At 29.7% G+C, this 144179-nt stretch overlaps 4 protein-coding genes and 1 long non-coding RNA gene across 5 annotated transcripts; all 5 read right to left on the reverse strand.

The window, feature by feature from the left end:
- Nucleotides 1-5590: 5590 nt before the first annotated feature.
- Nucleotides 5591-10667, reverse strand: LOC147816706 (histone deacetylase 5-like). The gene is made up of 6 exons (XM_087157244.1): nt 10511-10667; nt 9079-9198; nt 8546-8679; nt 6630-6673; nt 6458-6525; nt 5591-5772 (listed from the first exon to the last, which is right to left on the reverse strand). The coding sequence occupies exons 3-6, from the start codon at nt 8657-8659 to the stop codon at nt 5591-5593; spliced, it is 408 nt and encodes a 135-aa protein (XP_087013370.1). The 5' UTR covers nt 8660-8679; nt 9079-9198; nt 10511-10667.
- A 662-nt stretch (nt 10668-11329) lies between these two features.
- Nucleotides 11330-60500, reverse strand: LOC122272226 (calcium-dependent secretion activator-like). The gene is made up of 17 exons (XM_087150404.1): nt 60406-60500; nt 59611-59772; nt 57246-57300; nt 53570-53651; nt 52601-52643; nt 49382-49527; nt 45626-45794; nt 34836-34865; nt 34671-34756; nt 28460-28519; nt 27929-28025; nt 26911-27020; nt 25347-25515; nt 22142-22250; nt 13988-14110; nt 12387-12513; nt 11330-11451 (listed from the first exon to the last, which is right to left on the reverse strand). Exons 9-13 carry the CDS (start codon nt 34681-34683, stop codon nt 25409-25411), a joined length of 387 nt encoding a protein of 128 aa, XP_087006530.1. The 5' UTR covers nt 34684-34756; nt 34836-34865; nt 45626-45794; nt 49382-49527; nt 52601-52643; nt 53570-53651; nt 57246-57300; nt 59611-59772; nt 60406-60500; the 3' UTR covers nt 11330-11451; nt 12387-12513; nt 13988-14110; nt 22142-22250; nt 25347-25408.
- A 1637-nt stretch (nt 60501-62137) lies between these two features.
- LOC147816707 (uncharacterized) lies at nt 62138-91511 on the reverse strand. The gene is made up of 6 exons (XR_015428776.1): nt 91278-91511; nt 78818-78872; nt 73867-74040; nt 71602-71729; nt 70630-70692; nt 62138-62683 (listed from the first exon to the last, which is right to left on the reverse strand). It is a non-coding gene; the product is annotated as an uncharacterized LOC147816707 (long non-coding RNA).
- A 729-nt stretch (nt 91512-92240) lies between these two features.
- Nucleotides 92241-94609, reverse strand: LOC147816708 (disco-interacting protein 2 homolog C-like). The gene is made up of 2 exons (XM_087169195.1): nt 94488-94609; nt 92241-92475 (listed from the first exon to the last, which is right to left on the reverse strand). Exons 1-2 carry the CDS (start codon nt 94533-94535, stop codon nt 92287-92289), a joined length of 237 nt encoding a protein of 78 aa, XP_087025321.1. The 5' UTR covers nt 94536-94609; the 3' UTR covers nt 92241-92286.
- Nucleotides 94535-117572, reverse strand: LOC147816709 (disco-interacting protein 2 homolog C-like). Its single transcript, XM_087169139.1, has 9 exons — nt 117501-117572; nt 114200-114353; nt 109368-111969; nt 108413-108477; nt 104886-104946; nt 100257-100341; nt 97069-97230; nt 96816-96946; nt 94535-94749 (listed from the first exon to the last, which is right to left on the reverse strand). The coding sequence occupies exons 7-9, from the start codon at nt 97147-97149 to the stop codon at nt 94641-94643; spliced, it is 321 nt and encodes a 106-aa protein (XP_087025265.1). The 5' UTR covers nt 97150-97230; nt 100257-100341; nt 104886-104946; nt 108413-108477; nt 109368-111969; nt 114200-114353; nt 117501-117572; the 3' UTR covers nt 94535-94640.
- Nucleotides 117573-144179: the final 26607 nt, after the last annotated feature.

Genomic DNA, 144179 nt, shown 5'->3' on the forward strand with positions numbered 1-144179 from the left:
AGATAAGGTGTGATAATTCGCGCGATTGCAGCATTTTTACATTGAATATAAACTGATTGTTCATTTAATTCAAAATAAAAACTTCATGATTCAAAATGTTAAGCAAACAAAAGTCTCGAATTTACACAGGATTTTCCAAAACAAATTTACCAAAATCAATGCATGGTAAAGAAAGGCATGTTTTACCACATTTGTTTAGGCAACCAGACTTGTATTCTAATCAAGTTCTAAAATTAGTTAAAGTACGTCAACATATAGGAGCTGCTGAATAAAAAAAAATCGTTACGCATGTTTATCATCTGGCATAACATCGGCTATTGATAAATCATCAAATATGAAAGAGGCTGTAACTCAGTTCAGGGTACTCCAATCACCTTCAGAGCTGATTGTGATCGCAAGTCAAAATTCAGGAAAATTTCTTAAGATAAAAAAAAAAGCAGTTTAAATTGATAAATCAGAAAGAAAATTTAAACAAAGTTTTTTTTCTCCATTATCTCAATATTTCTTTGTTTACTTAAAATATATTTAAAATTTTACACATACCTATGATGACCTGGAGAAGTAATTAAAATTTACAAATATGTCTTTCTTTCTTGAGTTTATAATTATAACAACTATTTACTGATAAAAAATGAATATTAATCATGAATATAAACTTATAAAGTATCTTTTTGGATTTCCCTTACAAACAAATAAAATAAACTGTGTTTTTAAGTTCCACCTTTGAAAATTTGATTTCTGGAAACTTCTGTGATCAATGATTTTTTTAAACGTCTGGACCTTTGATCTCCGGAAACCTCCGGATCACTGTTAGTGAAAATTCCGGAAATCTGGATTTTTTTCCAGAGCACAATCAGCCCTGCACTCAGTGCAATGCATAATATAAAGCATAAATAAAGCATAATATAAAGCATAATTAAAGCTAATAAAAAGCTATTATAGCCGTAATTTTATTTTTATTTTGGTTCAAAAAAAAATTCTGGTTAACGAGTTTTTTAAGGTTAATAATCATCTACAAGGGTTCAGCGTTTCGAGGCAAAACTCAAACTTGAAGTTTCTAGGTCAAATATTAGCTAACACTTGCCATAAAATTGTTACTAACAATTTTTTTATAGTTTAACGTATGGATTAACGATGTATTAAAAAGGCTATAAATATGGAGTCAAAATTCAAACTTGTGGTTTTTATTGTTAGAAATTAGATAGAACTTGTGCTTTTCAGGAAATTTTTTTGTTTTTTGGGGATGCAATTTTTTCCAGATGATTTAACGTAGAAGTGCCAACAAACGACTCACGAAAGTAGTAAGGTGGCAGGCGGACCCATGTAAATATTAAAATTTTAAAATTTATGTTAGTTTTTCCTATTTAAAAAATCCCTTGTCAGAGATGCCAACTGCTCCGGACACGCCAAAATAATTAAAAAAACGGTAAATAACTACAAAGTTAATTTTTTCAAATATTTGACTATTTTTGCTTGCTTTTAAAAAGGTATAGCATGACATAAGTAATACAAAGTGGTGAATTATATAAGCCTGCGAATTATTTATAAATAGTGGTGGATAAAAATCTACTAAATTGAATTTATTAAACAAAGAATTACAAATGATAAACTACCACTTTAAAATATATATTTGCTGTCCGGAGCAAGTTGGCATCTCTGACTTGTACAAGAGTTAAATACAAGAATTAAATCTCAAATACATCTTTCTTAAAATTTCATATAGCATACAATTGTATTCAAGCATTTATATTAAAATGAAATATGATAACTTTTCTTTCTTTATTTTTGAATTAGTGAAAAATATAACTATTTTGATGCACTGTGAAATCGAATTCAGAAACTAACTCTCGTTTTTTTTTAAACACACTGTACTTCTGTACAAACTGTAAATAAATAAAGACTCTAAACTATTTGCAACTAGAACTGTCTGCAGGTCTTAAAATGAGTGAATGTTGTAAAAATGAGCTAGTAATAATGTAAAAATAAACTTCAAAAAATGCACTGAACTAGCAGAAGCGTCTAAAAATAAAAAACATGGCTCGTGTTGGCTCAGGGGATAGAGAGCTCGCCTTCCAATTAGGTAGACCGGGTTCGAATCCCAGCGATGGTAGATCGTAGGCAAGTTTCGCCCCCAGCTTGCGCCAACCACACTGCTGACTTAAAATATTTGCAGTGTTCGATCGTGTCTGGTTAACCGTGGGAGGTTTTCGTGGCTCTCCTCACCATGTTATGCAAATGCGGGTTAGTTCCATCAAAATGTCCTCTACGAAGACAAATTTCGCTCAATACTTGATTTTGATCAATACTTCGCTCAATATTTACAATATCCAATGCAATAATCATGGTAAAAATGTCATTAATAACAGTACTTGTCGAAAGAGTCATGGAAGTTCAGGGGATAGAGAGTTCGCCTTCCAATTAGGTAGACTGGGTTCGAATCCCAGCGATGGTAGATCGTAGGCAAGTTTCGCCCCCAGCTTGCGCCAACCACACTGCTGACTTAAAATATTTGCAGTGTTCGATCGTGTCTGGTTAACCGTGGGAGGTTTTCGTGGCTCTCCTCGCCATGTTATGCAAATGCGGGTTAGTTCCATCAAAATGTCCTCTACGAAGACAAATTTCGCTCAATACTTGATTTTGATCAATACTTCGCTCAATATTTACAATATCCAATGCAATAATCATGGTAAAAATGTCATTAATAACAGTACTTGTCGAAAGAGTCATGGAAGTTCAGGGGATAGAGAGTTCGCCTTCCAATTAGGTAGACTGGGTTCGAATCCCAGCGATGGTAGATCGTAGGCAAGTTTCGCCCCCAGCTTGCGCCAACCACACTGCTGACTTAAAATATTTGCAGTGTTCGATCGTGTCTGGTTAACCGTGGGAGGTTTTCGTGGCTCTCCTCGCCATGTTATGCAAATGCGGGTTAGTTCCATCAAAATGTCCTCTACGAAGACAAATTTCGCTCAATACTTGATTTTGATCAATACTTCGCTCAATATTTACAATATCCAATGCAATAATCATGGTAAAAATGTCATTAATAACAGTACTTGTCGAAAGAGTCATGGAAGTTCAGGGGATAGAGAGTTCGCCTTCCAATGAGGTGAACCGCTTCCGAATCCCAGTGATGGGTGGTTGATACGAACTCCGGCCACAGTGCTGACGTGAAAAAACATCAGTGGTAGACGAATCATGGGTTTGATTCCCCTACCCGTTAAGTTAACCGTGGGGGGTGTTCATGGTTTTCCTCTCCATGTAACGCAAATGCGGGTTAGTTCTATCAAAAAGTCCTCCGCGACGACACATTACACCCAATACTTGATCCAGAAGTTCCCTTGGCTTCCGGATTGGGTTCAAAACTTGAAGGCTATGGAATTGAACATCAGTAGTCGCAAACGCAAACTTGGGTCGTCTGTTCAACGACGGTAAAGAAAATAAAAATGTAAAGAAAAAAAAAATGCCGATCTCATCAAAATTCGGGCTTTACTCATATGTTATGTAAACTTTGTTTAAAACCAATATCGCTGAATGATGAGCAGCTTAAAAAAACTGTCGATAATTTCAGATTCCCAAAAGTGGTCATAAATAGATGTGGTCGCTACATAGATGTGATCTTTCCTGGATGTTTCACTTTTCTTGTTAAAATAAGCACAACAAATATATTTTTCTAAAGCATTAGTTTAACAAACAAATGTTACCCAATCAAGAATGAGTATCTTCTCAAGCTTCAGCTTTTCTCTTAGCTGTTTCGCTGCAATTGCTACAGAATTAAAGAAGCAGAAACCCCTGTAATATTAAAGAATGTTGGTGTAAAAATTTTATCTTAGTTTTTAGAGAAGATTCATTCTGCTTTAATAATATAGAAATATATTAAAAATTTTGAAGGGCAATGTAAATGAAAATGTTTTAATTACTATTATTTATTTATTTTTTTTAAAAATGCTATAACTAGGCTATAGCTTTTTTAGAAATGCTTTAGCTTTGTGAAAGAAAATATTAAAACAATTTCCACAAATATATCCTAGACAGTTTTGAGAATATTTAAATTTAGTAAAACATTGAAAATAGATTGATAAACTAATTAAAATATTGTAATACATTTTTGAACTTATTATGAGGGCATTAATTTATTTTGCTAAATTTAAAAATTATTTTTGTAGTTACATACTGGATAAAAAAAGTGCAAGAAACAAAACATGATGAACTCTCAAAACTATTTACAAAGTAAAGTATTTCAAGATTAATATGAGCTATTTTTAAAAAGTCCACCAGTATCTAGAATTTGTTGACAATTACTATATTGCTAGTTGAAGTCATAGTCTTGTATGAAATTGCCTTTTTTTTATTTCCTAGAAGGTTTGAGAAACATTTCTGTAAGAAATTCTTTTCGTGAAACAATCTGTTTTTCCTATCTTGAATAGAAGGCTCCATGTGAAAATGAGAATTGCTCTCTTACCCTAATCCCCCTAATTAATTTATTCCCACTTAAATTCAAATTATATTCCCCTTATAATTTTAATTTATGAATTATCCCTTTATTTTAATAGCATTTTTTTAAGTTAGAGACCAAACCCTTGATTTTTCATGCATAGCGTAACTTATTTTTTTTCTATCGCTCTGATACCTTTCTCTCTCTCTGGTACTCTTTCTGATACTTTAAGACGATAATTTTAAAATAATTATAAATATCAAAGGTTATTTTATTGTATAGAAAATATGTAACGCGATAAATTATCCTTGTTAGTGTGATGACTGTATTATTGCTACAGGTTAATTAGATATCTGCATATAAATGTATAATGCAATTGATTTTGGTTAATGATAAATGCAATTTATTTCAGTTAAAATATATCTTTATTGTAATTTATATATTGTTATATGATATATTTATACGTTATTATTATACGATATGCATATATATTTCAATAAAAAACATTGAAGGAAAAACGTACATTGCCTGTTAATGTTCCGCATGATGTCCAGGAGGACGGACGATAGCAAAACCATTCTACAAATAAATAGAATATTTTATTGAAAAAAAAGTAGACTATTTGTAGATTTATGTACAAATCTTGTAAAAAAGACTAAACAAAAAATGTACTTGGAAAAAACATTAATTGATTTTCGAAGTTTCTTATATAAATTATTTTAAAATATCAAAATAAGTATTTCATTTAAAAAGTGCTGTTACCGTTAAATCTGTTACTCTTTTTTCCCAAACTGTTTTAACCAACGTTTTGGGGCTTTTTCCCCTTAGTTTAAATATGTAATGATGAAATTATTTGTGTTACTGCATTTTATTTCTAAAGTCTTCAACTCCTCAGTAAGTTTTGTCCTTTAGTGACTTAAAGTATCCCTAAAAACTTTAGTCTTGGAAAAAAGTAATGTTTGAAGGAAAACGAAATTAAATATGCAAAGAAACAATGTAAGAAAAACAAAATTATTCTTATAGAAGTAATGAACAAATTAGTTAGTTGATTTAAAAGATGTAGCAAAGCAAAAAATTTTCAAGTTTATTTATATACTAACATTTTTCTGTATGATGATTGATAATAAGCTTATCATTGTATTGTATAACTATCAAGCATTAAAATATAGATATTAATAATATCTCTATTTCATCTGTTGCTACTTTCATGGCCAATTCAACAACACATCTAGCAGCCATTCTTGCAGCACTTGCTGTGTGTAGATCATTCCAGGTTGTGTCAGAATCTACACCAATGCCACCACAAGGCAACATCACAAAATTCTTCATTGGAAGATCAGCTACAGTTGATTAAATATTAAACTTTTATTTTTAATTACTATTATCATTAAATTATAAACTTATAAAAGTTATTTGAAGTAAACGAAAAGTTTCAAATTACATTAAAATTAGATTTAAATTTTTTTTTTAAATTTCCATTTTAAATTAAAAGGGTTACAAACAATAATTTCAATAAAATAAAATAATTATATTATTCAGTTTCTTGAATTAAAAATCTTTAATTTTATACCTATTTAAACTGAGAAATGTATTTCCATGCAGTTAGAGGTTAAGTAGTTCTTTATTAAAAAAAAGAAAAGATTTATATTTTAAACTCATATAGTTTGCCGATACAGAATGTTATTAGAGAAGTAAAACAGTGCTTAAATAATTAAGTTCCAACTTCATGATTATCTTTCATTCAATTTTTTATCTTGTTAAGTTAATTAAAATTAAATATGAACAAGAAATTGCTTGAAACAGACAAAAGAATTGGATGATTTAGTTCTTTTTATTTTAAAATTTAAGCTTAATGTATATCTCGGTGAAATTTAAAAACTGATAAAAAAAAGTATTTACAACAATGAACTGTTTAGTTTCACCATATATTGTAATCTAGTCTTAATATAACGTAAAATTTTTTTTCAACCTTTGTATGAATGAATAATCATAAAACTGTTATCAAAACAAAAACCATTTTAATACCTAATTTGCTGGCATCAAGTTTCGATCGATTCAAAGGATTGGCCTCAAATAAGAGAGTATATGATTCACTAAACAAGCAAATAAAAAGAAAATGTAATATTTTAATAAACTGTAAATTTAGGATTTAATATAAGTTATAAAAATGCACATTAAAAGTTTTTTCAAAGCATACCTATGACAAGACTGGATTTCTTCTAGGATCCTGGATCTGACTCTCTGGAAAGAATAAAACAAAGTTATCATTTAAAAGTTTTTAAACATTGAGAATGAATATAAATTTATTTTATGACATAAAATATTTCCAATTAGAATATATGTCATTAAGTATTACAGAAATTTAATTACATGTAACTGCCTATATTTTGCCTACTTTCATAAATTTACAATGTGATTGAATTCTTTTAATATAAGCTTGTCAAACTTATAACCTCTGTAGTTCTAATGATCTTTCATTCCAGTCTTCTTTAAATCATAGCAACATCCTTTTTTGAAATAAATAAAAATTTATATGATTACATACCTCAACAATTCTATTTCATTTAGGCAAAGGAAAATGTTATTTATAAATGACTGGTTATTGCAGTAATTTAATAATTAGCTTATAATTATAAGAAATTAACATTACAGTTTATGTATCATATAGCGAGATATAAGATTTTAGAGATATAAAAATAACATATTTTAAAATACAGGGTGTTCGAAAGTTATCTTTACAACTTCAAAAATTCATAACTTCGAACATAAACAAGATATTTTTATTCTGTCTTTTGCATGTATTACTGCAACTAATAAAGTTTTTTTTTCAATAGGCTGAAAAGTTATAAGTGAGGATGTGGACACCACAACAGAAAGCTCAATGCGTCTCATGGTTCATAGAGACGAAATCAGATACACAGGTTCAACGGAACTTCAGGACAAATTTCCAAAGAGATCCACCATCCAGACCCTCCATCCGTGCATGGAACACAGGCTTCATAAGCACCGGATCAGTATTGCATAAAAGTGTAGCCGGACCACCCAGCACAAGTCCAGAAAATGTGGAGCGAATACGGCCATGAGACGCATTGAGCTTTCTGTTGTGGTGTTCACATCCTCACTTAAAAACTTTTCAGCCTACTGAAAAAAATCTTTATTAGTTGCAGTAATACATGCAAAAAACAGAATATAAATATCTTGTTTATGTTCGAAGTTATGAGTTTTTGAAGTTGTAAAGATAATTTTGGAACACCCTGTATAGCTATCAAATTTCGTTCAAGAATGCTTTAGTATATTTTTCATCGAAGTTGCGAAAAAAGCTTAAGCTCTTCAGCATCTTGCAAAAGTAAAACTGTTTTCGGAAGCATTAAAAAAAATATATATTTTAAAAAAATGAATAATTACATTTCCCCTCCCTAAAATGGCATACATTTGTTAATATTTTTCTATTTATTAAGTTAATACTTTTCTATTTATTTCTACATACTAAGTTATAAGGATACTTTTGAGGAATTAAAATATGGTTAACTGTAATAATTAGAATGCAATACAAAATATCCAAATACAAAGCTCTTCAATAAAGGCAATTTTTTAAATATGACCAGTATTTTGTTCATAGGAGTCTATTTTTTATGACACTCAGTCAATTTGAGTTCTATCACAGAACATTTTATCTTTCTTAATATATTACCTCCTAATATTTGTGGATTCTCCTTAGGTAACACTTTTCTTATATTTGTATCTATACTAGAATTTTCTCTTGAGCTAATTTGATTGGTTGGATATCCAATGAGTTTACTTTTGTATTTTTTGCAATGATAAGATTTGTTTAGTATAGACAAAGGCTATTAAAAACACCAAATGAAAATAAATGCAAATATTGCGAACTTGACAAAAAATTAAGTTGAGATCTTTTGACTATTTTAAGCCATGGGATTTGGTTATCTGTATTTGTTGCACCATTTAATTTTACATCGAATCATTAAACAATTGCATAAGTATGAAAATGTGGCATTGTAAGATTAAGAAAATGTTAATGGACAAAAATAGAAATTATGTATTTATTTGTTTTATATAAATGAGATTTCTTTAATATTCGAAATTGCCTCTTACCTCGCATCTATTAAGAAGACTGGTTTCCTGTAACCTTGCCCATATACTTTGTAGGTGACCACCATGTTCAGGATGATGAGCATTGTTACCACAAACACATTGATGTTTTAACATTAAACTGTCGTACAAAACACCTGTTAAAAAGTTAAATTTAGTATTTTAAAAAAAACAAAAAACAGAACTCAAACTATTAAACAATAAGGGGTCGCAAATAAATACTTAAATGATTAAAAACAAATTTGTTATCAAATCATTTACAAAGTCAATCAGAATGAAGGAGGATTAAAATCATCAAAAGCCAGTTTAAATAGAGTTACTGGAATGTACTTGCCCTTCATTAATAACTAGCTTTCAGCTTCAATCTTAAATAACCAAGGTTTTTTATAATTTTAATCCATCCATGATCTAATTTGTTAATAATTCATCTGATTTCAATAGCTTGTTTTTCTTTCTTTTAAGTATTACTCTGCAGTAGCCAGAATGTTTTTAATATAATTTTTATAAAGTTATTCTTTGAAGAAAGAGGTTTGCACCTGTTGTAAATGTATGAGGAGAAGGCGTTTCCTGAGGACTTCCAATCGGACTAAGAGCAACAAGAGGACTTGATAATGTTCGAGACAGAGGCCTTCCCAAATGATGCCTGATGTAGGTACCTATAAATGATCAACTAAAGTCAGCTTTTTTACGCATATATATTGAAGTATGTATTTCTTTAATTATAAAGTTTTTTTTTTATTTGTTTCCAATTCATGAAGTTAAATAATATAAACATTGGAGTCATCTAGTTGTGAAACCGGAAAAATTATGAATTAAACATATCAATTAACTTCAATAGGAAGCTCTCATTTCTAAACTTTTTACAAAATTTTTTAATACAGCAGATATATTCTTCATGCTTTGTATTAAAAGCAGCAGATTTTGCATTTAGAGTATTTATCAATAATTTTTTGGGAAAGATTTCAGTATCGTGATCAATGGAAGAAAAATCGCCAAGTCTTGACAATTTTCAAGTAGTGGCCCACAAAAAACTGAAAAAAAAGCAGAAAGGGGGACCAACTCAAAGGGTATCGCTCGTAACTAACCTCTACATGTTTTTTGAAAAAAATTTGCAAGTTTAAAATCATTTGGCCCCTTGGAAATTGTAATTGAGGTGACAGATTACGTACAAAATATTCCCATTCTTTATATACCAATGTGTTCTGTATGGAGAATAATTTTAAATCATTATAACATTTTTACATAGATGTATGCTACATAAAGACAAATGTTATCAACAATGTGAACTTTCATCCATGAAAAGGTGTCCCAACATAGAATTGAGTTAACCTGTCTTATATACTAGTGAACTGGAATTAAATAATTGTAGTGGTAGACACACTACATTACCCCTTCACCAGAATTTTATCTGTGATAGAATCGATGAACAATACCACTAGTTGATTCATTCCTGTTTTGTGTATAGACTGGAGAGCTGTATTAAGTTCACTGGATTTTGATCGCTGGCCATGACAGTTACATTAAGATCACACATAGCTCCTGCGTTGTCATTAGCAGTTGAGTGTATACAGAGAAATATTGTGTAATTGAGACTGAATAGCAACAGCGTGATGAGGACGGATGACTAATCTAAGTTTGGAACAGTAATAGTTTATAAATGATTTCTTTATTTAGAGAGGGATAACGACATAAAAACTACACACTTAAAAATTTAACTATTTTGAAGAAAAGAAAAGCATCAAAATTATTTTTTTTTCTTGATATTCCATAACCTGTTATTAGTAGTATATATTTTATAAATTCAAGTTAGATCTTATTTAGAAAAAGAAGAACAATTTTAAAAAGTTCCAAAAGTATTTATTTTGGAACTAAAAATAAAAAAAACTGATAGGGAATGTACAAAAGTTTTAGACAAACAATATTTTAATTCTTGAAGTTGCAAATTAAATCAATCAGAAGACCTCTTACTTGTTTGAGTAGATTATGTTGCTGCTGCTCACAGAATCTCTTTTCGCAAGCATATTGCTCATTTTGTTGAGGTGATAAAAGTATGGCTTGTGGTTGTAGCATTGGATGACCAAGAGGTAGTGGAGCTGACTGTGTTCTCCCAAGAGGTCTTTGAATGGTTCTAGAATTGAAATTGAGGTAGATTGTTTAATAAACTTTTGAAACTAACAGATTGAAATACATTCCAATTCATTAAAATATCTCAACAAAAAATAAGCACCTTTAAAGTACTTTTTATGCATTCAAAAGAAAGTTTAAGCACTATTACATTAACAAAATTCAAAATAAATTTCAAAGACTTTATATGATCATGATAAAATAATTAGTTACTGATAAAGAACTCTTTTCTTGATTATATTAGCCAAAATGAAAAGATAGAGAGATTTTTTGGTTCGATTTCAGAGGGTGTAAAATAAAGCCTGAAATTGAGAATATCTTGCAAAATGCAGCAGAGTTGCATTTGAGAGTGCAAGAATCTCATCGAACCCAACTCAGTAGTCAGTCCCAAGTATTTCATCAAACATGTAACATGTTTGGCGCTATTATACGTTACGGGTCAACGGCATGGATGGTGGTTGAATTAATTGTGAAAACTCTGAATAGAACAACGTGAAAACCACACTTTTGCATAATACACAGCAAAAATCGACAATATCTCATTTTCGAAAAGGGAAAATTAAGCAAGGGCTTTTAAAAAACGAAAATAAGCACTTTTAAGGTCTTTTTAAAAACGCTATGAACCATGAACTCTAAGTTAATCCAGTGATTATACAAACATACCTATGTAATCTTTGTGCATCAGTGATTGTGGTAGGATATACACTCTAAGCATACTTGTGATGCCAGTAGAGCTGTCCTGTATTTACCTGGACCTGTTGGAGGTGTGAAGTCTCCATCAATCACTGTAAAAGACAAGTACATTTTTATTTATCAAAATAAATATTTTATTTAAATTATTTTAAATTTTTCATATAAATTCATTAATTTACATGCTTGAATATATTAATATATCTATTTTTATTTCTATAAGCAAAAATTTTAGAATATATATTATAAAGTTTATACAGAGTAACTGAAAATTCAACTAACCAATTCAGAGGGATAATAAAAGACACTAATAGAATAAAAACTGATTGTAGAACATGGTGCAGCAAAACGATATTCAGAGGATTGAAATCGTGAATGGGGCAAACGTGACCTGTTTCTCAGTCCATGCTACTTTTTCCTATGAAGTCAAATTAAATCACTAGTTTAAGCAAGACTTGTGGACACACTAGAGAATAGTACGGTTTGTCATTGATTTGGCAGACTTCAAAAGCATAGGTGTCATCTCCATGTGCATTTGAGAATCGTTTTTATGTCGTTGTAGACTGTAAAATCCCATTTCCCTCTTAACGTGGTTGGTAACCCCTTGTTCTGCGTTACGTTTTTATCCTTTTCATATCTAATATCACCCCTATGAATTTGTGAGTCAAATTTTGTAACATGCTGTATATTAAAGCATTTATAAATAATAAATTAAATTTATTAATGTATTTTTATTTATGCAAGAATTATAAACAGATTAAATTTAACAAAAAAAAATAAAAGAAATATAGAAATTTTAACGTACATTAATATATTTATTATAATTTAAAAGCATACTATACATCGATTTGAACGAAGTATTTTTGCATTTAAGTTAACAAAGAATCAAAGTTATTGTAAAACAAAGCAATAGTTTGAGGCTGATATATTTTCAATTTGACTTAAAATTAAAAATTTATTACGTTTAAAAAAATTTTTTATGATTAATTGCTACTTGGACAACTAGATTTTTAAGAATAAGAGAGTGTACCTGGTAATCCTGGGTAATATGTTAAAGACTGTAAGATATTTGATGCAAGAGGCATTCATAGTCTTATGGTGGAAATATCTCTTTCCTGTACTTCAGAACCAGCTGGTACAGCACTTTTACCAATTTCCTGTAGAGTGGATAAAAATATTCAAGATTCAGTAAAGAATATAATAAAAATAGAAGTTGCTTTAAAATAAAATTGAAAGAAAGCTCATTATTTAAATTAACTTAAAATTTAATTCACCATTGTATTGCCCTTAGCAGAAGAGACATATGCCTAAAGTGAGAGTTTTACAGAAGTGAACAAGAACTGTGTACTGTTGACTTCTTTAAGTAATGAGGGTGTTTACAACTTAGCGCCTAAAGAACTTGGAGGGTATGTTATAAGTATTGGTGAATATTATTTTTCTGTTCATTTTTCGATGCATTAAAAATGACATTTCTATATAAAAGTCAATCAAAGAAATTTAAGATTTAGATAATTTCTTTTTAGGAGAAGTTGCTTCACTTGCTCAGAATTTCAAAGATTAAAAGAAGAAGAAGGATTGCAACATAAATTCTAATAAGAATCATTGATTATTTCATTTCATTTCTAAAGGCTTAAAAAACAACAAGATATTATTTTAACATAATAAATGTAACCTGCACTAGAATGCACGTTACAGATATTTGAAGAAAGCATTACATTAAAAATATTAGCCCCAATTTATTTAAGAGGCATAATTATTTGGGCCTACAAATGCAAAGGATGTTGCAAAAATTGAAATCATCGAATCACTACTGAAGAAAGCAGGACGAAAAACTTTTTTTTCAAATCCACTGTTTCCTCTGGCAATCAACCAGGTTTCAATGATCTCAATAGTGATTTGTTATATAGTGTTTTTATTTCTAGTTTATATATTAATTAGCATCTGGTAATGTATGCAATTTTTTGAACTTCATTTTAGGAAAGCAATTCTAAAAATGCTTATTAAGAGGATCATGGAAAACTTCGTATATTGAGAATTTTTAAATATCAAAAGCTTGAAATTCCTTCACTTAAAAGTTGTGTATTCAAGCATTCAAAAAGTAAAATTTGTGCCAAAGTAAAACTTGGTAATATACAGGGTGTTCCAAAATTATCTTTACAACTTACCTTACAAATTATCTTACAGACTGGAAGTGCTTGGGGCCACCAATGGTGCGCACGTTGAAGTGTACTATACAAAACTTTATTAGTTGCAGTAATACATGCTAAAGACAGAATATAAATAACTTGTTTATTTTCGAAGTTATGAATTTTTGAAGTTGTAAAGATAATTTTGGAACACCCTATATAATAATTCAATGTTAAAAAATTTTTTCATAATTTTAATTATCGATTTACTCTTCTAAAACACAAAAAATTTCAAAATTGTGACTGAAGCTACATTTCATAAGATATTTATAAAAGCATTGAATTTAAAATGTCAAACAAAAATAGAAAAAAAAATTTTCCTAAGCATTTTGAACATAGGAGAAATAAATAATTCACAAGCAAGAGAAAGATAAAATTCGAAGTAAGTACATTTTTTTTATAGAGCAAAATATATTTTCCTATGACAGTTCCAAAATAAACTTACAGCAGATGTAAGTACAGGAGGTCTCCCCAATGATATATTTGGCAAAGATGGTGATGAATACAATGTGAAATCATTGATACTACCTGGACTGTTGACTGAATTATATAAGGATGTAGGACACTCCTAAAAAAAGTAATGATAATATAGTTGAAGATTGTTTTACAATTTCAAATGCTAATTTGGTATGCTAAACAGTTTCAAGTGTTAAATGAAATTAACATTCTGTTAAAATATAATATTTCATTAATTTTAAGTAATATACAAGGTACTTACTGAAGCAAAAGTGGTGTCTATGTATTGTAAAGTGACTATACATAACGAAAAGGTAATGTGCAAAGCGCTATTTCTAAATGCTGAACCAACCTAAATGCTGAAATGCTTACCATTTTTATCTCAAAAACGATATGAGATATTGGTGATAAATTTGAATTAAAAAGTCTTAGATAGATTTAACACAAATTCAAAGATACCTTGTTGAATTTAATGCTAACAAAGAACTTTTAAAACAGTGAACAACATTTTCTATATTATTATTTAACATTATAGTTATTTTCAAACAGAAAAATAAATGTGCCATTATTTTTAAAAGCGGAATAAGTCCATTTTTTCAAATTTTTTTTTTCCCTCCATTTTCTAAGGGTTAGTCTTTGATAAAGATTAATCTATTTGGATGATGTTTTTAACACTACAATTTGATGAAACATCAAAATGCAGCTGTGATTATTAAAATCGTAAGAGAATAAATAAACAACAGGTTCTTTAGCTTCAAATGGACCTACCACGTTAAAAAATAAATGCTCAATTTTGCGACAAACCTTTATTTTCGATGTCTAAACTTCTCTTAGCGTTATTCATTAGAAATAAATGTGTCTCATGTTAGTTAACTAGACATTTTAAGATCCCCTAGATCGTCTCATTACGTCCTATTGTTTAAAGTCTGAAACATAAATAAGCATTTTCCTTTTTTAATGCGATGATGTTTACAAAGCGTATATTCTTTTAAAATCAATACACTTTATAGACTATTTCCTCCCTTATTGTTACGCTTTCGTGATAGGAATGCTAACACTGCAATATTCCACCAGGTGATGCTGTTGTAAGCATTCACATCTTTTAGCGCACAGCCACTTTATTATACATAGGCACGATTTGTATAACTATAGCTGCAACCGTTCGGAAGTTTGGCTACAATGGATATGCGATACCAATATAAAATTCAATACCAAAAATACATATTTATCACATTCTTATACAGGGTGCGTAGCCAAACTATTCAACAAAAAATTAGCACCTTTTAAGCACTTTTCGAGCTCTCAAAAAATATTTTTAAGCACTTTAAAAAATATCATATTCAGGCAGAGCTGGAAAGTTTTTGACAATTGGCGGTTTTATCTTGTTTTAACCGTCATGTCAGAAAAAAAAACTTTTGACCTTGATTTTGATAATTGTCAAAAATCATGAAATTTTGAATCATGTAAAACGAATGGCGTTTTCATTCGCTACGGACTGACAATACGCCAAAATAGATAGGGGTTGAATTAATTGTGAAAACGTTGAATAGAACAATGTAAACTGTGTCTTTTTGTATAATTCGAAATGAAAATCAACATAGTAAAGGAAAAAAACTAATTTTGAAAAAGGGAAAATTAAGCACTTTAAAAATACCTATAAAAAATAAATATGAAAAAAGCACCTTTAAGGGCTTTTAAAAAAAGGTAAGCACCCTGTTATACACATAGTTTTTACTATAATAGTTATTCTGATAAGCAGTTAAGAGCTAATTCTATTCCGCTAACTTTTAAAACATTATATATTTGCATTTTAAGCAATATATTTCATATTGAAGATCTATGTGGCAATATATTTTAAAGATCTATTTCAGCGATCTCTAAACAAAAGTCATGCATTTAGAATACAGTAAGAAAAATAATAATTAAAATAGAGGGAGATGCTAGGATTTTTATAATGGAAGGCAGGAAGTCCCCAACAAAGGGGCATCTTTGAGTTCAACATAATTTTTTTTAAAAAATTTGCGGCGACTCAACTAAATCGTAACCACGACAGTTATGATCAGTAATTTTAACTCTAACTTCTCATTCGTCAGAAGATTCTTAACTGTCTCTGTTGCACGACACACACGTGCTGTACTCATCTATATTACTGTTCTTTATACTTAATATTTTAAATGCAAATTAATATAAACTTTATCAATTATTCTCCTGAACCAGTGGGGGATCCAGCAAGGGGGGGTCATAGGGTTCATGACCCTATGAAATGCGTAAATTGAAAAATAAAATAAAAATAATTTTTTTAATAGTTTACAAAAGAAATAAAATATTTTAAAAATTATTTAAGAGGGCATACACACCTAGGAAGGTCGGAAAAATCGATCCCCCCCATCTAATTATGTTCTTCACTGTTTCAAGAATCATAATCCAAAAGATTAAAACGAAATTCGTCATAGTTATGTAATGTTCATTATGAAAAAAATAAATGAGAAGACCAGTATTAAAAACCCTAGGTTTTTTTTCCAAAAATAATATTTTTTAAAAATTAGTTGTGGAGGGGGAATCTGAGTCTATGACCCCCCTCCCAGGAAAAATTTCTGGATCCACCCCTGGCCTGAACACAACCAACCACCACATATTTAAATGAATTTGTTTTATTTTTCGATTAAAAAATTTAATAAATGTCCTTAATAGAAGAGGATATCTGATGCTGCCTGAGGGGATGATTAACGTAAAAAAAATAACGATTTTCTCCTGTCTCGAAATTGTAATTCTATTAGAGACAATCGCTTACCCACTTCTTTTCTTCTTTAAAAGATCTAACCAATAGAAATTATTGGAAATGTGTTTGAAATAAGCCAGATTTTTAAAAAATTTATTGCCAATGGCACGTTATAGATTCGATGTGAGTAAATTCCATCATTTTTGGCAAGGTTTCAAAATTTTTATGTTAAGAGTAGTGATTGCAGAACAATGTGTATTTTAATTGGAATGCTTGAAAAACTTGTATACATAATTAAAGATTAATATTTGGGAACTATATCCAGACTTTTAAATTAAATAAACTCTTTTCATATTTTTATTAGAGTAATAGATTTCTTTACGACTTTAATGTAAGAAGGAAGAAAAAAACTATATTTTCATGCTATACATGTTAATTTTAATAGTAGTTTTAAATTATTACTTCAGCTTTTATTTTTATTAACTAATGCTGGTTAAAAAAACATTCCCGCAACATAAATGCTAAAGCTTCACAATTTCGTTACAAATTTCATGATTATGGTTATGTGGTTAGGATTGGGCATAGGCCACCTTTACTTCGTAGACAAACTGGTACTCATCCATCTGAAGCTGGGTATGTTTCACGCCGCCACTAGGGATTGAATCCCGGTTCATCACTTTGACAGCCTTAACCACTGAACCATTGCAGTTTTACTAGTTTTGATTAGTGCTAAATTTAAACCCATTATGCATATTCATTTTTTTTATTATTTGATAATAAATAAAACATTAAATTATTAAGATTTAGAAATCATTTAAAAAATTTTACGAAAACAATGGCATATTCGAAACATTCACATACTTGTTTACCATTGTCACGGATTTAAATGATCAAAATAGTGTGATACTGCCCTTAATTTATACTTCTGAACTCCTTGTTAAAAACGAGGGCAATGAGCATACACATTTGCAGCCTCAAATTAATATTTATGCATGTAAAAAACAAAAACGTCATCAAAATCAGAAAAATACTCTCTAATCTACTGACAAATCTAATAACGGAAAATTCAAAACAACAAAATCTGTTTAAAAAACAGATAAAATTTTTTGGTGTTTCTATGAATAAGCTGCCTTTCAAATTTTTTCAGCAATCGAACAAGTTTTGATGTCAATAGTCTCTATTTCCTAGTTAATGATTTTCCCTTTTTCGATACCATTTCTATTTTTTTTCTCGCTTTTCTATTTTTAATTGACGTCCCTAAATTTGTATGCTTTTTCAAAGTTCATTTTTGACAAGACGTCAAAAATGTATACACCCTTTACTATTACACGAAAGTTCAACAATTTGTTAAGGATTAAAAAGCAATATACGCATTAGAAATTACTTTTACGTTAACAGTAATTTCATAATAAAAATAATATTTTAACCCTAAAGCAATTACTGTCTAAGATTTATTAAGAAAACAAATTTTTCTTAGTCATTTTCACCGAGTTCTCTAACCTACTAATGTGTTATGTTAACCTCACTAAAACGGGTGGAGTTCATATGAAATTACGATATAGTAGAAAGTTGAGCAAGATTTACGTGATGTGATTAAAATAAAATTTTAATAAGAGGGCGTATTTCTTATGAATTATATTTTGCGATACTTTAATTTGCCATGATATTACCCCTGAATATCGAAATTGATATGATATTAGTTACACGTTGTTCAAAAAAAGAAACATGAGTAACTAATTGCTAAACGTTGACTCATACGTGTTATAGAAAGCTAAAAGGTCGTTTGATTGGACCTTGATTTATCGATATGCAATTTTTATTACTTTAATCCTAACAGTAACCACCAAATGTTGGCAACTAATTACCAAATGTTGACTCATACGTGATCTTGAAAATTAAAAGGTCGTTTTATTAGCCCTTGATTTAATAATCTTGATTTGATTCATCTTATTACTTTTTCAAAGCAAAAACATATTAGCATGAAATTAAGCAGTTTTATTATTTCTTTAAATTGCCTTAGAATATATAGAGTGTTTGGTAACGACCGATGTTAATATAAATATTTAAGATGATTGTAAAAAAGTATACACATTAGAGGTCGTGAATTAACAATTAATCTGGGGGAAAAACAAAAACGCTATCGATATCCGACGAATCCCAACTGAAGAGAGTGGGACTGAGAACATAAAAACCTGTTTGATTGCCGAAGGAAATTAAAAAGGCTTAACGAGCGATAACTAGAAACACGATAGTTTCATTAGGCAAGAAAACTGCTTTTAATCTTCTTCTTCTCACCTTCCTCCCTAGTGATTCGTCTTTGATAAGTATTTTATTAATATGTATTTCTGGCTGCAATTATTGAACACCAAAGAGTTATAAACACATAAAGTACGAAAATGCCCGGTTAATTTCATGTATCGCTGCAGATTACTTAACAAGAAGAAGAGTTATTAAAGAGTTATTAACTTTTTGATGGGTTAAGGATTTTTAACAAAGGGCGTACCAATTTTAATCTATAATAATAATAATCTTAATTTAGGAGCGACTCTTAGATGTGAGCAGTTTATATAAGACGAATTCCGGTTGCCAGCACTCTTGAGAAAGAACATTCCATCAACTATTGTTAAAATAAAGTGTAAGAACTGAGGTATTTAACAATAATCAAGCGATCTGAAATGAATTGCAAAAGCATTTAATTCTGGGGTTTAGGAAGCGATAGCTAGTGAGGGTATATTTTGCCGAAAATGAAAAAGAAGTCTTAACTTTGCTTAAATTTCTAATGAATTTCGGATCATCTATTTTGTAGCTGCTGAATCTCCTTATTTTTGAGGCAGATGTTTTTCAGTATCTAGAGTATTATCAAAATGTCTACCTTAATATTTTCTCATAATTTAACAAAGTTAATTTATAAAAATATTTTCCACCATTGCTTACAAATAATTGAAAAATAAATTAAAATACTAACGTTAACCGTTTGCGGAGATAATATAATTCTTGCTTTTGATTGTATAATTCTTGCTTTCATTTCGTTACCACTACAAAGAATCTTAATCAGTAGAGATTAGAGAGGCAGATATATTTTATTACCGTCGTTAAACAGTAGACCCAATTTTTTGGGTTTACAACTACCAATGTTCAACACCTTAACCTTGTGATTTTGAACCCAATGCAGAGAACAAGGGAACTTCTGGATCAAACATTGGGAGAAGTTAGTTTAATTAAAAAGTCCTCCACGAAGGCTAACTCGTATTTGCGTTACATGGAGAGGAAAACCACGATAATCTCTCACGTTTAGGCTGACTGGAAGGGGACTCTAACCTGTGATCTATCTACCACTGAGGAGGTGCGTAATTCATATCGAAAAACCATTGCTGGGATTTGAACTCTGTTTACCTCATTGGAAGTTGAATGCTTTATCCCCTGAGCCACTACGGCTCTGCAGATATGATACTGTTAAGTTTCTTACTTATTATTGCTGCATTTAGCTAATGGACAAGATTTTATTTTCTTAATGATTACGTTGATCTACAGAAACTCAGCGAAATTATTTATGCTTTTTACTTCAAAAAATATATTAAAAATTTCACACTTTAAATCGCTTCCGCTTTTAGAACAACAATCTCGGAATAAATAAGCACTGCATTGCGTCAACTGTTAGAAAAAGTTTTTTTTTGTCACCTATAATTAATAGTTTTCATTTGTCAAAATTTTTAAGCAAATGTGTAGAATTTGATTTAAATTGGAAAATACTAGTCTATTTAAAATATTTTTAATTTTTTGAATAGATGAAAAATCACTTTTTTCATTGATGAAACTCAAATAATTTTCACACATTTTCACTTTGTCTGACACTTGTATAACAATAATTTAAAAACGTTTTTGTTTTAATCTCAGCATCAGATTAGGCAGGCGAACCTTAGTAATTTCGCTTCAGCCAACAGACAATTTATTCAAAATAGTATGCAACTTGATCTCTGTAATGGCGATCATAAACTTTTTATGCATTAGACTAGCGCATAAAAAATTTTAATTTGTGTAAATTAAAAAAAGTTAAAGTGAATATTTTTGCAGCATAAAGTCTAAAAGTAGATTTCCCTAATTTTAAAATAGGTTATAGTGATTTTAATTGCATTACAATAATTATTATTTAAAAGTGATTAACTTACAAGGCAGGCAAGAGAAGCGTCATTCATTGATAGTCAAATATTAACCTCTTTTAGAAATATATATATATACTATATTATTACCAGGATTGGGATTTTGACAGGAAGAATGTGGAAAAACTGGCAGAAATGGAAGAAACTAAAAGTGACTAATATAATTGTTGAACACTAACCAATAAATAATGCAAAAGTAAAATTTTTAACGATTAATTTTTATTTTTATTTTTCATAAAATTACTATTTTTATATTATTTATTTTAGTTTTAAATAGAATTTTAAACCCTTATAACCTATTATAATAATTTACTTTGTGTTTTAATTTGGGTTATCCTTAGGTTCCTGAAAAGAGTTTATTTATATCTAGACTGTGTACTTATATTATTTTCAGTCTACATAAAATTTTTTTGAGGGGGGCCTAGGATTATTTTAATCTCATCAAAAACGCATGATAGTATTTTTTTTTAACTTGTTACAAATTATCTAAAATTGTACTCAGGATTCTGAGTTTTTTTCAAGACTTTAACATAGGCGCAGGTATTATTTAAATATGAGCACTTTTGCGATACATCACAAAGAACTTTTACAATTTAATTTTCTTCAGACTTAAAAGTTACAGGAAAAATAAAAGAGATAGTGTGGCATATTGCGCATACGATAGAAGTCATAAAAATCTTATTAATAACTTTTAATAGACAGTAAAATATCTTTCAAAAACCATACTAGCTCCAAAAAATTGAAAAATAAGAAGCTTTTCTTTTCAAATAAAATTTTTTCTTCTTTTAAAGCACCATGCTATCATGAATCTAATTACCAAGTTTAAACTTAATTGATTTAGTAGAAGTGGAGAAATCTTATGCGCAAAATTGAAAATCTCGAATTGTGAAAACCCGATTTAAAGACATAACTTTAAATACTTTTGAAAAAAATAAGTGAGTTTGCATACGATTCCTATTCAGAAAACTGGTGTGATATATTTATTGCTTTCATGAATGGGTTTCAGAATTTTTGCTGTAACTTTGGAAGTTATTTAGATATTATCTTATACTTTGTGTCTAACTGCTCAGAATAAAAAAGTTATAATATTCTTTTTTTCTTTTGAAAAAAAAAATCGAATTTTTTTAGGAAAAGCTGTCTAGTCCTATAGAGTTAGGACCCTCCCCCCCTTACAGATAGAATTATCTGAGAAATGAAAAACTAATATTGTTTAACAATAAATTACTTTTCGCACAATTATAACATTAGTAAATCAAGTAAAAATTACCCAAAATTTGAAAATTTGGTTGGTCGGGGTGCCTGAGACAGAAGTGGCCCTTTACTACTTCATCTTGTGATGGTGGATCCTTGTGATATTACCTTGAGGTCCTTGTATCCTAAAAATGAAAGTAGAGAATTAATATTGAGCACATTGCTTAAGTGATATTATAAAATGATACATTTTCACAATAAGTAGATAAAAAAGAATAAACGAAATATACTTCTTGTAAGACGTTTGTTAAAAATTTAATTGTACATCTCAGGTACAATACACTTTCTCTCTCTCACAGTTCACTAATTACTAAAGCATAGTCAAGTTTGTTACAAATCAAGTTGATTTGAGTCAACGCTTTCATACAATTACATGTCCGTTTCCTTCTTTTTGCATTTTTTCTTAATATATATATGATATATGGTTTAATATATATTTATTAAGGCCATTTTGAGATATTGCCATAAAATAATTTTCCACTATATTCGTGAATACTCAGATGGTCAGTGTTAAGAAAAGTGAGCTACTGGCCTCAGGGAGGCATTTTCGGCTAAGTTTTCGAACTCAAAAATTGAGTAAAAATTTGCGGCTTTGCAGTCTAACGCTTTGTTAAAAAGTTTCGATTTAGTTTGTTAAAGTGGTGATCAAAACTGTCAATCTCTAGGTTCGTGTGTATGTCTACATTTCTCTGATACCACTGAGCACCAGTTATTTTTCATAAAATCTTGTTCTGCCTTCTTCTGAGTTTCCCAAACTCACTTTCTGAAACGTTACACCATGCTGGCGAGGCATAGGTCATGATTGGTCTGTCTAATCATGGAGGTGAAAAGTAACCTCTTCAGTTTAAACTCAGTTTTTTACTGTACATTATTGATTGCAGTTCTAAAGTTGCAGCATTGGCTTTAACTTTGACGTTTTTCTCACGATCCGATCAAGTCCGTCTGTTGTGAATGACCTAAGTATGTTGCTTTAGTTACTCCTGGTATCACTTGGTTTAAGAGTACTGGTTCATTATGCTCTCTAATTGGTTTCCTGTTGTTATGGATCAGTTAGGACTTTTGAGCATTTATTTCAACCTTCCAATCTAAGCACCATTCCTCGTTATCGTATATCTTATCCTGCAGTATTTCTATAACCCTGTTCAGGTTACTTGATCTTATTATGACACCTGTATCATCTGCATAAAATGCAGGTAAGCTGTTCCAATCACTCCTGTCGATTGGGAAATCGTGTGTAAAACGGATATATAAAATTAGTCCGAGTATGCTACCTTGTGGTACGCCTGCTCTTATACTGCTCACCGTGGAGCATACGTTTTTCATTCTAATCTGAAAGTTTCTTTGTGCCAAATAACTGTAAACAAATTTTATTATTCCCTTTGGGAATTCAAGCTCAAGTAATTTATAAATTATTCCTTTGTTCCAATACTCTATTAAACGCTTTACTAATATCAAGTATCAACAAGTCGAAGTCTGCTTTAAGTGTAATCCTCTGCCAACATAATCAACTAAACGTAGCAACTGTTTTATTGTATCCAGTTTCGCCCTGAATCCATGCTATTCATCTGGCAAACAACTGAAAAATGGTTTGAGCCTAGTGCATGCTATTCTTTTCAGTATCTTACCAAGAGTGCAAAGCAAAATTATAGGTCGAAAACTGTTCTGAGATAGCAAATCTTTGTTTGGTATAGGAAATAGAATTATATTTGCAGTTTTACATATTTCAGGAAGGAAGTTCAACGACAGACATGCATTAAATATCTTGGTGAAATACTCTACATAATGATCTGATAGGGTTTTGATTGTTTTGTTCTTTATATTGTCTAAAAGATAATTTTTTTTAATTATTATTTATAATATTTTAAACTATTAGCACTCAACTTACTGTAGTACTAGCAATAGTACCATCTGTTGAGGAATAGGAGAAGTATTTTTGCCATTAGCGGATGTTTTATTGCCGAATTGTTTTTTAATTTATTCAACAAATACGGAGAAATTTAGAATGTACAGGTAAACAGGAGATGGACGTAAATTACAGGAGTCCTTGTTAAAAAACAGCAGATTTGGCAGGCATATATCATACATGATTCAAATTATGTAAAACTTAATTTCAATGATGCATAGTAGAGCATTTAGAAAACTAAATCAAGTTAATTGCAATTTATACTTTAATCTTAAGTAAATAACATAAATTTAGATTTTTTTTTCTGATATTTCCTGGGAAAAAATAACAATATAACCATACGTTTAAAAAACAATAAACCAACATTGCTCAGTACTAAATATCCATCTGCATTAGCTGGTCGAAATAATGAATAATTGGTAACCGCAGTAACGTACATCTCTAATTTAAACATAATTTCAGCAAACTATAATTTATCTTTCCCACAATACCCTAAACATGACTTTCTTTCTGTAACCCTTTATAATTAAAAATAAACATGCAATTATCGTGCACACCAGGGTAAAACATCAACAGGTAAATATTTCTAAAAAGAAATAGATAAATAAAAGCTGAGCATAAAATATAGTGCTCAAAAAAGCAAGGCAGACAACAATGGACTGGTGTGAAGAAAAGTCATGACATTCCTCACATCTGTAGCAACCTGTCCAGGGGGGGGGGGATACTTTGTGTGAAGTGTGGAATTCGCACTAGTATTTTACCCAAAAAATAAGCACTATAAACTTTGAAATATTCCATTCCTTATTAATTATCTCAAGTAAAGATTTTATAGTATGAACAACTTACTAAAATTACTTAGAAAGCATGCGTTAATTTCATTAGGAACAAAGCATGAACATAAATATTGAATATTTTTTTTAATATAATTTTAAATTTGTGCTATTTATGAAATTGTATTTAATAAATAGCATAAGTTTCTTTCTATCAAATTAAGATATAACACAAATTTTGCTAGTATGAAAATAGCCAAATCAGCAAACAAATAAAAAGTTTGAATAATTGTGGCAGCTATAAAATTCTTAGAATGATCTTTATAAAAACTTTCTTTACGTCAAAAATTTAAAAAAAAATTATGTTCTACTATAAGTAAACCTTTTAATTTATGAATAAGGAAACTTCATACTTAAAGTGTTATTTTAAATTATATATAATGGACTTATGCCCTTTTTTTAATCTAAACATTAGAGGAGATAAAATATCGATTTTTTTTAGTGTCTATCATTTGAGCTAATTTTTGAAGCCAAATATTGCTACATACCTCCTTGTAACTTAGATATGGTAGAGTTTTTGCTGGTTTGATGTTGAATAAGGGGGGTTGGTTTATGAGGTAGCCCTGTACATAGCCATGACCCATAGATGGCACCCATTTTCATTGTCTATCACCTTCCTTGACCGAATTGAAAAACAAAACCTCCCACGTTCAAGATCTGAAATTTGAAGTAGCATTAAAAGGAGGAATAATAAAAAAGGAAAAGAGAAATAATAAATTAATACCTGTAAGTACAGAGAGATTTTATTCAAACAAAAGTAGTTGTTGGTTCAGAGATGCCATCGTTTTTCTGCACTAACTGAAGTTGCCCTAAATGCTCAATTTGCTTCATTCTTTTTCTTTAATTTCAATAAGATTAATAAAAATATTACAGCAGCAGATTTTCTCCAGTTAACAGTAACAGATTTCAGAAGACAATTAAATGAAAAGGAAGCAAAACTAGTTAGAACACCATTAACTACGAGTAAGTTTTGAAAACCACTATCACATTAATGAAGATTAATTTTATTATGAAACATTAACTGGTGATTCATCTCAGATCGTGGAGCCAATGAGACAAAAACAATCTGAACAATAAATTACTTCATTACATGCTGAACGAAACCACAATCAAATTGCACTCTATAGAACGACAATTTATACCAAAGGCCAGGATAGCCTGGTTGGTAGGACACTTGGCCCATGTACCGGAGGTTATGGGTTCGATCTCCGCGAGCCGAATACTCCCCGTGTAACAAATAGTGACTGATGCACGTTAAATCCGTCGAATCACAAAGTCCTTCATGTTCCCATAACAAATCATAACTCTGGGGGGTACGGATTTAGGAGTTTCTTGTCTTCTGGATTGGTTCAAAATTACAAGGCTATAGAGCTGAATATTAGCAGTCATGAACCCAAAAACTTGGGTCAGCTGTTCAACGATGGTTATAAAAAAATTTATACCAATCTTATTAGTTTAAATCAAATTTCACAATATACAAAACTAATGTCAATTTTTTTAATTACAAAATGGTGCAGATTTCATATCAGTAAAAAAAAATTTATTTCAGTAAGTAAAAAATTCAATACAGTTTACATATAGGACATTTGCTATAAATAAAATGTTTCTAAAAAAAAAAAACAACTTTATCCTAGCTGGCCCAAAACAATTTTGTTTTATACTAGAGTATACATTTGTTAAGCTACACGAGGACCACCATTCCACTGTGTGTGCAGTTCAGCGCTATTTTGCACTGATTATTTATAAAACTCTATATTCAAAATAGACGAGAATAAGAAAAGTTAATCAAGAAGTATGTTAAGTTGAGTTTTAATCGCTAAAGCTTAAAATTCTGCCATTTGTTGAATTGACTTGTTAATTGTTTCTGATTAGTTGCTTAGTGTAATAATCATGTATTTGCTCTTTTTTTTCCTTTCAGTTGAAGGTCTATCAAACAAATTGTTTAAAATAATTTGTAAAAATATAAAAGTTTAGTTATTGGAGTTTATGCATATAAATTAAATACAAACTAGAAAACTAAGTAAATAAAGTTAAAAATAGAAAATTTAATACCAAGCACTGGTTCAACATAATCTACAGTATATCCATCCAGCTGCATCATTTCCGTAGATTCCGACTTCTTTTCTCTGTAACTGCACATTGCAAAAGTATACGGTGGATAACTGTTGGATAACTTATAATATTAAAAGATAATAATTCTAAAGAAAGACACATGCATAAGTTTAACAAATTGAAAAAAGATTATAGCAAAGCAAGATATAAGGTCTAAATATTTTGCATGTTTTCTTTAGCAAATATCTATATTTTTATTGAATTAATACTGATGCTAATATAACATAGGGATTAAGCAAACTATAAATAATATACTATATAGCAAGAATTTGATATTGCTCTATTACTTTGGGGGAAAAAACAAATACTAGTTTGAACATAACATACCCCAAAAAATGCAAGTTATTATATTAATAATAAAAGCTGATAGATATTTTTCATTTTAGTTTTTATTTTGTTTCTCAAAACTCACATTTGAAAAATAATACAACTAAATACTAATCACCTAAATTATTCATAAATTGAAAAGCAAATAATTAGACAATAGCAAATTCTTTAAAATCTGAAACAGTCTAAACTAACTACTATTTTAAAACTAGAATAGTTAAAAAAAATGAGTTTAATGTAATTTTCTTAATGATATATGACAGTGTTGGTGACATTTGAACAACATTCCTATCTAATTGTCAAAATTAGCCAGTAAGTGATCAATTTACAGTTTGTTTTCAAATTTTTGCAAGTGCAATGTTTTTTAAATATTGTTTACTTATTAAAAAAGTATCTAATTACCTACTATATAAGTTAACAATGAGTAACAAAGTTGTTAAAAATCATTGTTATTCCCATAAAATAAAAATTTATTTTAAAAGCAGATTCTCAATTTGTATGTTACTGTTATAATATAAATAGAAAAAATAACAAAAAATTTGGAAAATTTTTATGTTTTTTTTTTTGCAACTGATTAGTCATGGATCAGGGAACATTTTAAGACATTTTAATAAACAATAAAAACACATACCTAAACCAGCAAAAAAAATCTTCTTTCTCAAACTTGCTTTCCCTGCACAAATAAATACTTGTGAAATAATTTTCATTAAAACATAATGCACTCATTTCTGAAAAAAATATTAAGTATGAATATGAATTGACAATAAAAATCAAACCAATAAATAAATTTTTGGTGACATTTCATGTCTTGATAAAAAAATAATCCGAAAGTATTTATCTAGTTTTGATAAGGCCTTTTCAAATTCTTATCCTCTGCTGAAAATAAAATAAAAGTTTCGATCGTTGATTTAAGCTAAATTTTGATAATTATTCAATTCTTAGAAGTTTCAAATAAAACTAGAATTCCTGGGTGTCGTTGGCAGGGTACAGACGATGGGTATATGTGCACTACAATATATAGATATCTCTCAAAGTCCCCCTAAATATTTCAAACAAATACAGGAAGTTTTTCGTTAATCATCAACAGTCAGCAAGCCGCTCGTTGCGCACCCCTATAATTAGACCAAAGAAAAAAAATTCTACATATATTAATTTTACATACCGTAAAAATTTTTTTGAAGAGTTTTAGACCAGTAAGGAGCAAACACTGAATGAGGAGAACCTGAAAAGTAATTTAATTTCAATAAAAGGGCAAAACATTTGACTGAAACGGGAAAATATGATTTAAAATTTTTTTATTTTTAACTAAAAAAAGTATTACCATAGAATTTAAATTAATCTGAGCTCGAGATAACATAGAAGCAACAGAGTTTCCAATTAAAAAATGAAAAAGGTAAAAATCTTTAACATTCAAAGTTATTGTCAACAATTTAGGATTAACAGAAAGATATCTTAAATTGAAAAAATCACAACCAGAGCTCAAAGCTAACTCTAACTAAATAACTACAACCGCTAAAATTTGATTCAGACCATTATAAAATAAATAATATATGACTTCTTTGGCCAGTAATTGATGTTACCGATTGGTACGCTATTTTGGTTATATGAATTTTGGTCACAAAATAGCATATTTCTTCATAATTAGGATTGTTTGTTGTTAATTTACGTCGCACTAGAGCTGCACAATGGGCTATTGGCGACGGTCTGGGAAACATCCCGGAGGATGATCCGAAGACATGCCATCACAATTTTGATCCTCTGCGGAGGGGATGGCACCCCCGGTTCGGTAGCCCGACGACCTGTGCGCGAAGTCGAGCACTTTACGGTAGCACAGTTTAACGAGGACCAATACCGCACACCCTCGGTCCCTACGCAGACTGATCCAAGTGGGTCACCCACCCGCACACTGACCGCAGCCAGTGATGCTTGACTTCGGTGATCTGATGAGAACCGTGTCTTAACGATCAGTCCACTGCGGGACCTTCATAATTAGGAATGAAGTTCCATCTGATGATTCCATATTCTATTATTGTCCATATTCCATATTATATTATTGTCCATATTATATTATTATCGATATTGTAAATAATCTATTCTCCATTTATTTGTTTCTTTTTATTCTCTACATTATAGAGACAAGCAAATAGACCATTGAAATTATGTATGAATTAGCAATATATTTTTGTTACTTGTCCGTTGTACCTATGACAAAATTTTCTTAATTAACCATGATTACAATAAAGCAGCGTTTCTCAACCTTTCAGTATTCGCGGCCCAGTTTTCAATCATAATTTTCATCACGCCCCTCACTTGCAGTAAAATGTATGCAACAATAATGTATATTGAGTATTTTTAATTCTGTCTTTAAATTATTTTTAACTAACTACCAAAACAAAAGTAAAGTAAAAATCAGCAGCAATTGAGATTGTGGAAACTATGTTTGGAGTTAATTTTTCAAAACAATTACAGTCCATACCTCTTTCAAATGATACTGTTGCTCGTCGAATTGGTGATACAGCTGAAAATGTAGTGTCAGCTTTTCTCGTCGTTGCGTGACAAAATGTTTTCAATAAACTTTGAAGCAAGAGATATTAATAAAGATGCTCATTTCATTGCCAATGTTTGATTTTGTGATAATATGTCAGTAGTAGAACTACTTTTCTGCAAATCAATAGAACTCAAAACAACAGCGGTAGCATTATTTGCTATTTTAAATAATGCTATGAATGATGCAAACACAGAACGCAAAAATTGCATCTTAATATGCATTGGAATATGCATCGGAATATGCTTGTTCAATATCCGGAAGGTTCGAAAGTATACAAGCACTAGTAAAACAAAAATCGCCTCAATGCGTCTGGACACATTGCATGATCCACAGAGAAGCTTTGGGTTCGAAAGAAATACGTCCTGGTTTAAATATTGTATTAACTGCGGTTGTAACCATTTCAAATTATATAAAAATGAGAACCCTGGGATCGAGAATCTTTTCTGCTCTTTGTAATGACATGGGTTCAGAACATTCAGAGTTACTATTTAAATGTGAGGCAAGATGTTTATCACGTCGGAAATTTTTGCAACGTGCTCATGAATTAAGAGAGGAAATCGTCATTTTCTTAGAAGATAACAGACCGGAAACCGGTAATTTACAGTATTGTTTATTTGTGATGAAATTGAGATACTTGGTCGTCATATTCGAGAAATTAAATAACTTGAATCCTAAACTCCAAGGAGCAAATACGCATATGTTGGATACGAGTGATGAAGTTAATGCTTTTTGTAGAAAATTAGAATTGTGGGGCAGAAATTTAAAGCAAAAAAACCTAACAATGTTTGCAAATGTGGATAATTGTACTAAAACTTATAAGGCTGAAGAAGAATATATGAAAGTTACGTTTGTAACCATTGAAAATCATTTAGCCATGCTGGCAAAGAATTTTAAAAAGTATTTTCCTGCTCATGACAAACTGCTAGCAAGTTACGAGTGGGTTAGGAATCCATTTCATAAGACTCCCAAAGGACTCTCAATTGATGGGGAAGAAAAATTCATGGACTTCACGACAAGTGGCGAAACTGAAATGCAATTTAGTAATAAATCACTATTTGAATTTTGGCAGGAGGAGGATTTTTCTGCACTGAAACAAAGGGCATTTCGCATTCTATTACCGTTTTCAATAGGAACCTTTGTGAAACTGGATTTTCTGCTGTGGCTTCTTTGAAGACAAAATGTAGATTACGGCTAAATATAGAAACAGGACAGAGAGTGGCTATTTCTAATATTAAGCCTCACCTCAAAAAACTTGCTCTGCAGGACAGACCCAAGGAAGTCACTAAAAATTATTAATTTTTTTTAAAAATTTAGTATGTTTGATTAAGTAAGGTGGGTAAGCCAAAGGTGGCCAGTGCTCCTAACGTAGCCCCCCCCCACCCAAAGTAAAATGAAATTTATTTTGAATCGTAAGATGTCCCTTCTGCATTATAAATCTTGTATCTGAGGTGCACGAGGCTGAATTGGAAGATATTTCCTTGAATGGCCTCCATTGTATGAAGTGATTTAATTATTTGCAGTTGTCGTTCTAATTTCCAGGTGAGAAGATAATGTGTTTAAATTCTTAGAACTTTGAGTTATAATATGTTTTCTGAAAGTTTATTTCTTTTTCTTTAACCACATTACTTTAATTCGAATTAATCTATCAGATTAATAGTTTTATGTCGTGCAAATGGTAAGAGAGACCTTATGTATGTTTCCAAGTGGAGCGACACTCGGGCCACCTTCGGAAGCAAACGTGAAATCTATAAAAGAGTTAATTATAAATCATTACGTAGCATATTATTCTCAAAAAGGAATGCTTGAATTAAATGCCAATTGATTTATTTCATTTTAAGCCAATGTGGAACTTTGGTATTTTTTAAATTTTTATAATATTTTGACGTTCTCTGCACTTTAGTAGACTTTGCGATATTTTGTTTCAAGTTTTTTGTTTTGTTTGCATTTTAAAGTCATTTTTCAGGTATTTTTTTATTTTTGTGGTAGTTATGAGTGTTTTTGTGGTCGATTCTGGTATTTTCTTGCAAATTTGGGTATTTTTAGATTAGTTATGAGTTTAGTCAGTTAACTCTAGTATGGTTATTTAACTCGTACTTGTTGGCTAATCCTTCTGAAAAAATTAACTCAATAATTCTTGATTAATTCTAATGAGTGAACTCAAAAGAATCGCTAGTGACTTCACACAAGGACTATCAAAGTAAAATCAATAAACAAATTATACACTCTGAAAACAAATATCTTTTTTAAAGTCGGGAAACTTGTTCCTACCAGCAAGACACTTAAAATGCCTTTTCAAAAGAAGTTTGCCAGTCCAAGTGTTTTTCTAAAGATAATTTGAGTAAGTGAAAAAGTGATTTAAAAACATGACTCACCTTCGGAACCTGTGCGAAACCTTAGGTGCAGAAGCTAAAATTTTAAAATTGTACTATAATTTTATTTTACAATTAAAAGTATACGTGATATATATTAGAGATAGGTGTAAGATGTTACAGAAAAAATTCAGATACACAGACTTAATCAGAAAATTATAAAAAAATCCTTAAGGCCAAGCCACCATTGGCTCCCCACCTTAAATTTAGATTTAATAAGTTGTTTCACTTTAATAAGTTATTAAATATGTCAAAATGTATTTTGTTTTCTATGTATATGTGCGTTTTCCTTTCATCCAGTTAATCAATTTTTTTAAATAATACTTTCTCTTGAATATTCTCGCGCCACCCCTCTGGTATGCTCGCGCGCCCCTACGGGGGCGCGCCCCACAGGTTGAGAATCGCTGCAATAAAGTATCAATCAGAACAAGTTGGAACTGGAGCCAACTCAAGAACAATATATTCTTCCATTATACAGTGAATAAAATTAAAAATGATTATTAATGCAAGAGAAAATAAGCTTTAGGGTTAAAAAATCACGCATATTTTTTAAAACAAAACTAATTGTTATTTGCTTTTGAGTAAATATTTTTCTTGCATCATCATTTTGTAAATTCTTTAATAATAAAACACACCAAAGATGCAGAAAAGAAGTATGTATTCATATTTTACAAAAAATACAAAAATTATTTAGCAAGCTGTAATGGCTCGGGGTAAGAGTCCCCTTGTCGTCAGGCTAACCATGGGAGGTTTTCGTGGTTTTCCTCTCTATGTAAAGCAAATACGGGCTAGTTCCATCAAAAAGACCTCGGTAAATTTCTCCGATCTATGAGTTCCCTTGTCTCCTGCATTGGGTTCAAAATTAAAAGGTTGCGGAAATGAATATTAGCAGTCGTAAACCCAAAATTGGGTTGGCTGTTCAACAAGGGTTACAAAAATAAATTTTTAGAAAAAACATATGACGCTTTAATTCATAATGAAAAAATAAATTATCTTATTAAAGATCAAGCAAATTTTGCAAAGGAAAAAAAAAATATTCAAAATTATAATCTTTAAAATAACCAAACCACAGATCTTTCACTTCAAAAACAATAACTCAGCACCCAAATGTTCTAAAAATCACGCATTTCCAAACATCATATCTCATATTTCTAGATTCTTATGCTTCCATCTTAATGACAACCAGCATTAAACAAAGCTTTCCTTTTTGTTGGTTTGTGGTTTTAAATCATTATACTGATAACAAATACAAAATACATGAAATGCAAATGCACCGAGTACTTATCATCTGCATATTTTTAACATTTACGCTTGTACTGCTTCAAAAAGAAAAAAAATATTCGGAAAAATCAACTACAGCTAAGTTTAAACAGCATTGCATACTCACACGAGAAAGAAACAAAGGACATTAAAAAACATTAAAAAAGCAAATGAAAAAACTTTAATAGCCTCAGTGACTACTCATTTTATGATAAATCAAAGTCGTAATAGTAATAATATCTGTTACACAATTAAAAATGACATAATAATCTGAAAACAAAAATAACAGCCCCCAGCGGCAAAAATTAGCAGAAAATTAAATAATTTACGCTATTAGAGGAAAACAACATCCTCATATGTCGGCCTCTCACCGAGGAATTCAAAAAAATGGTGTGTGGCTCACGAGACCAAATCTAGAGCTATCATGTAATGAACCTGACATTATTAACTATATTAAACAGCAAAGAATAAAATGGGCAGGACATGTTATCAGAATGGATGAAGACCGTACCACGAAAAGAGTTTTCAATGCCAGACCAGTCGGCACACGAGATGGATAGATTATAGTCTATCTAGAATCTACAAACTAAGGCAAACAACGATAAAGAGCACAAAAATATTTATGAAATACAGACAGCTGTTTTGGATGCTCAAAGGGCAACCTTCATCAGTGCAACAGTGTTGCAATGATGAAGTATTTTTGCAATATTTTTGTGCTCTTTACCGTTGTTTGCCTTAGTTTGTATTTTAGCACAAAGGTTGCCCACTTGTGTATTTATCTAGAATCTATCTTGAGAATTTGGAATCTATCTAGAAAATCTGAGATGGATAGATGGCCCAGAAAAAAAAAACTTTCTGTCTCAAAAACTATATACTGGAAAACGCTAGCAGGAAAAAGGTTAGCCAAGAAAAAACTTCTTGAGAAGGCTAAGGTCCACCCTGGGCTGTCGAGCCATTGATGATGATGAGCAAAATTTAAATTTTAGAACAGAATTCCAATAAATTTTTGTCAGAACATAAATCATTTATTTTCTGAAGTTCACGATTTAATGTAAAAATTACATGCCTCACTAAATTTAAAACAGTATAAGTAAAATAAACTGATTACAAAAACAATGCAAAAAGCTACAGCAATAAAGGGAATATCTTAAAATAAATATAATTAATAACATAATGGAGCATTATTAAAACAATACCTATTGATTTCATTACACAGTCTAATCAACAGCTTTTTAGATTCCGATAACACAACATCTTCAACTGGTAATGAACAGACAACAGCCTGGAAATGAAATAAAATTAATATAATACGATACAATTCATAGACAATTAAGATCAAATTAAATAAATGTTTGAATTACCTTAACTAATTTACCAAACTTCCCTTTCACCTAAAATAAACAATAATAAAAGTTTATAGCATTAAATATAACATTAAAAAATGTCAAAACCATTTCGAGAAAATAATTTGAAATACATATATGTTGGCATAATAATGCGTAATTTAAATTTTATATTCCTTTTTAAATTTAAAAACTTTTTTTTGAAAAAAATATATTTTAAATCCATTTTTTAATTAATACTAAAAGAAGTGATGCTAACATCCATATAAAAAGTTTAAGCGTATAACCAGATATCCTGCAGTTTTAGTAGAAATCATAATAAATAGATAGAATTGAGAATAGAATTTAATAATAAGAATTGAGGTAGAATTTACTGTAGCGCTTTCTTTTTGTAGCCAGAGGAAACATTTCTATGTGTCTCACATTCCAATCAAACGAAAATGTTTCACAAATTCCATTTAGAAACTTTAGAAACTTGAATTTACAAAGGAGTGTAAAAAATATACAAGTTAACAAGGAATTTTACATTTGATAATTAGTTTGAAAATCAGTAACTGTTATACTTGAAGTAAAAGATACGCTACTTGCAATACTCAGGTATGCAACTAAAAAGTTGAATTCAACAAATGCATTTAACATCAAACATCATTCATTTAAAGCATGCACATTTATATGTAAAACATGTACAAATTATTTATTACATATGCTCTTTATTACATATGCTCTTAGAAATTTTTTTTTAGATTTTTTTAACAGACATTTTCACAATTTTGCTAAAAACTGAAAGAGACGCATCACACACACTAAAATGGCACTTAAAATCAAGAAGACCCTCTAATAATAGAGGAAAAGAAATACTTTGTTACGTAATTGTAAAAACAACCAGTTTAAATGTTATTTGTAACAAATTTATGTAAACAGATAACTTTCAAGATTATGCATAATAACTATTAATGTATTGTTGCACTTATGCCAATTCAAATCCATACAAAGCTATAATAAGCTTTCTTCTTATACATAATGTGATATGAATATTCTTTAACTTTTTTTTTGTTCCTAAAGGATTTAATTTAAATTAATAACTTTATAATGCATTATTGTTATTATAGAAAACCAAACTATTTTCGTTTTTAAAATGAATGTTAAATGCCTTTATTTTCCCTTTTTTTCTTCAAGAAATAAGCAATTTGTGAAATACTTAAAATAAAAATAATTTAAATACTGTGTCAATATTTGTGACGTTTAATATTCTTCTAATTAATTTATGAAATGCAATTTTTAGTAATCTAATGTTAGCCTATGAGAAATAAATTAATTAAAAAAATTTTAAAAAAAATTAAAATGCATGCTTTTTAACAAAGAAATTTCAAAATAAAAATGGAAATTAATAGAAAATTTGAGAAACATAAAAAGGAAATTCAGAAGAAAAGAAAACTCCAATTCTTTGACAATTGTAGCAGGCTTTAAAGTTCATGAAAATATTATAAACACAGTTGCTAGAGAAAATAATTTTACAAATCATAAATGAATTCATATTTCTAAATTAAGCTTAAAAACATAGTTTGTGGAAGTTTATTTATGAACTATGTTTGACGGTGCACTTGTATCAAAATAATTTTCCTTTCTTTAGTCTTTTGCTATTTTAGATCTTCATATTAATTTCAAATTTGAATGCAAATTGCATCTCATTTTTTCAACTGTTTAAATACAATTGTATGTTATATGAAGTTTCAGAATAGAAACCATGTCTCAGATTAATATTTTTATTTCATTACAAAGGATTTATTTTTTTTCTTATTTCATTTTAAGAACATTTAAGGTATGCTTCTCTTGGGCATTTTTTATTAGAGAATTACTTTTAAAAACACAGAAGTAATTTGGTAATTTTTCTAAACCTTAAAATGAGCATGACACTGGATTTAAAAAAAAAAACATTCGAAACAAATAATGTTAGTATCAAACCATGATATGAGTCAAAAACAAACTAAGAAAAATTCAAGAAATTTTCTTTAACAAAATCATACTGCCTATGTTCAGATATTGACAATTTTCTGTCAGAAATTCGGCTATCATTATAATGAAAAATTATTATTTACAAACTGCTTACATACATTCTATACTTTCCCCTCAAAAAATGTTTACTATCTCAAGCAAAAAAGGAGTGGGAGTGAAAGATTGACTATACGAGGACTTACAATAACTCAGATATATATACCAGAATCAGAGTCATATCCAAACAAAGGCTAGGGGAAGGGTGATTTCATAATGTTAAAAACTTTGAGTGAGGACAGTAAAATAAAAATGAGGGAAATATTGATGATTTTTTTCATCTTCCTCCTTGATGTGTTGGATATGTTTCAAAAGTTACATATTCTAAAACATTTTGAAACATTCCGTGTGGATGATTATAACCAAATGCGACAATTTAGTGCAATTGCCACACAAACATGAAAGTTATAAAATTAATTGCCATAAAATTTAAAAATCCGTAGTTTTTTGAAAATTGAAATCAACGCAGCGAAGAAAAAAAAATCTCATTTTGAAACATAGAAAATTAAGCACTTTTGACAGCTTTTAAGAAGCGTTTATTAAAAATAAGCAATTTTTAAAAACTCTACGCTTCCTGTTTATTTTCTCATTTACTTACAATTGAAACTTTACACAAGCTATTGACTGAGTCCACACAGGCAGAAAAGGTAAAAATTCGAACCATACATCAAAAAGTAGGACAGTTTAAGAAAGTTAAAAAAAAAAATCTGACAACTAAATTCCTTTATATAATATTACATTGTTATCTTGCAAAAATTACAGATTTAATACAAGTCATGATCTGGTAGATCCTTTAAATTCAAACAAGGTGACATATAAAGTGTAATCAGGGGTCTGTCTGGTTTTTTAATGAGGTACTCATTTTGTGAAAATTTAGACATAATTTGTGAAAATTAAAAATTATAATAAAAGCTCAACACAAAAATATTGCAAAATACGAAAATACTTTCAAAAATTGTCCCTTCAAATAAAAATCCTTTATGACTAAATTTCAGTATATTTTTCCCCATTTAAAAAATATAATTTTGCTATTGTTATATTGTGGGCTTAAAATTGCATCCAATTTCAAAATTCCATACAAATCATTGTCCATACATGAATTTCAACTTGAATTTAATAAAAACATGCATTTAACGCTACTAGCAGTTCAACGCTACATGCATTTAACGACAAACATGCATTTAACGCTAATCAGCTACTAGCAATTTTCATTTACGTTATTTAAAATTCAAGCTAAGATTTTTTTATTTTCTTAATATGGCCTAAAAGGAATTTAAAGAACTAGAAAGTCCTAGATACTTCAATTTTTTTAAATATTCTGGAATATGGTCTTTTTTTTCTTTTTCGAAAACCGATTAAGTTCAATTTCTGAATTCGAACACATCGTTTCTTGAAAAACAACCTCTTGTGCTCTTTTTGTTAAAAATTCATAGCCTTATAGTTCGGAACAATAATCCACGAAATTAATGAGTAACGTTTATGCGTGTTAATTAGTTAATATAACACTTTACTGTATGAAAAACTTTATATCAAAACTAGTAAACACTTTGAAAAAAGGAACTTAAATTCTTTTTTTTATTTTTAAAGAGAGTTGAAATTTCTTGTTTCGATAAGTGGCTGGCAAGGAACGTAATAAATGAATTACAAAGATCTGATCTATTAAGTATTTTTTTCTCATGTTAGCTTTTACACATTACCAACTTTTTACTCTTACAAAATATAGTTTTATACTTAATTATTACTCACAGCTCCAGTTATTCATATCGTGTTTTAATATATTACTATTAAAGGAAAAAATTAAAAAGAAATTGCACAATAGGTATATTTAAAGGCAATATGTAAGATATAGTTGAAATGCCATGATGGTTTAGGGTATAGAGCGCTTGTCTTTCAATGAGGTGAAAATGGTGCGAGTTCCTGTGATGACTGGTCGATTCGAAATCCTCACCCAGCATGCATCGACCCTAGTGCTGGCAAAAAATATCCTCAGTGGCAGAAGGATCATCGGTTAGAGTACCCTTGCCGTCAGATTAACCGTGGAAGGTTTTCGTGGTTTTCCTCTCAGTGTAATGCAAATGCGTGTTAGTTCTATAAAAAAGTCCTCCTTAAAGGCAAATTTCTTCCAATACTTTATTGTCGCGTGTCCTCTAGTTGAGGTTCAAAATTAAAAGGCTACGTCGTTGAACGTTGGTAATCGCAAATCCAAAATCGGGTCTGCTGTTCTACGACGGTTATAAAATAAAATTGTCAAAGAAAATCACGTTGGCGCAATGGAAAAGAAATTCCCTTCCCTACCGATACCATTTATGACCCTAATACTACAAATTTGCATTTTACCTTTAAACGTTAGCCCGCGATAATTGGCAAAATAACAAAATAAGTTATAGATAACTTTTGACACATAAAACACAATATTTTATCTTTAAACATCAGCCCTTTTTATTTTCTAGCCGGCCTTGAGCATTGAATCCGTAGCGAATGTCAGCTCCAATATGCGGTCAAGCATTGGGGCAAACTAGCCTTCTGGAAGGACTTTTTAATGGAACTAACCCACATTTGTGATATATGGAGTAGGAAACCACGAAAACATCCTACGATCAGCCCGGAAGCAAGGGTGCAACATTGGTTCATTGTAGGAAGTCGTTAGTTTATAAAAATGAAGGAACATTTAGTATCTTTCATAAGCATTGCTTATTACCTTCCTCCCCTTTCGTCAGAAAAAAATAAACTTAGAAGCTTTCATTATATTGCAAAAACCAGAAATTTCATGCAGCACGAAATTAAAATTTTTACTAAAACTATGATGTATTGTATAACAAAATACAGATCAATTTTATGATCTAACCTCATCATAAAAACAATCTATTTCGCAAAATGCATGGGAAACAATTAGATTTCATATGAAATTATTATTATTTCAAAAGGTTTTTTAGATTATAAATAAATTTAAATTAATAAATTATAATATTAATAAATAAATTTAAAAAAATATTAATAAAGTTTGAATTTAGCAAAAAAATTGCATTTATTGGATTTTATTGGATTTTTGTTAAATTTATATAAGCTTTTTTTCTTCTTTTTCTTTAAAACATTTGCAAGCAAAATTATCTGATAAAAAGTATTAACAGAGTTGCCACTCATATCTGTAAAAAAAATCCCTATGTTTCCCCTGCACATATTATGCACAACATATTAAGAGGATATACGCATTCACTATGTTCTTGTGAACTATATTAGGATAAAGATGCCAGTTTTAGTTGCTATAAAACTTGGAGAATTAAGAAACAACTAAACATAAAACAGATAATGCTATAGAAAAAGAAATAATATAATATAGCTGAATTATCATCTTTAAATATCCCATAGACTGAGTTTTGAGAGGACTGAATTTTTTAAAAGGAAATAAAATTCCCAGTTTGTAAGGAAAAATACCAAAATTTCCTGCCTTTTCCTGCTATTTCAGCTGATTTTTTAAATCCCCTGTATTTTACCTGTGGAGTGGCAGCGCTGATTAACAGTTTTTAATATTATACGAAAACAATGAAATAGCTAAAATAGTTATTATTTAAAACGAAATTTTTTAAACGAAGTATGAACTGCAAAACTGGTGCGTAGCCTAATCGTTCAACAAAAAATAAGCACCTTTTAAGTACTTTAAGCACGCAAAAAATATTTTTAAGCTCTATGTACATTAACAAAACGCAAAATAATTTGACTTTACATGATCCTGCTAAAATAACAAGTTTCCGAAAAATAACTCTTTTCTCGATTATATTAGCCATTATAAAACGATCAAGAAATTTTGTGGTTCAATATTGGTGGGGGGGGGAATGGAGCCTGAAATTGATAATATCATGCAAACTGCAGCAGAGCTGTATATGCGGACTCCCCAGTATTTTATCAAGCATGTAAAATAATGGGTGCTTTCACCGATAAGCTATGGACTGATAGTATGCCGAAATAGATTGTGGTTGAATGAATTGTGAAAACGTTGAATAGAACAATGCGAAAAATACCCTTTAAAATATTTTTAATCACTTTTCAAAAAAAAAAAAACTCATAATTAAGATCTGTGCAGTAATAAAAATTATTTTTTTAATTGTTTAAAGTTTTTAATTTACGAGCATAAAAGCAACAAAATTCAAAAACATTTTATGAATTTAAATAATCCTAATAAAATAACTAGTTTCTGACAAATATTTCAGAGAGAGAAAATCATTTCTCAATAACTCGCCAATAATGGATCGCTTAAGTGTGGGTTAGGAGCAACAAAAACACTTCGATTTTGAAAATGTTGGAGTTAGGACAGGTTAGTTTTGTAGGTCCCATAATACTTCAGTCTGACCACCAGAAATGTTACAAAATAGACTTTTTGGATCTGCTTTGCTGAGAAGAAGGTACTATTGTGAGGGATGCACAATGTGAAGTTCATGATGAATAGGGAATGTGTTTCTTTGTGATGCCATTATTAATGGATAAACTTCTCAATTTTGATGAATAAAAATTGGTGAAAACGTGACTGCTCATTTTCTTAACATAAAAAGACTTTACTTTTCCCTATTAACAGGGCTCAAACTCAGAATGGCATATAATATTTTGCTTTTTCATTGCTTTAAATAATTTTGTTTAACATTTAACTTTCACAGAATTCAAATTAATACAAATTTGAGGTGTGTATTTTATATAGATATATAATATGAAATTATGCAAAAATTTACTATTAAATTAAAAAAAAAAGGTAACACAGGGTTGCTCCTCAAATCTGGAAAACGAATTCCTTGTGCTTTCCCTGTGCATATTATACGCAATACATTAAGAGGAAACACAATTACTGTGTTGGGTTAACTATACTAACTTTAATTGAGGGAAAAATTTAGAGCAAAAAAAGGAACAGCTGAACATACTTAAATAACTCACAGATAACGCTTTAAGTGGGCACCATTTTTTAAAAGACGAAAATAAGAACTAAAATTCCTTGCTTTTCCCAGTTTGTAAGGAAAAAAAAAATCTGCATTTTTTCCTGTTATTTCAGATAATTTTTAAATTCCCCGTATTTTGACGCTATGGAGTGGCATCCTTGTAACATTTAGTTAAGAGTATTAAATTATACATTACTGCAACTTTGCTTCATTGTAAAATTAAATTGATTTCTTAGAATCAATGTTCTATTTTCTTGGTTAAATTAGAACTAGCCATTATTACCTTTTTTATCATCATTTGAGCCATTAAAATATTTTTGCTCTCAACATTTAAGATTTATTTTAACGTCTTTTTGCTTTTCTAATAGGAGAGAAGATAAATTTTGGACTATCTTGTTGGAAAGATGAGATTTCTTTTCTTTACAAATCTGTCAACATTGATAGGAAAAAACCCGGTATACTTTACGAAATATAAACTTCAAGATAATTGCTGCATAATGTACGAAATATTTTACACATAAGGAATTTAAGGGATTTTTTTTATAGTAATCAAAATAGAACTGCAATATTTTACAGTTATGATTGACATTAAATATACTTTAAATACTATGTATTATGTTTATACATGATTTTGAATATTTAAAGGCATTTAATTCAAAGATAGTTGAAAGAATTTTTCAATTAATTTAAAAAGAGAATCCTCATCCCTAATATACTTAATTATGTTATACTTATTTAATTTTCTAGTAAGCCACAATCTGTGCAAAAATTCTATTTAAATAGGGATTTTTTTCAGGAAACTTGCTCAATTCTAGGAAATTTTTCAATGATGTACAAAAACCATTAGAATATTAAATAAACCAGTAGACCAGGAGAAACTGGCAAAATCCAGTAGAGTTGGCAGCTATGTTTTTATTTCTATGAAATCAATTTTCTATTTTTTTAAAATTGTTTTTAGAATTGTTCAAAGAGTAGAAAAAAATTACTATTCAATTAGAACTTGATAGGATTAGTTTTTGGTAGTTAAGGGAAAAAAACTTATTTTAAAGAATAAGTTTTTTCCCCGAAGTTTTTAAGTTTGTTTAAGAATAACATTACGTAAACTCTTAAAAACCATAATTTTTACAACTCAACCGTTAGACTGTAATAGACTATGAAATTGTAATATTTAGCACCACTGCATACAATTTGCCAAAAGTAAGAAATCTCCGAGTCATTCATCTAGAGGGCAATTCCATGAAAAAGGGGAAAAGCATTGGAAAATTCAAATAAGAATAATGTTGTCATTTTGGATGTTTTCTGAATTAGAAAGGTTTGAAGTTTGATAATTTATAATGATTTTTTTTGAGAATTTAGTTTTTTAGTGTTGGTAGCCCATTGAACATTGGCATTTGCTTGTTCTGATTTGGGTGAAGAACATGGTCAGATTTTGAAAATCAGTAAGTTAACATTATTTTAATTTCAAAATGTTCCAAAGAATAAATATTGTTTATTACACTTAATAGAATTGTTGTGCAGTTTTAAAATAAGTTTTTGTTGTTAAATTCACTTAATTATATAAATTTCAACTAAACATTAATGCATGTAACGTAAGTTACCAAAAACTAGAAAAAGTTTTTATGTGTAAAAAAGGACAAGTGATACAAAAGTAAGAATAATATTTTTTCTTCCTCAGAGGCTAACACTAAATAAGCAGCAATAGTTTTCTTTTCAAATATTACTTATTTATTGTTTTGTGCCCCATTCAATATGTGTAACGTAAGTTACTGACATGCATGCAATGTAAGTTACCAATGTGAAATGAGTTTATTGCTCTTGAAAATTGGCATACAAACTAAATAAGATGTATCCAGTTACAATACTTAAAGTTTAAATAAATTATCATTGCCTTAAGATATTAATTTTAATGAAACTCTTGCTTTTAGTTATTAATTTGGGTGTTGGCATTCATACGTTTTCAAAATCGAACGAAATCTTTCAACAGGCACCGGGAGTTAAGGATGTAGTTATAATTAGAGATGCTAATGGTAGCAAAAAAAAAGTACAAGCACGGCATCTTCATCATTCAGTTCAAGAAATGCACCAAATGTTTATGGAAGAAAATCCAGAATGCAAAACTGGAAAAACTAAATTCTTTCAGCTCCGTCCAAAGCATGTCTTGCTTAGTAGCAAACTTCCAGGCAATGTTTGTCTTTGTAAGAATCATGAAAAGTTCGGATTGACTAAGGAAGCCTTCAGCAAAATTTATAATGTTCCATCTTTCGAAATTCTTTCGAAATTTATTTTATGTTTAGAAAAAACAGCTGAGTGCGAGTCTCTAGAACAGATGAGTGGAGTGTCTAGTCTATTCTCAAAATCTCCACAGATTAAAAATATTAAACAGATCCACAATTTAAGAGTACAAGAAGGCATACCAGAAGAGTTTTTTTTAGTGAAAGATGCTGAAAAAGAAAATGATGAATGCAAGATAAATGCTGAGGGTTGATATATGGTTAGATAGGAGGACATGTTATATCCTGGTGTGGTAATGTCTGTTGCAGAGCAAGAATCTAAAGTCAATGTAATGGCTGCTGTAGGAATCTATTGTAAATGGCCAGAAAAAAGGGTTGTTGTTGTTAATTTACGTCGCACTAGAGCTGCACAATGGGCTATTGGCGATGGTCTGGGAAACATCCCGGAGGATGATCCGAAGACATGCCATCACAATTTTGATCCTCTGCGGAGGGGATGGCACCCCCGCTTCGGTAGCCCGACGACCTGCACGCGAAGTCGAGCACTTTACGGTAGCACAGTTTAACGAGGACCAATACCGCAACACCCTCGGTCCCTACGCAAACTGATCCAAGTGGTCACCCACCCGCACACTGACCGTAGCCAGTGATGCTTGACTTCGCTGATCTGCTGGGAACCGTTTTTTAACGATCAGTCCACTGCAGGACGCCAGAAAAAAGGGATGAAATATTCTACCAGAACGAAAGCATGGTGAAAAGAATTGAGCCCCCTGTACTAGTTAATAACAGAGGACTTAATAAGTTTGCAGTTATGTGTGAATCAAAAGTATCTGAATTAACTTCATGTACACTTTTTCTCCCTTGCACTATACTGTTTAAACAACTTAATTTGTATTTGCACATTATTTGATAAAAGTTTGATACAAAGTGAATTTCGTAACGTAAGTTACTGTAACGTAAGTTGCCCACTTAAAAAATTATATTTAATTTAACTTTTGAAATAAAATCTTAAATCTAGGCATAAGAAATATTTAAACATGTCAGAAAAATGATACATATAATCTTAATCATGAAGCTTTTGTATAAGAACAGAATTTTGCCTTCAAGCATATTGCAAATTTATGCCATTCCTTTTTCGGTAACGTAAGTTACCACACTAATTTTAGGCTTTTACACTGTTTAAATTGAAAAATAATTATTATTTTAATTAGATTCCTTCTGGTTTTGATTGTAATTTTAAGAAATCACTTTATTTTAATATGTGTATTCGTATTATTTGTTTGCTTTTAAGTTCTCAATGCAATAAAGTTTATGTGAATGTAACGTAAGTTACCGTGGAATAGCCCAAGACCATGTGGCGGTGACTGTGGTAACGAGGTATAACTATTTTAAGTAGGTCTGTGAGGTCACTGTATAAGACAGATGATGGCTCTGATCTATTGTGTTAACTCTATAGTGAAGTGAAACTACCCTCCCTAAAATGCACTATTCTTGTTTCCATAGCAGCAGATGGCCTCAGACTTCGTGGTGGGTGGGGGGTTCTTATCGATGACAAATTATATATAGCATGCAGATCTAGTAAAAACATTGAGAATTAAATAAAACTTACCAACTAAAGTATCATTGGGTAAGCTGATGCAGGCATATGCTGCACCAGGAGCACTGTACTGTAATTTTGAGCAAGGAGAGTAATAGACCACTTCAAAACCTTCACTGGGGTGAACCTGAACATAAACGTTCTCCAACACTTGATCTGACAAGGTGTTCGTACAGTCAAACTGAAACAAGAGTGCTTTTTTTAAGCTTTTCAATTATTTTATTACTACATGCAGAAAAATATATTTTGTAGAAAAATTTCATTAATAGATCATTATAACATGCAATATTTTAATATTATGGGATGAATATTTCTGAGAAAACTAAACGGAAAAAATAATTTTGAATTTTTTCTTCTTTTCGTTTTATAATTGAAATGAAAGAGAAGCATATTTTGTGGTGATTCTACTAGATTTTATAAGCTATAAAATCAGGAAACTTTGAATTTTTTAGGAAAAACAGATCCTCATTTAAAACAATATGTCAATTGATTTAAAATAATAACGTTCTGTGGATCAGCGAATAGAAAAGCAATGATCGTCTGATAATTAGGACTGGGTCATAAATCGCAAACTATCAATTTAACGGATACATCGCCATGGTTATATAGTTGCTGTAGTTTCTTGCAAGCATCTGAATGCTGATTTAAGCCGCAGATATAAGAGGATTGTGATTTAGCAATATAACATGCGAGGATCTTCGCAACTAGCTACGAAGATGTATATTTTATCTTGAAAAGAAAACTACGCTGACTTCGTGATGTTGAATGGCAAAGACCGAATTGCATCAGAAGTCGCGACTTTCTGCGAGGATCTGCTTTGAAATGTAGAACACAATGCATAGTTTTTTGATGCACCCTCTTCCTTTGGGCTTTTACATTTGGGCATTACAAACATACTCTTGAAATTTTTTTTTTTGATAACTAGAGCTGTTAGGCAAGAAAACAAATATCATTAAAAGGAAGACTTAAAATAAACAATGCATACGATAAGCAGAACGAATTTTGAATACTTTTAGCTTATAAAGTTACTCACAAGTTTTTATGCAGAAGATTAAAGCTGATATCAGAATTACAAAAGGAAAAAAACTGTGAACTTCTATGCTAGGAATAATTATAGTAAGTTACTATGCGTGATAATACCTTAAATTAATAAAATAAATTTTATTTCGTATTGAATATAGTGAATAAAAAATAAAAAGGCAGAAAAAAACGGTGATTTTTTAAAGAAAAAATAAAAGTAATTATCTAATAAATAACTCAAAATAATAATTATAATAAATGATTCTCTAAAATAAATAATTCAAAAAATATTTAAATCGTTGATTTTAAATGTTTATTTTAACCAATCCACACTTCATATCTCCCTCCCTTATCACAATTTTAAGATAAGGGCACTTATTTTATTTCAGTAGAACAACATTTCAATCTTCCCTCATCTTTCGTTTCCCCCGATGTATTGTCTTGTTTTGATGATCACGTTCGGGTCACCAATGTGGGGATAGTAGTTATCGACAATGTCAACCTTCATCTGTGAAAAGGTACCCCAACGTAGAATCTAGTTATCATGTCTTATAAACTAGTGAATTGGAATTGTGTTTTGGTAGTGATAGATACACTACAGTACTCCCCATCAGAATTATAGTTTTGATAGAATTCGTAGTTGATTCATTGCTGTTTTGTGTGAAGCCGCTGCTGCACTTTTAAGTGCTGATAGTGAGAGCTGTATTAAGTTCACGGTTGTGGTCGCTCCTGTGCTGCCATCGGCAGTCAAGTGTATACAGGCCGATGCTGTGCGTGATAGAGACTGGGTAGCAACAGCATTAGAAACTGGATAATGTCACAGTCACAAGTCAACTGTTCACTGTGGACAATTCATCGAAGTAGGCGTGTTTAGATCAAAGTGGTAGTTTCTGTCAATGAAGACGTGTTCACCTCTTTTCCGAAGGTCATCAATGTGGGGAGAGGAGTTATTAACAATGTCAACCTTCATTTATGGAAAGATACCCCAACATAAAATAGAGTTAACATGTCTTATATACTAGTGAATTGGAATTTTGTTTATGTAGTGATATAGCTCGTTCACCAGGAGTTGGCACTTAGCTCCGCCTTCATCACGTGGTATGCGACGATACTATTTCGCTATTTTTGGGAGAAGGTTGTGAGCAATCCTGAACAATGTTGCTATTTGGCGATCGTTTGGCAAAAATATTTATTTCGCAAACTTTATGTGCATTTTTTTAACAATGAATATTTCATAAATTTGATGATATTTTACACTATTTTTTATGATATTTCTTTCTTTTGAGTGAATAGTTTGTCCTTTATGAGACATTTCGCTGGGAGAACAACAGTTTTTAAATTTAAACTATATTTAATTAGCTAGTGTAACAAAAGGTATATTAGCAGATGATAAAGCAAAGTAAGTAAAAAAGAATTCACTTTCTGTGTTTGGCGCAAATTAAGGGTTGTCTCAATTTCAACAACGGAGATGTTTTTCCTCTTACTCCCCCGCGCTGAAATGAACTCTGCGTCCGAGGAGGTGGAGCCAAGTCTCAACTCCTGGTGAACGAACTATAGTTACACTACAGTCTCATAACAAATGATATTCTTATTACAGTAAAAGGTCCGGCGGAGACAGTTTTTGAAACTATCAGAGTTTTACATCTATCGTTCACAAATTCCTGTGGCAGAACTTTTTGAGGGTTTTCTGCCACATACCTCTCCAGTACTAATATCTTTCTGCTGTGTACTTTAAGTAATGACCAATACACATGTTACTAATTTAAAGTGTGCACATGTTTCTAATTATAAATACAAATGCTACTAATTTCATGTTACTAAATTGCAGAAGCGTCAACTTCAAAAAAAAAAACTTTTGGGATAAAATAAAATAATTTTTCAAATTGAATATGCAATATTATTTTAATATAATATTATGGGCAATATTCCCGCATTTTGCAAGATGGAAACACACTAATTATTTCTTTTTTTGCATTTGCATATCATCTCATTAAAAAAAATAGAAAATTGTGATATCCATAGCTAAAACTACCACAAAAAAAAAATCAACAGCGAAATCACGCAAATCGGACTTTTTAAAAAGAGGCTACTAAATACGGCATTCCATTTTGAGATTCAGTAGTTGTAATAAAAAATATCATATTAAAAATATCATATTAAAAATAATAAATAATATTTAAAAACTGTTTGAAAATCAATAGCAATAAATGCATATAAAATAGAATTCAGCAGAAAAGAAAACTGAATTTTTTACTTCACTATTCATTATTTTTTATTGTTCTCAAATGAAAATGGAAAAATCATAAGCATTTTTTCCTTACTCAGATGCATGAGAAAGGCATCTTCTGAATATAATTCTGAAGGAAAGATAAAATCTTTCAAAATTTCTGCAGAAAAGAAAACTAAAAAAATCTTACTTCCCAAAGGAAAAATCTTCTTGCAAGAATTCGGTATTGTTCTGCGACAATGCCGCCACGATTCTGCCATGGTGTCAAAAATTATACCAATAGTTAAAAACTAATAATTTCGCAAAAATGCCTCAAACATCACATTTGATGTTTATGCATCAGTTGATAAAGCTTGTAGTATTGCAGTAACTGATGAAGTACAGATTTAATATCATTGCGAACAATGAATATTTGCAATTGTTTAAAACAATGAGGATTTTTTTGTATTATTCTGTATCAATGAAAGCAATGAATGGTCCCAGGAAAAATGATTGATTCAAATGCAAAACGGATTTCTTACCTGCAACTCAATGTGGTTAGTGAATGTGTGTTTAATGCATCTAACAACAAACTCAGTCTCAGATTCAGTGAGTTCAATAGGAATAGAAGATTTAAACAATGGACTCAAGTTCAATGAGGAGAGCTCTGGAACTGCCGACAATTGATCTGAAAAAATCAAACTAAAAATATCAGAGATGTCACAGCTTTTGTTTTAAAGAGAACTTACTTAACTTTACAATAAAATAAAAGCTTTAGCGACAATCAGTTTTAAACTTTAATAAATGTGCACTTATTTTTTAAAGGGCAGGTAAGTCCTTTTTTATTATAAATCAAAATATTTATTTGTGAGCATTTGAATGAATTGAAAAATATTAGCAAAGGTTAATAGATTTGGATGCTTTTTCTTCCATTGGGGTGCACAATCTTCGGCACGCCGACTGCTTATGTGCAGCCTGCGAAAGCTTTTGAACACAATCATATCTGCCAACATTGGCAAAATAAAATAACGGAGATTTTACCAGCTACATTTTTTTATGCTATGAGAAAATTTTGATACATTATGCATAGTCATGTAAGTCAAAAAGGGAAATTCGAAATATAAGCACTTACATTTTGTGAAGTAAAAAATATGTATATAAATATTATTCTAAAGAAGATTTTTTAAACCATTATTTATAACTACTTAAACTATTTTATAACCATCGTTGTACAGCCGATCCAATTTTTGGGTTTACGACTACTAATGTTCAACTCCGTAGCTTTGTAATTTTGAACCCAATCCAGAAGACAAGGGAACTCCTGGATCAAGTATTGAGAGAAATTTGCCTTCGTGGGGGACTTTTTGATGGAACTAACCCGCATTTGCGTTACATGGAGAAGAAGACCACGAGAACCTCCCACGGTTAGCCTGACGGCAAGGGGACTAACACATGGTCCGTCTACCATGGAGGATGTTTCACATCAGCACTGTGGTCGGTGCAAGCCGGATGCGGAATTCGTATCGACCAGCCATCGCCGGGATCGATCCCCGGTTCACCTCATTGAAGGCGAACGCTCTATTTCTCTATCACTTTTTGTTGTTATTGTATGAAATTCTGCGTGGTTTAAAGAAAATTTTTGCGCAATTTTATTGTATCCCTGGTTTACATGAATTACTGTTGTTATTCGATTCAATTTATCTTGAAATATTTATAGCAATAGGTGGTGGTGAGTAAATTTTAAATTTTGTATGTGATGGTAACCAAGTGAAAGTATTTCTTGAACTCAAAAATATATTTCAAATTCTTAAAATGGTTTTCATGTTCTAATTTATAACATTAAATGGAAATATAAATATTTTAAGAACACTTTAGAAATGAAACTTCTTATACCACAGATATTGAATGTTGGAAAAATGAAGTTCTTAAAAATTTAATTATTAAAATTCATTCATTTATTTAGATGGTGGTGCGGGAGTTATCGTGAGCAAAAGCAAGAAAATTTGAAACGTTAAAAATTACACACAGAATGTTCCGTATAACCACCCTAAATAAACATTATTCGAGACCTTGTCAAAAATAGAGTGATAAAAACATTCATAATAATAAATTATTTAAATTTTCTCACACTGAAAATTAATGGACTCTAAATTACGAATTGAAAATGAACTAAATGAGCAATAAAATATAGAACTTATGAAGTATTGGAGTCTACTAAATAATTTAGTCCTTATTCTCTGTTACTCAGAACTTACTTAAAAATTAAAAAGTATAAACATTAATAAAATTTTATTAGTAGATCTGACAAGAGATTTTTTTAACTTTCAAAGCTGCAAATAAGAAGTGTCTAGTTTTATGCAAAATAGTTGCACTGAGATGACAGGTCCAAGTCAGATATTTAAAAATAGTTAATTTCGAAACAATTGATTAAACTTATGCAAATAAAAACCCTCCCATATTTCAATATTATGTTAATAATGTATCTTAAAAATTAATTGTACTAAATGGTAAAATGACTTAACTTTAGTTGTTGTTTAAGTTAATTTTCACTTTTAGGTCACTTTTGTCCCTTAAAAGATACAATGGACCAATCATAGAAGAGAAAAAAATTAAATTATGATCATTCTTAATAAAAGAAAGAGTTTGAAATTTCATGAAATATTTGCATACTTAATAAGATAAATAATCATGCAAATTATAAATAAATTAAATAAAATAGAATAAATCCTTCTAGGATAAAAAAAATTTCAAACGGTAATATAATGTGCAATTTTTTCAGTATTGTATCAGTATTGCATAGATTGTAAAATTTTGTTATATGTAATATCTTAATATGTAAATCAAAAAGGATATATTTATGCTTATATTCTGAAGGGTTAATTGCTGAATATTTTAACACTGCCAAATTTTATTTTGAAAGAAATTATCTTAAGAAATAATAAAAAAGAAAATACTTAAAGGTAACACTTTTCTATGTCTCAATTAACATATTTATTTACTTCATTGAATATATGTAAAAAGTATGTCGAAATATATTTTATGTTGATCGATAGTGTGCAGATTAATTTATTAAAAATTAAAATAATATTCCATAAAATATGGTTTGCCGAATGTCACATTATCTAAAAAATCGCTTATACACAAAAATATTAAGACTGATAAATCATATTTACCATAAAATTGTCCAAAATCCTTGTCAGCACAAAAATAAAATATAATGACGCTATTTTTTTTTTTTATGAAATAACACACTAATAATATTAAAAATAAAACAAAATACACAAAAAGATTTGATAATATTAAACACTAAACAAAGTTTTTCCTACAGTGACAATTTTTTTAAATGATAAAAACTATCATAACTGATCAAATATACCTAATTAAAATGCATATCCAACAGCTTTTTTCAAGATGACGACTAGCATGTTTAATTATTTAATTGCAACAAAACATGGGAAGTTTGGTTTTTATTTTTAATAATTATTATGAGGAGGAAAACAAACTTTTATTTTTTTTGTAATGATAAAACTTCACTGTATTTTTACTTAGTATTGATAAAAGTTTATTTTTTTAAAAATAAAAACAAAAATGTAAAAGATAGTTCTAACGCATCTTACTAAAAATCAACACAAGAGAAAAATTTCAGAAACATATATTTATCGTTTACACAATCTAAAAAAAATCTAGCAATACTAAAAACATTGTACAATTTGAACTTAACAAATACCTTCATTATATTATTATATCAAATGTGATTTTACCTGGTTTTCCATCACCAGAAGTAAATTCATTTTCAAAAGTTTCCTAAAACAAAGAAAAGTCTCTTTACATTTGAACTTAAAGTGGCACTTTAAAGAACTTAAGGTTTAAGAGAGGGGTAAAAAATACAACTTTAATCCATTTACAAAATCAACACAATTTTATATGCCTCCATCAAAACACGAATAACATTAAAATTGATTTTACACAAGAGAATACCAGGCTATTCCAGCATATTAACACAATACGATTGTAATAAATAAATAAAAATGTGCGCAACCAAGAAAATTTTCCAAAAAAATCGAAGAGGTTATACTTTTATACTTATTGCTTATTAACGATTTTGAATAAATTTATAATAACGATTATAAATAATAACGATTTCGATGCAATAAATTTCTAGTAGAAACACCATACAAGCAAAACAACAATTTTCAGTTATCATCGCACAGGGCATAATTTTCATTTTCAGTTACGATACTTTGTTGAATTCTATTAAAGAAAAATGAAAATGATAAGTACAAAAAAAATTCCCTGTGGTGTATTCTAGCCTCTTTATCTTTAAAGGAAATTTTATTTAATGCTGGGAGCATTTATATATTCATTGGAGCTCAAATAATTTATCAAGAAATGGCAAAAAAAAAGAAAATAAATGAATAAATAATTAATTTAAAAGTTAACATATATATAAATGAATTTAAACTATGGAAACCATTTTTATAACATAGCAATGTAGATTAACAATAACTAATAAAAAAGCAGAAAAATAAATAATTCAAAAATATAAATCAAATGTGAAAGTGATACATATTAATTAAATGAAATGTCAACATTAAAACCTATTTTAATTAAAACCATTATAACGATATTACAATGTAAATAAAAAACTGACATTAAGGAAGTAGAATAATAAATATCACAGAAATAAATACAAATTAAATTAAATATGAACATTAAAACTAATTACTTACAGTTCCAACCCGATTGATTGCACAAGTAAAATAGCTATTGGCAATAGCAGCACATCATGTCTCTATGGGCCACATGGGTTCACTATTAATATATTACACCAATTAAAGATATTATGCATACTTTTTGTTCAAAATCATTCATGATTTTAACAAAAGAGATAATTGAAAAAAAAGTTTCATTATATTTAAACATGTTAACATACTGTGGATAAGAGAAAAATAATAATATAAATATGCCTTGAATCACAATTATTTTAACCTTATTGCCACTTAATGTATTCTTGTTAAAAGCGTGATACATTTAATTTGATTTGGAATAAGCCTTAAAAGAATCTTATTTAAGATGAATTAAATAAGTATAAATGTATACATATAGTAAGAAATAGTGTTACCAAAATATTAGTGGAGAAAATTGCATCAGAATGAATGAGAAGTTTAATAGCAACCCTGATAAGGAAGAAGCAATTTGGTGCTTTATACGAGGGTTGCTATTTATATTTCTGGCCTAATAATGAAAAAACAAATATGTAGGATCGAAATAGGTTTTATTGTCTTTCAAAATATTCTCCATGATGATCAATACACTTTTGCATGCGTTTGAACCAATTTTCAAAGCACTTTTTCCAGTCCGATTGAGGTAACTCCAAAACATGCGCTTTGAATGCATCAACCGCTTCTTCGGGGCTCGAAAATCGTTGTCCACGTAATTTATTTTTGATGTGTGGGAGTAAGAAGAAGTCATTGGGTGCCAAATCAGGGCTGTACGGCGGATGACCCATTAGTTCGATCTTTCACTCCGTCAGAAATGCCTTTGTTTGAGTCGATGTGTGAGAGCTCGCATTGTCATGATGAAGAATGATTCGCCTGTTCTTCTGCTTTTTTCGAATTTCTCCGATGACTTCTGGCAAACAAATGGTCGTGTACTATTCAGAATTGACCGTCCTGCGTTGCTCTAACGCCACTGTTGCCACATGACCGTTAATGTCGAAGAAACAGGCAATCATATGTTTCGATGTGCTTCTTCCTCGAACAACTTTTGTTGGTTTTGCCTCGTCTTGGAAGGCCCATACAGTTGATTGCTGTTTTGTTTCCGGCTCATATGCATAGATCCATGATTCGTCACCTGTGTAGATGTTATACACAGCCTTTGATGCACCTTGAACGTATTTTTCCAACATTTCCTTGCACCAATCGACACGAGCCTTTTTTTGAGCGTTTGTCAGATTAAGCGGGATCCAACGCGAACAAATTTTTTTCACGCTCAAATGTTCATGCAATATTTTATTGATGCTAGTCATACTAATGTCCAGAGACGCCTCTATCTCACAGTATGTCGCATGACGATCTTGCTTTATCAGTTCACGCACAGCATCGATCTTTTCTGTCACAACAACGGATTTTGGACGACCTGCACGGGATTCGTCCTGGATCGAACATCGACCACGATTAAATTCGTTATACCAATTTTTTACAGTGCTGTAGGATCGCGCTTTATCGCTGAATAAAGAATTAAGTTCATCGAAGCACTCTTGTCTCGACAATCCACGTCGAAAGTTATGAAAAATAATGACACGAAAATGTCCACGATTCAATTCCATTTTTTGAAAGAGAAAAACTTTTCAATTTACTGTCAACAACACAAATGAAGCTATAATGGTAAATCGTCTGCTGAATTTATGTTTAAAAACATCAAACATTCGATTAAAATCGTCTGCGGTCGCCTAGCAACACTTACTGTTGCCAAGGCCAGAAATATAAATAGCAACCCTCGTAATAGTAGCATTTACTAACATTTGAGTGATAAGAAATTTTTCTTTAAGAGAAAACGATACTTTCTTTAAGTGAAAAAGAAATTTTTATTTAAAAGAAAAAGAAAGTGCATCGATTTCCCCAGAATTTCTTAATGATATCCGTGAAAAAATTTCAATACAAGTTTGGATTGTTCAATTTTTTTTTTAATAATTTGAAGTCTAAAACTCTGTAAATCGAAAATAGTGCAATTTTTTCACAATTTCCTTTTCTGAGAGAAAATATGAAGTAAAATTTATTAAGTATAAATATCAAACATACTTTTTCTGGGGATTTAATTAAAATCAAAGATACATTTTTACTCAAGATTCCTTCTTTATACTCTATGCTTTTATGAAATACTCGAGCTAAGCTACTTGAATTTTCAATTTAAAAAATTTAGCTATCATAAAAATTTCTAAATCTTAAAAAATTCATGCTGTCAAATAATACAGTATACAATTATTCATTTAAAAAATTTGAAATTTTATTATGTTAGAAACACAAGTTTAAATTTTCATAAAGTAAAATAGAGTGTAAAAAATTGCCATCACTGAAAGACAAAAAAAATCTGCTAAATACTTTTTAAATTTATTAACATTAAAAACAAACAAAAAGCTAAAACAGAATTAAAAAAACTTTGATGCTGATGAAATAGAAAAAAAAATCTATTGCAATTATGTAGATGGTGTAAGCTTTTCTTGTTAAATACTTTAATTTTATGCAGTACAATTTAAGAAATAACTGTTATTTCCTTAGAAACAAGCATTTTTCTTAATTTGAAATTACTCTTCAATTTTTTTTAAAAATTCTTTTCTTAGCTTAAATAAAAAAACAATCATAAGAAAATTTAAAATAAAAATTAAGCATTTCATTTTACAAATATTGTGTCAGTATGTAAGGCTTGGGATGTATTCATTATAAATTAGACTTGAAATATTTTACAACTGTTTAAGAATTTGGAAGAGTTTTTAATTTAATCTAAGTATTTATTATTCCGATTTATTGTTTTCATAAATAGCAAGTTTTACAAACTGAAACATTGATTTCTACAATAATGTAGGTTTATAACACACTGTAACATAAAAATAGATCTAGGTATTGTGAAAGCAAAACATTGCTTTTTTCTCGTAATTTAATTTTTTTTTAAATACGAGCAAGGACTGGCATTTGTTAACCACAGATATTTACTACTATAAGCGCTATTTTTGTATAAAGATTGCCCATTTCAATTCCAATTAAAATATATTAAATGAGTAATGCGAAATATTACTAATAAAAATGTAAAAAGGTTCTAAAAAAATTTGCTATTCAATTTTAGAGTATTAAATAGATATAAAAATTAACATACTATCATATTTAAGATTAGCTTTAAATTATTATAAGCCCTTAACTACACACATATATATAGAGTTAAATAAAATTAAGAAAATAAAAAAAAAGTGTGCAATAATAATCTTTTCCAAAAACTATAAGAAACGACAAAAAAAAACAAGATTTAAAAAAAATTGTTTAAAAGTAAAAGAGAGGTTGCAACTAATGTAATGTAATGCTGGATTGTAAAACCAGACTAGGGAGACAAATCTATATTCTAAGCAGTGTAATCGAGTCATCAATGTGTTTTGGGGATCAAACCTATGCTTACAGCACAGTTGACACGTTTTAGACTGAGGTGGGATAAATTTAGTTGAATAGAGGAATAAACAAAAGTGTACATTAAAAACTCATCATCATATCTGGCTAGACAGCCCAGGGTGGGCCAGTGCCTTCCTTTGAATTCGAATCCACTTCTCTCTACTTTTGACACTTGTTCGCCAGTTTTTCTCCTTTAGAGAAAAACTGGCGAACTCATTATCATATATTTTAAAAGAAAACTATCCATACTCACCAAAACGAGTTTGAAATACAGGATGCCGTAAGTCACTTTCCATGTAATAAGTAGACTAAAACAAAATACGCATATATTGAAAATATAACATAAAATTGCTGCAATTAAAAAATACACTTAGGTAATTACAAATAATAGAGTTGGTAATTAATTTTATTTCATTCGTATTATTGTTTTCAATGTCTTAAACATGATTTAAACTGTCATGGCCAAAATTCTAATTCAAAAAGTTATGTCTAAAACTGTCAAAAGCCTTAAATATTACATTTTTGTAATAATATGAGCAGATGTTGAATTGTCATGAATTTTACTATCATAAATTTTATTATCAAAAATTAGTTCTTGACATAAAAAAATGAAAGTTTAAGTCTCAAAAATTAGCTCAAACAATAATAAACAATCTATAACATATGATATAGGTAATGTTTACAGTAACCATTAAGAGGAGGGATGTATGCACAAAATAATTTTAACAGATTTTAAGTAGGTATTAAATTGCATATAAAATTAACCTTGATTATACTAAAAATGTAAAACATTTCAAAATATAATTAACGTCATTTCAGTTAGTTTCATTAATATTAATTAATTTCATGCAAGTGTTGTCAATTTTCTTTAAGTAGAATGAATTTTCAAACCCTGAAACTGGCATTTTAATAAATAATAATTTGGCATTGAATAATAATCATAAATAATTTCATTTTAATTATTTTATTTTAATTTTTCAGTTTTTATTAATTCAATATTTCACAATTCAAGAGGATAATATTCAATGATTTTTTAGAGCTTTTGAAAATTGATAATTGGCCATTGTGATTTTTGAAAGATTAAATTTTAAGTTAGCAAATTAAAGTCCTTGTCAGTTTATAAACTTGTTAGTGGAACCATTTGTTTATCATCAAATATTTAAATACAAAATCAATTACGGCATTATTCAAATTTTTTTGTTAACAGACTCATGACAGCAAGAAATCTAAATCAAAACAAAGGCAGGTACTTTATTTACGTCACACAAGAGCTGCACAATGGGCTATTGGCAAAGGTCAGGGAACATCCCTGAGAATGATCTGAAGACATGCCATCGCAATTTTGATCCTCTGCAGAGGGGATAGCTCCCCTGCTTTGGTAGCCCATCGAACTGCCCAAAGTCAAGCACTTTATGGAAGAACAGTTTAAGGAGGACCAATACCTTCACCCTCGGTCCCTAAGCAGGCTGCTCAAAGTTGTCACCCACCCGCTTACTGACCGCAGCCATTGATGGTTGACTTTGGTGTTCTACTGGGAACCGTGTCTTTACGATCAGTCCACTGCAGGACCATCAAAACAAAGAGTGAGATAGAACTGTTAAGCTGAAAAGTGAGATAAAGCTGTCAAGTCGAAAGGTGCACTACAATCCCTTTCATCTGCTATCTAAGAACTTGTCCATTATCAGGTGTTTTATTACAACGCTAGGTTCTTTTCCTCTAGCCCTTATACGTCAAATTATTTTTAACCTCTCTAGACACGAGGTTCTGGGATTGTCAGAATGCAGAAGGGTTTGATGTCAGGATATGAGGAATTTTCTTCTAATCGAAATAGGGACTAGCTTTCAGTTTTATGCCTATTCTGACAGATAAATAGAAAAGGTTTTCTTTGACTTTTACTAGGATTAGCTTCAACTCTTTTAACATTAAATTTTAGTTACTGACTTATTTGAAATTTCCAGAAGAAAGTTAAGCTTTATAAATTTGCACAAATATGAATAACGGTATCCTATTTTACAGTTATGCTCATACTGTAGAGCAAAAATAATATTATTCTGTTCTTATACAAATTAGTTATACTATTAGTGGCCATCCGCTTATAGGAATCAAATGCTTCAGGTATGAATTTAATAAAATGCCAGACACTGTTTCAAATCACAGAATAAATTTATAATAGTACATTTAATAGTTTTTGACTAAATTTCATATTGAAAAAAATATCTTTTAAATTTAAGTTTTTTAAAAAAAATTTCCTTAAAATATGTTTAAATAACATATTTCTGACCAGAATTATATTAAGAAACAAGATAACTTGAATTGTCAAGTTTAAGAATGTAATTTATACAGTCAATTCTTGTGAGATTTCAGAAGGCGACTGAAATAGTCTAGTTGATTGGAGCATGTAGGACATGACCGAATCTCTGCTCATAAGAAATATTTGCTAAACATGAAACTATGCATAAATTGAAGCATTTTTTGTTGTTGTTGTAACACAGTGATAATAAAACAACAACAGACAACTTTTTTTATAAGTGTTTTTAACTGATAATCTCAAACTAGCTACAATTTTTCTTTAAAACATAATTAAGAAAAATATGCTTTTTTAGTAATTGAACACTTACTTCATTAAAATCACCAACACGTGGTATATGATACTTGTGAGATTTTCCTAAATATGCTCCAGAGCTTGAAATGACAACAGCAGTATTCTATATAGTATCTCCATAAGTTTCATCTCTTTCAAGAATATTAGATACAATAACCATATTGTGTTTTGCAGCTAACTACAAAATATAAAGAAACACAATTAATATATTGAAATAGTTTTTTATTTTGGGATGTTAAATATGTTAACTATGACAAGTATATTGTGAAACCACATTAGTCATACTGTCGTGTTATATTAAACTATTTGTCATGCCTCCATGCTGTGCTGGAGCAGTGATCAAGTGTAGATGCAGTGAATAAAGATATGTGAGAGTTAGCACGAATTGTCTGTGAGGAAAAGACGTTCCTTTGTAGGAGTCTGGGGAAATTATTCTTTGGACAGAGTGCGATAGTACACTATTCATATGTCACTGTGTTTGCTTCATAAATTATTCATATATTTTTTTCTAATTAGCATCCTATCAGTATACCTTTAAGGGAATTTCATAAATCCTTCGATATTCACCTAATTATTGATGGTTGATTAGTGGAAGAATTTTCAAAAGTGTCATTATGAAAAAAAAAAATACTTTTACTACATATATGTTTATTTTTTTATATCAATTATATATACAAGAAGAGGAAAAATAACTTATTTTCAATAGATTTAAATAAACAAGATAAACTGCTTAAAAATCAAATATGTGTATTGAACATTTAAAATATATAATAATAATTTCTTTCATAGAAATAAAACCTTTATAAATTACCTCTGCACATAGGAGTGTCGTAGGACGACTTTCTGCATTTTCAGCAAATTCACACCACGGATATCTTTCTCCAGTGCAAAAGGAAAAGGGCATTGCTATAAAATATATTAAACATTGTATCACACTTAGTTTACTACTCAGATAATTAATATTCAGATAATTACTACATCCACAAAATATTAATATTTTAAACAATAAAATTTTTTAATGTTTATTAATTTTGATTTTTGTAAAAAAAATATGTATGCTAGATTATGCATAGGTTTGGTATGTTTTCATGCTTGACAGTTTCATACTGTTTTTAGACATAATCTTTTTTCCCCAGTGACTAACCTTTGCCTTCTTTTCCTAGATCATTAAACAAATGTTTGACAATTCAAACCAAACATGCTTATGACACTTGTATCATCAAAAATGATTTTATGACACCAGAAATATAATCCCAAAACATTAATAACTATGTAGTAGCAGTTTAGTTCAAATTCTTAGTCCATAGGGATTAGTGGGAGGTAGTTTCCCAGTAAAATTATAGTATTATGGCCGTTTCAGATACATTTCAATTCGGATACGATGTAAGGATATTTATACTAGAAAAATTAATAAAATCATTTAGAAAAAATTGATTTATAATGTAAAACTTAAATTGAACATAGCCACATTCTAAAATTATAAAAATAAAGAAAAGAAGTCCCTCAAAGGGATCAAGAAAATTATTCTCTTCGCGTCAAGAATACTTTGTAAAGATATCTATTTAACGGTTGGGACCAGGAGGCCGAAGCCTCTGGTTCAACTACTAATAACTCAAAATTAAAAGTGAATGAATTGTTCCCAGTTAACAGTTAGGATCACTTGAAGAGATCCATGGTTGGTGATTTATCAAAAGATAACATAGCCAAAAATAAAGCCTACCCCCTCATAATCAATATTAAATTTGAAAATAATTTGGCAAAAGCGAATTGCCAAAAAGACTGTTAGAATTAGTATAACCATGTAACTGAAACATTTTTGTGGTAAGAAATAAAGAATAAAGAGTTAAAAATAGATTTTTGTTTTTGATTTAGTTGCAACAGTAAATTATGAGTCTTACATTAGTATTGAAATAAATGTTAGCTGTTACATTGATTGATAAGAAAAGAATAAGATTATTTTATATTAGCTTTTTATAAAATGTATAAAAATTAAATAATTGGTTTAATTTAATTAAAATTCGATTAAGAATGATTAAAAAAAATATACGAAATTTTGAAACCTGGGAAATATGAAATGCCTATAGTGGCATCACATATGTCCCAACTGGACACAGAAGAAAAAAATGTATCATATTTATTTCTTTATTTTTTTTTATATAAATTTATGGATCTCCAAAGAATGATTTAAAAAAAATTTAAAAAATTTTAAAAACTAGCAAATATGCAATGCCTAGTGTGGCATCACAAACTATATCGTTCTTCTGTATCAACTATGGGCTTTTAGAATGAATTCCCCTAGATGAACAAAAGGGATTTTTTTTTTCTCTAAAAGTTAATTGAAATTCCCTACTTCTTTAAACTAGTCTTTTACATAAAAAACTTTCTTTCGACTTTTTTTCAACAAACTAATTAAATCGGGAAATATATAAAATGTGTTACAATATGTTTTTTAAGCATATAAGGTAAATATAGGAAAAATCAATAACAGACAATAAAAGTTCAAATGAATATCCCAAAGTTATTAGAATGAAAGGAGATTGAGTATTTATTGACATAAAAAAGTTGAAAAACATGTTCTCATTAAAAATTTGTACAAGTTACCAGATCAATCTGAAATGAATCCATCTTTTCTATTAAATTGCTTTTCTATTAAGTAACACATAAAATAAACCACTTCATTATTCCTGAAAAAAAACCTTAATTCTCCCACTCTATATTAAAATGCTCTGAGGTTAATGTTCCCAATAATAAAAAAACTATTCTTTCTAACTAATAAACTATAAACTAATCGTAAACTATTCTTGAAATATGAAAAAAGCATTCTCTTACTCCATGCTTCTTGGAAGCATATAATATTAACTCCACACTGTGCTGCTATTTCAACAATCTCCCGAATACGATTATGAATGGCTTCTCTTTGTCTTGATATTGGTGCAGTAGTAGGTTCTAGAATTGCATGTTGTACAAGACCAACTCGAACAAGACGGGGAGCTCGGAGATCTTCAGGTAATGCATCAAAAACATAACCTTTCAGTTCGAGATTTTTACTAGTGGCTTCAGATAAAACACCTTCAGAAAATTCTAGTTTTCTAAAAAATTCAAAAATAATTAAAATTAAATAAATAAAATAAAAAATACTGAAAAATACCTCAAAATGTATAAAGTATTTTTTTAGACAATTGAGGAAATACATTTGTAGTACATACTTTTCGTCGACTTTTGTACGTATCATTAGTATGTCATTTTTACGTATTTTTCTTCTATTTATCATAACCAATACTACTTATTATTTCTGAATGAAGGCTTATTTTTTGCCTGAGATTTCTGACAAACCCCATCTTTAATAAACAAAAAAAGCATTTCGTATTTCTTGAAAACTATTTGGCGTTTTTTTTTCGATTTTTTTTCGATTTTCGTTTTTTTTTTCGATTTATTTTTTGAACAAATTGTGATTAAATATAACTGAAATAAAATTTATCTCACAAGTCAGCAAATTCACACTATATAAAAAAACCCGGGTTGGCAAGTTTTTGACAATTGACAGTGTTAACCATGGTTTTATCTGTCATATCAAATAAACTGTAATAATGAACTTTAAAGATTAAATAGATAATAAAGCTTTATTCTTCAATAAGTAATGAACCCTTACAGTTCATTACATAAATTACGTATTCATAAGTAGTATAAGTAACTCAGGACAAGACTAAATAATATATTATCGTGTTTTAACACTAGTATCTTGGAATTCATTTACAAAACAAATTACTTATAAACAGTGATCAACATAAACAACCCTCAGGTATCAAATACACAATGAAGTTGAGCGCTGAAAATGTATTAGTTATGTCATATAACTTCTCATACGGGGACATTTTGCTTTTGAATGGCTTAAAATAAAGCAAAAAATATAATCCCTTCTGGGAAATTTTTTTCATTTACTACCTTGCCATTGTCCTGTTGTAGCTAAAACATGGTGACTTTTAGTTATGATCCTACACAAAAAATATTTCCTAACTTATATGTCAAAATATTTGCAGGCAGTGCTTTGTATAATTAACCCTTATCCAAAGTATGGGGAAGCATCCAAAGTACCTAGTATGGGGAATCCAAAATTGATAATTGTGCTAAGAAAAATTAAAACGGTATCGAAATCTTACGAATCAGACATCAAAACCAGTTTTATAACCTGGTGAGTATTGGAGTTGTTTCTTATATTTACATTTTCAACGCATTTTAGGGTATTTCAAACAGGTTTGGATTTTTTTTTCATATCCGCATTCAACGGTAAATAAATTCCAATTCTTGCAATGAAATTTGAACTAAAATGAACCGGAAAGCATTGTGTAAAACTTTCATATTAATTCTTCAAGAGTAACCAATTCGTTTAATATTTTGTTTCATGGAGGAAGGAAATCTTAAATTTGAGCAACTTTGGAAAATTTTACATTCATTACATTCTAACTAATAAACTTTTGATAACTCTGAAGGATTGTGATTAAACTCCACCATTGGGATCATATGTTTAATTATATGTAATTATAGAGAAAAAAGTAAGGATAGAATATACAATAATATGCATTTATTCGTACATTATCACGTCATTATTCGTAATTAAAATGCAATTATTCGTAATTTATCGTGTTATAACGCTTTTCATCAATATTAAATTGATATGTGACAATATAAGGTATCATTATTTTTACTTTAAATATCACAAATTAAATAAAAATAAGAAAATTTTGTTTGTATTTATTTCTAATTTGTTTCTCTGAGAAATGTCTAATACAATAAATCACTCTCAGGAACGCAGCGCAAATATTCCCAAATTTGGCGATTTAAAAAAAACGCGCCAAAAGTGGTTGTCGAACGGCATTTTTACCTAATGACTCTTCTTACAATGGTGAAATACTAACTAATACAATAAATCTCGAGCGTTAAATTTAAAATCATCACATATTTAAAGAAAATAAAAAGAAAATTACTTAATTCGTTTCTCAAAAATGCGATTTCAGAAATACTTTATTCAATGTAAGCATCTCGATTTATTTCATTATTAAATTTTTCTTCTTTTAGTGGGTGACCTGCTTGGTGGTGAGTAGTTGGGATATAATTGGGATAAAAACAAATATAATACATATTCTTGAAAATATCATTCTATATATTAAAAAAGGAAAACATAATGATAATACAATTTCAGCATCAAAGATTAAAAATAAAATACCATTTAAGAAAAATCGTTAAGAAAAAGAAACTCGAGTCTTAGATATAAAATTAAATCCACATTCATATCCTGAAGATGATTCTATTCTATAATTTATTTTATATGATATAAAATAATATATATACAATTATGATTAAAATATTTTCAACAATTATAATAATTAATATTATTAATATTCTCCTTTTAATTGGAAATTAAATGTACATAATATACTTATTTATTTATGAACCCCATCAATATATTACAGAAAACAAAAGAACCACACTACATCAGCAAAATGTCAATATCAAGCTGCAGCTTCAAACCCAAAATGATGTCTTCTACAAAAATGAATTCTTGTTACTCGCATTCATATTACAATTAAAAATAAAGTCCCTACAATAACATGAAATCCAGTAGCCATAAAAAATGTTGAGCCAAATACAGAATCTCTAATTCCAAATAAAGTTTCTATATATTCAAATCCTTGCAATATCAAGAAATAAATTCCCAATAATCAAGTTGCTAATAAAGAATTTTTAGCTATAATTCAATTTTCATTTAAAATAACTTGATGACATAATGCTACTCTTACCCCTGAAGTCAATAAAATTACAGTATTCAATAGAGGAACTTGAAAAGCATTTAATGTTTCTACTCCAGTAGGAGGTCAAAATGAACCAATTTCAATAGTAGGTCTTAATCTTGAATGAAAAAATGATCAAAAGAAAGAAATAAAAAAAAATACTTCTCTAATAATAAATAAAATTATCCCTAATGTAAGTCCTCTCAATACTACTCTAGAATGATATCCTAAATGAGTTCTTTCACGAACTACATCTCGTCACCGTAAAATCGAAATTGTTATTCTTACTTTAAATCTAACTATTAATAAATTATATTCTATACATATATAAATATTTTTACCTTTCCAAATATAAACGATAAAATTCTAATTACAATAAGTAATGGTCAAGGAGAAATATTTAATGTATGATAAGGATGATAATGCTTTTCCAATAATTAATAATATTCAAAAGCATACAATAATAACAAAATTCTAAATACAGATCCTTGAATAATAGCTACACCAAATTCTAATAATAATAATAATCTCTGAAAAATTAAGGAAGAAATTAATTCTAATGACCCTAATAATCTGATTCTTGAAAACAATCCAATAATTAAGTGACCAGCTATTATATTAGCAGCTAGTCGAATAGATAAAGTTAAAGATCGTATTAAATGTCTAATCGATTCAATTAATATCAATACAGGCGATAAAAGCAAAGGACTTTCCTCAGGAACTAAATGAGCCGCATTACAAATAAAATTTTTAAATCATCCTATTATAAAATATAGCTTATTCATATTACAATTCCTAGTCCTATTGTAAATATAACATGAGCCGTTCCAGTAAAAATAAATGGAAACAAACCTATCGAATTTCATATAATATATAAAGCTAATTAATCTTACACAAATAATTCCAGAATATTTTTGAAGTGATACTTCTTATGCGACTTCCAACAAGGTTGCGTTAAACGTTTAACGCTACATTTTTATTGGCCGGGAAATCACGCGGTAGGATTCAGTTTTCCCTCATTCATTTCCGTATTGTTTTGGTTCTGACTAGCATAAAAATAATAAAAGTCATAAAAGTACTGTTTTTCTATAAATATTTCAGTTTGATTTGATACAGATATAATTTAATAGGGTAGTATTTTTTATTTTCAAACTTAGTGCATAACAATTGTAAAAAATGAGTGAAAACAATCCCATGGACAATGCGACGGATTTAAGGTTATGTCAAGGTACGTCTCTTGTGAATATCAATTGATTGTTAGGTTTTCTCTTTTCTAATTGCCATTTATATTTCACCAAATGCAGCCATGAGGGATATTAAATTATTTATTGCAAAATCTTTATTGCCACTATCCACTGTGTGTTCACAAGCTCCGGCAGACGTTACTGGTGAAGAAATTGATTATTGTGAGCGGCCTGTGATACTTGCAGAAGATTTTAATGTGAATTTCTCGTTACCTGAAGCTTCCTTAAAGACAAATTTGGATTGGAAATGATAAATGGTAGGAATGATCCAACAACCAACTACCATTGATGCAGTTTTTACAAGAAATATTGAAAAAATAGAACTCAAACATTTCGTATCTTACTTTAGTTATCATAATCCTATTGCAAATGTTATAGATTTGGATATTTCTCCACTCGAAAATGATAATTAAAAGATGCGATCAATTGTGAATTGTAAGCATTGTTAATAAAGTTTGTCTTAAAGAAACAATATGATTTCACTAAAAATCAATTTCTACCCCTTTCTATTTTCATTTCCACATTACGAAGTTTCACTTCTTCCGCGCGGAGGGACTCCACGCACTATTTTTTTTTAAAATCAGCTACTTCCTTAAATACTTCACTATAAATATGAATAAAAATCATCTTTAGTTTGATAAACTAATATTAATTTAACTACTCATTACATAGTTATTTTAAGAGACTATCGCCTAAATTCGGCCACTATTTCATAATCATATTTTCATAAATTCAATTTAAGGAATTACTGAAATTAAAATAGGTATAAATCTATGATTAGCCCCACAAATCTCTGAACATTGTTCTACAAATAACCCATTTCGATTAAAAATATAAAATAACTGATTTAATTAATATCATCTACTTTTACTCCTAATCAAGGAATAGTTCAAGAATGAATAACATCAGTTCTAGATACAATTATTCGAACATCTAATATTCTAGGAATTACTAAAAAATTATCTAATTCTAATAATCGAGAAATTTGTCTCCGTGGAGGACTTGTTGATGGAACTAACCCGCATTCGCGTTACATGGAGAGGAAGACCACGAGAACCTCCTACGGTTAGCCTGACGGCAAGGGGACTCTAACCCGTGATCCGTCTACCACTGAGGATATTTCACGTCAGCACTGTGGTCAGTGCAAGCCGAATGCGGAATTCGTTTCGACTGGGAATCGAGCCCGGTTCAACTTATTGGAAGGCGAGTGCTCTATCTCCTGAGCCATCGCGGCTCATTTGTAAGCATTTGAATGAATTGAAAAGTATTGGAAAAGTTTAATACATTTGGATGCTTTTTTTCCATAGGGGGGCACAATCTGCGGCCCACCGACTGTGTATGTGCAACCTGCGAAAGCTTTTGAACACAATCATACCTGCCAACATTGGAGAAATAAAATTACGGAGAGTTTGAAGCTACATTTTTTAGGCTATGAGTGAAGTTTTGATACATTATGCATAATCATGTAAGTGAAAAAGAGAAATTCAAAATTGAAAATAATTTAAACACTTACATTTAGTGAAGTAAAAAATGCGTATATAAATATTAATGTAAAGAAGATTTTTTAAACCATTATTTATAACTACTTAAACTATTAACACTCAACATACTGCAGTACTGGCAATAGCACTATTTGTTGAGGAATGCGAGAAGCCACCAGCAGATATTTAATCGTCAATTTTTTTTAAAATTTCTTCAACAAATGCGGAGAAATTTGAGAATATACTGATAAACAGGAAACAGTTATGAAATACAGGAGTCCTCAAACAGGAGACGTTCAATGTAGGATTTAATGGCACAAGGTCCAAAGAAGGACACGCTGCGCCAAACAAACTGTTTTTTTCCCCAACAAATGTAAGATAAAGCTTATTTATTTTGCCAAAATACATTATATTGTTAAAACTATACATGACACGCAAAACATTCAGAAGTCAATAAAATCAGACAAAGGTGTAAATTGATTAAAATTGCATAAAACTGGTTGAAACGGTATGTTGTAATAAAATACAATGCGAATAAAACTGGGTAAAAGCAATTATATACAATATAAAATACCAATCGCGAAGAGAAATGCAAAGACGTTAGGATGATGAGCTTTATTTAACAAATCTCTTATGCATAAAATAGAACTACCAAGACGATGACGGTTAAAACATGGGCAAGAAATTAAAATGTGATAGATGGTGAGTAAAACGTTGCATGTATTGCAATGAGGAGGGGGTTCACCAAACAGCAAGTGAAGATGGGTCAATCGAGTGTGCAGAAGACTTGGCAGGCATGCAAAAAAAAAATTTCTCCAAAATGTTTTAAAAAAATATTGAAAATTTTAAATTGGTCTTTTGAGTTATCAGTTTTTGACGTGCTCAATATTCACAGATTCTATAGAAAATCTTTTTAATTTCTCGATCACTTTTTGTGTGGTTATTGTACAGAATTCAGCTCAGTTTAAAGATACCCAATATTTTTAAAACGATAGTGTGATACACGAATTTTAAATTTCAGTAATCATTTCTAAACTAGCTTTTTTTTTAAATAAAAAAAATTCATCGTAAATTCAAGTGACGTTTCTATCGTTCTTTCGGCGGTTACAGCTACCTATGTCGTTACAATTTTTAAAATCCCGTAAGGTTTAATACGATATTTTGACTAGTGAGTTATTGATCGCATCTTTGATAAATCATTTTTTGACGCGATTTACTTCTGTCGATTTCATCGAATATCTCTGGATTATTCGGTAAATATAACAGCGTATTTTCACAAAATTTTAAAAATCTTGAAGTTTTTAATGTGATAATATTATTAATCCTGAAGTTGAATCACACATTTAAATAATTTTTTTTCACGACACTTTCTTTGCAATCTTTATCGTTAATATGAAGGATTTTTTCAAATAGTTATTTATACGCTTTTTCCACGTGATTTTAAATAATAGCTTTTTCACGAGTTTTTTCTGATGTAATCGTAAATCTAAATGACTTTTAAGCAGTTATTACCACTTTTCAACGAGATTTCAAAAATGTCATTTTTTATTATTTGTCAAGCTTCAAATTGTCCACCATAGCATATATACCCATGCTACCAGGTATATATATTAATATACATTAAAAAATTCACAATAGACCAATTGGTTATCTGAAATGTTCCGTTAAAAAGTACAATAAAAAAATAAAAGTTAAACCCTTCTATTGTTACTTGGTGTTTTCATGTTGGTCGCTTAATCAGAGCTCCGATGCATCAAGATTCTATACCGGTGCACCGACTAAATTGAGCTTAGAGAGCCGCGATGGCTCAGGGGATAGAGCATTCGCCTTCCAAAGAGGCGTACCGGGTTTGGATCCCAGTCGATACGAACTCCGGTTTGCACCGACCACAGTGCTGACGTGAAATATCCTCAGTGGTAGACGGATCATGAGTTAGAGTCCCCTTGCCGTCAGGCTAACCGTGGGAGGTTCTCGTGGTCTTCCTGTTCCTGAAACGCAAATGCGGGTTAGCTCCATCAAAAAGTCCTCAACGAAGGCAAATTTCTCCCAATACCCGATCCAGAAGTTCCCTTGTCTTCTGGATTGGGTTCAAAATTACAAGGCTACGGAGCTGAAAATTAGTAGTCGTAAACCCATAAAATTGAGTCGGCTGGACGGTTATAAAATAAAAAATAAAATTAAGCTTAGAAACTATGCATACTCCAGACGTTCTACAAAAACACAATTTTTATCTGGAAAACAAAAAAGAGAGCTATTTTCCTACAAAACAGTAGGCTTCCAAAATAAACATCAGGTTGTATGCAGAATTATTAATTTTTAATGAAAAAAAAATTAACTGACTTTTTTCAACTTCGCTTGCAGTGGAAATAATAATTCAATAAAAGGCACAAATGTTGCACTAACCGCAGAATGTTTCACAGACAGTATAAAATTTAAGGCACTTATACTGTGGCTTTATTTTTCTTGGAGCAAGAGTTTCGAAAAATAGTGCTAAAGTAAATAAATAAAAGGATAAATACCTCACCTGCAAATATATCTTGACGTGAAGTAGCAACTTTATCTTTGGACTTCCCTATGATGGGAACATCTGAAAATAACAAATCAACAATATCAAATATTCATACTTACATACACAGGATATCTGCAACACTTAAGACTTTTAAATTCATGATTTTCCATGACTAATTCGAAGAGTTTTTTATAACTTAATGTTACTATTTTCTCCTACAAAAACACAACAACAAATTTAAAAAAGCATTATAATAACATTAATTGAAATGATAGGTATAAGCGAAACTGTTATACTCTGCATCCACATATATATAGATTTTAAATTTAAAAAACAAAAAAGTAAAGAAAGAGTTGAAGCAATAAAATAGCTGAAAAAATACATAAGGAATTTTTTTTTCTTTTTCTCAGCATAATTATATTCTAAGGATACTTTTCTTGTTCATCGGAAAGAAAAGAAAGACTTAATTTTCTGTTCGCATTTCGGAATAAAAAAAAATCGGCAATCACTGGCTTGCTTCAGTTAGAATTTTGAATTGATAACATAAAAAAATTAAATAATGACAAAAATTCTGAAATCACAGAAGTTTAAAAGATAATTCGCTCTAGAAATATTTTTTCTTTCATTTTCTTTTTGAAAGAACACCATATTTTTGAAAGAACATGATGAAAACATCTTATATTTTAATAAAAAATGACTGTTAGTGGGGATTTTGTAACAAATTCAGATATTCACAACACCATGAAATTGGAGGGGATGGGGGTAAATTCTATTTCAAAAGTTAGATTTTTCGGTGACCAAAAACCATGACTTTCCATGATTTTTCTCAAAAAATAGATAAAATCATGACATTTCATGACAAATTTTGTTCAATAACGAACCTCATGAGTTTCCATGATTTCTCATGATTTTCTAGGTGCACAGATACCCTGCATACACTTACACATAATACTACATACACTTAAATACTAGTCAAAAGAAACTTACCAGCTTTCTTATCTTCTATCAAAGGTTGAGTAGTCACGGGCACAATTTTGATATCGACAGGCAATTCTGAAGGTTCTATCGTGTACTAATGCAAAGTTTTTCCTAACCAACAATAGAAACTGACAAGCCTGAAAAGAAATGCGTTAATGAGCAATGAAAGGGAGGACTTTAGTCATCTTGTTATTGTAATCATTTGGAACATTTAAAGAGAATAGTTGAAAACCTTAGACAGGGTAAAAATTAGCTGCCAGCTCTGCCCTTAGGTTAAAATACGCCCCATTACAGTTTCAGTTACTCTTAAACAAACGGACTTTCCAGCTCATTATGGTTTGTAGTGTAAATGGTACTCTGTTCAAGTTATACGAGAGAGGTCGGGGGTTCGTGTCCCAACTGAGGAGATAGAATTTTATCAAATATTATTTTGCAAATGGATAACTATTTAGTATATTTTATTCAATTTATAAGTTATTTTTGAATTTGAATAATTTTTTTTTAAAACTTTAAATTTGTAAGAACAAAAAAAAAATGAATCGATGTTTAATATTTTTAATAAAAATATAAGGATTATTTTTTTTAAAAAGAAAGTTATAATAAATATGTTTTAATAACTAAATTTTCTTTTATTTATAATAAATTTAAGTTCCCATTAAACTTAATTATGGAAATATAAACAAAACTATATTATCAGGCTTGTTTAAAAAAGAAAAAAATAACTATTACTTAACTATAATCCATTGAATTTCAAATAATCAGAATGCATTCGAAATAAATTTCGTATTTTTAATAGAATGATTTTCTAGTTATGTAATAAATAGTTTTTCTTTTTTTTTAACTAGTCTAACATACTTTTGTTTACATTTTCATAATTAGATTTAATAAAAAATTTAAATTATTTATTATAAAGTTGAAAAAAATTCAGTTAGTTTATCAAAAAATTTTAAGTGACAATATTTTTTTTAAAAAAAGTAATCAATTTATTTTGATAAAAAAAATAAAAATTAAATACTTAGCTTTTTGCTTTTGAAAATTTAAATTTTTTTTAAATAATTTAAATTAAAATATATTTATATAAACAGAATGAAATATACCAAATAGTTCTTAGAACAGAAATCTAGAGATGAAAATCAAATGCCTCATCTGAAATTTGAACTCACAACTTCTCCAGTGGAAAGCGCATAGCCTAACCATTAAACTACAAATCCACACATTGTTAGTTTAAATGAACCTTAATGTGACTTATTCAACCCCCATGGACTGAACCACCAACAGTTAGCTTTTACCCTATAGAATGCCTTCAACCATACTTTTGTATTTAAGAATTATTTCATTTTAATAGAAACTGTACAGATGCGTACTTCATGTATAAGTGAAAAAAAGACAAGCAGCATTTACGTGAATTCAGTAGCATCAGCTTAAAACAATATAGCATAAATAGGAAACTGTTCACATTAGAAACCATCTTTACACTAAAAACTTGCGCTTTTTCAATAATACAACCCTATATATTCAAGTATTCTTTCTCTAAACTATTGCAAATATAAATTTCAAAACTTCACCCGGGTTGCCACTCAAATCTAGAAAAACAAAAATTCCTTGTACCTATTGTAGGGTGCGTTAGCCATATCTCCAACAAAAAATAAGCATCTTTAAAGTGCTTTTTTTTAAGCATCCAAAAATATTTTTAAGCACTAAACACATTAACAAAATGCAAAATAATTTGCAAAGACTTTACATGATCATGATAAAATAACTAGTTTCTGACAAAGAATTCTTTTCTTGATTATTTGCTTTTACATAAAACGCAGCGAAAAGCAGTAAAGAAAAAAATTCTTCGAAAAGGAATAATTAAGCACTTTTTAAATTGCCTCATGAAAAAGGCAGTTTTAATTGCTTTTAAAAAACAAAAATCGTAAATAAGCACCCTTTAAGCATTTTTTAAAAACGATATGCACCATTCATTATACACAATATATTAAAAGGAAACACAATTACTGTGCTCTTGTGTGAGCTATATTAGACTAACTATATTAGTTTTAATTGCTGGCAAAACCAAGAGGAAAAAAAGGAACAGCTGAACATATTTAAATAATGGATAATTAGGAAACTGCACATATTTTCCATTTGGAAACCATCTCTGGCATAGTTGATTGTATGCTAAAAAATTAAGTTTTTTTAAAACATCACTTCATACCTACTTTTACTAAACTATTGTAAATATAAATTTCAAAGCTTCATTTATAAATTTAATGAACGAAAGAGATGTACCGTTCATGATGAATTGGGAGTAAAGTCCTTTTTGCTTCTGATATAAGATATTTAAATAGTAGGTTGCTCTCACTTCATCATCACAATCCAGGAGGCTCCTCTGCAGAAAAACTAAAATATTTGGGAGAAGATCTTCACAGTGAGCGCCAAACTTAGCCAAGCAATTCACAGCAGCTGCAAAATAAATGTATATACTTTCAAAACAATGATCAATCACATGAATGTAATACATACCTGCCAATATTGAAGAAATAAAATTACAGAGATTTTACTAGCGACATTTACTAGGCTACGAGTAAAATTTTGATACATCATGCATAATCATGCAAGTCAAAAAGAGAAATTCAAAATATAAGCACTTATATTTAGTAAAATAATATGTATATAAATCTTAATCTAAGGAAGATTTTTTTAAACCATTATTTCTAAATTATTTTATAAAAGTTGCTAAACAGCCAACCCAAATTTGGGTTTACGGCTACTAATGTTCAATTCAGTCGCTTTGTCATTTTGAACCCAATCCAGAAGACAAGGGAACTCCTGGATCAATCAAGTACTGGGCGAAATTGGCCTTCATGAAAGACTTTTTGAAGGCACTAACCCGCATTTGCATTACACGGAGAGAAAAACCACGAAAACGTCCCACAGTTAGCTTGACTGCAAGGAGAACTTAAACTAATAACACTCAACATGCTGCAGTACTAGCAAAAGCACTATCTGTTGAGGAATAAGACTATTATTTTTGCCATTAGCGGATATTTTATTGGGTAAAATTTATTTTAAATACATTTCTTCAAAAAATACAGAGAAATTTTAGAATATATGGGTCAACAGGTAATAATAGTAAAATACAGGAGTCTTCGTTAAAAAAACAGGACACTGGGCAGGTATGGTAATAATAAAATTCGAAAATATCGTTTTGCTTCGTAAGAGTTAGGGGGCAGTGAGAACAAAAAAATACGATTATTAAATAAGGTTGTTCAAACTTTTTTCCTTTCAAAAAAGTTTATGAAAGTATTTTATGTTTAAGTTGTAAATATTATTATGCTTTAATGTACATGGAATATCTCAACCTGGCTACCATGCTCATAAATGAAACGAATTCTTCAATAGTTCTTTTCTTCTTAAAATTATGCGCCATATAAATAAATGTCTTTATTGCTCCATTTTGTTTCGCAATGTTGCCATATCTATACTAAATTTCAATAAACACTCACACACACACAAAAAAAACATTTTATGTTTTTGATACACCTAATATTTGTATTTGTTTAAGGATCGCATTTATCTATGTGCATATTTAATGACTAAAACCACAAACAAAAAATTACATTTACATTAAAAACTTTAAGAAACAAAATGCTCAGGAAAATCAAGAAAGAAAAAATTGCATTATAAAAGAACTAATGTTGTTAACATTTCAATATTCAATAACATTGTCTAACACTTATTGTGTTAGACAATAATGTGATGGTTAGGTATCAAACACTTTATTCCATGATGATCTACACTTATTAATTGGCACTCATTATTTTGGCACTTTTTAATTCGTAAATCCTAAAGACAAATCTCCCTCACACTAGCAAAACAATGTTTGATAGACTGACCATGGCACCACAGAAGACAGGCTGTCTGTTTTTCCATAATTCAATGAGCGCAGCAGCAGTTTGCCAAACCAATGAGCTGAGACTGTTGAAACTACAAACTGGGTCGGAGAAGAAAACTAGCAGTCACTGCTGGCTCAAAAAATGTCCCTCTGTTTATGTTTTACTGCAATTTTTATTTCTGAAGTAAAAAGTAATTTAAAACTATTTTTAGTGACATTTAATAGACTAAATTGCTTAAATGGACTATATTACAATAAATGAGTCAATATGCTAAATCAATCTTTTATTATTCCTAATTAAACTTATCTTCCAGTTTAATTTCTTGATGTTTATTTCACAGGTAAAAATAAATTTTTACTCAATTATTCTTAGCGATATTAACTTTTCTTCTTCATGTCGTGTAACAAATTATAAATTAAAATGATAATTAAATTTAACTATGCCATTACGTTTAAGGAGAATTTTCAACAGTTATATCCCCCAGTAGTAGAAACTTTCCAGTAGATGATTTTTCATCTAAAATTTCTTTATGTTTTTAAAAAGTAAGCAGAGATGACTCCTTTTTTAAAAACATCACTTAATTTGAATAAAGGGCTGAATGGAGAGAATACCACAAAGAACAATAACTAAAGATTGCTGCCCCCCTGTTACTTGATTACAGGCTGAACTTATAAATATATATTTCAGTTATCTCTTTTGCAGGATGCGTAGGCAAATTCTTTAACAAAAAATAAACACCTTTCAAGCACTCAAAAAATATTCTTAAGCACTTAAAAAAAATATCATAATTAGTTAGGGTTGGTAAGTTTTTGACAATTGATTGTTTTATCCAGTTTTATTTGCTTGCCAGTGACGAAGATGACGGCGCGTCACCAACAATATAATTAAGAAGAGAAAAAAAAATTCTATTGCTATTAGAGAAAAAACATTTACAATGTTTAGTCAGTCCCTGAAATCAGCAAAAATTCGAAAGATTTTTCGGTATTAAATGTTTGACTTAAATTAAATTTTATAATGTAATATAAACTAGAAAATAACATTTAATTTTTTAAAAATTTTTTTGTCAAAGGTGTAAAAGAAGCAATAATAAATTGGACAAAAAAGTTACTCACGCATTTGATAATTTTTATAATAATTTGGTAAATAAAGTGTTAAGTTCTGGGAAAGTTAGATACAACAAATACGGCATGCAACAACTAATTCACTATTACGACAAATTCTCAAGTTACTAACAAAATTTTCTCATTGAAGATCTCAATAGCATTTAATATAACAATTTACAAATTTCTATCTTACCACTGTTGAAATTCGTAAGCCCAACAAACAATTTCGGCTCTACCTTCATCGATTAAAAGGAAACGGCTGAAACAAACTTTCGTCAAACATTATTCTTCTTTGTCTTTGAACATCATCAGCAAAAAAATTTCATTTAATATATTAATCCATTAAAATTATGGCCAAAACAAACTTTCGCAATCTTTCCCCTCCCATAAACCACAGTTGTAAATAAATTTGTTGGCAAACCAACCAAAAATGAGCGTACAAAACAATTTTTAGCTTTCGTTTTGCCTAGTAAGTAAAATGTTTCATCCTAATCATAGTTGCTCTATAGGAAATCATAGTTCCACGTTGGTTTGATAAAATTTATTGTCTAAAGTTTTTTTTTTTTTGTCTTTCAGATTTTGCATATTTGCTTTTGCCACGGTATTTGAATAGTTATAGACGAGGACTGCTCCGAATTTTTTTTTGTGTTTCAAGTTCACGGAGTTTATTCAAACTCTCTTTAGCACGTGTTGAACACTACAGATTTGAAGTGCGCCTTCAAACGTCAATTTTTTTTTTACAAAATATTTAGAGCTGGTAGCTTAGCAAAAATTTGCATTAATTCTCCTAACAATACAAAAAAAGTCGTAACTTTTTATACCCAGGAAACAGTAGTCAGAATTCTACTTCCAAATGTTAGCTCAATGTAGTGATTTGAGATCGAACAAAAAAATAGATCGAATTTTAGTGTCCTACATCAGCACTACTTATAGCCATCTTACCCCATTGTTAGAAAAAATAAGCAAACCACAAAGCCTTTTTCATTATATTTGAGCAGCACGAAAATTACTTACTTACTTACTTATCCTCTACGTGCCTTGGGCACTTAAGGCCTCCAGCATATCCCTCCAACGCCTCCTGTCTTTAGCAATAGATCTTGCTTCCTCCCAGCCAGATATTCCACATTCTTTTAATTCGCCCAAAAACATGCGCTGGATGGTAAGTCTGGGTCTTCCTCTTGTTCTCTTACCATCAGGGGCCCATGTAAGCGCAACAGATGAAATTTTTTCTTTGGGCATTCTAAGGATATGTCCGAGCCAGCTCCATCTTCGTTTTTTAATTTCATCTTCGATTGTTTTTATTTTAGCTTTCTTTAATAGATTTTGATTTGATACTTTGTAAGGCCAGAAAATTTTAAAAATAAATCTTAAACATTTGTTTTGAAAGGTTTCTAATTTTTGTATTTCGATCTTAGTCTGTTTCCAGGTTTCTGCGCCATATAATAGTACTGCTCTAACAATAGCTTTGTAAACAACTATTTTTGTCTTTATTTCAATATTTGACTCTCTCCAAAATTTATGTAATCCCTTAAAACATGTTCTTGCTTTGATTATTCTCTGTCTAATATCTTCGCTACTTCCACCTTTTTTATCTACAATAGAACCTAAATAGCTAAATGATTCTATGTCATCTATTTCGTGATTTTCGATTTTAATTTTGTCATTTTTCTTTTGATTTATTCTCATTACTTTAGTTTTCTTCTTGTTCATGAATAAACCTACACTATTTGAATATTTGTTGAATTTGTCTGTTTTAAGTTGAAGGTCTGTACATTTGGATGAAATAAGTACGATGTCATCAGCAAAATCAAGGTCTTCTAAAGTAGTTGTGAAATTCCACCTTATTCCTCTTTTTTCATCTTTCAAGCTGTTTCGCATAATCCAGTCTATCACCAGTATAAATAAAAATCCCGATAAAACACATCCCTGTCTCACGCCAGTTTTTACTAAAAAGATTTCAGTTAATTCTCCATTTACTTCTATACATGCTTTGCTGTTATCATACATATCTTTGATTATGTTAATATATTTTTCTGGTATATTATAAAGTGATAAAATTTCCCATAATTTCTCTCTCTTAACTGAATCAAAGGCTTTACTGAAATCAATAAAGTTTAAATATAAAGAGGTGTTAAATTCTAAGCTTTGCTCAATGATATTTCTAAGTGTGAAGATTTGCTGCATAAAAAATTAACGTAATTAACGTAATAGCACGAAAATTAACGTAATTAAAATTCTTACCAGAACTCTCATGCAGCGGAAAATACTTTTCTTCTTTTTCATATCAAGACACGTCCTAAAAAATGCAAACAACGTTTATCAGCATTACAAAAGGAACAATTAAATATAATACTGCTTAATTTACAACATTATTCATGTATTATGTGTATAATTTATTAATAATATTTTTCCCCTTGCCGTCAGAATAACCGTGGGTGATTTTCGCGGTTTTCCGCTTCATAAAACGCAAATGCGGGCTAGTTCCATTATAAAGTCCTAAACGAAGGCAAATCCAGCAGTTCTCTTGTCTTTTGGATTGGGTTAAAAATTACAAGACTACGGAGTTGAACATTAGTAGTCGTAAACACAAACAATTGGGATGGCTGTTCAAGGACCATATTAAAATAAAATAAAAAGTATTATTTATTTGAAAGAAGAAATAAATACTGAACAACTTTCATTCTACGAACCCATACTTCTGTCTATCAAAGTTATCCCGCTAAGCAAAGATATAACTATTGTGAAACAAGCTTTAGCTAACTTTTGACCCAAAAAACTCATAATTTTTACCACAGAACTCATTTTAACAACTCGTCATCCTACCATACAACGCCCATACAACTTAAGGATCTAGCAAACACAAGTTTTCATTTAGCTTTTAAATGTTAACTAACTCATCATAAGAAAACGTTGGGTGTTAGCCAAACAAACATTTTCGTTAGGTCAAAACAGGTTTTAGTTAACTTTCAATCTAGTAGCCGCACAATAGAATTTTGAAACCAGACGTTAGTCGATTATGCAAAAGTGCCATTAGGCCACGTGAGTTCAACAAACATTTTCGTTAACCAATAATTAAAAACAATTTTTAAAAAAAAAATGCCAAATGAAAAATTTTCTCTTTTTTTTTCCACCTAAATATAAAAATCACAAAATTGGGTTTTGTCCTAAAATGTAAGCCCGTTGCAAGAAACTGTTACCCCAAAACTACCAATCAAAAGATCACAGAAATCGCAACTTTAAAATTTTCCTTACAACGTTAGCTCATTGTTAGAAATCAGTCAATGATTAACAGGTTCCGATTTACCAGGGTTATAATATTACCAGGTTTATGTTTTAGAAACTGCAAGTTTGACCTTCGCTTTTATACGTTAACCCATAGTAGGAAATTCTAGGCTAAACCAAAACTTTTTGTTAGCAAATCAATTTATCGAAAAATATGGCCAAAGTCTTTGTTAACCATAAACAAGTTTGAATTTTATCATAAAACGTTACTTCGTTGCAGAAAATTGCAAGCACAGAAAAATTTTGCGATTTGTTAATGAGGATGATGTTGTAGAAACATTCAGTAAATTTAATAATCTTGACCGCTTAATCAAAGCTTAGGAATCAATTTAACGATCATATATCTAATAAAGTCAGTAAATATTATGAATTGTGATCATTATTGACAATGAGCAGTAGAGCGACGTAGTAGTTGATGTCTCTGCTTAAACGTATTGTTTGAGTATAAGTACTGTAATTAGTTCAGAATATGTTAGTAAAACAACGTTTGCTTAGTTATTCGTCTGTGACAGAATTTTTCTGCAACAATGTAAAATATAAAAAATAATTGTCTTTTAACGAACTTGCGATGCAAACTTGTGAAATCAGGGATGATTGCGAGCCCAACTCAAAAAACCTGAAAATTTCTTGAGTAAAATCATTAATGATCCATTTCAAAATATTAACGTCATTATAAATTCGAATTTTTGATGTTTTCAAAACATGAAATTTTATATAAATTATATGCAGCAAAATTTAAATGGATAATTATGTATAAGCTTACTTATATGTCTAATCACATTATTATATGAGAAAAAAACTATTTACAAATAAAAGAGCTGTCAAGTATAACTTATAGCTCTAATATTTCTAAATAAAATATACACGAATTTTTATACACAAATGCGATCGATGATTTTTTTGAAATTACTGGATCTTTGATTTCCGAAAACTTCCGGATCGTGGTTAGCGAACAATCCGGATTTTTTCCGGAGCAGAATCATCTCAGCTTTTAGCTTAATTAAAACCATTACAATGTAGAATGTTTAATACAAACAATTCTGTTACCGCATTAAAATTTTATGTTAAAAATATTGTAAAGCAATGAATTACATTTTCATATAAATTTCTGGTATATAGACTGATATGTATGTTTTTGAAGCATCATCATTTATATTGATTTGTAAATGATAAAAAATAAACAACAATATGGTCTATTCAAAATGGTGTTTATGGTAAATAAAGAGTAAAGCTGGAAAAAAATGCGAAAATTTTCTGTTGCTTTCATATAAGCTTGAATTAAAAACAAAAGCGTTGAATTTGATATATTTTCGTATCAGAAGATGCCTGAATGTTCACTGTAGTGTCTCTACCTCTACAAAAATATAATTCCAAGACATGTTGACTTGAATCTATGTTGGGGTACTTTTTCATTGATGAAAGTTGACATTGTCGATGAACTTAGGACGTGATGTGAACAGGCCTTCCTTGGCAGAAACGCCCACTACGATTTGAACACGCCTACTTCGCAGGATGGTCTTCATTAGTCTATGTGATGCAAATGCGGGTTAGTTCTATCAAAAAAGTTCACCACGAAGGCAAATTTCTCCTAATACTTGATCTAGGTGTTCCCTTGTCTTCTGGATTAGGTTCAAAATGACAAGATTACGGAGTTGAACATTAGTAGTCGTAAACCTTAAAATTGTGTCAGCTGTTCAATGACGGTTATAAAATGAAATAAGATTCCTGGCCTCCAATGTATGGGGGAAGGCAGTTGCAATTTGGAAAATATGGTCCCGATAATTAGGTCAGGAGAGCCGTCTAAAGTTTGGTACTCTTAATGTCAATTTTTCTCTTTGTTTATTTCACGATATCTCCCGAATTTTTTAAGGGAATCTAAAAATGTTTGCAAGTGCATATAAAATTCGCTGATTCAAAGATAACCATGTAAAAAATTTATTTTAATGATTATTTATCATTATTTTACAATTAACAGTCAAAAAAATATTTGAATTGTAAGGTATACAAATTTTTACTTCAATTTTAATGAAATCAGTCAACTTCCTTATGAGATATCAAAATTTTTTTAAAAAGTCGTATATTTAAAGTTTTGTTTATCAAGAACTGTACAACCGATTTCGTCCAAATGTTATATTTTTTCACTAAAAATTAACTTCAGTTCAGTAACTTTCAAGTTTTGAAAATGGGCGCCTATTTTTGAAGCGTTTAAAACATGTTGACTGTTATTTTACATTCGTACATGCAGACTATTTTTCCACGCTATTAAAAATGTATTTATCCAAAAATAACTCTGAGCAAAAAATAAGTTTTAATAAATATTTATTATTTTTAATTATTTTATTTAATAATCGCTTAAAACATTTTGAATTGTAAGGTACACACTTTTTTACATAACTTCATAGTTGCGCATGTTTTTGCATGGCAAATGTTTTTTTTATAACCGTCGAACAGCCGACCCAATTTTATGGGTTTACGATTACTAATGTTCAATTCCGTAGCTTTGTAATTTTGAACCCATTCTAGAAGACAAGGGAACTTCAGGATCGAGTATTGTGAGAAATTTTGCATTCGTGGAGAACTTTTTGATGGAACTAACCTGCATTTGCGTTACATGTTGAGGAAGACTACGAGAACCTCCCACGGTTAGCCTGACGGCAAGGGGACTCTCACTTATGATCCATCTACCACTGCAGATATTTCACGTCAGCACTGTGGTCGGTGCAAGCCGGAAGCGGAGTTCGCATCAACTGGGATTCGAACCCGGTTGGCCACATTGGGAGGCGAACGGTCTGTCCCCTGAGCCATCGCAGTTCAAAATACAAAATTTGAGCGAAACCGGTTGAATAATTCCTGAGAAATCGAATTTTAAATATACGAACTTTTCAACCAATTTGGCCCAAATTTTGTATTTTGCCATATAAAATTACATACTTTAAAATGACGTTAAAAATTGTATGCCATACCTTACAATTCAAAATTTTTCTTTTTTTATTAAATAAAATTATAAAAAATAATAAATAATTATTAAAGTGCATTTTGTTTTGCATGGAATTTTCTGTGGATAAACGAATTTTACAATTGCGTGCAGAATTTATGAACTCGCTTGAAAAGTTCTCGAGATATGACGAAATACGTAAAAAGTAAAATTAATATTATGAAGTTCAAACTTTGAATCGCTCTCCTGACCAAACTATGGGGACGATATTTCCCAGATTGCGGCTACCCCCTATATTTAAAGGGTAAGAATGCGTCTAAAAAAAGGTATGTTTATTCAGAGAAAGTACGTGTTTGTGGCGGATTTCGTAACTTAATATATCGACTGCACTCATTAATTAGCGTATTTGAAATAAGCCCTTTGAACCATTAGGATTGAGTTCTAAAACGTGAAGATCTGATCATTAGAACAAAAGTTATTCAGGGTGGTCCCTTTTTTTGGCATTGCGAATATAAGTACTGTGATAATAGGTTTTTTCGGACTCCGAAACACTTAAGTGCCGATATTTTTCTTAGATTAGTGTTACTCATATCGGTTCCTGGGAAGGCGAATAAAATCACCAACAATCATGAACTGTAATCAGGCTAGCAATGCTTAATTAATTGAAATTATAGTAATAGGTACTACTGATATTATGGTATCTGATAAATTAATATAGATACGATGGTAATAATCTCTATACGACCCCTTTAAAACGAATAAACCTGTAGGGAATTATATTTTGCCTCCATAACATTATTTTCAGAAGTTGTTTCTAAAGTTAGCTTATTTTTTTTATATTTTATAACCGTCGTTGAACAACCGACCCAATCTTCTGGGTTTACGACTACTAATGTTCAACTCAGTAGCCTTGTAATTTCGGACCCAGTCCAGAAGTTAAGGGAACTCCTAATTAATGGAGCTAACTCGCATTTGCTGTACATGGAGAGGAAGACCACGAGAACTTCCCACGGTTAGCCCGACGGCAAAGGGACTCTAACCCATGATCCGTCTACCACCGAGGATAATTCGGTGCAAACCGGATGCGCAATTCGTATCGACCTGGGATTCGAACCCGGTTCGCCGCATTAGAAAGCGAACGCTCTATCCCCTGAGTCATCGCAGCTCATGTTGGCTTATTTCTTTTATAATGCCTCATGTAAAACTATTTGAAAAATTGAAATTGCCTTTTTGCAGACGTGATTGGCATTAAAAATTTAATTATTCGCCCATTTGAAATAAATGTTGTTTATAAATTTTATCACACTACATATTATATGAATATTGTTCATAATACCTCAGAAACCGAAAGTATTTTTATTAAAATCAATAGCTATCTCGTAGAAAAACGATCGCCAATATTTAGTATTAGCAAAAGATCAAACAGATTTAATAAAATTTAGGAGCCATTAAATCAATTTATGCTGTTCAGCAGCTCCCCCCCCCCCCCCCAAATTAAAGGAGAGCGAATTTGCAAATTTTTCAAACTGACAGAAATTGAAGAAATACGAAGAGAGGACTTCCCTGTAATAACGGTGCCTCTATTATAAATATAGCTGGATCAAAAAGCTTATTTACTGAGTTGCTTTTGTTGAACTAAATTTATCAAACTTCCACTTTATTATAACCTGTTATCTGCAGTGGTCCGGTGTTAAGACACTGTTTCCAGTAAATCACCGAAGTCAAGCATCATTGGCTGCCGACAGTAAAAGGGAGGTTGATCAAATTACGAAAGAACCGAGGGTGTGTTGTATCGGTCTTCATTAAGCTGTTCTACCGTCAAGCTACCAAAGAGGGGGAGCCCAACACTCTGCAGAGGATCAAAATTGTGATTGCATGCCTTCGGATCATACTCGGGGATGTTCCCCAGACCGGACCCATTATACAGCTCCAGTGCAATATAATTAAAGTACTACTACTACTATTACTATATAACCTCTTAGCCACTGTGATCCGTGATCGGTCCTTATAATGCCTCTTTCTAATCGCAATGCTGCCCAGCGAACCCCAACGTGGAGGCGAGGTTATTTTAATCTGACTGCAAAAACAGTTAGATCAATATTTGATGATGTACAAAAGGTTAATTTTTTAATTTTTTTTATTTGTGGTTTGTACGCATCTACCATATTTTAAATTTCATCATAGAATGCAGAGCCACATTTTACAATAATGCATATACAGAGGAAAAAAAGCTAGTTCTTCGTTTTTTTTAAAAAAAAACTTTGATAAAAAGCAAAGCACAAGCTGCAGTTGTTGCAAGTTGCCGCTTTGTCTTATTATCTCTGCTTATGATCTTAGTTTTAGCAATCAAAATAGTTCCCCAAAAGGGTTATCAGACACATTTATAAGTAGCCAGAACATGGACAACAGCCCCCCGAGGAGTAAAAGAATCGTTGATTCCGTACATTGCATGAAAATATATTCTTACAGGGTAGATCTATGAATTCTGCCACATTCAAATAACAATGTAAATAAAAATAACAAAATAAATACAGTATCATAAATAACTACAGAACACATAATTTTGATAACCAGAATGCCAAATGAAACTTAGATATTTTAATGCAAAACAATATGAAACAAAAGCCAAAATGATGTCAGGGTAAATTTTGCTTAAATACTAAACTTATAATGATAAACTTTACTTAAAACTACACATGCACATATGCAAGTTGTTATTTCCAAGAATTTTGAATTCAAGAGAGCCAAAGGACGAATTGCATAAATAAACTCCAAAGAGACATAAACACAAGGAAATGACAAAATCGACAATTTTTCCCATACTCCTCTAAATACTTTTGAACAGGTAGAATAGTAAAGTAATTGACTTAAATATTAATTTAAAATCTATAAATTTAAATATTCGTTCAATCTAAATTTATTTATTTATTTTTCCGAATGTACGTTTGATCTACGAATTAAAGCTCTTACTTCATTTTAATTTAAATAAAAATCATGTACATTTTTGCAGAATTTGATTAAAAGACATAAACATTTAATTCATTTACAGATGCAATAAATTCATCATAAAATGGGAGGAAGGTATAAAATGAAAAGATGACGAAATTATTTGTCTTGTAATTTTTGAGAAATGGCATATGCATGTGAGGTAAACATCTAATACATGCCACTTAAATATTTAAAATGGGGAATTATATTTCATTCTGCTTTTATAGATAAGAATACAAAATGTGCCAACAATTATTTTAATTGAAAATAATTTGGTACTACAGAAGTATATAATACTTTTGGCAAGGTTAGCTACGATATGAACTTTTCGGTTACTAAATAGAATCAAATGATATTTTGAAATAGACGAAAGAAATTTTTAATTACAACTGCCTAGCATTAGCACAAAATTATTAATTCTGTTGTTATTGTTGTTGCTAATTCCCATCCAGACCAGATCAATAAATCCGTTGAAAATAAGGAAGTCGGAAGCTAAAAGGGGAGAGGAATGAGTGTCGTTCCAGTCCAGCCCTAAACAGTTCAAGATATGCTCAGGTGATGCCTGGTTTTGTTGACATTTAGGGCAAAGAGGAAAGATCTTTTGATTAGCAAAAAATGTGAGACTTTTCAGGTGTCCACTGGCCCGACGGGATAAGCAAGTGTTGGTCTGCCTGTCACCAGGAAGAGATAGAGAGTCCTGGTCCTTTTGCTTTATATTATTAATTCTTTATAAACTAAACTTTTACCCTATTTTTCTTATTGTAATGTTAGATGATAGGGAAAAAACACGAATTTTTCGAATAGCTATATTTCTCTTGTAGATCAATTAAAACTGAGATTTTATAATGCTGCAATGTTGATAAAATAAATATATTATAATTGCCTCTTACAATAATTTACGTAAAATTTTAAATCCTAATTGGGGTAAGATTTGTGAAATGGTTAATTTCATTTAGTCGTATAAAATGTCTTAATTCCTTTTGATAATGAAATATGATTATTTATAATTAGATTTGTTTACTAAATGACTCAGACGTTGTTACTCCAGAGAGAAAGAAAACAATATTAATTTATAATCCAGCTAAATTGCCTGATAATTTTTACGTCTGCTAGATATTTTTTTCTAGTTTTTGGAGTTCAGTTTGAATAACTGTGTTTCATTATTTACAGTACCAAACCTAAATAATTATTATTCTATTTCGGGTATACGACTGTTACTGCTCAACTCTGTAGCCTTGTAATTTTGAATCAATCCAGAAGACAAGGAAATTCCTGGATCAGTACCACCAGAGTTATTGATTTGCTATGGGAACATGGAGGACTTTGCAACTCGTCAGATTTAACGTGCATCAGTCACCATTTACAAAATGGGGAACCTTCAGCAGTCAGGGATCGAGCATACGAACTCTTGGACATGAGCCTAGTGCCCTACCAACCCAGGGCTAAAGAGAATGGAAGGGCTGGTTCACTCCTTTGAAGAAACTCTCGCCGCGCCAATCCTCCGATTTTCTCTAGTGACGTCACTTTGGCGCAAAGCTCGCTCTTTTACTTCAAGAACGGAGCGTTCGGCCTTACTAGCTCTAACTAATATTAGAGCATTTCTTTTTGCGAGATATTCTAAGACATTTGTTATTTTCTATAATGACTTTCCTCAGTTTTTGCAGTGAATTTACAAGAATTTAAAACTTTTATCGAAATGCCAGTTTGCGCGATTGCAACTTGCAAAAATTCTGATAGAAAAACAAAAGGAAAAAATATAATTTTCCGCGTGTTCCCTAAAGTAAATTAACAACTATGTAAGGAATGGATTCCGAAATGACGCAGTTAATAAAAAACAGCAATGCGTTTATTCTGTCGTTAAGAACTTTCATAAAAAATTCATTATCTAAATAGAAACCGCCTAGTTACTTCAAAAAGAAAGGCAGGTGAACAAAATTAAAAAATGGGTAAAGTCACAGAAAATTAAAATGTAAATAAAAAGTATAAATAAAATATATAGTGTATAGTTGAAATTCTCCTAATTTCATAACATATTTTTTAATGTAGTTATCCTAAATATTTATGATTTTTTTTTTAAAAATTACATTCTCTTAAATTTAAATATCTATAAATTATATCATCGTAAATTTAAATATCTATAAACAATTGTAAAATTTCTAATGTCATTATAAACCTAAATTATTATTTTGTTTCAGTAATTAGCGTTTAAGGATGATGTTTCCTAATGATTAAGTATGAACAAATTGCTATTAGCGACATATTTTAAAATCAAGATTCTAAATTTTACCCAACTTATAGTTATCAAAGATTATGTAGATGAAAAAGTGTCGATACATGCGTTTCTTAATAATTAAAGTTAAAACTGAAATTTTTAAAATAAAGTATTTATAGTGTCATTTTCGCCAACTAGTAAAACATTTTTATAAGTTTAAAATGGTATTTTTTTCAATATTATGGCCACGAATGTTTTTTTGAACTATGTTTATGAACGGAAATAATGCGTTAAATACGTAAAATTTGAAAGTTAATAACCAGAAAAAGTCTAAACTTATTTTTGCAACGAGAAAGATGCAAGGTTATCATAATATCTTTGCTTGCGATCTCCGAGATCTGTGGACACAGTGACGTCATGAGGGAAATCATTGCTTCAGCTCTAAGAGCGGAGTGAACTAGCCCTTCTATTCTCTTTAGCCTTGCTACCAACCAGGCTTTTATTTAAATTCTCTCTATCACATACTGAAAACTACAAATTTTGAAATTTGCCCTACAAACGTTAGATTTTTTTTATAAAATATTTAGAGCTGGCAGCTCAACAAAAATTTGCATTAATTCTCCAGTCAATACAAAAAAGTTATAACTCAAGAAGTTTAGACATATTATTATCCAGGGAAAAGTTTTTTTAACATTGTTCAATGATAGCCTTAAGAAAATGTTCGCGATCAAAACAACCAATTTCTGACATGAAAACTACAATTTTGAATTTTGCTCCCTAACTATACACCATTATGTAAATTCGTTAGCCTAAGTCTTCCTGCAAATATTAGACAAAATAAAAAAAATAATTTTTTTTACAAATGACAGTTCATTTAAGGAAATTTTATGTCCACGTTAGCTGGACAAAATATTTAGATAGCCCAGCCCCCCAAAACAGCTCTGATCATAACAAGTTTTAGGCAACTATGTACTATGAAACTATCTTGAACTATTAAAAGTTAACCCGTGAAAGGAAATCTTAAGCTTATCAAAAATCTCCTTTAGTCCGACCACCAAAAAATTGTCTGAACTGTGTTTTAATTTATGCGTTTCCTAGAAATCAAAAGTTTGATTATCGAATGAAAACTTTAGTTCATTACAGTAAATCATCAGCCCAGCAACTTTAGAATCTAGTAACAACAATTTAAATTTTAACTTCAAACGTTTACTCATGGAAATAAAATTCCAATCGCATTTTTGCCAAATTAAATGTTTTGATAGAAATTATTTCGAAAGAAAGATATGGCCCAAACAAGTTTCAACTAATTTTTGACTAAGTAACCACCAGTTAGAATTGTAGGTCAAACGTAAGGTATCGTCGGTCAAACAAAAAATTTTGTATCCAAACAAAACATTAACGTATCCAATGTCGGTTACCTAAGTTTTTTTCGCCAACTTTTGCCGAAGAAAATTTGAATTTCGCACCCAAACGTAAGCTCATTGTACAAAATCGTAAGTTCACGATAGCTCAACCGAAATTTCGTTAGTAAATTCACCAAAAAATTTTAAGACTGAAACAAGTTTTAGCTCCAAAATTATTTTAACTTATATTTGACGTAACCACAAGTTTGAATCAAACTTTAGACTGTAATGTAAAATTGTTGGCCAATGTCATTTTTTAATTTTATTTTATAACCGTCGTGGAATAGCTGACCCAATTCTTGGATTTACGACTGCTAGTGTTCAACTCCGTAGCTTTGTATTTTTGAACACAACCCAGAAGACAATGGAACTCCTGGATCAAGTATTGGGGGAAATTTACCTTCATGGAGGATTTTTTGATGGAACTAACCAGCATTAACGTTACATGGTGTGGAAAACCACGAAGACCTTTTACGGTTAACCTGACGGCAAAGGGACTCTAACTCATGATCCGTCTACCACTGATGATATTTCATGTCAGCACAGTGCTCGATGCAAGCTGGATACGGATTCGTATCGACCATCCATCGCTGGGATTCGAACCCGATTCACCTCATTCAAAGGTGAATACTCTATCCCCTGAGCCATCGCGGCTCTGGTCAATGTAATTCAGAACCTCCGAAAATAGTATTGCTCAAAACAAATTTTCCCTATCTTTTGTCTTAGAAAAATTGAACATTGTCGACAAATGTTGTATTATATCATTAGATTACCATAAACAGTTTTTTTTAACCTACCATTACTTTGTGTTTGGTTTAACACAAAGTAATTACCAAAGCAAACTCTAGCTAACCTTTGACAGAGAAACTACGAGTGTGAATTTTAGTTCTTAGCATTAGCCCTGTGTAGACCAAATGCTAACAACAGACATTGTCAACAAAAATGTTCATTAGATCATCTTCCAAAAACGTTTATAGGAAGGGGAAAAAAATCTAATTTTGCATTAGAAATTGACCTAATTTTACCTCACAGACAAGAATTTAAATCGTATGCCAACCCAACTAAAATTTTCTTTAGTCTGGCAAAAATTGTCAAACTAAATTTCAGTTAATGCATTACTTTGGAATCACAACTTCTCCTGACTTACAAACCACACATTTTGATTCTGCTTTTAAATACTAGCTCACTGGAGGAAATCGTTCGGAAAAAAAAAGAGATTTTTGCATCTTAAACAAGCACTACTCACTTATTTTTTTTCTCCCATTAAATTTTTTTTCCTCCCTTCTTGTTGCTTTAGTTATACAGGGTAAATAAAAATGGTTATCACAAACTATTTAATAAAAAGTAATTTATCTGAATGAGAATCATGATATGAATGAGAATCTGAAGGAGAAATGTGAATGAGAATGTAACATAGTATTTACAGTTGTAATTCAGGAAGAAAGTATTCACAATTTTGGTAAATGAGAATTTCAGTAATCCAGAATGTTTAACAATTTTAAAATAGGTGACTGATTTTACGTTATATAAAAATGATTTATCAAATTCTTCTTAAAAATCTTTCGCAATTTTGAGCATTTCATCCTTTTTCCGAATTTTCATTAAATATGGATGATTGAAAATCAGTATTCATTATTTTTTTTTCTTGGCGAAATATATGATCGCATTAGGCATTCAAGTGGTAACAAAGCTTAGATTGCTTTTGCCAATTCTTTAGTTTCGAACACCAGAACCATTTTTTATTTTTTACATAATTAGATATTTTAATAAAGAGATTTTAAAATACAAAAAATTGAATTTTTTTAAAATTATTTTTTGGAAGTTGAGAGAGTTGGCAGCTATGACATAATTTATTTAAAATATACAAAATGTAGTTTATACCTCTCCTAGGTGAGAATCTCCACATTGTCCTTTAGTCTCCGGATTGGCAATGACTACTTTCACTCCTGGAAAAAGTTTGCCAGACTCCATCAAATATGAACTAATGTGACTTATCATTTCGCTCTCTTATCACTGCTGTTGGGTCTGGACTAGAGGCTCGCTATAAATTAAAACATTTTTTTATATACATAATTAAAATATCGTAAAAATTTGGTCAATTTCATGTAATCAGTTATGCATCAGCAGTTTCTGGGAAAAAAAACTGAATTTAGCATGATAGCAAAACATTAAAAGTAGTTTTTCAAAATTATGAATGAAACTAAAATCAAAATTAAAATTTAAAGAAATTATTGTATTTAATAAAATACAAATTAAATTTTTTTAAACATTTTGAGTTAACTCACTGCAAAATGTAAGATTCTTCTGCTAGTTGATTCAAAATGCCATTGCTTATTAAAATCACTATTAGAATGATTTCTTACTAATAGTCAATAAGAGGGAAAATTGAATTTGGATTAATATTTCAAATTAAAGTTTTTCAGTTGTTATGAATGCAGATGAACATTTTTTAAAAAAAAATCCAGTTAGTGAATGTCCCCTCAGTTTATCATTTAGAAAATTCTGTGCATATTGAATTCTAAATTGGATTAAATAATTTAAAAAAAACTGAATAAAAGAACAATTCAAATATTTAAAACAAATAGCCAACATACCAAGATTTAATTTCACTAAAAATAGTTAATAAGTACTCGGCACTAGTATTCATTCATGCTTCTAAAAATTCATTAGAAAGTTTTCGTTTTTCTTTTTTTATAAAATATTGTTCAAGTGTCATTAAAATTCAGGAACATATTGGATAGAAAAGATACTTCAATCACTTTAGTAAAACTTGTGGATGTCCCTTGTTACGCATATAAAATTTTCGCAATTTTAGAATTGTTAAGTTTATTATGAAAATCAGGGGAAAAAAAGCTGAATTCCGTGGGTCTGGGAAAAATTGCATGTCTGCTTAATTAAAAACATTACTTACCTGCAAACAAATGGCAATATTTACTCGACATCCAAAGCTTGTGCTAACAGCTCTAGGAAATAAGCCTAAACCAGAAAATAATTTAGAGAATGAGGCTGTTAATCCAGCTCTAGGCCTCTCCTCAGCTACAACAACACAGGTTCGAACGCATCTCAAGTTTATTCCTCTCTGCAACGAAAAAGACTAACTATAATAATAATTAAAATGAGTAGCTTAAAAAATGATACAAATGCTATTTGCTTTATAATATATAAATATATAAAACATATTAGAACAAAAACAAGTATTAAACTTCCAGTGTTTCATTTGCAAACACAAAAAATAATAATTTTATCCCATTCTGTGAAAAATAATTAAATTATGTTAAAAACATTTTCTTTACTCCTACCAAAAATAGTCATAGACTCACATACTTACAAATAGTTACTTATTACATATTTACAATAAAATCACTTTAATTGTATAAGTTAAGTTCATCCTTCTAGCCTACTACCCAAAAAATAGGAATGCTAATCAGTAGAGACATTTCTCCATAGCGTTCTATATTCATAAGATTTTTTGCAGGATAATAAATATATGAAATTAAGGTTTTAATTAAGATTTTTTCAGCTTCTCAAATGGATAAATTTTAAAATATAATCAAAACCAAATAAATTAATAAATGCAATAGAAAAACTCTTTTGACAAGTAATTAAACTGACAAACAAACAGGCTCAACATTTTAAAGTTATCGAAAAATTCATAGCAGAGTTCAAAAGTCAACCCAAATATGAGACAGTCAACAAAAAGTCACTAAAATATAAAAAAACAGAAATTTATAACACTTTTTATCTAACAATAAAATTTGTTAAATGCTTAGAAAACAAATATTTTTAAATTATTAAACACTATCAAAGGATAAAAAAATGTGTGGAAAAGTTTTAATAAATGACAAGAATCCAAAAGTGAATGTGAATGTCTGAAAATTTTAAGAAATCATAGCATAATTTATAGGATTAAGGCAGTCTTGAACTAGTACCCATTTCTTAATAGACTAATATGTTTTTTTTAATTGTAAAAGCATATAAACTGAAAATATTCAAACTTGAAGAAGTTAATCAAGCAAAAGAAAGGACATAAGAAACAGGTGCGGTAGTGGAACAGGCCTTGAAATATCAAAATGTAGAAATCACAAGAAAATTGATTTTCTATTGTTTGGAAAGAATAGAATATTATAAAGAAAGTCATGAAATTAAAAATTAGAATTTATCAAAATTTTCCTTCTAGAATTCCATAGATAGCTTTCACCCCACCAACGGCACACTTTTTATTATTCTTTTATTTGATTAATCAGTTAAAGCTTGTAGCCCAGCCACTTTTTTTCCCTTTTTTGTGACTTGTTAATAATTTTCTCTTGCATCTCTGTGTTTCTCTCCTTCAGTTTGAGTGTACACGCTAAGGAAATTTCATAATTATAAAACGAGAAATATGGTATGTCTTTTTATGAAGCACTATTTGTGCTTTAGAGCATATTGTTTAGATAAAGACATATATAGTACAAAATTAAATATTTCATCACTGAAACAAATTTTGTTTGTTCTTATTAAGTTGTGAAACATATTATACTAAAAAGAGTTTTGCTTAACAGAGCAACATGTATTTAGATAGCCTTTAAAAAAACAATTATCATGTATTTTCAAAGAAAGAGAATAAAACAAATAACTGTGGAATTTTTAAATTTAGTTTTATCTGGATCAACCTGTAAGTACAGTTTGCCGAAAGGAGGTAATTAAGTTTCTAGCATAGAATCTCGTTAGAAATAGATAAACACTGCTATGATATAAATTTTAAATCTAAAACATAAGCATTATAAACTATACCAGCCTGTAAAGAACAATAAATGTTTTAAAATATTCTTTGGTACAAGGCAATAGTTCTGAGCATAGGCAGGGTGCATGGAGTTAAAAATTTGTCTGTAAAGAAAATTAAAAAAGTGTACAAGGCAAAATGATACTAAATGAATTTTTTAAAACAAGCTTAGTTTCTCTCCTAATGGTCACTGTAAAAAAAAAATTCCCTTAATAGAATCAAAGTATACAGAATACATTATGACCGGAATGTGTTTGTAAACCCTCTAAATGGGTAAGCACACACACAAATGGCCGAGAAATTTTGTAAGTGAAAATAGGCTATTACATTACCTTCAATTGGCTAATAGATGATCCTAAGCCTTTTGTGCAAAGTTCCATAATGCCATAGGAACAGAATGCATGACGAACTCTAAAATAAAAAATTAAAAAACAAATTAGAAATTATTAAAAACATAACAAAATTTTACTTATTTTTATTATTATTTAGAATGAATTATAACCTTTGCATTGCCTAATTGTTGACAACCAAAGGGCAGGATTAATTTCAACTTCAGATGGTGGGATTAAAATGGTATGGTGACCTGAATAAACACTAAAGTAAAAAAATATATGTCTTAATGCGAAAGAAATTAGCAATACATGCAGTGATGGCTTCTTACAATAAAAATATTAAAATTTTCATTAAATATTTTCATTTTATTTAAATATAAATATCAACAATTTCTAAAATGCATTTAAAAATTACTTCAACCTTAAAATTTACATATCAAATATAGAAGATTCATGGGAGAAAGTTAAATTCATCAATAAATTATTCTTTTTTAATTTACGAGTAAAAAAATTTTTCTCTCGTAACATATCAAAAATGTTTTAGCATACTTTTTCTTAAAGAGTTCAGTCCTATCAATAAATACGCATCAATTCCATTTTTATTAAAAACAAAATATCAGTATTTAGCTTTTATAAAGCTTACTTACAATTTCTGTAGAAGCACAAAACAGTCCAGTTGTAATTACTAAATTTGTTGTCATTTCTTTTAAGCATAAAAAAACTTTGGTTGGGAAAACACACTCCAACACCAAAGTTCAAGTATCAACAAAACAAAAAGTGCCATTTTTGTAATAATGCCGGCAAAAAAATATATGAATGAAAATTTTGGCAAGGTCATGACAACTATAAATGCAAACGTTTTTTACACCACTGTAGCAAGAATAGAATAAAAAAGACAAAATTTCTTTAGTTTTTGATATTCGAAACTTAATTATTTTGAGTCAACAATAAAAAAAAGAGGATACCTTTAAGTACAAAGCTTCATGAAAAAGTATTGAAAACTTTAAGATAATAATTGAAACTGTTTTATTATAACACATTTAATTTAAGAAGTACTTCTGGCAAAAATTTTTAAAAATAATCTTAGTCACAAATTATAATAATTTTGATAAAATAATTTTTGTCAATTTGGAGGAAATGTTGTATTAATTTTTTAAAAAAATATTTCCTTTATGTCAACGCATGTGTGAACATTTCATTTATATATTTATTTTGTAATCACTGTTGATCTGATCTTTGAATTTTAGAGATTAAACAGAAATATTAAAACCAAAAGGTTTTTGTGTATGTATTTGGAGAGAAAAGAATGCAACCATTCATAAGATAGTAAAGGAATTTCTTTCGTATTTATCAAGCCTATAGGTTGAAAAGCTATTAAAATGTCTGAATCATAAGAATAAATTGTTAACAATTTCCCTCTAAATGAATTTTCCATCGCTATGGAGATCACAGCTATAGTGACTATATGCAATTCTCATGTTATGAAAATTTTAATTGCTGAGAATTGCAATATATTTTTAGCAGAAAACACAAAAATAGATGATAATTTTAAAATGTTTATTATGCATTGCATCCTTTAATATACTTAATAATATGACAATAACAAAATGTTGATCATCTGCATAATAACACAGTAGAAAAAAAGCACTAAATATAAGAGTAATATAATAGTGATAGAAATAGACTTTCTAAAACATTATTAGTGTGAAAGTCGGAGAAAATTATTTAACTTATTTAGAGGCTTTAAGCAAGCACACCTGTAAAAAGACTAAAAAAAAATAATCAAAAGCATTACATTGAAAATATAAGATTGAAACAACTTAATTTTCTGAATAATTACTACATATATTAAAGTAAGAGAAAAAACTATAAAAATTACTTTTCTATTTTTACCACAATTTTTTTTTTTTTTGCAAAAAGAAAATATCAGGAGTTGGTTCTTAAAAATAGTTGCTTTTGCAGATTTTGTTATTTAATTCTCAGAAACTTCAATAGAAATGTAAAAGACTTCATGCTGCTATACGTTTCAAGTAGAAAACTTTATAAATAAAGTTAACAAGATAAGGATAGAATGAAAACCTCATTCATTCATTGACTAAATTAAAAACATAGTTTAAAATTTCATTTTATAATCTTCTCTTAATTGAACGGATTTTATTCACTATTCTGATTTCAGATATATTTTTTTAATTGCCTCTACCAAATTCAATATAAATCCTCCTTTTGCTGATATAACACATGCAAAAATATCGGAAATGATTCAAACTATTTAAGAGAAAAAAAAAAACTTTACTAATTTAATTGATGTGAGTAAAGTTAAGAAGTTACCTATTCAAACACCATAAGGCAAAATCTAAACAACAGTAAGGATCAAGGCCAAAAGCTATGTGTCTTGATGGATATAATTCACAGGCAAGTTTCATACTTGTACAGAAAAAGGTTGATACTGCATGGGACATCTGAAATATGTTATCTTTTTAAGTCAAAATACACAGACTGAATAAAGTTATAAATATCTAATCCCAATTCATTTGAAACAATATTTAAGGAATACAAATAAAACAGTAAAATATTTTTATACCTTAATACCAGCTAGCATTCCAGTTGGGCTAACATTTAAATCCAAATAAGTTATCATTTCAGTAGTTGGGGTACTATACATGCTAGTTAATTTCTCTTCTGGAATTTCATCAGTATCTAAGAGGAGAGGCCATGACTTTATATCAACAACATTGCCAGCTTCCTACGGAGAAGAAAAAAATTAAAAATCTAATTAATTTAAAGTTAAAAATTCTCATTTATTTACAATAATAATTTCCAAAAAGTTAAAAAAATGTACAATAAGTCATGTTAAATATATTAATTACACAGAGCATATAAATCACAATTAATGAAAAAAAAACACTGAAAGAACTTGAAAAACACTCCTTCTCTATGGTAAATATTTTAATTTTCTAACATTTTTAATGGACATTTTTCAAAAAGTGTTTTTTAGCCGTAATCCTACCTAACATAGTACATCTCACAGATATTCCTGCAAGTTCAGCCCTACATTCATTTTTGAGATGAATTTTATACAAATCAAGTATTGCTCAGCAGCATAAGTAAAAACATCTTGATGCTTTTTTAATGTTTGTTTGCCCTTAAATGAGTGTTTTTTTCTCATTGTAAAAATATAATATATTTCAAATTTATTCTTATCTCTATCAGTTATTATTCATTTTTAAAAATCAGAAATTGGTGGTAAATGAAAAATAATTAACTTTAAAAGTACTACAACAACAGGGAGTGGCAGGTGACACATCAAAGATTGTTTATGGTAAAAAAGTGGTATTTCAGGCACATAGATTTGTCCCCACCATGAACAAATTCATATTTAAGGCAAAAGATTAAACTGATCCTCAGTTCGATTATGTTTTTATAACATAAAATGTGTGAGGGTAACATAAAAATATGTTACCCACATGCAGGATCTTGGTGCTTACCTTAAAAAACCAAGAGTAGATGCATACTATAAACTAATACAGGGTGCGTAGACAGATTTTCCAACAAAAAATAAGCACCTTTTAAGTACTTTTTAAGCACTTTCACAAAAAAAATTCATAATTAGGATCTGACACAAAATAAAAATAAAAATTATTTTTCTTCCATCGTTAAAATTTATAACATAAATTCAATAAATTCTAATTTCTGATAAATATTGCAGTGAAAATTATGCATCGTTTGTAATTTAGAACAACAATCGATACGGCAAAGAAAAAAATATCTTTTTAAAAGATATAAAATTAAGCACTTTTTACAAAAAAAGCACCTTTAAGGTCTTTTAAATAGCGTAAATCAAAAATAAGCACCTTAAAGAAATTTTTAAAAACGCTACGCACCCTGTAATTTAGAATGAAGAAACGAATAAAGCATTTAGACTGAATCCAGTAGACTTTTCTCGTTCAGCGTTTTATGCACAAAACATTTTTCAAAAAGAAATTCAGTTTAATCATTTCAAAAAACACTAAAAAAAAATCTTAAAAAGTAAAAAAAATATCCACTAATGCTTACCAAATACACAATTAGGGACAAAAGTGAAAAAATGATTCCAGCATGATTATTAAACATCTGCACAAGCTTTATTTTTCAGAGAAATGTCTTCATTTACCACATAAACTTGTCATTATCTTTAAAAGTGTTTTTTCTATTCATGCCACTTATCTATAATCATCCCTTCATCATTGTCTATCACCCTTCCTTAATAGGCGCAACAATTAAGAGTAGCCTCAAAATAATTTCAGATGCAATTTACAACTTAGTGCTGAAAATACTTTATAGAAATTAATTTAGCATAGCAAGCAATATTAAGTTAAGAGAGTGAAAAAGTGTTTAACTTTTTTCAAAATTTATGTTACAATTGGTCAAAATATATTTTTACAATTCACTTTTGAATTTGCTAACAATACTAAAACAAAATCTGTCTTATTACTAACTGTGAGACTGGCATACCTTAAGGTATGCCAGTCTCACTGTTTTCTTATCATTATTTGTTTATGTTTACAGTAGTTATTTTTAGCTTCTTATTCTAACACCTTTCAAAATTTAGTTAGGCAGGTCTAAGTACCTCTGAAATAATATTCTAATTGGGGATGGTAAATGGGGTTAAATCTCAAAAATTATTCCTTGACATAGAATGTAATAAACATTTTAGCATAATTTATTTGAATGGCTCATACATTTATAGTTAGTTATTTAACTATTTGAATATTTCAATATTAAATAATCAAATAGTTAGTTTATTTAGGGAGGTAACCTTCACAAAATTAATAAAATAATTATTAATTTACACAAATCTAAAATGAAATTTATATAATTTTTCGCAATTCACAGTTTTGTTCTATTTTAATGAGACAATATGTTTACCATATTTGAAAAACTAATTTTTAACTTTAGATCTGTAGCTGGCAACCTGAAAAGACTAAAAAGAATTTGAAAATTAATTTTTTTATCTGTATTTTTTTTTTAATTGTTATAATTGTACTTGGCGTATGCCATTTGGGTAAACTATTTTTAAGTTTGACCTTGAAACTTAGATTTGTATAATCAGCGAACTTAAAAGCATACCAGAAATTTTAAAAAAGGTATACTTTGATGAAAATTTTTTCTCACTTTTGATGGCTGGTTTGGATTGGAAGGAAATTCAAAAATTAAAAACTCGACAATAAGAGGAAAACAAAATAACAATGTGCTAGAAACTTTACTAGTTGCAAAATAAAAAGTTACCCATATAAACTTTTCCTCTAAAATTTGTGTACATTGACATTTTGGAAATTTCCCTAGTGATTCTTGGTGTGAAAATCATAATAATCTGGTGAGTTTACTTGTTTTTAAGAGGTGACTGACAAAGACTCAGCTCATAATGAATTTTCTGATGTGGTAATTGTAATAAATTAGTTAATTATCAACTTTCAAACTGAGAGATAGAAAGATACATCTAATTGACAATTTACTGATATAAAATCATAACAAATTAGTTAACTTACCTGTTTATTAAACCATGACTTATAACTTAATAGTAATTTTAAATCTGATAGAACAGTAATACTGTAATGCAAATACCAATTATATTAAATTTGTAAATTTTTTTAAATATTTGTTTAAATTGCAAGCTAAGAAATGAAAAATATATCAATCAAAGAAAAAGCTAGTGAATAAGGCGAAAATTACAAAATTAAGAATTTATAGAACAGGAGAAGAAATATTTACAAGTATACTTAAATTACTTACCTCTTCTTCAGCATAATCTGTTCTTTGCTTTGAAATTACGCATATCCGTTCATCCCGTAACACTCTGACAGAAAACACAGCGATTCTACAATGTAAATTTATAAATTTAAGAAAAACATATCAGTAAAATGTATCTCTAGTACCGCACACAAATACAAGACCACCCTATAAACAGAAGTAAGAATTACAGAAAAATCATAACATATTTATATATTTAAAATGGATTACTAAAAATAGAGTATAGTTTTCCAGGATATCTATTTTATAATTTTATAACAAATAATAATGTCATTTCTTATATTAATTTAAAAAAAATAGAAATTACTATACAAGGAGTTTGTTGAATAGTATTTTAATTACAAAAAACACTAATTTTACACAGCATATATAGAACATGAAATTTGAAAAGAAAAATAAGCAACATCAGTTATTATAGATTTTCAAATAATCATTTTTCTTTAAAATATTCTAAATTAGAAAATTATAATCTTTCTATAACAATACTTTTTTAAGAACGAAAACTTTCAAAATATTTACCTTGACCGATTCTTTATGACAAAAGAACATGAATTCCAAGAAAAAGTTTTTTTTTTGTGCAAAACAGCTAACTAAAATAAATTGATAAATAAAATGTTATACACAGGGTATCTGCTACATTTTAAATTTTAAAATTCATGACTTTTCATGATTTTCTATGACTAATTCCAAGAGTTTTTCATGAATTAACAAAGTTACTATTTTCACTGACAAAAACAGAACAATAAATTAAAAAAAGCATTATAATAACATTAATTAAAATTACAGGTATAACCAAAACTGCTATACTCTGCATCTTTATATTTATAGATTTTAAATTTAACAAACAGAGTAAAGAAAGAGTTGAAACAATAAAATAGCTGAGAAAATACAAAAGCAAATAATTTTTTTTCTGTAGAATTATATTCTAAAGAAACTTTTCTTCCTCATCTGAAAGGAAAGAAATACTCCTGATTTTTCTGTTCTCATTTCGGAAGAAAAAAAATTCGCCAATGACTGGTTTGCTTCAACTAGAATTTTAAACTGATGAAATTTTTAAAAAAATAAATAATAAAAATTCTTAAATCACAGAAGAGTTTAAAAGATAATTTCCTCTAGAAATGATGTGTTTTCTTTCATTTTTTTGAAAGAACACCATAATTTTTAAAGAACATGATAAAATAATTTTATATTCTAATAAAATATGCCTGAGTGGTGATTTTGTTAGGAATTCAGATATATGGAACAGGATGAAATTAGGGGGGAAGGGATTCCATTTTAAAAAATATATTTTTTGGAAGTGGCAAAACATGGTTTTGAAGAAAGAAAAAAGCAATTTTGGAGCAGCAAAACAAAGATTCGGAGCATATTTAATTAAAAAAATGAAAACAAGAATTTAATAACAAGAGTTTTTTGCTCATTAATAACATATCTTATTTTTTACCCTTTTTTGAAGGTCCTTGCATAAACAAATTAAGTTTCTTTTTGGCATCTTCCAATGCTGTTAAATATTCTGCTATCCTCGACTTAGCCTCAGATAAGAGGAATAGAATTATTAGGACATAGCATTTTTTTTAAGAAGATATGGATGTCATCGGATTTATGATATCTAGTTCAACATCTATTAAATTTGAATTTTGCCCAAATTTCTGCATTTTCTACATCCAAAGATTTTAAGTCTTTTCCTGTCAAACTAAGAAAGGCAGAACTCTTTAAAAAACGCCCTAACAATCTTAAACTAGAGACACCATTTCATCATGCAACAAGTGAATCAATGGTGTCTCAGTTTGGAAAAGACCTAAAAATTTATCTAATATATCTGAAATATTTCTTAAAAATGAGCTTTTGGCAAAAGCAATTTAAATAAATTCAATATTGAGTGGCTCATACTATTTTTTAAATTAATAATTACTTTATTTAATTCTGTAAAAGATAATTTAAAACTCTAATTAATTTAACTATTAAAGGTTATTGAGTATATTTTTCTTAAAATTTAAATAAATGTTATTTATAGTAGTATATTTAACAAAACATTAACAAGATTAATATTGATCATACCGAATTTATAAAAATACGTAAAGAATTAAGCAAACTTTAAAACATTTATATTACAAATGCTAATTAGTGAACGGCCCCTAAATTTTTTTAATTAAAATTGATTACCTAAGTACAGTATTTCATTCATGAAATAATTAAAAAAATTAAATAATTTTTAAATGCAAATACAATGAGTATATTGAAGCTAAAAAAATTTTGTCAGAAGTAAATTATTATATTATCCCTACAAATCTGTGATAATAAAAAATTTTTATATCAATAGTTTTAAATCAAATCATTAAGAGATGAATTATAGTATTTTTAAATGACAAATCTGAAAAACATAAGATTTTTTTGCTGCTTTAAAAATTCTGAAAGCCCCTCTCTTCATACTTATTTAAAATCTTGCATCTTAACATTATTAAGTTTTTTCCTTGTTGGGATGATACAATGAAGTGTATGCTCAGATTTTAAAAAAAAATTGTTGTTTTATTTTTAGGAGCAAGCAGATAAAAATATATTTTGTGAATTGATAAAAGGCTATTTTATTTAATATATTTTCGTAAGTATTTTTTCATAACTATACAGTAAGACAATTGATAGTTAATCAACTTCTCCAATTAACCTAAACAAGGATAATATTTGCTTTTCAAAGTTGTTAAGCAATATTCTAAGATTAAAAAAAAACAATTTTTTTAGACATCTTTTTGAAAACCTGGAAAATATATATTTTATTAATGGATAGCATATGCTTATTTTAAGATAACAATTATTAAAAAATAATCACCAAGCCAATTATATGATACTTTGAAATTTAATGAGCGTAACTAACATAATCAATGAGAAGTTTTCATGTTCTATGCAGCTTAATAACTTTGAATGCATAAATAAACGGGCAAATTCAATTATAGTTTGAAAAATTGGATTATAGTTTTAAAAATTAGAAATATTAATTTACAGGTGAGACATTCCTTTGTAATTACGAAAAAAAAAATTTTTACAACAGAACTGTCTCTACTCAGAAAAAAAAATTGTGACGCCCTTAAAGTATTCTTTTTCAGCATTGCTTCTAAGTAAATGAATTGCTTCTTATATTAGATTTTTGCTTTGCCTATAATATTTAAATAGGTATACTTTATTTTTATTTTCTGAATTTAATTTCTAAAAGCAAACTTGAAATTTTTTCTTCTAATTTTATTTTACCATTTCTTTTTTACATTTTATCTCTTAAACATTAGTGACTATTAGAAGGGAAGATTTTGCATTTAAGGGTCACAAATAACCACCTTAAGATAATCAAATAAATTTTAGCTTCTAATTTAGTTTCTATACTTCATAATTAAATGATGTTTTTTTTGCATGGGGCCTATAAAGATGGGGAGATTACTGCCTTTTCACTCATCTTGTCTACGTAATAAAATAGAAAACAAGGTTAACAAATTTCAACACAAAAATAATTCTTTAAAAAAATTAAAATTTTATAATTATTAAAAAAATTATCATCACTGGCACTAAGTATTGAGCCCTCATTTGCCCCATACGACAGATTTCAGGATAGCTGAAGATCTTAAATTAGCGAAAGTTTTTGAAAATATGTTCACAGTTTTGGCCGACTATTGTAGGAAAACGGATTCTATTTTGCGTTAGGCTATTAGAATGGCTAACGCTAACTAATGATAAACTAATTCTTATTTTACAGCCGTAACTCTTTAAGAGGGATCAAGGGTAAAAGGGTATTGGAACGCTAACGATTTCTGACAAAGATCTTGAAGCGTTAAAATTTGAATTCCGAGTATCAATTTCTTGCAGTGCAAAAAACTTGTTTTTTTTTGGGGGGGGAACACTTTTTGAGGATGGCTGAAGATCTTTAATTGACGAAAGTTTTTGAAAATAAGTTCACACTTTTGGCCAACTATTGGAGGAAAACGCTTTGAATCTAATTTGCGTTAGGCTATTAGAATGACTTATGAATGACTTAGAATGAATGAGTTAACTAATGGTAAACTAATTCTTATTTTATAACCGTAACTCTTTAAGAGGGATCAAATGTATTGGAACGCTAACGATTTCTGACAAAGATCTTGAAGCGTTAAAATTTGAATTCCGAGTATCATTTCTTGCAGTGAAAAAAACGTGTTATTTGGAGGGGGGACAGTTTTTAAGGATGGCTGAAGATCTTAAATTGACGAAAGTTTTTAAAAATAAATTCACACTTATGGCCGACTATTGTAGGAAAACGGAATCCAATTTGCGTTAGGCTATTAGAATGTCTACCGTTATTTTATTTATAATAATTTTTTTCTCTATTTAACGTTGTGCAGTATTTATAAATAGGCTGCATTTTTTATTCGCTGAAAGTATTAAATTACAAAGGATACAACTTAAAATTTTTTCACTTTAAATTTATCAAATGTAATTATTTTCTGAGTTCGTTATAATATATCTGATTTTAACCAATTATATTTAATTTAGAATATGCATTTTTCGGGGTAGGGGATATTATATATACATATAGATAGATATAATTTATTTTAATGAAACGATTAAAAACTGACTTTACCAGTTTACATTACTTACCTTTAAGAATCAAAACGGTGGAAATTTGCAGACATTCTCTGACTTCAATAATTCAATTTTGCTGCTAAAAAATAATATATGTTAATAAAAAAATATTATATAGCATCATTCGTGAAAAGTTACATAAAACCCCATAACAAATCAATACCTCTGGGGGTACTGAATAAGGAGATTGATCGTTCAGGTCATGACAAATTACGATCTATTGATGGATGAATGGTTCCGCCCTGTAAAACTGGCTGTGACGTGTATTAGTGGCTTAATTTATATTCTTGGCTTTAGATCACGCCACTGAAAAACAGGAAACGCACCCTCTCAAAAATCAAGTGATTTGAAGAATTAAAGTTAAATGTAAGGGGAGAAATTGATGATGTTTTTAGTTATACCTTAGTTTAGTTATGGCAACAGAAAACTAATCCCTTCACAAAAATCAAATTCGTGAAAATACAAAACCACATTTAAGTAGCAATTCTGCTTATACGCGCATCAATTTAATCAAATGCGGGAGCAGAAAAAAAAAATCACGCTTTTTTTCCCGTAATAAAAAATATATAAGTACATAAAAAAAGGTGTAATACAATATAGACCTTGGTAGCATAAAAAATAATACTGGTAAAATCTTCAGTCGACCAGCTAATTATTTGAAGAAAAAAAATGATAAGGAACAAAGCCCAACTAAATAGAATACATCGATTAACCTATTAATAGGCCTACTTTTGTTCTTTTAATACAGTTTAGACAAAAAGGCAAAAAGAATTTCGTCTGTAAGCAAAATATTTTTCAGATAAAAGTTTATCTGTCAACAGGCTTACTAGGGTAGAGCATTCCTGGTTAACTTTGGAGGGGCAGACTGCCCTCAACCCGCTCGCTATGCCCATTTTTGGGGCCAAGTTCATCACTCCAAATTAAACATTTTTTATGAATATTTTAAAAATAATTTAAATTAAAAGCTAAATTTTTTTAACCAGGTATTTATTGGGTGGAGGGTAGGATTAATAACGATTATTCACAATGGCCAAACAACATTCTAAGAGGATTAACAAACATTTTACAATGGAATGTTTAGATTTGGATCGTTTCATGATTAGAAAAAGCTTGTTTTGGTTGAAATTTTTTTTCAGGGGGGGGGGGTTGAAAAATTTTAATTTAAATTTTAACTTTAGGGGTCTTAAAAGGGTTCACTGCGAAAGTATGGAAACATTTTATGATTTCAATCAGTTCTAAGCACACAGAAAATAAAATTCCTTTCCATCTGCATTATTAAAAAAAAGCTATGAGCGGTTCTTAGCAAAGAGATTATTTTCTTTAGAACAAAAACATTTTGGTGTTCCCACGTTATTTGAATCCCTCTGGATATAGTTCTATTGAAAACGAATTTTTAAAAACAAATTTTAATTGTAAAATTCAATTTTACAATTAAAATTGTTTGTTTAATTGTAAAGTTCAAAGTTTTAGCGGCAGCCAAATTCGACCGTCGAAATTGAGGAGACTTTGGAGACTTTTTTTTGAGGAGACTTTTTTTAAATATAAGTTTTTAACGGTAGGCCAGACGACTTTCGGTGGGTTAATTTTAGTCTCTTTCTGGTGGGATGACAGACAAATTTTTTTAAGATAAGTGCTATCGTTATGAGAAATACTTAGTTATAATTTTAGGTTGGTTAACGAGAAGTTTAGATAAAACTGTATATATAGCTCATTAAATTTGTTTTCGGGGGGGGGGGGAGCTCAAATACAATACATTGGCTTCAATTTTTCTTCTCAATTCAAACGTTTTCAGAGGAGTGTTAAGAAAAATAAAGGTTTTGGTAAGCTACCGATAATCAACAATGAATGATCTAAGCTTAAGCGCTAAGGTTTCATAAATTTGTTTTTACCGTACCTTTTGTTTGGGGGGGGGAGTGGGGTCTAGTGGAGGGTTTCTGCTTTAATGATTATCTATGATGAATTAATATTTTGTCGCAAAATTCAGTGTCAACTATACACTCTTCATTTAATGCTTAGAAGGAATTAGCGAAACATTTAAGTTAAAAGTTTTATTTCTATCACCTATGCAATTTTTTGGGGTGGTAAAAGAAGCACTTCCTTATTATTAGTATCTAATGGTTCGTACAAAGGGAAAGAGCTTATTTAGATTTGGTAAGCATATCGGGGGAAGAGAAATTTTAAATTCAGTTAAATTTGGTTGGAATAAAAAGGTTTAAAAAGTATATTAATGAAATATTATCAATTATTTGTCTGTGGGATAACTTGGTATATAAACTAATGGTAAACTAATTCTTATTTTATAGCCGTAACTGTTTAAACGGGATCAAGGGAAAAGGGTATTGGAACACTAAGGATTTCCGACAAAGATCTTGAAGCGTTAAAATTTGAATTCATAGTATCAATTTCTTGCAATGCTAAAAACAAGTTTTGGAGGAGGAAAAGTAGTTTTTGAGGATGGCTGAAGATCTGAAATTGGCGAAAGTTTTTGAAAATAAGTTCACACTTTTGGCCGACTATTGGAGGAAAACGCTTTGAATCTAATTTGCGTTAGGCTATTAGAATGGCTAACATTAAGTAGCAAAATAAGATAGGTTTCTTGCTGAAAAAAAGCTGGTTTTTCTTTTGAGTGATGGTGAGTTAAACAATCTCCTTATATTTCTAGCGAACTGTGCTACTAGGATTGAGGTAAAAAAGTTTTTATGGAAGCTAACAGTTATATGAGACTAATTTTTTGTGAAAAAAATGGAATTGGAAGAGTTTTACCAGAAAAACTTGTTAAAATGGTAATTGTTCATTTGTCTTAAGTTCCGACCCTTGCCAGTTTTGCAAATTCGTGATTGTTGCACTTTCAGTAAATCCATAACTACACTGATGGAAACAATTGAAAAGAGGAAAATTTTATTTAAAAAAAAATTAGGAAACATCTATACGCGAATGAGGGATCAGATGTGGGCCGGGATAACCCGATTGATAGGATGTTGGATTAAGGTTTTTTTTTTTTTTAAATTTGATAATTTGTTTCAAATAAATAAAGGTTTTTAATTCGTTTAGCACTTAAGTTTAGTTAATTGGGGTTAAAACTTGGTTTGAGTGAAACTTTCATTTTGGGGTGTAATGATGAAAGTATAGATGTACTCTATTTTATTTACTCTCTACAAACATTTCTAAACAAATTTGTATATTTACGGATTAAAACTTGTTCTTGTTATTAATTTTTATTTATCATAATTTTTTCTCTATTTAATGTTGAGCAGTATTTATAAATATGTTGCATTTTTTCTTGGCTGAAGGTATTAAATATACAAAGGATACCACTTAATATTCCTTCGCTTTAAATTAATCAAATGCTCAAATTTTCTGAGTTCCTGATAATATATCTGGTCAAAATAATATCTGATTTTAACCGGATTTTTAGAATATGCATTTTTTGGGGGAGGGGATATATACATTACATATATATTACATATATATTATATATAGATAGATATAATTTATTTTAATGAAACGATTAAAAACTAACTTTACCAGTTTACATTACTTACCTTTAAAAAATCAAAACGGAGGAAATTTGCAGACATTCTCTGACTTCAATAATTCAATTTTGCTGCTAAAAATATGTTAATAAAAAGATATTATACAGCATCATTCCTGCAAAGTTACATAAAACAGAAATTCTCTCATTTAAGACAGTTTTAATTTATTTACCATGTAGAATAAGTTAAGTAAAACTAGAATTTCTTCAACAAAAAAAATAAATTAAGGAATTTTATGGATATGCCATGTTATAAGAATTGCAGCTGATCTATGAATTTATATGAAGGCTGTAATAGGCTTTTGATTGGTGCTAATTTTTTCTAATACATAAGGTTTGAATATGGAATTGTTTATTGCTAAAATGCTGCATTGTATAATTTATAACTTCAAATTAAACTCTACCAAATTTAATTTTCTTAATATTGTTTTTATTTATCTGTAACTTACAAATGCTAATTTCGCAACGCTAGAGTTTATTCTAGAGCTACAAATCAGGTTTTCATGAAATTAAGAAAAATGTTAGCATTATTTCGAAAAAAATAAGAGCATGTATTTTTTTTCCTTTGAGAAACATCTACTCAAATTTCTCTGAATCTGAAATTATTGTAGACGCCGGTTGTAGTTTTTTTTATATATCTGGGAAATAAGACTCTGATTTTGCGAGTAAATAAAAACACAAAAGCGACTTTTTTTTAAGAGTTTTAGTTTTCATGAGATATATTTTATAGAGGGTCGTTTTTCAGATTAAAAATATTGTTAAGGGGGTTCGTTTTTAAGATAAAATAATTTGAGCAGGGTTCGTTAATGGACCCAAATTTTTCTTAAAATGAACCGTGAAAAGAAAATGTCAAATATAATCGTCAAAAAAATGTATTTAAAAAAATTAAATTAGCAAGTAACTAAATTAAATTTAATTTTAAAAATTAATAGTTTTATAAAAATTAAAATTAGAGCGTTACTTACTTGTGCAGCTGAAGTTTTAATTCTTCAGAATAACCAAAACCTTCAGCATTAAGTTGCGTTGGTTCTTAAATGTTTCCATAACAGGTTCAGCATAGCTATTGAGCCCCAGTTCTTCCTATTAATTAAAATGCAGTAAAGATAGCAAAAGACTAAGCAAAATCTGTAAAATTACGTTCTATGGGAATAATCCATAAGCAAAGGAAAAGACTGAAGAATGAGTGAAAATGATGACATAAACGAAATTCGATATGAGGTACGTCAAAATATATGACAAAGAAATGGGAAAAAAGCCCATTAACAAGTTGAAATAAAATAAATGAAGACAAACTCTAAAAAAACGATGAAAAATAAGATCCAAAAAAAAAAATTAAAACGAGCATCCAGGAAGCAATGGCAAATAAGTAAAAAAACAACGGAGAACAAGCATCAAGGAAACGATGAAAAACATTAAGGAAACGTTGAAAACAAGCACCAAATGTACAATAAAAAACAAGCAGCAAAGGAAACGATGGAAAACAAGCAGCAATGAAACAATGGAAAACAAGCTGAAAGGTAACAGAAAACAAGCCTCAAGGAAACGATGGAAAACGAGCATTAAGGAAATGAAGGAAGTCAAGCACCAAAAAACAATAGAAAACGATCAATAAGATTAAGGCAAGAAATAAGACCAAGAAAACGGTGGTACATAAAACGATATATTACGTAATCTGTTCCACGAGAAGTATAGTGCGCCAAAAAAAACGGAGCATGTACAAAATTGGTTTAGAGGTACGTCTAAAACATATCACAAAGGAATGGATTGGATAGAAAACTCTTAACAAGTTCAAATAGAATAAAGGAAAAGAAATCTCAAGAAAACGATGATAAATAAGGGCCATGGAAACAAATAACAATAGAAAACAAGCACCAAGGAGACAATGGAAAACAAGCACAAATGAGACAATGGAAAACAAGCACAAAGGAAACAATGGAAAACTAGCACCAAGGAAACAACAAAAAAAGCGCCGGAAACAACAAAAAAACACCAAGGAAACAATGGAAGACGAATACCAATGGGACAATAGAAAACAAGCTCCAAGGAAACAATGGAAAACTAGCACCAAGGAAATAATGGATAACAAGCACCAAAGAAACAATGGATAACAAGCACCAAGGAAACAATGGATAACAAGCACCAAGGAAACAATGGATAACAAGCACCAAGGAAACAATGGATAACAAGCAACAAGGAAACAGTGGATAAAAATCACCAAGGAAACAATGGATAGCAAGCACCAAGGAAACAATGGATAGCAAGCACCAAGGAAACAATGGATAGCAAGCACCAAGGAAACAATGGATAACAAGCACCAAAGAAACAATGGATAACAAGCACCAAAGAAACAATGGATAACAAGCACCGAGGAAACAATGGATAACAAGCACCAAGGAAACAATGGATAGCAAGCACCAAGGAAACAGTGGATAACAATCACCAAGGAAACAATGGAAAACAAGCACCAAGGAAACAATGGATAACAAGCACCAAGGAAACAATGGATAACAAGCACCAGGGAAACAATGGATAACAAGCACCAAGGAAACAATGGATAACAAGCACCAAGGAAACAATGGATAACAAGCACCAAGGAAACAATGGATAACAAGCACCAAAGAAACAATGGATAACAAGCACCAAGGAAACAATGGATAACAAGCACCAAGGAAACAATGGATAACAAGCACCAGGGAAACAATGGATAGCAAGCACCAAGGAAACAATGGATAGCAAGCACCAAGGAAACAATGGATAACAAGCACCAAAGAAACAATGGATAACAAGCACCAAAGAAACAATGGATAACAAGCACCAAAGAAACAATGGATAACAAGCACCAAAGAAACAATGGATAACAAGCACCAAAGAAACAATGGATAACAAGCACCAAAGAAACAATGGATAACAAGCACCAAGGAAACAATGGATAACAAGCACCAAAGAAACAATGGATAACAAGCACCAAAGAAACAATGGATAACAAGCACCAAGGAAACAATGGATAGCAAGCACCAAGGAAACAATGGATAACAAGCACCAAGGAAACAATGGATAACAAGCACCAAAGAAACAATGGATAACAAGCACCAAGGAAACAATGGATAACAAGCAACAAGGAAACAGTGGATAACAATCACCAAGGAAACAATGGAAAACAAGCACCAAGGAAACAGTGGATAACAAGCACCAAGGAAACAGTGGATAACAAGCACCAAGGAAACACTGGATAACAAGCACCAAGGAAACAATGGATAACAAGCACCAAGGAAACAATGGAAATCAAGCGTCAATGAAACAAAGGAAATTAAGCGTCAATGAAACAATGGAAAACGGACAGCATGAGAATGATGAAAAACGAGCACCAAGGAAATACTTATTCTGAGATGTTATTAAATGCAAATTTTACATCGTTTACTATATTTGAGAGAGCATGCTTACCATACATCGATTATATAAACTCACCTTTTATAGAGAACACTCACCCCCATTATCAACGATGTTTAGATAGTAACTTTTCTCGTTAGAATATAAAAATCTTACTTGTTCATCACTTCAATAACGGTCCTGAAAAAAGGTAAGATTTTGTTATGATTGATATTCCACCTTGTATTTACAACTAGTAGAAGAGATAACTCAAAACTTAAAGAAAATAATTAATTTTAATGAGACGGAAAATATATTTTTATATTTTGTCCCTCTAGACATTCAACACTTGGATTATAACTAGAAAGTCGTAAATTTATTATAAACATTTTGCTACGAACGTTAAATAGTTAAAGCAAAATTACATTAGTACTTCGTATATAATTTGAGCATTTTTGAAATAAATCTATTGTGTCTTTTGAAGCTTATTTTTCCTAAGGGCAAAAAATAGATCGGCTAAATTATTTTGTGTTGCTTATTTCAGCCTGTAATAGAATTCTTTTATTTTATTTCCAAAAAATTAGAATAAATTTACATGCATTTTTTTCTACTATAAAGCAATTTTCCATATAAGAGATCATTGCAAAAATATCTTTCTTACAATTACTGAAACAAATCTCCTATAAATTCTTAGTTCTGCAACACACATTTTGAACCACGCACACCTTCAAAAAATTTCTTTCTAACGTAAATTCACAATATTGTAGCAAATCATATATTTTTTACTTTTGCATTTTTGCCAATCTTTTCGTTGTTGCCGGAGAATTTTTTCTAGCAATAGCAAAATGTATCCATTAATACTTATGCTTTGTCTAATTTAACAACTATAAATATGATTAAAAAAATTATTCTCTCCACGGCGTAAAACAGATATAAATAACTATTAGTTACATGTTCATGCGTTTAGTGTTAGCTAAATAAAAAACAATATTAACTGATATTGCTTTTCCACTGTCACTTTATTCGAGAAATATTATATAATTTCAGATTTTATATATATATATATATATATATATATATATATATATATATATATATATATATATATATATATATATATATATATATATATATATATATATATATATATATATATATATATATATATATATATAGTACTCACTCAAGCAAACATTTCTTATCAAAGTATGCATGGTCGAAAACAAAACGCAAAAAAGCTGGCACATTTGGAAAGTTGTTTCATGCAAACGAGAAAACTCCATTCCTGCTGCGAGTTATTATTTGCATGTTATGGGAAGAAGAGCCTTTAGCTTGGTGGTCCTTTAGCTTTGCCGCCGCGCTCGCCAGATCTCTCATGTCTCGATTTCATTCCGTGGGGGCAGTTGAAGGCTCTTATGCATAAGACTCCCATTGAATCTGTAGAAGAGCTTGTCTTCAAGCTTTCGGCAGTTGCAGGGGAAATTCGCGATATGCCTGGTGTGTTTCAGAATGTTCGCCTATCTTTTCTTCGCCGTTGTACTGCGTGCTTAGCCGTTGCCAGCCACTTTTTTGAAAGCTTATTGTAATCACATCCCATTAAATTTGCTTTTATAACTTAACTTCATCATTCTCTGTGTGTTTTTGCCTCATATAAGAACATAACTTTTGACTCCCTCTAACGGTTTTGGGTTTTGTTTTCGACCATGCATTCTTTGATAAAAATTTTTTGCTTGGGTGTGCATTATAACTTCCTAAAATTTTGCCCATATTTTATGAATCACCCTGTATGTATATATATATATATATAGGGTGAACTTTCATGGGTGAATGACAAGTTGAGTTAAAGAAAGGTGAGTTAGTCAGTTCAGATAATTTAGAATAATGCTGAAATATTTTCAAGATATGAAAAAAATTAGGAAAAGAAATTACAAAATTTAACTACTGCGTTCATACTGAAAAAGCCAATCGTGATCTGGATGCATTGTGAAAAAATGATTTTCAGCATTTGAAAAGCTTAATGTTTTGTTTTAAGTTTATCGGAACTCTATCTGCACTTGGTAGTTTTTAAACTGTATTTAAATTACTACTATTTACAAGGCTAGATTTAGGCTCGATATAGCCACAACTGGATCTTGCGCCAATAGCTCCAAACTAATTAACTATCTGTACTTGAAATTTTAAATGCTCATATCTTGGTGAAAAAGAATATGCAATAACGGGTTAAGTGACCTATTGTTTTCGGAAATTTTCTTTTATCTGCTGCAATTTTACGACTGTGAAGACTGAAATGAAAAATAATAACTGAATTATTTTAAAACAACGATTTTGTTTTGCTACGGTAACCAATTAATTGAAAAAACGACATAATATTACGGTAAACCAAATTCGATTAATACATGATAGTATGCTGGAATATGATTATCAAACTTACCCAAAAAATTCCAAGAACATTTGATATTGATTCAGCAAAGGTTAAGTTGGTGAATTTTCTAAAGATTGATTGATTGCGTTCCTTTTTAACCCTTTCATTTAGCATTACACACAACGCGAGATAACTGCACTTCCATAAACTGAACTAAAAAATTCTAAGATATTTATTAATTTCACCTGAAACAAAACTTATTAGTCGTACATTGATAACAATTAAGTGATAAAATATTTATAAATATATTTATTGCAAAACATTTTCTGTGTAAGTAGATATATGACTTATCACTCTTATAACATGTGATAGGCAACAAAAATTTATCATAAATTTGGCAATTAAAAAAAGCGAATTTTAATTATAATAAAAATTTTATTATGAAAAAAAATTGATTAAAAAAACTAGTTTTGAAGTTTAGAGAAACTGTAACAGTTAAAAATTCTAACAACAATTTATGTGTTAATCATACATTCTTCATTCACTCATTCTTTCAAAAAAATTACAGCCTTTTTTCAAAATTTGACCATTAAAACATGTACTTTAAAACTAGATCAATTAAGTTTTTTGTAAGAGAATGCATGTTCTCTTAGAACATGAATTGAAAATTCCAAATTAACAAATCCAACGCCCAATCTTTGGAGTAGCTCACTTTCATAATTCATATACATTCAGGATATCCATCAAAGAGAATTTATCGGATACATATTAAGTTAGCAATGCATTCACGTGGGTTTTTCATAAACTAATAATATAGGGAGACTGCTTTATGGGGGTTGGTAGAAGTAGCCATTAACTTGTCATGTGACGGATATTCGACATACCTCAATATTTGACGTGGACGAATTTATTTGTCTTGGATTTGGACAATATATTGAACTTAAAAATAGTAAAAATAAATTGAAAAGGTCAAACCGTAAATTTATTTCTTGAGCATTAATTACTCTACTTATACAATTGTTTAAACACTCTAAAATTTAGTAGTAAATTTCACAAATAAAAATTCAATCATCACTTCAATATAATAGACGATTATTTTATTGAAAAAAGTTTATGCAGGCATGTGAAAGTTGGAACAAAACTGAAAATATTTAGAAACTACATGGTTAGATTATTTCGCTTCTCAATTATTGAATTTTTTTTCCTCAATGTGCTGTTTTTTAATACATATTTTTTTTAATGTTTACATTATTTTATTGAATTACTATTCTGTCTTAACAAAATTTGCTGAATTGTGTGTAAGAAATATAAGATGGTAAAAACCACTACATATTTCTTTCACAATTGTAGGAAGCAATTTTTTAATAGATAACTTAAACTATTAATGTCCGTATTCTGCCATTTGCGTTCATACAAAAAATTTGTTTACTGAAAAAAAATGCTAGTGCTTGCATGTTTCAACAAAGTTCATATTTCCATAGTAGTCGATTAAGGTTGAAATCTGTTATTTAAAGCAGTAAAAAGTCAAAAACGAAATCCCTAATCACGAAGGTGGGTTTGAAAATAAAATTATGCTTCAATATTGAAAGAAACAGAAGTTAAAAGACGATGAAATAGGTTTCATCAGGCAATCAAACCGACTTTTAAGTTTTATCACGTCATCATGGATGAACACTACTGATTTTTCACACTTCGATAAAAATTTTTAATGATTACTCTCTTAAATATTAACTCACGTACCCTAATGTACTTACTTTTTATTTCATTTTTGACAAGGATTTCATAATTATGCATTAAGAGTGGTTATTACAGAATATCCAGTACGATAGGGGAAAAAAAGAAACACCCTGAATAACTTTTATCCATCTCTCTGAAGTGGATGAAAGTCCTCAATTATATGGATCTAAGTCATAGCACTGCAATAAAAGTAACGTGAAGAAAGTGCAAGTATTTATTAACAACACTGTTTATGAAGAATCTTGCGCATCAAGTGGTTTCATAAAATTTGTAATGCAGAAACCATCAGAAGAGCAAAACAGAAACCGATTCATTTGCAAATTGAAAAACGTAAATGAAAATGGGTTTGTCATGTTCTATGTAAACCTGAAAATTTTAAAATAAGTCACGTTTTTGTTTGGAACCCTCAGAGCAAAAGAAAAAGAGGGAAACATAAAAGTACTTGGTGCTGGATGATTGTAAACGATAGGAAAGACTTGAAGATAGGAAAAATATCTGGCCATAAATAGAGTCAGATGGAAAGCTCGTGATAGAAGCCCTATGCTCCAATTCGGAGTAAAAAGAATATGTAGTATGTATGTATGAATAACTTTTATTCCCTAATGATCAGATTTTCACATACTAGGACTCAATCTTAATGATTTGAAGTGGTGACCTCAAATCTGTTGATTAGTTAGTACAGATGATATTTTTAAGTTACGAAATCTGTCATAAAACGTACTTTATCTAAATAAAGATACTTCTTATTTCGCCAGATTTGGATTCCTGACCCTCAAAATGAAAGGGTTTACCAGCAATCTGGGACAAGATCCGTATAGTTTGGTCGGGAGAGCTGTAGTAAGCTTGAATCCCTTAATGTTAATTTTACTTTTTGCGTATTTCGCCACATCTCTAGAGCTTTTTAAGCGAATTTAAAAAACTCTTGCACACAAATATAAAATTCGTTTATTCAAAGATAAATCCATGCAATCTATATAATTATAATAATTTTTTTATAATAATTATTTATTTTTTTACATTTTATTTATCAATAGTCGAAGAAATTTTGAATTGTAAGGTATACAAATTGTAGTGTATGTATATAGCGTAACATTACACACGATTCTTTCCTTAAGAGCAATGCAACTTTTTAAGAGATATTTGAAAAGGGGTGGGGGTGGGGAATTGCTGCTGCCTTTTCCTATTTTATTAGTCCATGGCTGGTTTAAAACCTTTGAGTTGAATGCTTTGCTAACTATGAAGTTCCCTGGACACTTTCTATTTATGAAAACACATAAGTATTACAAAATATCTCCAGGTAAAATATTCAGTTTCACACTTAGGAAATCTAAATTGCACATTAAAGCAGAATTTTAAATGTAGAAATGTAAACATATAATAGAAGTTCACAATACATTAATGGAAATTTTCTGAACATTAAAAAAATTTCACTTTGTAATCCAAACTTCCAGAGGAATATTAGTTTTTAATCCAGGAATACACAGATCCTTAGCTTATATATTGAAATCACAAGCCAAGAACCACACTATGATTGCAATTTTTTGTGTGTAATAAATAAAAGTTTAAGAGAAAATTGAACTTTCTTTTCAATAAAGAAAATTAACTAAAATTATAAACAAATATATATAAATACCTAGAAAATAGAATGTTTCGAAATTTCCTATTAGCACCATTACGCATTTTTACTGATTCAGTATTCTATTCTGAAAAAAAATTTGCTATATTTACTTATTTTTAGAAGATATCTTAAATAATTGTAAATTAAAAGATAAAAATTGGCTCAAAGTTCTGATTTTCTAAGCAAACAACATGATTAGATAAACATCCGAAAAATGACACCTTTTACAAATTTTGGAAGCATTTTTTCGCTTTATACATGAGGTTAAATTTATTTTTGAGTTTATTTCATAAAATAGAGCTAAATTTATTGAAGGAAACATAGCTATGCATTAAAAAATATGAATACTTTTGAACTACTCTTACTGCCTTGCTCCATCAACTCTTCAAGAAATTAATATATCATTGAAACATTCTATTTTCGAAAAGCAGATATTGTAAAATGAGTAAAGAAGAAATAGCACTAGCTTTAATTTCTCCAATTATAAACATATATTGAATATTATAAACCATAACTTTAAGAATGCTAAATATAGAAAGTTTCATGTTTTAATAAACGTTAATTCCTCTAGTTTTGTTTTCATGGGAGTATTGTTTGACCCTTAGAAAGCAGCAAACATTATTTTATTCTTTCAAAATTTATTTGTAAATTTTTTATATTTCAAAACATTAGATAGAATAGAATAGATACAATAATATGGAAAGAATTAAATATTCTTAGAGAGTAGAATAGTATTGATATAAAATAAATTGAATAGAAAAGGGAAATTTAAGAAGCTTTAATGTCTTCCTATTTCAAAGATTATTTTGATAAGTCCGAATTTTGTGTTTAATATTAAGTTGACGTTGGTAAGATGGTTATGCTTTCTGAGGAAGTTACTAACGTCCTAAGAAACAAAAGCCACAAGAACCAAGAAACCTACGATAAATATTATAAAATAATGAGTAAATATCTCAGCCCACAAATAAAATGATAGTTTTCTATTCATTACTTAATTACAATTTTTTACTTTCTCTTTATTATAAATCAGTATTCCTTGAAAAAAAATCAAATAAAAATTTATTCACAATGAAATTTGCAATATTTGGCTGACTGTTATGACAACCCTCTCCATTAAGGATCATAAAAAAATGGAGCTAGATATTTTACAGTGAAAATGTTCGAAAAAAACAGATAAGACATAACATTATGCCTTAAGAAAAAATTCAACAAGTTATGACAATAAAAAATAAGCTAAGCTTGTGCTTAGCTTATGAATAAATATTGCTTTAAATCTCATATAACCTGCTAACTTCTACATTGAGAATGCATTAAAAATACACTAAATAAAAGCATTAGAAAAGCATTAAAATGCACTGAAACATGCAAATTAGATAAAACTATTAACATAATTTATATCCTAAATTATGAGAGGATTGTCATTGTCAGAAAAACATATTAGAATCGATTTAAATAGTCTAACATCAGTTTCATTGGTTTATAAAACACAAAAAATTCCAACTTTCTTTCTATAAACAAGTTTCGAGTCTTTTGAATAGATTTAAGTCTACAGTTCTCTACAAGCCCAATAGTGAGCTAAACGAAGCATCAGAAGTTATTAGTAATTCAATCGAATGGTTAGCAGTTATGACACTATTTAATAGTTAGCAATTATGGCAAAATTTAAAAATTAACAGTTAAGAAACAATTTATTGGTCAACAGACTTAATTTCATAATTAACTATGAATTTGAGTCATAACAGTTAAAACTTATGCCTCAATTCAATAGTAAGCATTATAATTTAAAAAATAGGAAGCTATTTATAACTGAATCTAATATGTTTTGTGTATATGTAGAAGTAGTAATATGTAGAAGTGTATTTTAATTCATTCAATGAAATTAATAGCAACAACTTCATTAAAATGCCACTTCCAAAATTTTTAAATGAGTAAACTAAAAAATAAACTAAAAACACTAAAACTTTTCACTTTGGAAAAACAAATGCATTGGAATGCAAATTTTGGAACAATTTCATTATTTTCTTTAATTTTCGTAAGTTTCTACAATTTTTTGTAAAGTATAAATAGATAATTAAAATCGTAAATACAAAAATAACAATAGGAAAAACAAATTATTTTGATTCTAAATAGCTTAGAAAGATGTATTTTTTAAACTAAAAAAAAACAGAGCTCAAACTCAATACTATGGTGATTAGTCATTACAATTAGAAACTCCTTATATTCATCAAAAGAATATTTTTACTATTAAAGAAACTGAATGTTAAATGTAAATATCATTAATTACTAAACAAATTTTAAGGAAAGTTTTTCCGAACATAGCATTTGTTTTTCCATACATTAATCATATAAATATAACAGTTCAAAGACAGAAAGTTCCAGGATATAAAGCAACCAAAAGTGTGCTAAAAACACCACTACACATGATACCTTTATTTTTATTATTTAAATATCTATTCGAAAACTGACAAACCCTAAGGAATTGTTTTATTCTTTGAGTGTTAAAGTACCTAAAATTGGGTACTGGAAATATTCACCCTATCGGATATCCAGAATGCATATGTTTTTCCCATGGAGAAATCAAGATACTTTTTTCTTTATAAAAGGAGACAACATTTTTTAATCCAATAACATTTGTTATAATACAACAATGAAGACATTGCGAACGCCGAATAAATATTGAAAAAACTAAAATTCAATTTTCAAATATCGCGTTAAGAAACGGCATACCGTCCATCTTGATTCTTGTGTCACTGCTAAGACTTAGTGGAAAATGAAAATTTCAGGTAGGAATTTCGGAAAATTGAGAATATGTTTTAAATTGGTTGAGTTTTTACACCACCCTGAAATATTGAAAAAGTTTATTTAATCCTTTATAGCGCCATTTTTTTATAATTATATTATGTTAAAATACTTTTGGGATTAAGATTTATTTATGAAAATAAATTCCTTTAGCTAAAATCAATCGGATTTTAAGATTATTATTATTTTTTTTTTTTTGGTGGATGGTACTATACAGATTTTGCTATTAACTCGACCTTTGTGTTAGTAAATAACCGAATTTATAAATTCTGTGTTTGTAACTACAAATGAATTAAATGAGAAATGACGAAATGAGCGAGCGCATACCACTCAAGAGAAAATAGCTCTCTAGTATTGGCCTCACTTCTTGACCCTACGCAAACCTTTACTGTTAACCACAATTATGTGGTACAAAACTCTATTGGTATTCTTTTTACGTTCTGAAGTTATCAAAAAAATGGCCGCATATATCATAGATGGAAAAATAGCTTCTCATAGACATTTAAAGAGTATTGAAGTAGGTGGGAAATATACTTCCCACTGCTTTATAAAAAAAATAAGAATTTTTAATCACAAAATTCTGCCAAATTTCATTACACTGCTAAATTTTGTTCAGTTGTTGCAAATTAAAAACTTGAAGTTGCATGAAATTTAGTAAGTCGGAATTTTAAAATTCCGACTAACGCTATTTACGAACACAAACCAAGATGGACGTCACTGGGGCACCCGGGTGCGTGAGGCCCGTATTTGCTAAACTATACAATGCATATTTATTTTATGCAGTTTTATTTTATGCAAAAAGCTACTGAGAAATTGGCAAAGTTTTTTAAAGTTTAATTTTAGAAAATATTTTTTTTTTTTAAATTTTGTTTATAATCTCTTTCTAATCTTTTAAAATGCAGCATCTAATTGGGAAAGGAAATTTTTAAAAAGTATTCCAGGAATACATTTTAGTAGAAAACAACTGCATTGTAGAGCTATAGCAAACGCCCTGGGGGATAATAATAATTGATTAGACTGACTATTCAGTAGCTATTACAGAGGCGAAATTGCGAAGTACTTTTAAATTGGACTAAAATAACTCGGGTTCATTTTATGTCTTAAATTAGTAACAGAAATAATAAAAACTCAATGAGCATGGATTTTATCACAAGCTCAAATTTCGTTAATTATAATTAAAAAAATAATTAAATAAAATTCGAATATTACTTCGAAATATTCGAATTCATGCTTAACATAATTTTGAAATATCAGAAATTCATTAAAATTAACAAACATATACAATCAACATATTCAACTAAATGAGTTTTTAAATCAAATTTTAAGAAAAGGCACCACACTAACTATACATTTTCATGAAAGTTCAAGCATAGTAAAAAACAAAGTCAGTATAAAATAACAAAAAAAAAATTGAAAAAAAAAAACCAAGGAAGGAAGAAGGAAAAATAGGCAATGGGAATAAAGGTAAAAAAAAAACACATACAAGAGGAAGTAATTATTGTAATATCGGAAATATAAAGATTAAAAAATCAATCTCCCCAATAAAAAAGTCTTATTAATGAGATTGCTAATCAAGAAGTATAACAGTTTAGTGTTTTCGCCAGTGAAAACAAGGACTGGGTGTGTGTTTCCCATGTACCGATTTGGAGTGGCAATAAAATGGGGTTAAATATAAAACCCCATTCAATAAAGTGACGGAAATCATACGCATGAATACTACTTCAAAGATCCCATAAAGGAGATGTATTGCTTTATTTGTTGTCGAAGGGTGGGTAGGTGGCAACGGTGTACCGCACCAATGGGCTATTGGCAACGGTGTGGGAAACATTCCCACATCCGAAGACATGCCATCGCACCTTTGATCCTCTGCACAGGGAATAACTCGCCTGCTTTGGTAGCTCGACGACCTGTGAGCGAAGTCGAGCACTTTACGATAGAACAGTTCAACCCTTGGTCCCTAAGTAGGTTGATCAAAGCGGTCACCCACCCGCTTATTGCCCGCAGCCACTGATACTTGACTTGGTGTTCTACTGGGAACTGTGTCTTTACGATCAGTCCACTGCGGGACTGTTGTCAAAGGGATTCGCACTGACCCCACCACTTATCAGTCTATGGTGCACGATTCCTTTGACAGCAAAAATTGAACTGTTCCTTAATGATGCCCTCTTAAAATAGTAAGTTTAGACGGGTGGGGGGGGGGGGGTTCGACAATCTAGTTAATGAGGCAATAGTGGATATTCCAACTTTCACGTTACTTCAAGCATACACCTGGTAGCTGATACACTCAATCTTCGTTTATTTCTGCGAAAACACGAAATTGTCATTACTTCTTGATTTAATTTTATTTACTTCCTTTTGCATACGAAAACCATGAATTTTAAAAACTAAATTGCCTGGAAAGGAAGAAAAAAGTCCATGTGTACTTTGAATTCAAACTATATTCTACCTTAGATAATTGGAAAGCATCGAGGTACTATACAACATCATTCATTGTAGGAGAAGCGAATTTATTAAAGGGCACTCTTTCACATCATGTTCGAAATCTTGAGTAAAATTCTCTCCTTTTTTTCGTGGACATTCGAAACAAGCTAAAATTCTGCATGAGACGTTCTGATTCTAACGCTTGGCAACTATACGAATTTCAAGATGTTTTTTGCATCGCCGTAACTCAGTGGTCGGAACTGACGCGCAGATGACGAAAATATAGTTTAGTTATGTAAAGAACTCCCCTAGCCTTTCGTATGGAGTAGTGGCCGTAATTATTTTTACGAGGTTTAACTATTTCAAGTTGGGTCATAATATAAGACAGGTTTTGGCTCAGGTCGGCGAGAGAAGGGGAATCAAGGGAAGAAGAAGCCCCCCCTAATTGAAATGCGCTATTTCTTGTTTCCATAGCAGTAGACGGCTTTAGACTTCGTGGCGAAGGGAGTTCTTTCTATGGACAAATTATACTGTAGTCACTACTTGTTTTCGCAGTTGGTAGTGTATACTGTTAAACTTTTTGAAAAAAAAGTAGCGGATAAATACAAAAAAAAATACTTGTTTGTAATGATTCGTTTAGACTACTTTCAGCTTTTGTTTGGTAAAGAAACAAGGTTCAAAAGGAATTAATTTTTTCAAATCAATTTTGAACACAAGTGTAAGTAGAATAACTCCATCAAAATTCATCTCCGAAAAGTAGAAAAGGAGTGAATACATTTCGAAAGTAGTTAGGCGTCACATTTTAACAATTACAGTTTAAGTTAATATTTCTAATAAATTAGTTGCAGTTATCTAAGAGAAATAAAGTTGTTCCGACCACTGACGAAATTTCTGTTAAATCTTGCTTTTCGCTTTTTAAGATTTTCATCTTATTCTTAAAAAAATCGCGGCTGAAGGTCTATTTCATCACTTCTTATGTGCACTTTGACATGTTAATGGTCTTCTGGGTATGCCAATCCGAGGAAAAGTATTTAAAAAATGTCGATATTTTACAAAGTATTTTATTGATATCTTTAAATACTTAATTGAAAATGGTAGTTAATTGAAATGGTAGAATTGAAAATGTTAATTAACCGTAGTTTCGATATCTATGACAAGTACGCCTAATATCTCAAAATACAATAAATTAGAATACTTATAGCATAAACTATTCTAGTTGTTTAGAAGAAATAGGCCAAATATTTTCAAAAATACAAACATTTAAATTTAAAAACTAAACAAGGAATATAACTAGTTTTTTCATATATAAATAAAGATATCTTTGTACAGAATCAGTTATTTTTGCATATATTTCGCATATTTATTTCTGCTAATCGGTATCTGGCACTTTTTAGTTGATTACAATAAAAATAAAGTAAAAAGTTCTAACATTTTTTTAAATTAAGGTAGTTCAAAATCTAACAGCTCGTTTAATTTCGAATAGACAAGTGAATCCCAGTTAGCAGATCGTATTAAGGACTGACGATTAGTTGTTAATGGTACCCCATAAAAATAGACTTTTTAAAAATTTATATGGAATAGTAATTATAGAAAATGCAGAATTTATATGGAATGATAATTATAAAACATGTAAATAATAAATGAGAAAATTTTATTAAATAGAAATTTTTTGAAGAAAAATTTAATTCGTTTTTTGACTGTCCGATGAATTTTCTTTTCAATTATGTTTAAAACGACTAGCGTCATCCGATTTTTTAATAAAATTTTTTTTTCAGTTTTTAGGCACGAAACTATTACAAAGCTAACAGCTAATGACTTACAACTATTTTATTATAAGATGGATTCATTGTGTATATTGAAAAGATATCTCAATATAATTTAAATTGCGAGTATAGTACGTTTGCTTTTTGATCTTCGGTGTAATCATCAGTGATTAATTTAAATAGAAAAAAAGTTAGACATGCCTGATATTTAATAATCCCATCAACTTCAAGATGGATATTTCATTCATATTTATTATACGTCTTCAAATTATCCAGGACATTTTTAATATTGCAGGCTGAGTATTTAGTATATAATAACTTTAGTATATAATTTAAGCAGTAAACAGCAATTAAGAGATAAAACTATGATTTTTTAACTTATCTGATAAAATGCGCGTCTTTTAGGATTTAGACCTCCTTAAGAAATAAAAAACTGCATATGATTTTAGATGATAAAACTAACTTTAAAATTAGTAATACGGCTTTATAACAATTCAAAAGGGTTATTCTAAACACTTTTTGAATGCAAGCAAATTCCATTTTGCTTTGTAACAATTTAAATTACCCAAAAATATACACGCTGCATTCGTGCTTGACCCAACGGTATATGCTTCTAGAACCGTTACAATCGAATCCTAACAATATTGTTAATAATAATAAAGACAAATTTTTAATAAAAGCGAACACTTTTAAAAAGAGGTCATATCAAAGCATGTTACTTGCATTTAATGTCCATTACTTATTTTATAAATCAGTTAAATTTTTATAATTTCACTAAAATACTGAAGATTTTTCTTTATGCAGTTTACTGTCGAACGACATCTCGAAACCCTTGTTATGTCAACAAAAAATACTTTTCTCCTTAGCCTTACATGCCCATCTAATATCAATTTAAATTCCTATCTCGAAGAGTTTCTAATCAAAATCTTGTTATGTCGAATATTTTTCGAAGTTAAAAATGACTTTTTTCGAACAATTCACAGCGTCCCAATAAAAAATACCCAAATACCTCTAACTGTGACAGAAATTTTTGGGGTTTTCTGCGACAAATCTCTCCAGCATTAATATCTTTCTGCAAGATACTTTTAATAATAACAAATATATATGTTACGAATTTAAAGTAACAAAGACGTCAATTTCAAAAGAAAAAGAAACAAGAAGAAAAAAAATTTCGGAAAAATAATGCAATTTTTCTCTATTTAATATTCATCTATTACTAAACTACTACTAAACTCAGTGACGCTACAGCCCATAGAGGGCCAGACCTACTGAGCCCATCTCAGTTTTCTTAACCTTGGGCTCTGGTATGCAGGAGCAGATGTTACGGTTAGGTGGTCAGCCGAAAGCGGAACCCCAAGTGTTTAGTTCCCAAGCATGCTTGGTACTCATTTATCGACCCACTGAAGGGATGAAAGGCTGATATTCATCTAATATCAATTTAAATTCCTATGTCGAAGAGTTTCTTATCAAAATCTTGTTCTTATCAAAATCTTTAATTAACTCTCTTAATGTAAGTTTATTGTAAACGAATTCTTTCATATTCAATGCATAATTAGTTTTGTATTGCTTTTAAAAATAAAGTTATCTTTGCTGCAGTTAGACTTACTGTCTACTATTATACAATTATCTTTATTAGTACTTATTCTGATATCCCATGCTTCTACGTTTTAGAATGCTATTTAGGATTTTTTTTTTTACATTTTAGAACAAATTTGGTCCTCAACTTGTTATCTCGAAAACTCGAAATTTTTTAGCATCCCCTCAATTTTGAGATATCGAGAGTACACTGTACAATTAAATGGGTTTAGTTTGATAAATTAGCGATCGCTAAAATGTCGATTTCTAATAGTGGCTCGCGGGATTATTTTTGCTAGATCGCGTTAGCACTCCGGTTGGCTAACCTTTATTCCTTTACCTAGCTGCCGAATACAAGTGTAAGATTTTTAAAAAAAAATAGTGTGTAGTTCTCTTGCTTAATAGTTCATAGTATGGCACAGTAGCTCAAACTTTTGGCGAAACTGTTTGGCGATCACTGGATTCAACAGAGATCAGGGGGAAAGCGAAGTTTAATTTTTCTTGTTTGTTCACCGATTTGTCAAAAGTATTGAGGGATCTGATTTGATTGGATTGAATGTAAAGCATATGGTAGCCAAAAACCAAAATATTATTTTCCAACTCCACATAGAAACGAGCTTACCTACGCAAACATACGACATCTAGTGCTATAAACGAAGTATATCAAAAAACATAAGAAAAAAGCAAATATTCCGTAGAACTGCGAAATCTGAGTCTGAGTTAAAGAAGTCTAGGTGTTACATTTCTAGGTGCTACTTTTAAGTATTTCTATTTTTTTTAACTTAATAGTACATGAAAATGCGCTTATTCCATTAAAAACCTTTAATTCACATAATTTTTAACATTAAACTTTTCTTAAACAATAAGAGTTATCGATAAAATGTATATCGATAAAATGTATAAAAAATAAATAGCTATTGACACTAACATTAGACATACATTTTATTCTTAAACTATGAGCACCACCATCTAACTACAAAGCCAGAAAAAATTGTCACGAATGAATTGGTCAAAGTTGAAAATCAAAATATTTCTTACTTTCTTCGAAAACCTTTCATTATTTTAAACAATGAGCAACCCCTTAATAATCTTTACAAAACATTTTTGACCGAGTGATATTGTTTGAATAGTTTTTTAAAAAAATTACTTTTGAAACAATTTTTTTTTTTTAAAAAATACCACCATCTCCAAAGTCAGATAACATTGGCAAGTGTCACGAATGAATTGGTCTGTGTTGAAAAATGTGTTCGACTTTGCACGAACACCTTTCATTATTTTAAACAATGAGCAACCCTTAATAAACTTTACAAAAATTGTTTGAAAAAGTGATATTGTTTGAATATTTTATTTAAAAAAATTACTTATTAAACAATTTTTTAAAAAAATTATGAACGGTACAAAAGTTGCAATCTTTTAAAAGAAACCGAGGTCAGTACTTAGCAGAAATATTGTGAAAATGTCAAGATGTTTACATACTATTCTTACTAATATAAAACTATATTCTTACTAATATAAACTATATAAAACTAAAAACAAATTAAATGTGGATTACACTAGCATTTTTTTAAATCAAGAAAACTTATGCTAATTTCTCTCTCATTGCAATTCATAATTAATAATTATTTTCAAATCTTGTTTTAATGATGTTTTATTTCATTGTAGAGAAAAAGCGTTTAGTTAAGCTTCAGTTGATTTTTATTTAAAATATTTTTTAGCGAATTAAGAAAACCTGATATTTAAATTTATTTAGGCGAAGATTGAATTAAATGTAAAAAAAAAGATGATTTTCTGCTGTTAATAATCTAAAGATTTCGAAAAATTCATGAGAATATACAACTACCACAATAATTAATTAGTGTAAAAAAAAATGAACAAAACATGAATTCTAAACAAAAACATTTATAAAACTCTCTGTTAACGCAAGAATGCTTACAGCTTCCATTCCTGCCCCTAAGTTTCCACAATGTCAAAAACTCTTTTTTCTGATTACTTTCAAAAACGCTGTTTTCACAATTTAAAATGAATTTATTTATTGATTGATTTAAATCTAGATTTGGCAGTTATATTACTCTTTTAAATATAGAGTTACTAATAGATTAAGATATAAAAGTTATTATTTACATTATTACTCTTTTAAATAGATTTATTTAAATTTTTCCGTGGCGTTAAAAAAAGTAAATGTCTTAAATCTTATATAAAAGATTTTTTATTTAAAACAAATAAAATAAAACAAATTCGTAAAAAATTTATGTGTGAAACTTACCCAATTGCTGTCAGCCAACAGCAGGTGGTTATACTATATCACTATATCATTGAAGAGTTTTAAAATATAGTGATAAAGTCAGATATATTTCCCAATTTCAGCAACAATTTTAGCTATTAAATTTTATAATAAATTAATTTTTATAATAAATTAATTTTCATAAACAATACGTTATTTTACTGAGAAAACATTTTCTGCAAAAATTGTTGGATGATTATATGCATCTTGAACTGATTCATTGACAAAAACCATGGGAGGGGGGAGAGGGAGAAAGAGAGAGAACTTATCACGCGATATCGTGTGATCAGCGACAAAAAAATTTCATTGAAAAAGTATTCTTTAAAACAAATACATTTTAATTGGAATACGTTTGTGCATACCTTCTTATTTGTGATTACTTTTTAAAACAATTCTTAATTTAAACTGCATATTTTTTTCGTCTTAAATTAACTTTTTTAAGTACTTTCTCAAAATAAAAAAATTCATTTATAAAATTACAATTTAATTAATAACATATACATTATAACTATTCTAAAAATAATAAATCCTTGAAAAAGAAACAGTTGACATGTTTTCTTATAGTTTGAAAGATGGTTAAGATATTTTAAGAATAGAAATACCTGAAAATTTAACTATCCTGCAGCTGTAGCGAAAAGATTCAAAATAAACGGGGGGACGCTATGATTAGCTTCGTGTTCCAATTTAAACAAACGTGCTTAGAAAGAGAACTAATATTACTAGTTTTTTAAATAATAAGAACATGACATTTTTTTAGATTTGTAACACGGATCTTCCTGCTTAAGCAAATTATCGAGTTTCGGAATACCATCTGATCGGAATAGACAAATAGCGCATCATTCCAAGTCGCAAATAGGATATTTTTCCATTGCGTCCTGGGAAAAAAAAACAATTTATAACTCATTGGTTATTTAATCAATTTTGTATTTACTTTAATACAAAAGTTTATACTGTGGGTATTATTTTAAAATTCCTGCATTTACAAGTTGCCATCAAATTTTAATTATAAATTACACAGTTAAAACAAACTTTTAAAATTCACGAAAACACAATCCTAGGCGCAACTTACAAAAGGAATTTTTTTAAACCGCAAGTGAAATTATAATATTAGTTAACTTGGTATACTCCGTCGACCTTAATCACATTAAATTTATCAAATAATAATCAATACAATATCTATTTGGAGGCAGGGATAGCCAGGTTGATAGGGCAATAGGCCCATGTCCAAGAGATCGTGGGTTCGATCCCCGCCGGCCGAAGACCCCCGTGTAGTAAAGGGTGACTGATGCACGTTAAATCTGTCGAGTCGCAAAGTCCTCCATGTTCCCATAACAAATCAATACCTCTGGGGGTACTGATCCAGGAGTCTCCTTGTCTTCCGGATTGGTTCAAAATTACATGGCTAGTGAGTTCAACATTAGAAGTCGTAAACCCAAAACTAGGTCGGCTGTTCAACCACGGTTATAAAATAAAATATCTATTTGGGACTAACCTTTTTTCATGAAAATGTAAACGAATATTTGACTTCAGTTGGGAAATATTTACATAAAAATATCGCATAAAAAATTAAAACTTCCAAGAAAAAAATGGAATCAAAAGATGTAATCCGCAGCTAAATGCATTTAATATAGACAGCTCATTAATTCCTCATTCACAATAAACAATTATACACCATTCCTTCATACATTTAGTTTTTGAAATCATTCTTACGGAAATGAAAATAAATAAAATGAAGGTTCTAATTTGAAGTCTTATTTCAATTTCAATAATATATGTATACACATGAATTGAATTAACATTTACAAAACCATAAACATTTATATTCACGGTATTGGTTTCATTTTGCAGTTAGAAAAGTCTTTTTTTGTTTTTTCAAAAAGAAAAAACAAGAAAAAGGCTGCAAATTATTATTTTGAAATGTCAGTTCGAAAGTTTTGAATTTTACCATTTTCATAATTGAGCAAACTGACTGCTTGTTAAAGATTGAGCTACAGAGATTTAGAAATTACATATTAGTCTTTTCTTGAAAATAAGTGACTTCAAATAGAACTTAATAGTTTTAATTAATATTTCAGTTTTTATGGATTTAAATACTAAACTTTCACTCATTTAACTGAAGTAAACTTTCATTCGGGATATTGGTTTCCTTTTTGGCTATGTGATTAACTGATAAATGACTTAAAATTCTGAAAAGTTAATTGAAATACCGACAGACCATAGCTAGGGTTCTTAAATATTTCTTAATTATAAATCCAAATAAACTCAGCTAATTTATTTTTAAAAAGAAACAAGCATCATCTGAATTTTATTTTTTTTTGGAAAAGTTATTTAAGAAATAAATACATAACATTGACAGTACCTTAAGTTAAAATTAAAATTAGATTGATAATACAGTTACGAAAGCAAATGACGGTTAAGTTCTCAATTTAAGGAAATCAATTTGTGTAAATAAATTAAATTACAATAAACATTAGCTGTATTTGGAATAATAGTTTAAAATAACTTAAATGAAACATAAGTTTCTTAATACTGAAAAAAATTTATTTTAGTCCAGTTTAAAAGGCCATTGAACTATATAATAGAATGGCATCACATTTAATTGAAAATATATTTAGAATAATAGTCTATGTAATATGACCAATATAAAAAATAAATATATTTTATTTGAAATTTCAAAACAAAACTTATAAATCAAAATTGCCAATCTAAGTTAACATTAAACATTTTCATTTAAAAACCATTATAAAAAGCCGAACATAATTCTTTTATTTGTTCGTTTTTAATATAATTCAAGGAAAATTGTTCAGATATGTTTTAAAAATACATTGAAAAAGTGACCTAAATATTAAAATATAAGTTTTATTACATGTTCCATCTAACAGTAGTGGGCCGTCTTTCAAATATAAAAATTATTAAAAAGCGTTTGTATGTTGAAAAGTGCTAAAGTGCTAAAAATTATTGTGAAGTAACTTTAACAGGGACAATTTATAACAATTGTTTTTTAATAGTGATGAATATTTTAAAAAAGAACCTAACCTGTATATAATTACAAAATTGTAAATTAATTCTACAATACTGTCAAATCAATCACATCAATAACATTAAAAAGTAAAAAAATGGCAAACTTGGTTTTGCTCCGTGCCCTATTTGCTTATGCTGAAAAGATTCTGCTCTTCCTAATAACATACGGTACGATAAAAATTATAATTTGTTATAAAACTTAAGGTTTTCGTAAATTTGAATTAAGCTAATTTATGTATTAAAAGTTGGTACAGAGATATTAGACAAAGCAAAAAATGGGGGGTGAGGATTTTAATGTATTTATTTTAAAAAAAACAATGCGGTAATAAATGGTGTAATGGATGAAAAAGCTTTACATATTTTTAAGAAAACACTAGTACGATTTTTGCGAAAGTTTTTCTGAAGAATTTTACTTTTAAGTATTGTTAAATGTTAATAATATTTTATTAAATCCATTTTTCGCTTCTAAGTTTCAAGGAGTCATACCTCGACACCAGTAAAAATTTTAGAATTAACAATGAGAAAAAAAAAAATTTTATTAACAGTAAACTTTTCTTTCTTAATTTCTGTAAAATTTTTTGCGAATATACATTTAACTAAACTAAAACAATACGAACGTTCTTTAGAATTAAAATAAGTGATAATAAGTAATGTTTTAAAATTTATATTTAATCCAGATATTCCTGTTCATCGTCATTTTATGCAGTTATTATTATCAAACAGTTATAAAATGCACATTTATAAACTAATTACAAGTTTTAAAATGCTTGAAGTTTAGCAAGAATCCTTATAAATTTAAGTAAATAGTTAATTTGTAATTTTAAAAAAATATTCAAAAAGTAATCTTATTCGTTGGCACCATTTCTGTAATCTTATTTAGACAGCTAAGAGTCCTGATTAGATCCTGACTAAGCATAATGCAGACATTGAACATTAATTTGCCTCCAGTTGTAAATTAATCATTTCTTAAAACTCTGTTAAAAGCATTCGTTTTTTTAAATTTCTCGTCTTGCAATGCTAAATGTAATGGGTGATAATGGTTGGATTAATAAATATAACCATTTGTATTAAAACTTCTTAGTTGGTTTTATATCAAATTTCAAGCAACAGAACCTGTAAATTCTAGGTCAATACCTATATTAACTGTTCTACGACAAAACTGCGAAAAGTCTTCTCATTATAATATTCGAAATATTAAATAAATTTAAAACTTCGTATGGTAACTACTGAAAATTATATTTTTGCTTTTAGATTTTACGAATGTATTTATTTAATATTTTAAGTTTTTAATTACGAATGTGATCCTCATAATAAGAAGAAACATAATTATTAATGAAAATTTCTTTACCGTTTAAACTGGGATAGTTTTTACTTTAGAGATTTTGAACTTCCTTGTAACATTTAGCAAGATCACAGACGTAGGTTCTGCATTTGCTCTGTAGAGAACCGACATTGTTATGTGTTAACAGCGCTGTGTAGAACATATTTGAAAGTGCGGGATGCTATATGAAAATGTAAAATCTCCATTTTTATGCTTAAAATCTAAAAAAAACATTTTCTGCCACAAAGACAATTTCTCACAAAAATCATTGCAGAAGTCGGGAAGAAATTTCAGAGCGAGGTTAAACATTTTGAAGGTTAAATGTCTAATACTAACAATTAACTCTTTTATTAATGATTAACAAATTTTTACAATATTGTTTTCGCGATTTCAATGTGCTACGAAACAAAGAGTTATAACTATATCAAAAGTATTGCTATTTCAAAACTAACAATTATTTAGAAATATTAACGTTAAAATCTATTATTAAAAACAAAAAATCACATTAGTATTACTTTTAATGCAATAAAATATTAATTATTATTGATTACCTCCTGATTAGGCTACTTACTTCAATCTTTTGTTTCACAAATAGACATTAAAAAATCGGAAATTATCATATTTTAAATAGGGAATTGAATGCGGAAGAATTATGCCTTCAGCATGCGAAAAACTTAGTTTAAGACCTATAGTATTCACCATTAGCAGCTTTGTTTGTGAAGTTAGAAATATCCTTATTCCAAAGGAGATAAGAGGTAATAATAATTACAAGATGTTTTGCATCTTTAGAGGGTTTAATTATCGGATTGCAAAGAAGTATGTTGGACATATAACGTCATTATTTCACTATTGAAAAACATTTCCTTTTTCCACTTTCATTTTGTGCTTCAGAGGTACAAATTTTAATAAGCAATTAGTTTAGTGAATAAACCATAATGTTAAATTTTTCTTATTTATCTATTTATTTTATTTATTTTTTTATTTTGTGTGCAATTATATTTATATCAAGTCATTAGTAAAAAAAAGATATTTTTAGCAGCATTTAGCTTAGTGAATAAACCATGTTACATTTTTCTTATCTATCCATTCATTTTATTTATTTACTTATTTATTTTTTGTGTTAGTATTTTTTAATCAAGTCATTTGCAGAAAAAAAAATTTTTTTAAAGTTGGTGGCATTTTTTAGCATTGGTGACTGTACACACATGATAAATATATCTTAGCCATGCATATACTGATACATTTTAGATATTTCGAATTTTAATTTATTAAAATTTCGAACCTTTAACTATCACAAATTACAGTAGCGTGAGGAATATCAGTTTTCATGGTTTATCTTTTGATATATCTTTCAATAGTACAATTTAAATTCAACTGAATTATTCAATTAATTTCATCTGTCGCTTTAGAAAAATTTAGGCAACTGTTGCTTTAAGTTATAGAATGTAATCTATTGTATTGTACCTATTTGTATTGCGTTTAAAATAGTTTATTATAGACTAGATTTTTGCACTTATTTTCAAAAAATTTACCCAAAAGTTTTCATATAATTTTATAAAGTATCATATAATTTTCTTAAATAAAAAATAGTCACTTATGACCTTTTTCAAAATTATGCGATATTAAGGGGTTAACAGTTTTTTTTTTTTTTATTGAATTATTTTTTTAGAGAGAATGTACGCTTTATGACTCCCTTGTTCACTAAGTTAGTTATTAACATTACATTCCGTCAAAACATCTTACAAAATTCTTAAGCAATAAATTCTATTAAATCACCCAAATTTTCAATATAAAACAAAAAAAATTACTCTTAGAAGGTATTTTTAAAATATTTTTAGTGAACAAAACATGCTTTCAAACTACTTTTTTCACCAAAATATGATTCTAATTAACTTTCCCTTATTTATTTTTTTTTCGATGAAACCAAACAATTAGTTGTCAAATTTCAAAATTTTTCCACCAATTAAAACAACGGTGCAAAAAATTTCAACTGTTTTTATCACGCATACAAAAATGAATCGTATAAATTACAACGTGCATATTTTTGAGTTAGAAAAAGAATTCGAAATAATTTCAAACTATAAAAAGTTCTAAATAATGGTGCTAATTAAACTTTTTGATGTTGGATTACGTAAGACACATTAAACTTAAAATAAAATTGCAAATATCGTTTTGTTAACGTATTGAAATAGAACAAAAATCAACAAAATATAAACTACTCATGATCAATTTTACCATTCATCACTACTAGCTATTTATTTGGTCTTGAGTTAAGAATTAAGTAAAATGAGCCTTTATAGGAAATTCCAAATCAATTAAATACGCTTATTAACTGAATTTTAATCAAGAACTGAATCAGGTTATTACTTTTGAATAAAATGATTCGAATCTACTCTTTAAACTGAACAGTTCAAGAATTACGGATTGAATGAAGCACTAAAAATTGATAAAAGGATTATAATACAATCAATCGATTCATATCCCAAAATTAAATTAACTATCTAGAATAAACAAATTAGAATAATCGACTAGAATAGAATAAAAATCTAAAGAGACATATTAGAATTAGTGATGCTATAACTGATTTTTCAGCAGATTAAAATTAAATTCAAGAACAAAAATTCACAATAAAAGCAGATCTCACAAGGTTATGAATTTTAATTGACGATAGTCAAATGAATCTTAATGCGTATATATTCAAAAAACAAATCAATAAGAAGTCTGAATTGGTGATGACATTGAAAACCACAAATGCCTACAAAAAATACTAATTAGAAACAATTAAAATACTAATATTTATAAAATTTAGTTAAATGAGTATGCATTATTATTTTTTTAAATGATTGGGTAGTGCAAATGACGCATTTTAAATTAACTTTCTTTAAAAGTATCCTCTTAATATCTTAAAAAGTAGTTTAGATACTTTTTTTTATTTGAAAGTTAAGAACTTTATTTTCATTTCTAAGAGAGATCTATCTATTTATCAAAGTTGAAAAATTTTATGTACAAACCTAATGCAAGAGCATAACTATGTTTTTAGTTACATAGTTGGATATTTTGAAAAAAAAAAAATTCCCACGAAATATATTTCAGTACAAAAAGTAAAATTATTCAAAATAAAAATAATTAAATATGCTAGTTCAATTAAAAGAAAACTATTAAGATTAACATACATTAATTTTATTAAAATACAATTGATTGAAAATAAAATTCTATTCTCTACGATTTTAAACTTAATACAGTACCTTCAAAATGAAATTAAGCACGAAGTTATTTTGCAACATTTTCAATATAAAATACAAGCAAAAGATATGTAGCAATAAAAACACTGACCACATAGTTTGCTTTTACTTTATTTTTTTAATCTTTTTTTTTCAATATTTTTCTATTTTTTTTAAAATATTTTTTGCTTCGTTTCATGTTTTTTTTCTGTTTTTTTCTTTTATAATTTTTTTATATTGTTTTTTTTTTTCTTCCAATTTTTTTTTTTTTTTTTGCAAACTGTAGTCAGGTTTAAAACATGAGATAATTATACACAAGTACACAATCAATTATCATATCAAAGGCAATACCAGAGTTACAACAAGAACGAGTTATCAATAACTAAAAATAATAAATGTTTAGCACTTAAAATTTAAGGCACTTAAAATATTCTTACGACACGCCTTTGCGAATCAGGAAAATCATTGAGATTAAGACTCCACAACATCGTGACCAACAAAACGATTGCGGTTAAGTGGTAAGCATTGCGTCCAAATGAAATGTTATGAAAAGTGCACAAAAATAATGTTATATAAATAACATTAGTTTTCAGTAAATTTAAATTAACTCAGAAAATTTACGTCGAAGGGACAATTTCGAAAAGGTTATTCTTTATAACATACAGCTATTATTATGCAATAATAAAGCTACTCCAGGAATTAGGAGCATCAGCTAGCAGAATTTTTATGATTAAGCAAATTAGTAAAATGTAATAAGTATTTAAATTTAACTTGTATTTTCTGAACAGGTTATTTAAAACAAAAAGTTAAAATAAAAAGAAATTTTTTTAAAAATATAAATAAATTTTTTAAACTTTGTAATATTAAATCTTTATTGCGTGCATACAGTTGTAACATTTAAACCTTTAGAACCAAAAAATTGACATAAGAACTTTCAGAAAAAAAAATTGAAAAAGATAATTTTTTTTAAATTCAATATTTACGTAACTAATGAAACAGAGCAAGAACAAAGTAACCAATAGAATTTCTTTTCATCAGTATATGTCTTTGTAAATATAGAGCCCCCAACCAAACTTGTTTCATTTTATATTTATTAGAAGTTATTATGACTTCTCAGTCAGAAGTTATTATGTTACTCAGAAGCTATTAAGATTTCCAGGCAATAGCATGGGCTCATGCTATTTCATTTATTTAGTGATTTTGACAATCCTAAATTTTAATATCCAACTTTTCTATTTAAGTCTGTCCCCAGTCAGTTTCACAACAAAAATTTCTTGAAGATACACTTTTATCAATGTCTCCACAACATCCGGTGGTGACCATTTTTCCTTATTCGCCAAATTTATTGAGAAAGGTTTAACATTCACGTGTTTCCATACAATTTTCTTGCACAGCAGCTTCCTTTATTTAATGCCCTAAAAGTCAACATAGGGTAGCATTTTTTTTTCTTTCACCATGTTCAAGATTAAGTAACATTCGCAGTAAATTACATAGGAAATGTTGCTTGTAATACCTTCTTCATCAATGTCTAATCAATCACTAAGTCATATCAATAGCTCAAAAATCTAGTTTGGATTCTGATTTTTTTTTCATTCACCAGATTTAGAGCGATTCCTTTTCCACAGTTAGTCTTAGGAGAAGTGTTGCGTGCATTAACTCCTGTGTCAATAGTTCCAAAATGTGGTGTCGAGGCTTTTTTTTTTCATTCACCACATTCTGCAGCATGCTTCATCCAAGACTCATTGGAAGTGTTGCGTGCACTAATTCATATCAATGGCTCAAAAATCTAGTTTGGGTTCTGATTTTTTTTTTCATTCACCAGATTTAGAGCGATTCCTTTTCCACAGTCAGTCTTAGGAGAAGTGTTGCGTGCATTAACTCCTGTGTCAATAGCTCCAAAATGTGGGGTCCAGGTTTATTTTTTTCATTCACCACATTCTGCAGCATGCTTCATCCAAGACTCATTGGAAGTGTTGCGTGCACTAATTCATATCAAGAGCTCAAAAATCTAGTTTGGGTTCTGATTTTTTTTTCATTCACCAGATTTAGAGCGATTCCTTTTCCACAGTCAGTCTTAGGAAAAGTGTTGCGTGCATTAACACCTGTGTCAATAGTTCCAAAATGTGGTGTCGAGGCTTTTTTTTTTCCTTCACCACATCCTGCAGCTTGCTTCATCCAAGACTCATTGGAAGTGATTCGTGCACTAATTCATATCAATAGCTCAAAAATCTAGTTTGGGTTCGGATTTTTTTTTCATTTACCAGATTTAGAGTGATTCCTTTTCCACAGTCTGTCTTAGGAGAAGTGTTGCGTGCATTAACACCTGTGTCAATAGTTCCAAAATGTGGAGTCGAGGCTTTTTTTTTTCTTTCACCAAATTCTGCAGCATGCTTCATCCAAGACTCATTGGAAGTGTTGCGTGCACTAATTCATATCAATAGCTCAAAAATCTAGTTTGGGTTCTGATTTTTTTTTTTTCATTCATTAGATTTAGAGCGATTCCTTTTCCACAGTCAGTCTTAGGAGAAGTGTTGCGTGCATTAACTCCTGTGTTAATAGTTACAAAATGTGGTGTCGAGGCTTTTTTTTTCATTCACCACATACTGGAGCATGCTTCATCCAAGACTCATAGGAAGTGTTTCGTGCACTAATTCATATCAGGAGCTCAAAAATCTTGTTTGGGATCTGATTTTTTTTTTCATTCACCAGATTCAGAGCGATTCCTTTTCCACAGTCAGTCTTAGGAGAAGTGTTGCGTGCATTAACTCCTGTGTCAATAGCTCCAAAATGTGGGGTCCAGGTTTTTTTTTTTCATTCACCACATTCTGCAGCATGCTTCATCCAAGACTCATTGGAAGTGTTGCGTGCACTAATTCATATCAATAGCTCAAAAATCTAGTTTGGGTTCTGATTTTTTTTTCATTCACCAGATTTAGAGCGATTCCTTTTCCACAGTCAGTCTTAGGAGAAGTGTTGCGTGCATTAACACCTGTGTCAATAGTTCCAAAATGTGGAGTCGAGGCATTTTTTTTTTCATTCACCCCATCCTGCAGCTTGCTTCATCCAAGACTCATTGGAAGTGTTGCGTGCACTAATTCATATCAATAGCTCAGAAATCTAGTTTGGGTTCTGATTTTTATTTCATTCACCAGATTTAGAGCGATTCCTTTTCCACAGTCAGTCTTAGGAGAAGTGTTGCGTGCATTAACACCTGTGTCAATAGTTCCAAAATGTGGAGTCGAGGCTTTTTTTTTCTTCCTTCACCACATCCTGCAGCTTGCTTCATCCAAGACTCAGTGGAAGTGATTCGTGCACTAATTCATATCAATAGCTCAAAAATCTAGTTTGGGTTCTGATTTTTTTTTTTCATTCACCAGATTTAGAGCAATTCCTTTTCCACAGTCAGTCTTAGAAGAAGTGTTGCGTGCATTAACTCCTATGTCAATAGTTCCAAAATGTGGAGTCGAGGCTTTTTTTTTTTTCTTTCACCACATTCTGCAGCATGCTTCATCCAAGACTCATTGGAAGTGATGCGTGCACTAATTCATATCAATAGCTCAAAAATCTAGTTTGGGTTCTGATTTTTTTTTTCATTCACCAGATTTAGAGCGATTCCTTTTCCACAGTCAGTCTTAGGAGAAGTGTTGCGTGCATTAACACCTGTGTCAATAGTTCCAAAATGTGGAGTCGAGGCTTTTTTTTTTCTTCTTTCACCACATTCTGCAGCATGCTTCATCCAAGACTCATTGGAAGTGTTGCGTGCACTAATTCATATCAATAGCTCAAAAATCTAGTTTGGGTTCTGATTTTTTTTTTCATTTACCAGATTTAGAGCGATTCCTTTTCCACAGTCAGTCTTAGGAGAAGTGTTGCGTGCATTAACACCTGTGTCAATAGTTCCAAAATGTGGAGTCGAGGCTTTTTTTTTTTTTCTTTCACCGCATTCTGCAGCATGCTTCATCCAAGACTCATTGGAAGTGTTGCGTGCACTAATTCATATCAATAGCTCAAAAATCTAGTTTGGGTTCTGATTTTTTTTTCATTCACCAGATTTAGAGCGATTCCTTTTCCACAGTCAGTCTTAGGAGAAGTGTTGCGTGCATTAACACCTGTGTCAATAGTTCCAAAATGTGGAGTCGAGGCTTTTTTTTTTTTCACCACATTCTGCAGCATGCTTCATCCAAGACTCATTGGAAGTGTTGCGTGCACTAATTCATATCAATAGCTCAAAAATCTAGTTTGGGTTCGGATTTTTTTTTTCATTTACCAGATTTAGAGTGATTCCTTTTCCACAGTCTGTCTTAGGAGAAGTGTTGCGTGCATTAACACCTGTGTCAATAGTTCCAAAATGTGGAGTCGAGGCTTTTTTTTTTTTCTTTCACCACATTCTGCAGCATGCTTCATCCAAGACTCATTGGAAGTGTTGCGTGCACTAATTCATATCAATAGCTCAAAAATCTAGTTTGGGTTCTGATTTTTTTTTTTCATTCACCAGATTTAGAGCGATTCCTTTTCCACAGTCAGTCTTAGGAGAAGTGTTGCGTGCATTAACTCCTGTGTTAATAGTTACAAAATGTGGTGTCGAGGCTTTTTTTTTCATTCACCACATACTGGAGCATGCTTCATCCAAGACTCATAGGAAGTGTTTCGTGCACTAATTCATATCAGGAGCTCAAAAATCTAGTTTGGGATCTGATTTTTTTTTTCATTCACCAGATTTAGAGCGATTCCTTTTCCACAGTCAGTCTTAGGAGAAGTGTTGCGTGCATTAACGCCTGTGTCAATAGTTCCAAAATGTGGAGTCGAGGCTTTTTTTTTTTTCACCACATTCTGCAGCATGCTTCATCCAAGACTCATTGGAAGTGTTGCGTGCACTAATTCATATCAATAGCTCAAAAATCTAGTTTGGGTTCGGATTTTTTTTTTCATTTACCAGATTTAGAGTGATTCCTTTTCCACAGTCTGTCTTAGGAGAAGTGTTGCGTGCATTAACACCTGTGTCAATAGTTCCAAAATGTGGAGTCGAGGCTTTTTTTTTTCTTTCACCACATTCTGCAGCATGCTTCATCCAAGACTCATTGGAAGTGTTGCGTGCACTAATTCATATCAATAGCTCAAAAATCTAGTTTGGGTTCTGATTTTTTTTTTCATTCACCAGATTTAGAGCGATTCCTTTTCCACAGTCAGTCTTAGGAGAAGTGTTGCGTGCATTAACTCCTGTGTTAATAGTTACAAAATGTGGTGTCGAGGCTTTTTTTTTCATTCACCACATACTGGAGCATGCTTCATCCAAGACTCATAGGAAGTGTTTCGTGCACTAATTCATATCAGGAGCTCAAAAATCTAGTTTGGGATCTGATTTTTTTTTTCATTCACCAGATTCAGAGCGATTCCTTTTCCACAGTCAGTCTTAGGAGAAGTGTTGCGTGCATTAACTCCTGTGTCAATAGCTCCAAAATGTGGGGTCCAGGTTTTTTTTTTTCATTCACCACATTCTGCAGCATGCTTCATCCAAGACTCATTGGAAGTGTTGCGTGCACTAATTCATATCAATAGCTCAAAAATCTAGTTTGGGTTCTGATTTTTTTTTCATTCACCAGATTTAGAGCGATTCCTTTTCCACAGTCAGTCTTAGGAGAAGTGTTGCGTGCATTAACACCTGTGTCAATAGTTCCAAAATGTGGAGTCGAGGCTTTTTTTTTTCATTCACCACATCCTGCAGCTTGCTTCATCCAAGACTCAGTGGAAGTGATTCGTGCACTAATTCATATCAATAGCTCAAAAATCTAGTTTGGGTTCTGATTTTTTTTTTTCATTCACCAGATTTAGAGCAATTCCTTTTCCACAGTCAGTCTTAGAAGAAGTGTTGCGTGCATTAACTCCTGTGTAAATAGTTCCAAAATGTGGAGTCGAGGCTTTTTTCTTTTTTTTCACCACATTCTGCAGCATGCTTCATCCAAGACTCATTGGAAGTGTTGCGTGCACTAATTCATATCAATAGCTCAAAAATCTAGTTTGGGTTCGGATTTTTTTTTTCATTTACCAGATTTAGAGTGATTCCTTTTCCACAGTCTGTCTTAGGAGAAGTGTTGCGTGCATTAACACCTGTGTCAATAGTTCCAAAATGTGGAGTCGAGGCTTTTTTTTTCTTTCACCACATTCTGCAGCATGCTTCATCCAAGACTCATTGGAAGTGTTGCGTGCACTAATTCATATCAATAGCTCAAAAATCTAGTTTGGGTTCTGATTTTTGGTTTCTTTTACCAGATTTAGAGCGATTCCTTTTCCACAGTCAGTCTTAGGAGAAGTGTTGCGTGCATTAACACCTGTGTCAATAGTTCCAAAATGTGGAGTCGAGGCTTTTTTTTTTCTTTCACCACATTCTGCAGCATGCTTCATCCAAGACTCATTGGAAGTGTTGCGTGCACTAATTCATATCAATAGCTCAAAAATCTAGTTTGGGTTCTGATTTTTTTTTCATTCACCAGATTTAGAGCAATTCCTTTTCCACAGTCAGTCTTAGAAGAAGTGTTGCGTGCATTAACTCCTGTGTCAATAGTTCCAAAATGTGGAGTCGAGGCTTTTTTCTTTTTTTTCACCACATTCTGCAGCATGCTTCATCCAAGACTCATTGGAAGTGTTGCGTGCACTAATTCATATCAATAGCTCAAAAATCTAGTTTGGGTTCGGATTTTTTTTTTCATTTACCAGATTTAGAGTGATTCCTTTTCCACAGTCTGTCTTAGGAGAAGTGTTGCGTGCATTAACACCTGTGTCAATAGTTCCAAAATGTGGAGTCGAGGCTTTTTTTTTTTCTTTCACCACATTCTGCAGCATGCTTCATCCAAGACTCATTGGAAGTGTTGCGTGCACTAATTCATATCAATAGCTCAAAAATCTAGTTTGGGTTCTGATTTTTTTTTTCATTCACCAGATTTAGAGCGATTCCTTTTCCACAGTCAGTCTTAGGAGAAGTGTTGCGTGCATTAACTCCTGTGTTAATAGTTACAAAATGTGGTGTCGAGGCTTTTTTTTTTCATTCACCACATACTGGAGCATGCTTCATCCAAGACTCATAGGAAGTGTTTCGTGCACTAATTCATATCAATAGCTCAAAAATCTAGTTTGGGTTCTGATTTTTTTTTCATTCACCAGATTTAGAGCGATTCCTTTTCCACAGTCAGTCTTAGGAGAAGTGTTGCGTGCATTAACACCTGTGTCAATTGTTCCAAAATGTGGAGTCGAGGCTTTTTTTTTTCATTCACCACATCCTGCAGCTTGCTTCATCCAAGACTCAGTGGAAGTGATTCGTGCACTAATTCATATCAATAGCTCAAAAATCTAGTTTGGGTTCTGATTTTTTTTTCATTCACCAGATTTAGAGCAATTCCTTTTCCACAGTCAGTCTTAGAAGAAGTGTTGCGTGCATTAACACCTGTGTCAATAGTTCCAAAATGTGGAGTCGAGGCTTTTTTTTTTTTTCTTTCACCACATTCTGCAGCATGCTTCATCCAAGACTCAAAGGAAGTGTTTCGTGCACTAATTCATATCAATAGCTCAAAAATCTAGTTTGGGTTCTTATTTTTTTTTTTCATTCACCAGATTTAGAGCGATTCCTTTTCCACAGTCAGTCTTAGGAGAAGTGTTGCGTGCATTAACACCTGTGTCAATAGTTCCAAAATGTGGAGTCGAGGCTTTTTTTTTTTTTCTTTCACCACATTCTGCAGCATGCTTCATCCAAGACTCAAAGGAAGTGTTTCGTGCACTAATTCATATCAATAGCTCAAAAATCTAGTTTGGGTTCTGATTTTTTTTTTCATTTACCAGATTTAGAGCGATTCCTTTCCCACAGTCTGTCTTAGGAGAAGTGTTGCGTGCATTAACACCTGTGTCAATAGTTCCAAAATGTGGAGTCGAGGCTTTTTTTTTTTTCTTTCACCACATTCTGCAGCATGCTTCATCCAAGACTCATTGGAAGTGTTGCGTGCACTAATTCATATCAATAGCTCAAAAATCTAGTTTGGGTTCTGATTTTTTTTTCATTCACCAGATTTAGAGCGATTCCTTTTCCACAGTTAGTCTTAGGAGAAGTGTTGCGTGCATTAACTCCTGTGTCAATAGTTCCAAAATGTGGTGTCGAGGCTTTTTTTTTCATTCACCACATTCTGCAGCATGCTTCATCCAAGACTCATTGGAAGTGTTGCGTGCACTAATTCATATCAATGGCTCAAAAATCTAGTTTGGGTTCTGATTTTTTTTTTCATTCACCAGATTTAGAGCGATTCCTTTTCC

The sequence above is a fragment of the Parasteatoda tepidariorum genome, chromosome 1 (assembly GCF_982258835.1).
Source record: "Parasteatoda tepidariorum strain Cologne lab strain chromosome 1, Ptep-v5.0, whole genome shotgun sequence".
Taxonomy (NCBI): domain Eukaryota; kingdom Metazoa; phylum Arthropoda; class Arachnida; order Araneae; family Theridiidae; genus Parasteatoda; species Parasteatoda tepidariorum.

Bases quoted from the DNA above. Each gene is read 5' to 3' on its own strand.
- LOC147816706 (XM_087157244.1), bottom strand. From the start codon at position 8,659: ATGTTAAAACATCAATGTGTTTGTGGTAACAATGCTCATCATCCTGAA. The intron at 6,674-8,545 runs GTAAGAGGCAAT...TATTCTTTCCAG, and splicing joins GTCTTCTTAATAGATGCGAG to AGAGTCAGATCCAGGATCCT. The intron at 5,773-6,457 runs GTATTAAAATGG...AATCAACTGTAG, and splicing joins ACTTGATGCCAGCAAATTAG to CTGATCTTCCAATGAAGAAT.
- LOC122272226 (XM_087150404.1), bottom strand. The intron at 27,021-27,928 runs GTATGTGTTTTT...GTTATCCAACAG, and splicing joins GATTTTTTTTGCTGGTTTAG to TTATCCACCGTATACTTTTG. The intron at 25,516-26,910 runs GTATTAAATTTT...TTCAAATTTCAG, and splicing joins TTATGTTGAACCAGTGCTTG to ATCTTGAACGTGGGAGGTTT.
- LOC147816708 (XM_087169195.1), bottom strand. From the start codon at position 94,535: ATGGAACTTTGCACAAAAGGCTTAGGATCATCTATTAGCCAATTGAAG. The intron at 92,476-94,487 runs GTAATGTAATAG...TTTTCGTTGCAG, and splicing joins CATCTATTAGCCAATTGAAG to AGAGGAATAAACTTGAGATG.
- LOC147816709 (XM_087169139.1), bottom strand. From the start codon at position 97,149: ATGTATAGTACCCCAACTACTGAAATGATAACTTATTTGGATTTAAAT. The intron at 96,947-97,068 runs GTATAAAAATAT...AACATATTTCAG, and splicing joins GAATGCTAGCTGGTATTAAG to ATGTCCCATGCAGTATCAAC. The intron at 94,750-96,815 runs GTAACTTCTTAA...TTTTTACTTTAG, and splicing joins GCCTTATGGTGTTTGAATAG to TGTTTATTCAGGTCACCATA.